This window comes from Malania oleifera, chromosome 13 (genome assembly GCF_029873635.1).
Source record: "Malania oleifera isolate guangnan ecotype guangnan chromosome 13, ASM2987363v1, whole genome shotgun sequence".
NCBI lineage: Eukaryota > Viridiplantae > Streptophyta > Magnoliopsida > Santalales > Ximeniaceae > Malania > Malania oleifera.
Window position 1 is genome coordinate 56,889,167 of NC_080429.1, and position 110,637 is coordinate 56,999,803.

At 36.8% G+C, this 110,637-nt stretch overlaps 3 protein-coding genes across 4 annotated transcripts; 1 reads left to right on the top strand and 2 right to left on the bottom strand.

The window, feature by feature from the left end:
- Positions 1–26,656: 26,656 nt before the first annotated feature.
- Positions 26,657–27,301, bottom strand: LOC131145856 (uncharacterized). Its single transcript, XM_058095035.1, has one exon. The coding sequence runs from the start codon at positions 27,299–27,301 to the stop codon at positions 26,657–26,659; it is 645 nt and encodes a 214-aa protein (XP_057951018.1).
- A 6,493-nt stretch (positions 27,302–33,794) lies between these two features.
- Positions 33,795–34,208, bottom strand: LOC131145858 (uncharacterized). The gene has a single exon (XM_058095036.1). It carries the CDS (start codon positions 34,206–34,208, stop codon positions 33,795–33,797), a length of 414 nt encoding a protein of 137 aa, XP_057951019.1.
- Positions 34,209–41,866: 7,658 nt separating this feature from the next.
- LOC131146492 (lysine--tRNA ligase, cytoplasmic) lies at positions 41,867–84,859 on the top strand. 2 transcript variants are annotated; one of them, XM_058096125.1, is made up of 17 exons: positions 41,867–42,136; positions 42,408–42,483; positions 44,448–44,516; positions 44,643–44,808; positions 44,899–44,992; positions 61,780–61,865; positions 80,062–80,180; positions 80,266–80,328; positions 81,475–81,600; positions 81,725–82,007; positions 82,124–82,220; positions 82,316–82,472; positions 83,672–83,815; positions 83,907–83,975; positions 84,066–84,209; positions 84,438–84,489; positions 84,654–84,859. In XM_058096125.1, exons 1-17 carry the CDS (start codon positions 42,033–42,035, stop codon positions 84,671–84,673), a joined length of 1,869 nt encoding a protein of 622 aa, XP_057952108.1. In that variant the 5' UTR covers positions 41,867–42,032; the 3' UTR covers positions 84,674–84,859. The 2 variants fall into 2 exon arrangements, with proteins under 2 accessions (XP_057952108.1, XP_057952107.1); XM_058096124.1 differs by having other exon boundaries at positions 41,903–42,136; positions 84,438–84,859.
- The last annotated feature ends 25,778 nt before the right edge of the window (positions 84,860–110,637 follow it).

A 110,637-nucleotide genomic window follows, 5' to 3' on the forward strand; every position in this document is an offset into this window, starting at 1 on the left:
TTCCAATTTTTAGCTTTTTATATACTTAATCAAACACACAAAGAAGCTATTAATTTTAAATATTCAAACAAATCAACCACACTCACAAAATCAATCACAAATTAAATAATAAACAATCACCCAACCACTCAATACTTAGCCAACTTTGTGAGAGCTGCAACACTTTGCTTTTCAGTGTTTTGTAAGAATTCAGTTTATAGCCCTGTATGAATAACTTTTTATGCGCTCCTTTTAAACAAGATTTCTGCAAGCGGTTAATCAATGTACTCCCTTAAAGGTTTTCACAAAATATTAACCAACGTACTTTCTTAGATTTAAAAGGTCTTCTCAATCTCAGTTTTTCAACAACCCCGCACTTTGAAACACAATTTGTATGTATGCTAAAATTAAAATAGAAAAAGGGTAAAGAGAGTGAGACTGAGATTTTTCACAAGGTTTGGCTTATCCCCAGCCTACATCCTCGCCTTAGGCAAGACAACCTAGTTATTTCACTAACTCGTTCCTTTGTGAGTGGAACAAACCGATTACAACCCTCCTTTAGTCTGGAGCCCCCTCTCTAAGCGATACCCCACGCTCGGTTACAACAATCCAAATACCTGAACCGTCAAAGAAACAAGAAACAAGAATAAATACCAAATGAAATAGAGTTGAAGCTCAATAACAACATCACCGAAATACTTCTCTAGATGGAAATCAATATTTTAGATTGTAGAGCTCAGAGAAGAATGATCAGCGCTTCAGAACTTCAGCAATTCTCAGTTTGCAAGAGTGAGCGATAGAGAGCTTTGAGAGAACAAGAGAGCTTTCAACTTTTAGAGAGATTTTCAACTGCTTGATGTTCAGTCGCCTGAGGTTACACTGCCTCTTCATAAATTCATTAGGAAAATCTTAAAGTGTCTGAACTTATTCTTTAGACGCCTGAGGAAATTCTTCAGGTGCCTGAGGTTACACTTTAGTCGCCTGAACAAACAAATTTTCTATTTCTCAGGGTATTTTTCAAAAACACCTTGCTCTCTTACTTTGTTACTTTATAAAAACATATTTTAGGGTTTTAAAACAAGGTCTCTAAGTCCAAGACAAACCCTAAAGAGTTTCAAAACATTTCCACATGATATTTGGAATGAAGTACTTACATTGTTTCATCCTAAAGCCTTAAATACTCCAACCTTTGAAGTCTTCATGCGAGTCTTTGTTTGAGTCCTCTTAGACTTTGAGCTTAAGTCAACTTTAGGTTTCCAAATACTTTGAATCGTTTTGGTCAACTTGAGCTTGCTTAGAATCACTTTAAGCATAAGTGTGTCTTTGTGGTCCTTGGTGATCTTTAAACTTGCTTTTCCTTTGATATTTGTCATTTAGGCTTTCCTCAAACATCATCACTTAACACCACATGCTAAATCAACCTTCATCTATTATCATCAAAACGACATTCGAAAGTCATGTTAAACCAATAATCTCCCTATTAGTTTAAGTGTAATCCCAAGAAGGGGGTGAATTGGGTATTTAAAAATGTTTTGGTACTTCAATCTTTAATTGAAAACCCAAACATACAAGCACAAACTTGAATATACACCAATTTTAGTATTATACAACTTAATTGATTTAATCAGTGGATACCTCAATTAATTCAGTATTACCTAATTATTCTCACGTATTTTAGATATTCATATATACCAATATTTAAAGCATGCACAGTAGGTATAATATGAATCTAAGTGTGGAAATATAAAGAGGGATAAAGAGAGAGCACAAACACCAAATTTTTAACGAAGTTCGGCCAAACCTGGCCTACATCTTCACCTTAGGCAAAACACACAAGAATTCCACTATTCTGCGCCTTAAACTCGGATGGAGCTTCCCGTTACAAACCGCTGCTTACAAGAGGCGTAACTTCCTCCTACTCCGCTGCTTATAAGAGACACAACTTCCTCCTACTCCGCTACTTACAAGAGGCACACCTTCCTCCTCCTCAGTTCACAACCCGAACCGTTAATACAATAGATTGATAAAATTCCTGAACACTCAAATGCTTCTGAACAAGCTAATGAGTACAATAAAATTCCTAAAACACATTCATAGGATATAACTTGAAGCTCAATGAATGTATGTGTTGATTTCAACAATAATCAAATATATGATCTCTGTATATAAAAATATGTATGATGAGTTTTCTCAAAGATCTACACCCAATGCAAATATCTCCAAAATTTTATTTTTTTAATAATATGTGTTGGAGATCTAGGGTTTTCTCAAATAACTTTTGGCACGAATAAAATAATATTAAATCTTTGAATAAAAATAATATCAAGAATTCTTCAAAGATTTTAAAGTCCTAGAATGAACTTTTCCCACAAGTTTTTTCAAAAAAAATATGAAACTTAAGGTTCTTGCTCTTTTAATAAAATATTAAATAAAAATATGAGAGAAGAAAAACTTTTACAATGAAGATTAAATGTCCAAATATAAAACCTTGTATACCAAAGCTCAATATCAAATGTGCTAGCAAGATGTGTGCGTGAATGCCCTTTGTGAAGCTGAGAGAAAGCCCAAAAGATGCTTGAACTTGATAGAGTGTAGGCAAAGTATGCAAAAGTTTGGAAATCTGTTCAAAACTCTCAAGAGGTAGGAAAAAAATCATGCCCTAGGGTTTGGAGGTCATATTTAAAGGTGTTCTCTGCCCTAGGTTAAGTTCTGGCTGTTTGATCAATTTAATCAAGAAAATTCCACATGTATCCGCGCTGAACCGACGTTCTGTGCGAGCGACCTTTAGTGTTTTGAACATAACTTTTACTATAGAACTCCAAATTGGACATTCTTGGTGTCAACAGAGAGCTAAAAGAAAACCCCACAACTTTTATGTTGAATACATTTTATGATAAGAATTTATGTATTAAGAAAAATGTCCATCAATGTGACGTAAGAAACATGAAGGGAATTTTTTTGCTACGTACAACTTTCAATGTTTTGGCTAGAACTTTTTCTATACTATTCCAAATTGGACATTCCTAATATAAAAAGAAAGCTAAGAGAAAATCCCATAAGTTTAATGTTAGAACTTTTTAAGATAAGAACTAATTGAGCAAGAAAATTGCTCATCTTTACTGTTTGGTCGACTTTCCGGTTGACTAACCCCTATGTAAAAATTAGTTTTTGCCTTATTTTAACTTCAAAACCATTTTAAAACATTTGTATAAGTTAGGAATTTTATGAAAAAGGTTCTTCATGTTACTTGGAGGTCCTATGGTCAATCTAAGGTCATATTTGAGCTCCCAATTATATCTTATGAAATATGCAAATACAAGTGGTACTAAACACACATTACAATTGAAAATCTAAGGTATTTTCATCCTTTTGCTCTTTTAATTTCATGGAATATGTCAGGTTGTATGCTCTTTAAGTTTCTTATGGCTTCCATAGCATTCGTATCATCCATGCGTACTAAATAATGATCCTGCTAAAAAGGCTCAATGCGCAGATGAAATAATTGTGTTTTGTCATTATCAAAATGGGATCAGACCCAAAAAGTCAACAATCTCCCCCTTTTTTATGATGACAAATACAAGAACAAAATGCATAAATTTCAAAATAGACATTGTAATTCAATTATATCCAAAAAGAAGACACTGGGATATTTCAAATTGAGAATTTTAAGTTCAGCTCAATATGCATCTAGATAAAGCAATAAAGCATATGCACATTAATCCTCTCCCCCTAAATACAAGGATCTTCTCCCCCTTTTGGCATCAGCAAAAGGGTTAATTTAAATGGAAAATAATTTTTTTTTAAATATTTTCTTAACTTTAAAAGGATAACTCCCCCTTTTTGAAAAACTTTCCCTTTTTTTTTGTTACGTGTCATTTAAGCTCATACATATCGTAGACTATGCAATTTTAAAAAATATCTCTCCCCCTTTTGATCTAAAAAAAAATTTCTCTCCCCCTTTAGATCTAAAATAATTTTGCTCTAGTACATTCTGAAAACAAATATAACTAGAAAGATTAATCATATAGACTCTAATTATATCAATGCATTTTAAAATAAGATCATTTGGTTAACTCAAGAAACTTGTGGCAAAGCAATATATTTTTTATTTAAAGTATTCAATAGGATCATCAAAATTAAGCACATGCCATAGAAAGTTCAATGCACATCTAAGCATAAATTTTAAGTAAGGGAATGAGCCAAGGATAGATGAATTTTTATCGGATATGATCATGGTATGGTAAAGATTTCTTATGGAGGAAATGACTTAATTATAAATCAAAATTAGGGAATTTTACATTTTAAGCACAAAACGAATATTTATTAAAAATGTCTTGATAAACAATTTGATTCCCTTAGAAAATGCTCTATAACAGGATGTCTTTTAATAAGCACTTGATATATATGGAATTTATGATTATTAGTGCTTGTGGCTAGAGTGATGACTGATTTAGGCATTTAAGGCTCCAAGGATGAGTTTAGGATTAGATGATGCTTAGTATATGATTTATTTCCTAAGGCTCAGTCTTATGCTATGGACATGATCTACTGAACTAAAGATTTTAATATTTAAGCATGGGTTAAGCAATAAGAATTATTTGCTAAACAACGATGCTTTAATCCATTTGGAAGTGGATTTATTATTCAATATTATGATTTATGTTACTCATTGCAAAGATATAAGGTTCCTGATATTTTAGCTTGTTAAGTCTTCAACCTTTTACTTTGAACAAATTGAAGTTAGCATGCTTAAACCAATATTTTATATCTTACCCGATCATTATGATATGTATATATATTCATGAAGTTTAGATTGGATAAATTACTTTTAAGAAATCATATTGCTTGCTTTCCAAGATTCTTAGTATTTAAAATTTTATATAGTAAGTGCATATACTAATTTTTTGACTTTTTAGACACTAACCATTTCTAAGCTTTTAGTCATCACCTACCCTATAACTAGTCCTAAGAACAAAGAAAGAATTAAATGATCATGTAATTTCAATTGGAACCTTTCTTGATTACTCATGTCATTTTTTTGTCTTTGTCTAGGACACCTCTAAATGGACACTTATATCGGGTGTGCCCTTTCATTTTACAAAATAAGCAAGTTTTGTATATTCGTAGGAAAATATGCTTATTTCTTTTCTTCTTGCTTAATGAGGCACAACTATGGAATTTTTGAATCACATTTGAACCCTTTTTGGAAATATAATTTCTTTTAACTTCTAAGGGTTTATTTGAACTATCTTCACTTGTAACCCTGGAAATTATTTCAGGATGTTCATCTATTTTTCTATCTAAACATGTGATCTTCAGAATTTTCATGATTTTCTTCTTTTCTAGAATAGCATGATAATCTTTAATTTCTCTAATTGTTTAGCTATCCTTTCATTTTCATTTTTCAAACACATTTTCTTCTTAGATATTCTAGCTAGAAGCTTATGCATTTTAACTAAGGCTTTTTCTAGATCTCCATATGAAGGCATGCTTTCATTATACAATTCAACACGTGATTCAACATAAAATTTATTACAGTAAACATCACATGAATCATTGCTCACATTATTAATGGAATTATCAACAAATGATTCCACACATGATTCATTACAAGAATTGTTATAATATCCATCATTTGAATTATTGCATGCATCAATAGCAATATTGTCACGAGGGACATTGCATGAATCATTATTAGAATTATTAACAAATGATTTAACACATGATTCATTACATAATATAACGCAGGATTCATCACATGATTTTTCATAAGATTTATCGCAAGATTTATCATAAAAATCATCACATGAATCAATAAATGAATCATTATATGAAATAGGCTAAGATACATATACCTCCTCCTCGACTAACTAATTTTGTTTACAATTTTCCACCTCTTGATCATTTGAACTTGACATTTCCGGAGTGGTGGTTTCTTTCTCCTAGGTTTCTCCATACTTCCTATCAAGTTCTTCCCAAATATCTCTTGCACATGTACATGCCATAAATTCATAAAAAATATTAGAATCTAAAGCACGATAAAGTATATCCATGGCATTTGAATTTGCATGTATTAAGCTAGTATGGGGTTACACCGATGTAAGCCATCATGATCTTTTACAAAACCATTTAAGTCTAGTGCAACGAGGCTCTGATACTAAATGTTAATTTAAGTGTAATCCCAAGAGGGGGGGTGAATTGGGCATTTAAAAATATTTTGGTACTTCAATCCTTAATTGAAAACCCAATCATACAAGCACAAACTTGGATATACATCGATTTCAGTATCAACTTAAATTGATTTAATCAGTGGATATCTTAATTATTCAGTATTACCTAATTATTCTCACGTATTTTAGATATTCATATATACCAATATTTAAAGCATGCACAACAGGTATAATATGAATATAAGTGCGGAAATATAAAGAGGGATAAAGAGAGAGCACAGACACCAAATTTTTAACAAATTTTGGCCAAACTCGGCCTACATATTCACCTTAGGCAATACACACAAGGATTCCACTATTCTGCTCCTTAAACCTGGATAGAGCTTCCCGTTACAAATTGCTGCTTACAAGAGGCGTAACTTCCTCCTACTCCGCTGCTTACAAGAGGCACAATATCCTCATACTCCGCTGCTTACAAGAGGTACACCTTCCTCCTCCCTGGTTCACAATCCGAACCGTTAATACAGTAGATTGATAAAATTCCTGAACACTCTATTGCTTCTGAACATCCTAATGAGTACAATAAAATTCCTAAAACACATTCATAGGATATAACTTGAAGCTCAATGAATGTATGTGACGATTTCAATAATAATCAAATATATGATCTCTGTATATAAAAATATGTATGATGAGTTTTCTCAAAGATCTACACCCAATGCAAATATCTCCAAAATTTTATTTTTTTTAATAATATGTGTTGGAGATCTAGGGTTTTCTCAAATAACTTTTGGCACGAATAAAATAATATTAAATCTTTGAATAAAAACAATATTAAGAATGATTCAAAGATTTTAAAGTCCTAGAATGAACTTTTCCCACAAGATTTTTCAAACAAAAATATGAAACTTAAGGTTCTTGCTCTTTTAATAAAATATTAAATAAAAATATGAGAGAAGAAAAACTTTTACAATGAAGATTAAATGCCTAAATATAAAACCTTGTATACCAAACATCAATATCAAACTTGCCAGCAAGATGTGTGCGTGAATGCCCTTTGTGAAGCTGAGATGAGAGAAAGCCTAAAAGATGCTTGAACTTGATAGAGTGTAGGCAAAGTATACAAAATTTTGGCAATCTATTCAAAACTCTCAAGAGTAGGGGTGTACACGGTTCAGTTCAGTTCAATTTTTTCCAAAACTACCAACTAAACTGAACTCCTCGGTTTTCAAAATGACTGAACCAAAACCAAACCGTATACCGTCGGTTTATGAACAAACCAAACCGTGAACTTTGCGGTTCGGTTTGGTTATTTTTGGTTTTAAGCTTGGGCTGCATCAACAGCCACAACCCATTATGGCATTATATAACTCCTGGGCCAAGACTTTAATTGCAAAGCCCAAAACATAATCCATGTTGAAAGGAGGATCCATATAAAATATATAAGGTGGGGATACTAGTTCTCTTCCCATTTCCAATCAATGTGGGATGGCTAGCATGTGGTTCCTGTTGTCCTGCATGTGCCTTCCCAAATCTGTACTTGCCCTCTTTGCAGTTCGCTGGTGGCCTCTCTCTCTCTCTCTCTCTCACAAACACACACACAGAGAGATAGAGATAGGGCGTGTGCACTGCACACCAAGACGGTGAAGAAATCTTCTCAGCAGGGGATCGAGAAGTACTACTCTCACATAGTCGCATGACCCTGGATTTCCACACCAAGTTCTAGATCTGTTTCACCAACAAGAAGATCATCCAAGAAGTGGCCATTATCCCCTACAAGCGCCTCCGAAACAAGATCGCCGGCTTCTCCAGTGGATCCACTCATATCCGGACATAGTCATCTCTGCTTGCCGGCTCTGCGCATCAAGCTCCAGACGGGTTCTATCCGAGGCATCTCTCTCAAGATCCAAGAAGAGGAGTGCGAGCACCGCATGGAGCCATGGACTTCGTCCTAGAAATATCTGCCATCCAGACCGACCAGAGGTGGATTCGAAGGTGGTTTCTCGTCGGTGACTGGCGATCCAACACCAACAGGCAACATCTATAATATAAAATTAGACAATTATTTTTTATTAATTCGGATTTCGGATTTTTTGGTTTAGTTTTGGTCCAAAACCAAAACTAAAACCTAAACTGAAACCAAAATTTTTTATAAACCGAAACCGCAAATCAAAAAACTGAACCGAAATGTGTTTCGGTCCGATTTTTGGTTTTTCGGTAAATTTTGTACACCTCTACTCAAGAGGTAGGCAAAAACTCATGCCCTATGATTTAGAGGTCATATTTAAAGGTGTTGTCAGCCCTATGTTAAGTACTGGCCTTTGGATCAATTTAATCAAGAAAATTCTGCGCGTATCCGCGTTGAACCGACGTTTTGCGCCAGCGACGTTCAGTGTTTTGGACATAACGTTTACTATAAAAGTCCAAATTGGACGTTATTTGTGTCAAAAAAAATGTAAGATAAAAACCCACAATGTGTATGTTGAACACATTTTAAGATAAGAAGTTATGTATTAAGAAAAATGTCCATCAATGTGACATAGGAAACATGAAGGGAATTTTTTTACTATGTACACCTTTCAGTGTTTTGGCCAGAACTTTTTCTATACGTTTCCAAATTGGACATTCCTAGTATCAACAAAACGCTATGAGAAAATCCCATAACTTTAATGTTGAACACTTTTTAAGATAAGAACTAATTGATCAAGAAAATTACTTATCTTTACTGTTTGGTTGACTTGCCGGTTGACTAACCCCTTTGCAAAAATTAGTTTTTACCTTCTTTTAACTTCAAAACCATTTTAAAACATTTGTATAAGTTAGGAACTTTATGAAAAAGGTTTTTCATGTTACTTGGAGGTCCTATGGTCAATCTAAGGTCATATTTGAGCTCCCAATTATATCTTATGAAATATGTAAATACAAGTGGGACTAAACACACATTACAACCAAAAATCTGAGGCATCTTCATCCTTTTGCTCTTTTAATTTCATGGAATATGTCAAGTCATATGCGGTTCAAGTTTCTCATGGATTCAATAGCATTCGTATCATCCGTGCGTGCTAAATAATGATCCTGCTAAAAAGGCTCAATGCACAGATGAGATAATTGTGTTTTGTCATTATCAAAACAGGATTGGACTCAAAAGTCAACACCCCCCCCCCCCCATTTTTTGATGATGACAAATAAGGAGCAAAGATGAGAGATCATTTGAAAAAGGCTCCCCCATACAATAAGCATGCCTTTTTAACAAGTATGAAAAATGATGAATTCAAGTATAAGTTCAAAAAATAAGTCACAATCAAAAAGTGCTCATGTCATCATATATGCTTTTATTAAGTTGTCATGTTCATTCTGTAACAACCCGAAATTCTATACCAATTTTTTTATAGATAATAATTAAAATTAAAATTACTCTGATACCCTTGTATTATCTACTATAATATCTTAGGCCCCAAGTGAGCACTGAGGAATCCCTGATCATGTATGCACCTACGCAGCGAAACACATAAACTGTACATCCACATTTACAATACCAAAATTCAGTAATTCTTCCCAAACCATAAATACATATATACACATCACCCCAGTATCATCTACTCAAAAATACAATCTCCTGTATACACTTACCCTACAAACAGGGTAGTGTAATCACCCTCTCTATAATCACCCTCTCTATCTTCTAGCCTGATCCTCTTACCTAACTGAATCACCTAAAAAATATTAAATCACTGGGGTGAGACAACACTCAGTAGGAGGAAATATGCTATTACTAGTGTGTGGAAACAGAGCTACATAAATACTATATTGATAAGTAACTAAAACAATGAAAGCTGATAATACAATATACAGTACATTCCATATCTATTGTGGTTTAAAATACATCTGTAATATCTGAGTTTCTACTTATTCATACTTCTAGTATTGTAATATGTCTATTGATATTCTGTAAATCTGTATACATATACATAACTATGAAAATACCCTGGAAAACTGTATGTCATGATTTAATCCCTCATGACAGGGTTGTGCAGCCCGTAGGCGGGACTTAACTCTAGCTGGCCTACAAGGTAAGTCAACTGTAACCCTACCAATCCTCAGCCCGGCCAATCTACAACCTCTCCTAGGCACGATACTAGTATCTACCTTGTCAAACCGGCCACCTCAACCCAGACTTTTGGAAAGCCTGCAATCCCTCCTGGCATGGTTGACGGAAACCTTCCACACACTATCTAAGATGTGTGGTTGCACTATGATCTATAATAGCAACGGTATCGTGCTCTGCTGACTGAACACAAATTGATTTATCAAGGTTTGATATTGTATATACTATTTTCTATATATATTTATATATTACCGTTTCATCATGATTCCAAAATAACCATAACACCGAAAACTATTCTAAAAATACAGTATTAACTATTTTGTAATATCTGAACTTTATAAATTGTAATAACTGATCTGTAATATCTGAACTGCATAAATTGTATATCATAGTGTTATGGCTTTAATATTTTGGAAATCGTGGTAATCTGTACATGCTATAAAATATCTGTCTGTGTATACATTGTAATTCATAATTCTATAAAATCCGATAAAACATATTTTTGCATGCGTACTATAAATCATAGTAGTCTGAAAATTGTATAATTCATATACTAATCTAATACTGTCTCATGCCACACAACTACATAAATAAATATCTCATATACTAATAACTGTATTTTCTGATATACAAATAATTTCTGGACTGAATAATAATCTAGAAAAACATATAATTTATTAATAAATATTCTAAAATTCCTAACATAGCATATTTCCCTTACCTATCTGACTGGGAGGCTTGCCTCCAAGTCAACCCTCACGCCCTCGGCATACCAACCCCTGAATCCTATAATTACATATATACAAATTCCTTAGAAAATCATCCTACTCACATCTCCTGAATATACTTATCATGATTTCCTAAAATCTAATTTACCTAGGTTCCTAGAAAAATATCTGCTGGGGTTCTTAACCCATGCTTGCAGGGTCCCAAAAACACCCCAACCGTGAAAATATAACACCCTAATTTTACTTCATAAAACACTAGTATATTCTCATACAACACCAAATCTAAGCTTAAACAAACCTGGTAATACTAAAAATATCCAAATAATCTTCTTACCCTGATTTTGGGATGGTGCCCGAACTTCTCAAATCAACATTCTGCTCCGGTTAGGTTATAGAGAATCTCCTCAGGATCATTGTGGTAGCTTTTGATCATCGAACCGGTGAGAAAAGGAGCCAAAAATCAAGAGAGAAGGTAGAGGATTCATTTTCTTGAGAAAGAGAAAGAAATTGTACGAATTTTTCTCGTTGAAAATGAATTTTCAGCTATATATAGGTGGTCGTCCACGTGGCCTTGTTGACGAGCCACAACACTTCATCGATACCCCACACTAGGTTACAACGATCCAAATACTTGAATCGTCAAAGAAACAAGAAACAAGAAAACAAATTCTTTTGTACAAAGAATGCTCTCAAATAGAGCTGGTTAGTACAACTGAAAGTGCTATATACTTCAATAAAAAATACCAATTGAAATAGAGTTGAAGCTCAAGAACAATATCACCGGAATACTTCTCTAGATGGAAATCAGTATTTCAGATTGTAAAGCTCAAAGAAGAATGATCAGCACTTCAAAATTTCAGTAATTCTCAGTTTGCAAGAGTAAGCAATAGAGAGCTTTAAGAGAAGAAGAGAGCTTTCAACTTTTAAAGATATTTTCAATTGTTTGATGTTTATTAGATCTTTGAAAACATGTATTTATATGCTTTAAAAGGTTAATTCATGTTGCCCAAGTTTACTTGGAGTATTTCCCAAGTTTTTACAAAATTTGGGGCACAAGAAACTTAATTTTGAATTTTAAAAATTATAGTCGTTAACAGTGTTCAGGCGCCTGAAGTCACAGGGTCGGTTGCTTGAAGTTCTTTAAAACTGAAATTTTTGAACTGAAAATAAGGTCAGGCGCCTGAGGTGACAAGGGTCAGTCACTTGAGGTTACATTGCCTCTTCGGAAATTCTTCAGGAAAATCTTCAGGCACCTAAACTTATTCTTCAGTTGCCTGAGGAAATTCTTCAGGCGCCTGAGGTTACGCTTCAGACGTTTGAATAGACAAAATTTCAATTTTTCAAGTTATTTTTCAAAAACACTTTGCTCTCTTGCTTTGTTACTTTATAAAAAAAATTTCCAGGGTTTTAAAACAAGGTCTCTAAGTCCAAGACAAACCCTGAAGAGCTTCAAAACATTTCCACATGATATTTGGAATGAAGTACTTACATTGTTTCATCCTAAAGCCTTAAATACTCTAAGCTTTGAAGTCTTCATGTGAGTCTTTGCTTTGAGTCCTCTTAGACTTTGAGCTTGAGTCAACTTTAGGTTTCCAAATGCTTTGAATCATTTTGGTCCACTTGAGCTTCCTTAAGGTTTCCAACCTTAGGTTTCCAAAGTCTTCCGGTGCGTTATACCTAATCAAATCCTGAAAATCAATAATAAATACCATGTACACAATGGAAAACATAACTATGACCTTCAATTATAAAAATAATACTAGAGTTTAATATTTCTATCCATAATCCATAATAACCATTCATCACCTATATTCTCATATGTATATATATCTCTAAAAACAATCAGTATTCACAAACACCAGTATGTTCCATGACCATCCATACCTCAGAAGACTTTAAAACATAAAACATAAAACATAACCTATTTACATCCCAAGCATCATAAAAAATATTTATACCTTTTCCTTTATCTAGAACCCCAAAAATGTTATATCCAACTTAAGCTCTCTAAGCTTGATCTCATGGTGGTCCTGAAAAAGATAAATTCGTATTTGGGTGAGACACATCTCAGTAAGGGAAGAAACAATATATATTAAAACAACGTGTGGTCAACAATAGATTTTAATCAATATTTTAATATCATTTTCAAAACCATTAACATAATTCTAAAATCATTTTCTAAACCTAATCAAACACAAAGCACTAGCGTACTCAGCTCCAATATCTGACATGAGGGACTCTCTCCCAGTTTGGTACTCCACCTCAGCCACAAGTTACACCTAGCAAACAACTCCAACTTGTGCCGCATGAGATACCTCCAGACCTTTCGTGATAATCTCACGAAGTACCCATATCCAACTCGTGATGCTACCTTTATTGGTCCCCAAACATCCACAACACTGTAGTTAAGAATACCAACTGTTTTGTGTGTGGTTATGTTATAAAAAACGGTATTAGCCGACTCATAACTCTCATCTGAAGCTCACTTACAACTATGTTACCCTGTACATAGAGATTCTCTGTTATCTCCTATCACTTCATCACCATCAATACGCCATCACATACCATCATCGTCCCACTTTCAGACTTGTAACTATACCAGTTACAATCCACACAACATTCTTACCACACCATCATACATTTTGATATTAATATCCCCCATTCCAACAACTTTGCAAACCGCACCGTTTCCCATCATAACGGAACTAGGACTCACCAATATCAAAGTGGTGAGCCAGGATTTATTGGGAGTGGTGTGAAAAGAACATCCTGAGTCTAGGATCCATGAACCCGTGAGGCGTGCTAAACCTGATGAAGCAGAAAGTATCTCATAATCGCTACTCCCTGAGTCTTCTTCTTCCACTACATTAGCTGATTTTGATGAACCCTCTTAAGCTTTTCCCTTTCCCTTATCCTACTTCGGATATTCCGATTTTATGTGCCCTAAGTTCCTACACTTAAAACACCGAAAGTCCTTTCTTCTTTTGGACTGAGTTTTATTACCACTCGATCCACTCCAAGACTTGCCTTTCCCATGATCCTGATTACCCTTCACCATGAGCCCTTCATCATATGAACCCTCTTCGTTGGCCTTCTTCCTTTGATGGAACCCTAGTAATGTACTCGTGATGTCCTCTAACTCTAGGGTTTCTTTCCCCCAAGTCAGCATCGTAACCAAATTCTTATACGTAGGAGATGCAAGTAAGGAATTCAACAACATCAATGCTTTGTCTTCATCCTCGAACTTTACATCAACCCATTTCCGATCGCTGATAATCTGATTGAATACGTTGATGTGTTGATTTAGATTTGAACCCTCTACCATCTTAAGCCCATAATGTCATTTCTTAAGATAGAACTTGTTCGATAAAGACTTGGACATATACCGACTCTCTAGTTTCAACTAAACTACCGCAAGCGATTCCTCGTCCATGACCTAATACATCACATCACTGGCCAGAAACAATCTGATAGTATCCACAACTTTGGCTTCCAACTCCTTCCAACTTGCGTCATCCATGTCGTCCAACTTCTTTCTATGAGGTGCCTTCACCATACCTTGTTGCACCAACACATCCTTTACCCTCCTCTGCCAAAGCCCAAAATTTCCCATTCCATCAAACTTACCAACATCGAACTTTGCCGAAGAGATCCCAGCCATTGTGAACCAATAGCTCTGATACCAATTGTTGGGACAATCGGTGTTCTAACACCAATCATCGGAATTGAACACGCAGCGGAACCATGCATAACTCAAACTAATTCAGAACAATTGATGCAAAATAATCAATGATGAATATATGGATCAAGAAAGCACGAATCACAATCACACACACACTGTAATTGAAAAAAAAAAAAGACAAAAGACACAAGATTTACGTGGTTCGGCAATGTGCTTATGTCCACGAGAGCAATAGTCGATTTTTCACTATAAGATTGTTCAAGCTTACATTAGGGTTACAATGTATTTATACAAACCCTATGTGTACATGAGTCTCTACATCCATTACCGAAGGAAAATTGTAATGCCCTGAACCTGAAAATCCGATCTGGTGCGTTATACCTGAATAACCGTACTTCGTGGCACCTTAAACCCACCTAGTGGGACCAAGTGCCACATAATCCATTTTTCTGTACCTATTATTCCATTTACAATTATGCAGCGCAAAACATAACTACAAACCTTAATCAATATAATACCTGAGTTTTTTATATCTATCTACATTCCAAAATAAACCATTTCTCCACCTGTGTCCACATATATACATATCTCTAAAAACAATATCCACAACTTCTAGTATTCACAACTCAGAAGACTTAAAACATAAAACATAAAACATAAATTTATACATCCCAAAAATATCATCAAGTTTATACTTTTCTTCCTTTTATAACCCAAAAATGTTATAATAATCCCAAGCTCTCCAAGCTCGATCACATGGAAGTCCTGAAAAAGATAAATTTTTATTCAGGTGAGACACATCTCAATAAGGGAAGAAACAATATATTAAATTAGTGTGTGACTAACATGAGGTTTGTATATAACATATGTATATATATATATATATTCATCATTTGCAAATCATCATCATAATTTCTAAAATCATTTTCTGAACCTGATCAAACACATGCAAGGCATTTTACCGACGAGAATACCTAAGGATTGGGGTGATTACCAGTTCATACAAGTAGCACCCCTCTGCTCTGATGCTTTAGGCAACCAATGGCCACAACTGAAACATATCAGGGCACTTACCTTACTCAGCAAGTTCTCAGGTGAAAAAGTAATCTCGTACTCACACAGTTCATGCAAAGATTTACCAGTAAAGGATCCCAAGAATAAGGAAATTTACCCACCCAAACAAGTAATTTCCCTTTGCCCTAATACGTTATTCAGCCTACTACTACATCTGATACCTACTAAGACACTCACCTTTCTCATCAAACCCTCGGGCGAAGAGTTTGCCCCACCCATAACACGTATTATGCTATACTAGCATATATACTGATACTACTATAATACATTATTCTATCTATCATTTATCCTACATTTCTCATCTGTTCATGTTCTTAACTTTGACATTTCGTAGCATTTCACTTTACGTGGCTCTTTCCCATTTTACATTGTTCACATTTCACATTTCATTTCCATTTCATTTCATTCTTTCATTTCATTTCATTTCATTTCATACATTCGTACTACAACTGCTATTCCACATAAATATGCACTAAATATGCTACTACGGGTCCTTTTAGCTGTCATCGGTTAGTCTACAACTCCTTTCAACTGTTCATCATTTACATGATTGCATTAACAATCATATGCAGTATAATCCATATAACATTTTTATTTTCATTACATTCCTTGTATAACTTGTATCTCATACATATAACATAATTCAACACAGAATTTCCATTTCACTCATTGTCGCGACGTCCCGGAGCGTGTGTGCCCCGGGGTGGCGAAATAAAAAATGTGGTTTAAATTTTCAAAAAAAACATAGAAATAGAGTCGCCACTAACCTTTTAGTATGGTTAGAACACTTAATTACTACCAGTAAAGGGTAGATTGGTCTGCGTTACCAAAGTTGGGATCGGGAGTTCGATTACGCGAGGGAAAGGTACGAGCACCCCCTACGCGCCCATTCTTACGAACGGTACCTAATTAATTATGAAACTATCACTAAGTAAATTTAAAAAGTCTTTAAAATTACTCATTTTTAGTGAATTTTTGAAATACCCAAAATATATATATATATTCCCTCTGAACCGAGGTACGTGAAGTTTCAAAAGCTTGTACCCTTTTATTGCAATCATAGGGATAAAAATCAAGAAAATATTTAAGAAAATACACTCCCAAATTTTGAAATTGTATAGAAAGTTTTTATAAAAAAATACTAATATGGGAGGTTTTAATATATGTTAATAGGATAATTAGTTCAGATATTAAACTGCCACAATACATATAATAATAATAATAATAATAATAATAATAATAATAATAATAATAATAATAATAATAATAATAATAATAATAATAATAACACATATCTACTAAAATATTGCAAATGTCAAAATAAGTAATAAAATACCATAATATAATATATATCAAAATACTAATGATATTATAAAAAGTAATACCATATATATAAAAAATGGCTTAATGAGTAAAACTAAATACAAGCATAATAATTATACCATAATATTCTATATACTATCATACTAAATATAATAGCAAAATACTAAATGCATACCAAGATGCTAAACTTGCCATAATGATTGACACCTTTATATGTAAGCATGATAAAATACTAGAAAACTAATACTAAATATCTTAAAATACTAATATGAGTATTCATACATTAAACATAACACATACAATAAAGAAAACCCTAAGTAATTAAAACTGGACATACATCAACGATGAAGACCCTACAAGTACACAAAAATACAATAATACACATTATCATATTTAAATAATAAACGATATAATTCTTACCTCCGCAATAAAAAAAAAAATCCTACAATAACGAAAACAAACCAATTAGTATACTACAAAAAATCTAAACATCCATCACAACGATAAAATGCAACCTATAATAAAAAGGTTAAAATTTTAACATATATACGATAAAAGCCTAGAAATGAATATTAACTAAATACCACAATAAATGATATATTAATATACACACATACACAATGAAGTCTTAAGCTTTAAATGTTAAAACAAATCAAAACAAGAAAAGAAATAGAAAAGAAGTACACGTGCACGTGTGTGTGTGTGTTCGCATGCAAGAGGAGTTTACCAAGGAACTCACCGTGTGCTGACGGAGCTAGGTCGCCGAAGCTCCAACAACTAAGACAAAGACGGAAAGGGAGATGGGCACAACGGTGAACGGCGAGGGAAAGTGACTGCTGCGAGGATGATGGCGAGGTGGCAATGGGCACGATGACGATGAGAGAGAGAGCTTGCGGTTGTCGGCTGAGGGGGAAGGAGGAAGCACATGGTGATGCTGCTAGGAGTGACACCGGAGCTGGGCACTGGCTGGCCTGCGGTAGAGACGAGTGGGCCTGTGGCTGACCGTGTCTACGGGTGTGCTTCTCTTGCCGGTGGCTATGTGCGGGTCATGGAGATGAGAGTTCGTGACCAAAGCTGCTGGGTGTCATAAGAGAGGGGCGTGATTCTGCTGCTCATGGCCGGTTCAGTTTGGTATGGGTAGCTGGTGGCTGTGTTGTAGCGGCGACGGCGAGTGGGGAGTAGCGAGAGTAAAGGAACCTGGAGGGGACTACTGCAGCTGGAGTTGATGATCGCTGCTACTGCCGGAGCTGATGGGAGCATGGAGTGGAGTGAGGTTGTGTGAAGTCATGGGTTTGCAGAGTATGGTGGTTGGAAAGAGTAGGCCGAAGTTGTAGGGGGTGGCCGTGATCTGTGCAGTGAGGGTCTGGATGGTGAAGGTTGCGAGTGACGAATGATCAGTGATGGTGAGGAGGCTGGTTTCTTTGAATGGTCCTGAGGGAGGCGGCTGCGTGAGTGAATGGGAGGGAGGGAGGTAGGGGCTGATGGCTGCATGAGTGAATGGGAGAGAGGGAGGAGGGAGCTGTGCAGGTTTGAGAGAGAGAGAGCCGAAAAGAGTCTTCTTTTTTTTTAGGGCTGCCTTCGCCCCGGTTGTGTCTGCGTGTATGGTGCCCCTTCTTTTTTTATAGAGGAATGAGGGGGAGTAGAGGAGCTAGGGTTTCCGTGCCCCTACTTTCTTATCTTCTTCTTTTTTTATCTTTTTTACTTATTATACTAAATAATAATAATAATGATAATAATAATAATAATAATAATAATAATGATGATAATGATAATAATAGTAAAGTAATAATAACAATAATATTTAAAAATAATAATAATAATAATAATAGTTTTTGTTATATTGGGCCTGGGTAAAAATGAGGTATCTACAGCTGCCTCTCTTTGTAGACTTTGTTACTTCAATGGTAGGGACTCTCCTACGTTGTTGCAGCAACAAGCATGCAAAGATAAAAGACACGGATTTTGGACTGGCCAAATATAACAAAAGAGACAAAAATGATCCGTGACAACTGATTTGTACTAGGTTTAAGAGCACATAAGGATAGCTTGTCACAGGTGTAGGAACCCGAGCTATAGTTCACGAAGAGTGACTTGCACCGGGTGTAGGAATCTGAGCTATAGTTCATGGAGGAAGACTTGCACTGGGTGTAGGAACCCGAGTTATAGTTTACAGAGGGTGACTTGCATCGGGTGTAGGAACCTGAGCTATAGTTCACAGAGGGTGAAAAACTCGGATTTTTATCACATTTCAGCGCAAAATACTTCCCCTTTCTCTCTCCTACGGCCCCTCCCAGTACTATCTTCGATTTCGGCCTCGCCAGTTGCCAGATTGACGATTTGAAGCCACCACGACGTTCCTGGCGAAGTTCTCTTCAAGTTTGCTGGGGTGGATTGTCGGTGGGATCGAGTTGGATTTCATCCCAAATTCAGGGTAAGGCCTTTTAGTCAGTTTTTAGTCTTTTGACAGTTTTAGAAAATGATATAGGCAAAGAAATATTGATGTTCTATTCTGACAAATGCTGTTTTCAGGGTGTTGTGTCGGAGGCGTTGCGGGTGTTAGGCCAATATACCATAAGGGCTTTCCAGTAGTAAGGTAGGGGAAATATGCTATGCTAGGAAATTTTAAAATATTATACAATTTATTAAATTATGAATATTATGTATTAAAGTATTGTGTGGCTTGAGAATATGAAAATAGTACGAAAGTATGTTTTACAGTTTTCAGTACCATGATTATATGAATTTTAGAGCCATGATTATATAGTTTTCAGTATTATGATTCTACAGTTCTCAATACCATGACGTACAGATTACGGTTCAGTTCAAAGATATAATTACAGTTCATTACAGTTTATTTCATTGTCATGGTTAATACAACTATTTCAAAATCATGGTAAATGAGATAGTTGTATATATATCGATGTATTATATAGTATCAGACCCTGTTGGACCATACAGTTATAGAGCACGATACCGTAGCTACAGATATTTCAGTTATGAGTGCAACTACCTATTTAGATAATACGTGGTAGTAGGTCGATCGTATAGTGCCCTAGACGTGGACAGGCTCCCCATCAAATATGGGTTGAGGAGGGCAGATCAGACCGAGGGAGTATAGTGATTTACCCTGGTCGGTCAGCCAGTGTAGATCCCGCCTACGGGCCGCACAACCCTGTCATGAGGGGTTAGATCATGACACACAGTTATCCACAGGGAAGATTTCAGTTATTATTATGTATATACGGATTTCCATAGACAGAGAGTATACTTATGTACATTAGAAGTATTTTGAATAGTAACCTACAATACTGTTATGTTAAGCAACATGGATATGGTGGTGGATTTTTTTACTTGTACTGTATTTACATATCCAGTTATACATGATTATATAGAAACAGATTTTCATAATATTGAACTCATTTGCCACACACTAGTAATAGCATATTTCATCTTACTGAGCGTTGGCTCATCCCAGTGTTGAATCATTTTTCAGGTGATCCAAGTAGGCGAGCAGGCCAGGCTCGCAGATAGAGGGGCTTCAATATTGCCCTAACAGTGAAGTGAGTATTGTGGGAGTATTTTTGTATAACCCTAACTAGTTGAGGGTATTTTGGGGAAACAGATATATATGTATATTTTGGGGATACATTCTAGCACTCTGGTATTGTATGTATTTACATATGGTTATGTTTATGTATTTCTGCTTCTCGCTACTTAGGTTAATGGTATGGTACTAGAGCATGTTAAATGTCATAATATAAAAAAAAAACATGGAAATTAAGCAGGTCATTACAATAGTTCATGGAGGGGGACTGGCACAAGGTGTAGGAACCTAAGCTATTTTTCATGGAAAGTGACTTGCATCGGGTGTAGGAACCGGAGCTATAGTTCACGGAAGGGTACTTGCACCGGGTGTAGGAACCCCAGCTATGGTTCATAGAGGGTGACTTGCACCAAGTGTAGGAACCCGAGCTATGGTTCACGGAAGGTGACTTGCACCGGGTGTAGGATCTCGAACTATAGTTCACAGAGGGTGACTTACACCGGGTGTAGGAACCCGAGCTATGGTTCACGGAGGGTGACTTGCACCGGGTGTAGGAACCCGAGTTATAGTTTACGAAGGGTGACTTGCATCAGGTGTAGGAACTTGAGCTATAGTTCACGGAGGGTGACTTGCACTGGGTGTAGGAACCCGAGCTATAGTTCCAGAGGGTGACTTGTACCGGGTCTAGGAACACGAGCTATAGTTCATGGAGGGTGACTTGCACCAGTTGTAAGAATCCGAGCTATAGTTCACAGAGGATAACTTGCATCGGGTATAGGAACTCGAGCTATGGTTCACGGAGGATGACTTGCATCAGGTGTAGGAACCCAAGCTATAGTTAACAGAAGGTGGCTTGCACCGGGTGTAGGAACCCGAGCTATAGTTCACGGAGGGTGACTTGCACCGGGTGTAGGAACTCGAGCCAATTACCCCAGTATTCAAGCATTAGTGAAATAAGGGTTGCTTGGACAATGATGAAAAGAAATGCATGACAAAATGAGTTTGACTGAATGATGTTATATGATGCATGAATGTTGCTATCTGTGATGCTAGAATGCAAGGGTGCATGCATGTTGTTTGATGTGATACCAGAATGCAGTGATATGTTGCTATATGTATACATATCGCTAACTTGTGATACTAGAATGCAATGATATGCTGCTATTTGTATGCATTTATTCTTTTATGCAATGCATGAAATATATGATAATGCATGAAATGTATGGTAATGCATGACAATGCATGAATCTTTTCTCTCAGCGCGCCTGAGAAAAATAACCTCATCTTTTATCTTGGCCATGTTTTTGAATTTCTGCATGAACTTTGCCACATTTGAATGGATTTGTAACTGATCTTGGCTCAATTTTCTTGATTCATCCGGTCATGGAGGTGATTGACTTGGTTCAAGTGAAAATCACAAAATCTACCCCAGTTGAATGGATCTATAGTTCATCTTGACCCTGTTTTCATATTCCAATCTTATAAGAAAGCGCTTGAATGGGTCCCACTGAAACTCAATTCTTCTCAAATAACAAGATCTCTGAAACCTGACATGTAATGACTCGAAGAATAATGATATTTAAATAATAAAGAGGGAGGGAAATGGAAACAGAAATAGAAGGAGGCAGCACACTTCGTCGACGACATTGTACTTTGGGAGTAATAACTAAGGAATTTAATCAAGGACTCGAAGACGAGGATAACATAAGGTCTCGTCGACGAGGGTATGTTTCGTCGATGAGAAGATATTGAGAGAATATTTGGGGTAACTCTGAATTTCATCGACGAAGGAGAGAGCTCGTCGACGAATTTCCTATTGGCCTCGTCAACGAGGTGATGTGGTTCGTCGACGAAGCTACTAGTATAAATTGTGTGAAATTTGGGTTTAAACGCAGAAATTGGAAAAACATCATTCTCTCTCTCTCTCCTCTATAGTTTCTCTCTCCTCTCTCTTCGATTTTGGCTCCGTCATTCGCCAGATCGATGATCTGAGGCCACCACGATGCTCCTGGGGAAGTTCTCTCCAAATCTGCTAGACTGGATCATTGGTGGAAGCAAGTTAAAATTCATCCCTGAGTTGAGGTAAAGATTTTTATTCGAAATTTGGTCTTTCCATAGTTGAAGAAAATGATGTACTTGAATAAATACTGAAGTTTAGTTCTGGAAATTATCATTTTCAAGGTACTGCTTAGGGTTTCCTACGGGTGTAAGACCAGTATTATAGAGAGACTTTTCAGTTGCCAAGTAAGGGGATAAATTAAAATAGTTATTTTTCATTAAAATTACTATTTTTTAATAGTAGAATAATTTTCAAAAAGCATGTGATTATATATGAGTATAATTAAGAAAATGTAAGTTTAGGAAAATACTACAATTATACAAAAAATGTGATTTCAGAACGGAATATATGGTTTCATTCAATTCGTGTGGCGTGAATATTATTTTATATATAATACCATGTTAAGTTAGATTTACAAAATAAAACATGTTTACAAATATTTTCAGGAATAACATGATAAACACTGTAAATTATGATTTCAAAATATATGATATGTTCGTCGCAAGGTCGTAATTGATGATCGGTGCAAGGCCACAATTATTCATGTTATTCGGAGCAAGGCCGCATTTATTCATGTTTTTCGGCGCAAGGCCATAATTATTATGTTAATGTAAGATTCAAAAAATATTATCATTTGATTTACGATAAATAGTATATGTTTATGTATTATATGTTATCAGAACCCGGATGTTAGTTTAGTTCAGTTTCAGGAGCACGATACCGTAGCTTATAGAATAGATATCTATGTTCAGATTAGTGCTAACCACCCCACGAGGGGGTGGGAGATGGATAGTCGATGTGGCTTTCAGTGTAGAGTTGTAGACATCCGCCTGACAGTCCGAATCAGGGTGTGGCGGGCCCATCGTACTTACAGACATTTTTGACTCAGCAGTGGTCGGCCAGCCATTGATGGGTCCCACCTTCAGGTTGCACAACCTATCATGGGGGGTAATACATGACATCAAGTAGCTATACATCCTGGGTAGTTTTCAGTATTATAGATTATAACAGATAATACATGATTTGTATAATTACTTGGAAGTATGGAATTATATGCTTATCTAATCATATTATGATTTATGTTTTATAGTATGTGAAATGTATGTTATATGTATTACAACATTAAATATTCATGTTACCACACAGCTGATTTTAATTTATCTACCCTTACTAAGAGGTGTTTCACCCTAAGTTTAAACTATTTTAGGAAACCCGGAGAGATCGGCGGGTTAGGGCCACCACTGAGTGTGTTGAGCTTTCCTGCTAGAAGGGTAAGTTTTGGTCTAGGATCAAGAGATTTTTGTTGCAAGATCGTAGGTTTATTTTGATGTTTTGGAGATTGTATATGGATACAGTATCTTTGGGTATATAGTAAACTCTGGTATTATGTAATTTCTGGTTGATGAATGTGATTTACATTTACTACTGCCTTCCACTGTGTATGACAGGTGTCCCCGCTACCCACGGGTTCAGATTGACTATTTTATTTATTCTGTTTTTATTATATGGATATCTAAGCAGGTCATTAAAGTTTGGTATCAGAGCAAAGGGGTAGTTACCCCCGATCCTCGGGAACTCTTGCTTATAAATGATTGTGGCGAAGTAAGACTCTCCACCTAGGGGCTTGCTAAATTGAGGGACGGCGATACGTAACACCTTAATCTCAATGAGTGCTCTGATAGGTACCCATTGTTGCCATGGGCGCAAGGCCCATAAGGAAAGTGACAACGCCCGAAAGGGGGTCGTTACATGACATGACATGACATTTGCCTCAATTAGACTGTTTTTTATCCACAGGGATCTTATTTATAGAAACTATTGGTGATTCTGAAACCCTTCGACTATCCATCCTCCTTTAAAGCTTAAAGCTTTGAAGGACAAGGAGATTTTTTTTTTATAAGAAATGAGGAATGATTATGCAATAATGACATCAACTTGTTAAATCAACAGGTCACTCGCACAAAATAAATGTTTTACCATGTTCCAATGCTATTACAAGGAAAATTCATACCAGTATTCAAAAGTTATATGACATTGATGTTAATTTACCAGACTGAATGACTGATCTTCTCTTCGACTGCCCCCGCTTTATCGATGGCCACTTCTCCCCTTTTTGTCTCATTCTGCTGTGAAATAACTAGAAATTTCTCATGTTTAGTTGTTGCCTTTAGTTTATTCAAGTTCAGTCCATGTTTTGATCTCAAGATGGTCTTTAAGACTCAGGACAAAATGCGGGCTTAAGGATGTAGGTCTTTAGAAGAAAAGGGAAACTAAGGCTCAAAAATTTCATCCCATAATAATATTTTCTGCCCCAGTTTGTTGAGGCACTTTGCAAGATATCGATCGAACTTGTAATTTAAACAAGCTGTCTACGTACCTTTTCAGGATCAGGTCATTACATAGTTCAGACTCAAGATTGAGTCTGACAAATCATTTGAGACAACAATATATACCAATCTGATTAGGACTTTCATTTGGACCATGATGTAAGTTGGGGGTATAGGTTAAAGAAGAAAATGGTTAAATAAGGCTCAAAATTATTGATCTTATCAAGGGTAAATTGGCCAAAGATCACGTATGAAGTATGTCCCTTATTTCTTTCTTTATTTTCTTTCTTTTTCTCTCCTTTTTTCTATATCTTTTGCTTTTACTGCTCCTTTTGCTTTTCTTTTCATGAAGGAATCTTAACTCCATTTTGATTTGGACTCCGTTTGGGACTAATTTTTTTTAAAACTGCCCAGTGTAGGGTGTGATCCTTTAACGGGTTAATCAAGAATTGAATTTTTCGGGCTCAAAAAGGCTTACAAGGGATTTCTTTTTTACTTTATTTTGGGTAGTAGAAAAATGGTATGTCATCACTTCGATAGCCTATTGTTGTCTCATATGACTTGTTAAATGCTAGGAGATCCAACCCGGGTTAAATTTCTAGTGAACTGACTTTTAAGAAAAATGAGTTTAACAATTAGGCTCAAATGGGTTAGTAAATGGTAAATCAATATTTGGTTCTTTTTAGAGATACTGGTCGGCCAAAGATGGCCATCTATCATTCGATCAAAACATGAATAACGAATTGACGTGAAATTCTTAGCACAACATAAATATTTTACTAAATTCCTTTAAGATTCTTTACTTCTTCGCAACATCTGAATTCATAGTGTGTGGGAAATTGTTTCATCTTCCTCTCCTCCCACCTCCCATGTTTGGTTTTCAAAATTAACATCACTTTATGGCTTATGAATATTGGTGTTATCATTTTCCTTATCTTTGCACGAAACATTAGCAAACAAATTTTTGGCAACTAAACTCATGAAACAAGTGATGTGAGGAAATGCATAATTCATTTTATTGATGAAAGGGAAATTGTTCGAGACAACACTATCGATGGACTACAAGAAGAAAGGGAATTAAAATGACATCATTACATGAAATAAACTAGATAATCAAAAGCTTGCCCCTTGTGTACTTTTGCTCCTGCGATCAAAGAGTAAATCCATCCATTCAGGCTTCTTACGAGAACTCCAGGATCCGTAACTGATATATTCTTTTGTCTGACCTCTATTTCCAAATCCTCTTACAACATACTAACTATTTCGTTCCCCATGATTGGGTAGAAGATTCCTCTGAACTCGTGGTTGCTTATCCTCAAAGGCTAACCATCCAACATCTCTCAATGATTGCACTTTATGCTTAAAGGTCCAGCATTTTTCAATTGAATGTCCTATTGTTTCAGCGTGATATTCATAGCGAGCATTTGGGTTGTACCACCTTGGGTAAGGGGGTTGTATCAATACTCCCGGTGTAGGCGCAACTAAATGTCTTTCAACCATCTATGGAAATAATTCTACGTAGGTCATCGAGATAGGCTGAATTTCCTTTCTTTTCTTTTCCATTAGAGGTGTTCTTGGCATCTGTAAGTTACGTTGCTCCAAAGTTTGTGAAGGACCAAAGGAATCCATGTGCTGTCGTGCACCCCCTTGTGATATGTTATTTGTTCACCTTTGTTTCTTTTTTTCAACCCCTTTCAAAGAACTTTGTTCTGGCATTGTATATTGCACATCTTTTATTTTGACCGCTCCTTTAACCTCCTTTCCAGTAATTCTTAAGTCAGCAAAATTCTGAGAGATACCTTCAATAGGGTGGTCAAAACACGGATCCTTGAAAAAGTCATCAAATAAACAGACAGCTTTTCCTTTTTCAACCTGAGGATAACTCTGTGCTGACATATTTTCATCTTGATCATGAGAGTACCTACTCGCCTTCTTCCCCATATTCAGTAAAGTTAACTTGTTTGAAGCTATATCATTGTTGTACTGAGTGATAAAAGCGCAAGCTACATCATCCCATGTGTGAATCTTTATTCGATACCATCTTAAGGCTTCCCTAGTCAAGCTATCTTGGAAATGTTGGATAAGCAGATTATCATCGCCACAATGTGCAGCCATCTTTTGTAAATACACCCCCAAGTGAGCTAGCGAACATTCGGACCCACTAAATTTCTCAAAATTTGGAACTTTGAGCTTTGAAAGTAACATTAAATTCGGCATCAAACAAGGGTTGAAAGCATCCGACGAGCCAGACATGTTTTCTTCCTGCATAACTTGTAGTTGTTCTTTCCATACTTCATTTTCCTGATACATTTCTGCCCTAGGTATCTACTCTTTGCCCATTTCTTTAGCTATTCTCTGTTCTTCAATATCAGGATTAATAAAGGGCGAACTCGGACATTTCTCTCTGGTTGGGGTCTCAGGCCCTGAGTTGATAGGATAAATGCGTGTAGGCTTAGGCCTAGACCAACTAACGACTCCATCGGTCATGGTTGGAACAAAGGCTTGTTTTCAACTACCTGCTCTGGATGTTGTGTGGTTTTTCTCCACGAGGGGGCTACCTCCTCCATCTGATCCTTAATATTTTGAACATCTTGATGGACATCTTCATGATTTAGTGCAGGAGATCTCATATGACTTTCTATATCCTTCCACATGACTCTAACCCTTCGTTGGGAATTTAAAAGGATGTACAGAGACCGTTCCGTTCTGCCTGCTTTTGGAATACCGGATTTTGATTTCACCACCTTGGCACATTGGTTTTACAAAAAATTGGGATGTGATTACCGACTCATTGGAGATGACTATGCATGCATGGTAATGGAATTGAGCATAGAATGCATGATTAGGTTATGCCATGGATGTTTATGCATGGGTGTAACTAGTGCAAAAATACATAACAATAGGAATATGAACATACATGCAGCCTATTGTGCATAACTATGCGTGAAGTGCATGAATGCAATGTAACCTAAATAACTACTTTACTAGAATTCTGAAAAAATCCTTATCAACTAATGAAAGGTTTCATGATTAAGCCGACCATTAATGGACCACTAATTTAATTCAATTCCTCCCTCATTCATTTCCTTGATGATGGTTCATGTACCTTAGATCCTACGAAGGATCAGGTTATGATCTGGATTTAGGATTAACTCGAGCAAGTCAACCCATTGGGTTGGTTCAACGCAAGCTTATGGACTTTGATGTGCACTTGGACCTCGGGTGTTTCAAAATATGGGCTTCAAGCTATTTTCTAATGGGTCGAGACCCGAGTTAAAAAAGAGTTGGGCTTGAATTGCTTTAAAAATGTTGGCCCAAATTTTTAAGTAATAAGGCCGAAGCCCCTTTTGAAATATAGGTTTGACCCTTTTTAAAACTCAGGCCCAAGCAGGGCTTTTTGTTTAGAAAAAAGGTCGGGCCTAGGTTTATTTTTTAAAAAAAAAAATTGGGCCTAAGTTACTTGAAAGGGGTTGGGTCAACCCATATTTTAAAATGCTTAGGCCAAGTGCTTTATTTTTTAAAAGGATAGGTCATGGTCTCATTATTAGGCTTTTCCAGAATAATGGCTAAGTAGTATGCATGTCTAAAATGGATGCAAGATGCATAACACAACACCAAACATATATACGAAAGACACGGATTAAGTCACATGGAGAAGGATGAGGATCCTATCCCAATCCAAGGTAGATACACCTATTTTATAGGGTTTTTTCATGGCTCTATCCTAGTTAGGGGAAAACTATGAACAAGTACGTGTGGGTAGTCTCTAACCCCTATTGACAAAAATGTCCCCAGTTTGGAATTTCATCCTTCCCCATAGGAGTCCGGATAAAGCCCGCACTGAGTGGAGTGGGTCACGGGTCCCATCAAGCTCTGCCATGAAGGGACTAACGCTATTACACTCCTATCTAATCCTCGCAGTGAAGGCCCGGGTATAGAGCGTAAAAGTGTGTGAATTAAAGTTTAGCCTGATCCTACTATCCAACCTGCATGTCATATGCTTATTCACAATTAATGACATGTTTATTCAAGCAACAAAGGAAAGTGTTTATAATCAATCACATACTTATGGAAATCAGATATTTACAATTAACACACTTAATCTAAAAAGTTGGAAATAAAATAATTACAATTAATATTCTTATCTAAAAATTTGGAAAGAAAATATTTACAATTAGTATTCTTATCTAAAAATTTGGAAAGAAAAAATATTTACAATTAATATTCTAATCTAAAAATTTGGAAAGAAAATATTTACGATTAATATGCTTGTCTAAAAATTTGGAAAGAAAATATTTGCAATAATAAAAAAAATTGGAAATAAAATATTTTCCATCAATATGCTTATCTAAAAAAAAGTTGGAAAGAAAATATTTACAATTAAAAATCTTTAAAAAAAAATTGGAAAGAAAATATTTACAATTTATAATCTTAAAAAAAATTTGGAAAGAAAATATTTACAATTAATATTCACAAAATGAGGAGCAACTAAAAGATTTATTAATTTTGAGTTTGGGATAATTTTTAATTAATTACTGACTCGACTCTCTAATGACCCCAGTGAAGTCGCCAAATTGTCGCGACATCCCAGAGTGCGTGTGCCCCGGGGTGGCGAAATAAAAAATGTGATTTAAATTTTTGAAAAAAACATAGAAATGGAGTCGCCACTAACCTTTTAGTGTGGTTAGAACACTTAATTACTACCCAGTTAAGGGTAAAATAGGTCTGCGTTACCGAAGTTGAAATCAGGAGTTTGGTTACGCGAGGGGAAGGTACGAGTACCCCCTACGCACCCGTTCTTACGAATGGTACTTAATTAATTATGAAATTATCCCTAAGTAAATTTAAAAAGTTTTTAAAATTACTCCCTTTTAGTGAATTTTTGAAATACCTAATATATATATATATATATATATATATATATATATAATATTCCTTCAGAACCGAGGTACGTGAAGCTTCAAAAGCTTGTACCCTTTTATTGCAATTATAGGAATAAAAATCAAGAAAATATTTAAGAAAATACACTCCCAAATTTTGAAATTGTATAGAAATTTTTTATAGGAAAATACTAGTATGGGAGGTTTTAATATATGTTAATAAGATAATTAGTTAAGATATTAAACTATCACAATACATATAATAATAATAATAATAATAATAATAATAATAACACATATCTACTAAAATATTGCAAATGTCAAAATAAGTAATAAAATACCATAATATAATATATATTAAAATACTAAAGATACTATAAAAAGTAATACCATATATAAAAACAAATGGCTTAATGAGTAAAACTAAATACAAGCATAATAATTATACAATAATATTCTTTATACTATCATACTAAATATAATAGCAAAATACTAAATGCATACCAAGATGCTAAACTTGCCATAATGATTGACACCTTTATATGTAAGCATGATAAAATACTAGAATACTAATACTAAATATCTTAAAATACTAATATGAGTATTCATACATTAAACATAACATATACAATAAAGAAAACCCTAAGTAATTAAAACTAGACATACATCAACGATGAAGACCCTACAAGTACCAAAAATACAATAATACACATTATCATATTTAAATATTAAACGATATAATTCTTACCTCTGCAATAAAAAAAAAACCCTACAATAACGAAAACAAACCAATTAGTATACTACAAAAAATCTAAACAACCATCACAACGATAAAATGCAACCTATAATAAAAACGTTAAAATTTTAACATATATACGATAAAAGCCTAGATATGAATATTAACTAAATACCACAATAAATAATATATTAATATACACACATATACAATGAAGTCTTAAGCTTTAAATGTTAAAACCAATCAAAACAAGAAAAGAAATAGAGAAGAAGTACACGTGCACGTGTGTGTGTGTTCGCATGCAAGAGGAGTTTACCAGGGAACTCACCGTGTGCTGACGGAGCTAGGTCACCGAAGCTTCGACGACTAAGACAGAGACGGAATGGGAGATGGGCACAACATTGAATGGCGGGGGAGAGTGACTGCTGCGAGGATGATGGCGAGGTGGCGATGGGCGTGACGGCGAAGAAAGAGAGAGCTTGCGGTTGTCGGCTAAGGGAGAAGGAGGAAGCAGATGGTGATGTTGCTGGGAGTGGTGCTGGAGCTATGTGGTGTGAAAGATGAAAGCTTGGGCTGCTGGGCACTGGTTGGCCTGTGAGAGAGACGAGTGGACCTATGGCTGACCATGTCCGCGGGTGTGCTTCTCTTGCCAATGGGTGTGTGCTGGTTGTGGAGATAAGAGTTCATGGCTGGAGCTACTAGGTGTCGTGAGAGAGGGGCGTGGTTATACTACTCATGGCCGATTCAGTTTGGTGTGGGTAGCTTGTGGCTGTGTTGCAGTGGCGATGGCAAGTGGGGAGCGGTGAGAGCAGAGGAACCCGGAGGGGACTACTACAGCTGGAGTTGATTACCGCTACTATTGCAGGAGCTGATGAGAGAGTGGAGTGGCAGAGTATGGTGGTTGGAAGGAGTAGGCCGGAGTTACAGGGGGTGGTTGTGATCTGTGCAATGAGGGTATGGATGGTGAAGGTTGCGGGTGACGAATGATCAGTGATGGTAAGGAGGCTGGTTTCTTTGAATGGTCGTGAGGGAGGTAGGAGCTGATGGCTGCGTGAGTGAATGTGAGAGAGAGAGGAGGGAGCTGCGCAGGTTTAAGAGAGAGAAAGAGAGAGCCGAAAAAGTCTTTTTTTTAGGGCTGCCCCCGCCCCCCTCCCCCCCCCCCCTCCGGGCGGTTGTGTCTGCGTGTATAGTGCCCCTTCTTTTTTTTATAGAAGAATGAAGGGGAGTAGAGGAGCTAGGGTTTCCGCCCCCCTACTTTCTTATCTTCTTCTTTTTTTATCTTTTTTATTTATTATACTTAATAATAATAATAATAATAATAATAATAATAATAATAATAATAACAATAATATTTAAAAATAATAATAGTAGTAGTAATAATAAAAATAATAATAATAAAGATAATGATAGAAGAGTAATAATAATAATAATAATAATAATAATAATAATAATTTTTGTTTTATTGGGTCTAGGTAAAAATGGGGTGTTTACACTTATGCCACACAATTTAACAGTAAAATTCATACATTTTCTGTAAATAAGCCAACCTACGTTTATCATTTATATACTGAAAATATACCTTTCTTTTCTTACACAATTACCCTGAAAATTCTTTCACTTTCATCAGTCCATTTTCATATATACATAACTAATAAAATAGCTGTAGGCTCAAAAATCATAATTTAAACGGTTGACATTTTAAACTCATACTGAAACATATACATACATACATACATAACATAATCCATTTAATTCATAAAATCTGGTTTAATATATATTCCCCCTTACCTGATTTCTTGAACTACGCAAACAGGGACCCCAAAAGATGCCTGTGGCGCTCACCCAAATCCTAAATTAAAAACCCTAGTTTAATCATATAAGCCCCAAATAATTTATAATTTCTGCATTTCCTCAACCTATAAATCTCACGTAAGCATTTAAAACCCCAAAACTAAGAATCCTAACCCTTGCCTCAACTTTGGAGCATTTCCCGAAAAGCTCAGTTTAGAAATCTGCTCTACTAGATGTGTAGAGAATCTTCCCTAGAATACCGTAGTGGTTTTTGTTTGTCAATTCGGGCTGAATCCGGGCCAAATTTGAAGAGACAAGTGAGGGGAGATGATTTCTAGAGAGATAAAATGGAAAGAAATAGATTTATTCGTGATGAAGCTTCCCTGGTTCCTTTTATACGTGATTTTGCCATGTGAATTTGTCGACGAGAAGACAGACTTCATCAACGAACCACAGTAAGGACTTCGTCAACGAGAGGGTGCATTCATCGACAAAACTTAAAATCTGAAATCTGCTCACTCGGAATCTCTTCATCGACGAGGGACTGAACTTCATCGACGATCCCTAGAAGAACACTCGTCGATGAAGACAGTATATTCGTCAACGAGGTCTACTGTTCTTCTTTCCAAAATTTTCTCTTTTTCCCTTATTATTTATTTATCTATTTCATTTATTATCTTCCTAATTATTTTAATCATTATAATTTTTTTGGGTCGTTACATTCTCCCATCCTTTAGAAAATTTTGTCCTCAAAATTTCATTAATGATTTATTTCTACATTCCATTATATCATATACAATTCAGTATTATCATCAGATAAACTTTTACATCATCTATAATTGAGTAAAATCATCATGTAAACTTCCACATCATCCATAACTAAATAAAATCATTATTATCTTAATCATAAACTCATACCTGTATCCCTGATATTATCTGGCTTAGGCTAAATCAATGAGTAAACTCTTACTGGACCACTTCTTCCGAGTGGTATCTGCTGTTTTCCCCAGTTCTGGTTCGGTACAGGTACAATAGGCAATGGTTCCTGACAATTTTGCTTGATATGCCCTAGTTTACCCCCCTAAAACAATTAGGAGTCTTAGACCAGCTTTCACCCTTATGCCTCTTATTACATTTCTGGCAGACAGAGTAAGACTGATTACCCTGATAACCAGGATAACCCCAATCTCCTGTCTCCTACCTCGAGCCCACTACATCTTTCCCTTTCTTCCTCGATCCCTAACTAACCTCAACCTGAAAACTGGATGGTGCGGGCCTTTTTTTCTACTTTTGTAGGCTCTGTACTGCCCTGGATGCTATTTTCCAGTACCAAAGCCTTATCAACTAAGTCTGGGAAATTCTAAACCTAAAATCCCACTACCAACTTGTAAATTCTTCATCTCAAGCCTTTTTTAAATTTTCTAACCATCCTTGCCTCATTTGGGATCATAAAGGATGCGAAGCGAGATAGCTCCACAAATTTCGTTACAAACTCCCCAACAGTCATATTCCCCTGGGTCAGGTTAGTAAACTCTTCAATCTTTTCCTCCCTGATAGATAAGGGAAAATACCTATCAAAGAATAGCTCTTTAAATTGCTCACAGGTCTGTGCTATCTTTACCAGTCTCTGCTCCTCTAGTAGCTTCACAGAAAGCCACCAACGTTTTGCATTTTTGGTCATCTTAAATGCGGTATAACGGACCTTCTGCTTGTTCGTGCAGTCGAGTATAGCCATGATCTCCTCTATCTCCTGTACCCAATTCTCCGCAACCATTGGATCAAGTCCTCCTACGAAGGCCGGAGGGTTCATTCTCATGAACTCCTTGATCTTGCAACCCTGACCTGTAGGTGGACAGTTCTACTCTGTCGGATTCTTCCTCATTTCGGCTCTAACCTGTCAAGCTATACCCCATAACATTGCAGATGTATCAATGTCCTCTTCACTAGAAGTCTCTGAACCATCCCTTCCTTTAGCCTCTACATCCTCATCTCTAGGATCCATCCTAAAAATAGGACAGGAAAGAGATAAGAATTCCATTATCATAATCTACTCAATACAATCATTAAATTTAGATCTAATATACATCAAAGTTCTCCATAGAAGGACCAGTTTCATAGCTCAGAAACGAAATCATCTAAGGTTTACCATGGCTTTTCTGAGGTAGTCAAATGCTTTAGAAAAATCACAGGAAATCGTTGACGTATTTCCACCTCTAAACTACAAAACAAAATCCTATACTTCTCAACACCTAACCTATCCATCTAGTATCCTCGTCCTAACTAATTCTTATACTCTGGTATAAATCATTCCTAAGTTTGTAGAGCCCAAAACTTGTTGCTCTGATACTAAATTGTAATGCCCCGAACCTGCCTAGTGGGACTCGAGTGCCACATAATCCATTTTCCTGTACCTCTTATTCCATTTACAATTACGCAGCGAAAAACATAACTACAATCCTTAATCAATATAATACTAGAATTTTCTACATCTATCTACATTCCAAAATAAGTCATTTCTCCACCTGTGTCCACATATATACATATCTCCAAAAACAATATCCACAACTTCCAGTATTCACAACTCAAAAGACTGAAAACATAAAACATAAATTTATACATCTCAAAAATATCATCAAGTTTATACCCTTTTTCATTTTATAACCCGAAAATGCTATAATAATCTCGAACTCTCTAAGCTTGATCATGTGAAAGTCCTGAAAAAGACAAATTTGTATTTGGGTGAGACACATCTCAGTAAGAGAAGAAATAATATATTAAATCAGCGTGTGGCTAACATGAGGTTTGTAAATAACATATGTATATATATTCATCATTTGCAAATCATCATCATAATTTCTAAAATCATTTTCTGATCCTGATCAAACACATGTAAGGTATTTTACCTACGAGAATACCTAAGGATTGGGGTGATTACCCGTCTATACAAGTAGCACCCCTCTGTTATGATACTTTAGGCAACCAATGGTCACAACAAAAGCATATTAGAGCACTTACCTTACTCAGTAAGCCCTCAATTGAAATAGCAATCTCGTACTCACACAATTCATACAAAGATTTACCAACAAAGGCTCCCAAGAATAAGGAAATTTACCCGCCTATACAAGTAATTTCCCTATGCCCTAATACGTTATGCAGCCTCCTGCTACATCTAATACCTACTAGGGCACTCGCCTTTCTCAGTAAGCTCTCGGGCGAAAAGTTTGTCCCACCCATAACACGTACCATGTTATACTAGCATATATACTAATACTACTGTAATACATTATTCTGTCTCTCTTATCCTGCATTTCTCATCTATTCATGTTCTTAACTTTGACATTTCGTAGCATTTCACTTTACGTGGCTCTTTCCTATTTTACATTGTTCACATTTCATATTTCATTTCCATTTCATTTCATTCTTTCATTTCATTCATTTCATTTCATTTCATACATTCATACTACAGCTCCTTTTAGCTATACATCAGTTAGTCCACATAGATATGCACTAAATCTGCTACTACAGCTCCTTTTAGCTGTCATCAGTTAGTCTATAGCTCCTTTTCATCTGTTCATCATTTACATGGTTGCATTAACAATCACATGCAGAATAATCCGTATAACATTTTTATTCTCATTGCATTCCTTGTATAACCTGTATCTCATACATATAACATAATTCAACACAGAATTTCCATTTTACTTATGCCACACAATTTAGCAGTAAAATTCATACATTTTTTGTAAAATAAGTCAACCTACATTTATCATTTATATACTGAAAATATACCTTTCATTTCTTACACAATTATCCTGAAAATTCTTTCACTTTCATTAGTCCATTTTCACATATACATACCTAATAAAACAGCCTTAGGCTCAGAAATCATAATTTAAACGATTGACACTTTAAACTCATACCGAAACATATACATACATACATACATAACATAATCCATTTAATTCATAAAATTTGGTTTAATATATATTCCCCCTTACTTGCTTTCTTGAACTACGCCAACAGGAACTCCAGAAGATGTCTGTGGCACTCACTAAAATCCTGAATCAAAAACCCTAATTTAATTAGATAAGCTCCAAATAATTTACTATTTCTGCATTTCCTCGACCTATAAACCTCACATAAGCATTTAAAACCCAAAAACTAAGAATCTTAACCCTTACCTCAACTTTGAAGCATTTCCCAAAAAGCCCAGTTTAGAAATCTGCTCTGCTAGATGTGTAGAGAATCTTCCTTAGAACACCGTACCAGTCTCTGTTTGTCGATTCGGGCTGAATCCGAGCCGGATTTGTAGAGAGAAGGGAGAGGAGACGTTTTCTAGAGAGAGAACGGAGAGAAATGGATTTCTTTGCGAGGAAGCTTCCTTGGTTCCTTTTATACGTGATTTTGCCATGTGGATTTGTCGACGAGAAGACAGACTTTGTTGACAAACCACAAAAGGGACTTCATCGACGAGAGGGTGCGTTTGTCAACAAAACTTAAAATCTGAAATCTGCTCACTCAGGATCTTTTCGTTGACGAGAGACTGAACATTCGTCAACGAAGACAGTATATTCGTCAACGAGGTCTGCTGTTCTTCTTTCTAAATTTTTCCCTTTTTCCCTTTTTATTTATTTACCTATTCCATTTATTATTTTCCTAATTATTTTAATCATTATAATTTTTTTGGGTCGTTACAAAAATCCTCCAAATCCCCCCAATCTACTGATCTATGATTCAAGTTTCCATATTTGTGTCGAACCAAACCGTCGACGGTAACAACCAAACCATCAAAGGTTTCAAACAAAAAGAAATTCCCCTATAGACTGCTCCTGTAATCGTCGACGGTTTAGGGTAACCATCGATAGTTTCCTTGTTGATGCTAAACCGTCAGGCAAAACCGATGACGGTTTCCTCCAATAAGCCTCTCCATTTGTTCTTTGCATCGCTATGCTTTCTCGGTGAATGTATCCACCAAAATATAAGCCACATCTCCAACATAATCATATTGGTCTAATTAAAGGAAGACCCAAAATACTTATGTTTTAACGCCCAATAGAACTGGGCTTCCACAACCAGCCCATTAACTAAATTAGCAAGCCTACCCTACAATAATTTATTTTATTGCCCAAAGTAAATGGGTTTTTGATAGTTAGCCCAACTCATTAGTTGAACAATTAAGTCAGAACCACTATAGTTGAATGATGGGAGGGAATAATTCTCAATCAAGACAAAATGCTTTGTTTTAGAGGGGCAAGTGTCTTTCCTGGTTTCTCTAAGCTGGTTCCCAATAGTACACCTAGTGGCCAACTCTTCTTAATGCAGTCTTAACCTTTGACGCTTCTTTTTAAATGCAATCAAAGCTGAATATTTACACAATAATGAAAAATGATCAAATAATATATTCATGTGAGGACATGTATGTGTGTGTGTGAGTGTCTATATATATATATATATATATATATATATATATATTATTAATGACAATAATTTCATATTGTAATTGATTTTTCAATTTTTTTGGCTCTATTTTCTTGTGAAATCAAAATTCAAAATCAATTTTGATAAAATTCAAAACAAAAATCAAAGATTGACATCGAAACATTGAACTAAACTGTCAAATAGTTTGATTTTAGTTTGACATTTGAATTTTTCCATAAATTTTGTACACCCCTATCTAAAATTCTTAGGAGAAATCATGAAATCTTGATACAAGAAATTGAATAATATGAACAAGGTGATTTTGAGTAAAAATTGTCGAATAAGTCGTCATTATCTAGATCAGAGAGACCAAGATCTTAATCTTTGTTGTCAAAATTGCCATATAAGCTTGATGCGACTGCCATTAAAAAGGTTTTGTAATCCTTCTTGAATGATGTTGCTGCAAGTATAGGTCATACTTACTTTTAGCATTGAGGAAGCTTGATGGTTGTGCTAGGGACATCATAACATTAGAACTTGAAGATAATGTTGTAACTTTTGAGGGTTTTGAAAACTATTTTAGCCATTTAAGAATTATCAAAGGATAAAATCGTTCGACTTTTGTCATATTGGCCTACCATTTGATCTTAAATTGATAGGTCAAAGAAAGGGCATGATCATAATTCTTCACTTGAACACAATCCCAACAAACACGATCTATGAGATTTTAAGCTTGATTATCAACTAAAACTCTATTTATGCATATGAAAGTTTGAATGTTTCTTTGAAAAGCTTGTTGGTATTGAAAACATTGAGGGGGTTAGGGAGGTCTAGATATGGGGAGTGACCCCTAAATACATCCACCATTGAAAAAATCAATTTGGTACAAATTTTTGAAAAATTGACTTACAATGAATAAACTAGTAATGATTAAAGTTTCTAAAATAAAAGGCATTATAGTAGACATTTTGATAATCAATGTAATCATAACCTAGTGGTTCAAATTTCTTGAAATTTTTTTTATAGTAAATAAAGATTGATTCCAATTTTGAGATGATAAAATTTTGAGAATTTCCACTTTACTGAAATAGTGCGATTCTCTTTGTTGATATCAGGAGTATGTTTTAGAATGATGCATTGGGTATCAACAAGCACGAACTCATAAAAAGGTTTGAGTCTTGAGAAGGGCTATAGGTATGAAAAGAAAATTACGAGGAAATATTTTCTTTGCAATTTTTGAGTTTGCTTCATAGGAAAATTCAGGTTCTAGGATAGCAATGGGAAGAATATTTTCTTTAGGAATATATTGGGTTATAATATAGGAGTATTTGATTTAGGTATTTGCTTGAAGGTTGAACAGAGAATCTTGGAATAGTTCCAAGGAGGGCAAATCTATTTTGGCTTTGAAGGGGTAAGGGTGGAGGGGAGGAAGAAGACAAAGATAAAACATAATCATCAACTGTGTGCTGTCGTATGCCTGAAGCTTGAATTACTTTGGAAGATTGATTTTTCTTTTCTTTTCTATCACAAATTTTTTTTCTTGAATAGAGGCTTTTCTCTACAAACACTGTGTTGAGAAATTGGGTATGAATTGTCATTCCCATTGATAAATTCAATTTTAAAATCAAAGTTTGGAAGGATCACTTGCCATCTAGCAAGATTTTGCTTGGAGGCAAGGTTTTGAATATCTTTTTGCAATTTTCTACTCTGGACTTGCAATATATCTTGAGTAAGAATTATTTATTGAAAATATCATCTTCAATTTTTTAAAATACATAATACTAAAAATAAAATTTATTTTTAATGGTAGAATAATTAAGTTGGTGTATTGACCATATACTAGAGTGAAATTTCACAATCCTAGTTTGATTTTCTAAACTCTATAAAAGGACACCACCATATCCTACTTTTGAAGCATAAGTTTGAACTGTCAAGTAAGCTTGAGGACATGATAAATGTCTAACTTGACTCTTCATTTTCTAGACAATATTGGGTGGTTTTTTCTTAAGTATTTGAAATAAAGGTTTTCAAATTATTTTTAAATTATGGTAATAGTCAGACACATAATTAAGACATCCAAAGAATCTCTACAATTATTTTTTAATTTTAATTTTATCTACAAAAGTAATTACTTTTTGAATTACTTTTATTGAAACTTAGATAAATTTCATGGAGTTTTTTCCCATTTTATTATTATTTTATAATAAAATATTTAAAAAATACTTTGTTTGGGAAAAATTTTCCCAATTTAAGGCTTACGAAATCTCGCAAGACCATCCTACAAGATTTAAACAGCCAGGGAGATTGATATGTTGACGCGTGGTGGCCAAATCTCGCAAGATGGTCCTGCGAGATTTTGGATGGACATTTGCATGGAAATTATTTTCCCCTCCCGCGTTTAGTTTGTTACACGCACAGTTGCTTCTGCCACTGCTGCCTCTCTGGCTCTTTCTCTCTCTCCCTCTTCCTCTCATTCCCATCTCCGACTTGACAAGATCCCCATATCCGAGTTGAACCCAAACACTGTCCGTCACGTACCCCACCACGATGCCGTCTCTCTCCGGCCTCACGCGAGGCAGCTCCCTCCTGGTCATCCTCGTCACCGCCCATCACCCCACGTTTGCGTGACTCCCGTCGGACCTAAAGGTATCACCGAACCTAGATTTGCTTGTGTTCAACACGAAATAATGCAGAATGACCCAAGCTTCTTGGTTATGCATGCTTCACAAAGGTACTGGGTTCTGATTAATCTTGTTTATATTCACCGTCTGAAAGCAAAACTTAAATCTTCAATGAAAAATTGTAGATAAGAGAAAAAAAAAAACATAGAGAGAGAGAGAGAGAGAGAGAGAGAGAGAGAGAGAGAGAGAGAGAGAGAGAGAGAGAGAGAGAGAGAGAGAAGTAAAGAGCAACAGTATATTTTATTACCTTTTATAGTACACCCTCCAGACATACCATTACGAAGCAAAAATTTTACAAATATTGAGATGAATTTGGGGAGGGGGGGGGGTCCCAAAAATAAAAATCAGTAAGAGAACATTTTTACCATGGAAATGTAAAAAAGAGTTGCAATAACAAAAGGGATTTCAGAATGATAGTTCCTCGGGTAATTCTTGAAACTTGCCAAATAAAAAGCTCTTGATTTTTCCTTGGAGATCTCCTCCTGCAAAGACATCGTAATGTCCATAAATGATACTTAAAAGATTGGTGCATATAAAAAAATTATGAAGCTACCTTTAGGTTTGAATGGCGAAAGGTTTTGGGATTAATCCATCTGATCCCAGAAGCATCACTTGCATTTTTTTCCAAAATTCCGAATCGGTCCACCTTATTTTTGTCGTAGATCACCAGCAAGCCACTGCTGATCATTTCCTGCAATTTGAACACCACCTGTTGATATGGGATTACGACAAATTTCTCTGTCATTGCAAAATCATCCATCATGGTGGGCTTGGCGAGGGGGATTTCAACGTCTGACGACTTCTGGCCCTCTGCCGAGAAGTGGAAGTACCTGAGATGTTGCTTTGAACGACATCTAGCTGAGACCGAAGAACTCGTCGGAAACAGGGTCAACCTTGGGTGCGCAATCGTGGTAGAAGTACTTGAGATGGTCCATGCAAATCTCGCAGGACCATCCTACGAGATTTTGCCACCACGCATCAGCATATTAATTCCCCTAACCATTTAAATCTCGCAGGATGGTCCTGCGAGATTACGTAAGCATTAAATCGGAAATTTTTTTTTCAAATAAAGTATTTTTTAAGATTTTATTATAAAATAATAATAAAAGGGGAAAAAACTCAAATTCCATGGTCCAAAAATCTTTTTTTGATTTGAAACAATCTCATTTTTGTTTGGGAATAGTTTAATGATATTGGGAATAGTTTGAAGATGTTTCTTAAAAACCTCCAGAGCTGACATGACATCAATTTTTTAGTTTTTAGAAAACTACCCCAAATCTCTTTATTTATTTGATTTTAAATTTAACACTGTGCCATAGACAGCCAGCATGTATAAGTAAGGAGTGCCCGTGTCCCACCAACTAGATTTATAAAATAACATGTCCTCAAGAATTTTATTTACTTATATTTATTTTTACTAATTCGCTTGTTAGGGTTTCTAACACAAGCATTTTTTCTAGCTGCCAGCAGACCACGCACCAGTACTCTGTCATTTCTGCGAGCTCAAGGACTCCTCTCCCTCTCTCTCCCTCTCCATGGACGGCGTTACAGAGAGAACCGCGCAAGCAATTTCCGAAATATCCATGGATTCTTCTTCTCCTACGGAATCGACAGCGTCTGCTGAAGCGCTAAGCAAGAAGTAAGTCTGCTCCATTCTCATTGTCTTCCCATTTTCCATGTTCTAGCGCGCTCATTTTCCGATAAAATGCAGGAAAAGATGAGAAATGTTGTGTGATTTTTGAGCAGTTTCCCCTCCCTGAACCTTTTTACTGTAGCCCATTTTTTCTCTCTTTTTTTTTTCTTCCCCCCTCAGCACCCAAACTTGGAGTAGGTATTTTGACTGAAATCTTTGTCAGTGTCATATATGTAGTTGTTTGATTGGTTGCGTTGATCTTGTAAATTTTGAACAGTGCCCGCAAGAAGGAACTAAAGAATAAGCAGAGGGAAGAGGAAAGACGGCGCAAAGAGGAGGAAAAAGCGAGACAGGTACTGCTTTTACAGAGTCCTAACTTTGAGAAATGTCATGGCTTTCAGGAATCGTAATTTTTCTATTTCCTATTTAGTTGCTGAGAAAGGAGGAAGTGAAGAGGAGATGATTTTAAACCTTAGATTCTCCTTTATTTCAGTTCCTGAACAATTGGAACGATATTTTCCATCTAAAGCTCATGCAGCTGAACTCCTGCATTTAAATATTTGACTATTTGTAATTTGAGCTCACAATTGCATTTGAATATTATATTATCTTATTTTATTTGTCTGCTTTTGCTTCTCTGCCGCGGGGATAATGCTTCTTTTTAGCCTTGTAATTAAGTCTACTGGTTCTGGTTTGTTTATCAAATTAAGAGGGTGTCCTTTTTATTCAGGTTGTGCACAGGCTAATATATGCATCTTGTATAGATATACATAATTTGAACTAACGGGAAATCCTTGATTCAAAGATATATTTCAAGTTATTTTCTAGTCAGAATTGTAACATTTTTTCGAATTGCATGATTTGATTCCATTCACTAGGTGCCCAATTTGAATGTAGCAGGTACATAGAAACAGGAATTGACCGGGAATCGGATAATTCTTGATTTAAATCTTATGATTCACAATTCAGTCAGGTCCAACCAGATTCAAAATTCCCAGTCAAGCACAACTTCTTAAAACAGAAAAATTCACCATTTATATACTGAATGTCTCAAGAATCTTTTTCCCAGTGGCCTCTAGAATTAAAAAAAAAAAACAAAATCCATGAACTTCTATCTCTTTTGAATTGTTTTGAAAATTCAGAGTTCCTAAACTTTTTGATTTACCCTTTATTCTTCTTCTTCAGGTATGATACCTAAGCAGATATTGAGAAATGCAGTTGTTGATGTGGTTCTCAATAGTAGGCATGGAGGGAGGGCAGAGTTGCATTTTTATATAGATTTGATATGTTTATATTGAAAATGAAATGTATCATCTTCCTTTGTTTTATTTACACTAATATCGATATTTTGGGCTGTTTTGATTAAAGCTGCTTGAAATTTAATATTATGGTGGGAGGTAATATTGACTTGTGGTTTTTTTCCTGCATTGATTATCTTGTAGTAGGAAAATGCTTCAACAAGGAACTGTATAATTCTTGATTCAAATTTTATGACTCATGATTCGGTTAGGTCCAACCAGATCCAAAATTCCAAGTCAAGCACAACTTCTTAAGATGGAAAAATTTACCATTTATGCACAGAATGCCTTAAACCTTTTCCCCAAGGGCCTCTAGAATTTTAAAATAAAAACAAAAATCCTATCCAAGCAAGATGCACTTCTTATCGGTTTTCATCTTACTTAAGTACCATATAGAATAAACTGTTAGATAGATAAGGAGTGTTGCCAGATGTTTTTTTTCTCATCATGTAGCTGAATAATTTGAATACGGCTACATGCTTCCATTTCTTAGGAAAGATGATATACAACTTCGACTCTTTTTAATTGTTTTAAAACTCTAGGGTTTTATCCCTCTTTTGAATTGTCTTGAAAATTCACAATTCCAGAACTATTTCGATCATTTACCCTTTCTTCTCCTTCTTTATGTATGATACATAAGCAGATAGTGAGAAATGCAGTGATAGCATCATGTTGATGACTTGACATAGTTTTCACTATTAGGCAGGGAGGTAGAGGGAGAGCTGAGTAGCACTTTTATATAGATTGGAACATTATGTTGAAAATTAGGTGTGGAGTTCTTTTTTTTTTTTTTTTGTTTTATTCCCACTAATATTGACGTTTAGGGCCTTTTTGATTAAAACTGCTTGAATTTAATGCTGTGGTAGGGGGTAATATTAACTCGTGGTTGTTTTTCTGCATTGATTATCTAGATTAGAAGCTGGACATTGCTGAATCTGAATTATTATTGTCCAATATCTTTTAATTTCTTCCCTTTTATTTTAAATTTTTATGATGGCTGCAATTTCATTCTTTTCAAGGCTGCTACCATGCCAAGCTCCCAAGTCCAGAAGCACCAAGTAGCTGATGATGAAGACATGGATCCAACGGTGCGTATTTGTTAATTTTTGCTGGAACTATAGTTTTCTACTAGGTAATTGTAAGTGAACATTTTGGTAAACCACGAGGATGTAGCATTAACCTTGTGTTGATCTTCCGCTTTGTCATGCCTGCAGCAATACTTTGAAAATAGGCTGAAAGTACTTGCAGCTCAAAAGGAATCTGGCAGTAATCCATATCCTCACAAATTTTTTGTTTCGATGTCTATACTTGAATACATAAAAGAGTATAGAAGTTTAAGCGATGGATGTCATCTTGAGGGAGATACAGTATCATTGGCTGGTATTTAAAGTTTGGAATTCTCAATTGCTATATATGCTGAGTGGCATCCATGTTTCTTTTTATTTATCTGTAAGACATTTTCTGTTGAAGGGAGAATTATGAGCAAACGATCTTCCTCTTCAAAGCTGTTCTTTTATGATTTGCATGGTGGTGGTACCAAAGTCCAAGTTATGGCTGATGCAAGGTATTTATGTCTTATTATTTCTTTATCTTTGTACTCATGCATTTTTTTTTTTAGGTTCATATTCATCTCTGCACACAAGCTCACTGTAGGATTATGCTCTTAGTCTCTTTAGAAAAGATGGAATTTTTTTTTCTAATATTTGTAATGCCATTTAAATTGAGAGGGCTATGACATGCATTATCTCATCTAACTAATTGTTAAGAAAGTAACACTAATATTTATTAATCAAGCACCTTGTTTTTAGTGCTTTTAGTTGGCATTTCTTTTATGGGATTTCTATTGTGCTTTCTTATGGAATTTCTCCTAATGTGCTTTGTTATGTGGACCCTGAGCTGAATGTATTTGCCAATCTAATTCTTCATGTGGACTTGTTATTTTCTGGGTGCATTTAAGTACACTTCAATTTGAATTCTCTCTGTTCTCTAAATGTCAAGAGGCTATTGGTGTCAATGTCTAACTCTTCTATTGAGAAGGCTGAGCCCTTCATGATGTCAGTGCGCCATTTGCTTTTGAAATTGGTACTTCTTATGTCATTCTGCATTATATGAAAACTTGTGAAGGGCATGCAAGTAGTTCTGCAAATAAAGTGGCGTAAGGATAGAGCAAACGAATATTTTAACTAATAGTATGGCTATGGTCAACCTTCTTTGTGATAAATGGATCCAAAAGCAAGTGATAGACAAAAGGCTGTGCATGATCTGTGCTGATTTTCCATAGCTAGTAACTAATTCAACCATTGTTCCCTTAGAATATTTTAGCTGGATGATGTAGGACAAGAAGCAAGACTTTGGGAAGATCCATGTTGGAGACTGCTTAGAAGAATTGTATTGAGAATTTTTGGGTTTAATTAGTAGTTTACTATGTGTTTAGTTTAATTAAGATAGTTGAAAAGGAAGGTGTATTCCCAAGAGGGGGGTAACTTGGGATTTTAAAATTTCTTTATACCCTCTTTAATTAATTCTTTCTTATCTCCTTTTGGTTTCAGCAAACACGCATGCAAAATTGATTTACAATCGCAAGTTCAGCGGAAAATTAATTTAGTTATAATAAACCTTTATGAATGAGAATTCCGATTTGAATACTTCTTTCAGCAATTTAATTCAATTAACCAAGATAACCAAGACAAGATTCACAATATAGAATAATTCCAGCAATGCTTCCAAGATTCGGCAATTTAGTAAGTCAAAGTAGAGTTTAAGTATTTAGCTGACAAATGCCTTGTATTGATAGACTTGATTTCTCAATATGAAGCACTATAGAAATTTCCAATCACGCTTCCAAAACTCTGAATTTAAACAACCTTTCAATTAATTAATGAGTCTTGGGTGTTAATCAATCAATGTACTCTCTTATGGTTTCCGCAATTAGTATTCATCAACCAACGTACTCCCTTTCGGTTTCTGCAATCCCAAAGTCAAATTAATTTTTAGTTTATTTAATATCCAGTCCACGTGGTTTATATGAGCAGAAAATTAAATATCCAACCACGCAATTTATATAAGCAGAAAATTAAATAAGTGTAGGAAAGAGAGAGTGACACCAATATTTTACGAGGTTCGGCTATTTCCGCCTACGTCCTCGCCTTAGGCAACACACCCAAGGATTCCATTATACCACTCCTTTACGGGTAGGAGTAACATTTTACAATCCTTCCTTCAATAGGTTAGAGTTCGCCTCTCTAAACGATACCCCACGCTTGGTTCAACAACGATTCAAAACCTAAACCGTCTACAAAAATAAGAACAAATTCGGTGTACAAAGACACTCTCTACAAGAGCTGATTAGTACAATAATAAAGCACAATTCTATATACTTCAATTCAAAATAACAATAGAAAGAATTTGAAGTTTTAGAAGTATATCACCGTGAGCTTCTTTCTTGATGGAAAGAATTTAGAATATGCTTAGAAATTTGTGAGAGTTTCACAACAAATCTCAGTAGAGAACTTCAGAAAGTATGTGAGCAAGAGAGTTTTGGGAGTTTTGTAAGCAAGAAAGCTTTGATTGCTGTGTATTGCTTGGTGTGTTGAATCCTTTGTCTTGGGGGGTATTTATAGATGTTTAGAAAAGTGTATTTCGTGTTCCCCAAGTGACTTGGAGTGTTTCCCAAGTTTTCATAGCGTTTAGAATTCAAAAAACTCAATTTTGGAAACTTCTTGTTATTTTTAAAATTTGAATTTTCGAAGAGTCAGTCGACTGGATCACAAAGGGTCAGTCGCTTGGGTCATTAAAAGCACTGAAAATTCAAAGGCAGAAAGGTGTCAGTCGACTGGGTCGTTACGACTTACGAGTTAGTCGCCTGGGTCCTCTTGAGTTTGCCCAAAATCCATCTGTCTACTTGTCAGTCGCCCAGGCCAACCATGTCAGGCGCCTGGACAGACAAAATTTCAGATTTTCAAGTTTGTTTAAATTCTTTTTGTTCTTTTGTTTTCCCTAAAGTAACTTAAGACTTTTGGAAAATATTTTTCGGGGTTTTGCAAAATATGATCTCTAAGTCGATGAGTTTCCTAATAAGCTTCAAATCCAACCATATCATCATTTGAATGAAGTACTTACATAAAGACTCTCTTATGACTTAAACATGTTCTAAACTTGGAGTCTTCATGCTTGTCGTTTGCTGAGTCCATCTTGCCTTTAAGCTTCAATTCTCTAAGCTTTCATCAAATTTTTCTATCTTTGAATCCAAGCTTTTCTTTCTTCAATTTTCTTTTGTTTCATCATGGGCCAAGCATAATCTTCATGTGAGCTTCTTTACAAACACTTAAGCTTGATCCTTTAGAGACTTGATCTGTTATAAAAACTTTTGAGCTTGGTCTCTTTTTATGAAAGTTTTTGAGCCCTGAAACGTATCTTAGCAAAACATGTTAAGATCCTTTGCTTTGTTATCATCAAAACAAGATTCGTAAGCCTTGTTAGGCCAACAATAGTATTATGTGTATTTGGAGGGCTTGTTTGTAGTATTTGTTTTTTCTAGAGGTTGGTTTGTAATTCATGTTGTTTTAGGGGTATATGTGTGATTTCATGTGTTTAGAGGCTTTCTTATAAATCATCTATGAAAGCCACGTTGTAGGCAGTTGTTGATGAATTTGAATTGAATTAAACGGGAATTTTCCCCCTGGTATCCCCTCTCATCCCTTTCCCTCCCTCCCTCTCTTCTAATTTCTCCATGGCTGCAGAACCTTGATGCTACCCCAGCATCATTTGGTATCAGTGCCCAACCACGATCTCTTTCTTCCATTTCAATTCCCCCATTCTTCTCCCTCTCTCTTCTTCTCCCTCTCTCTTCTTCTCCTCTTCTAATTTTCTCTCCTAATGCTCTCAATTCTCTCTCTATTTCTGATTTCGTTTCTTCTCCTCCTCTCATCCCCTTCTTTCTTTTCTCTGTTCTGAAATTCGGTTCTGTCCCTAATCATGTGCTGCCCAGCAGCCTTCTGCCCTCTTTCTTCTTCATTGTTTCTCTTCTCCTTCTCTTCATCTTCTCCATCCATTCTCTCTGTTAATCACTCTCCCTCTCTGTTAATCACTCTCCCTCTCTGTTAGTCACTCATCTCGTCATCTCTGTTCTGAAATTTCAGTATTAAAAAAAACACCAAAAGGCAGTTTCTGAACTTTTTCTGCAATTCCAGCCATGTCCCATTTGCTTGAACACCACTTTCTGACTACCATCCTACAACATCACCCATTCCATTGAAAATAGAAACCTTCAAATCCTTCCCCTCAAAATTGCATCACCATTCGACCAATTGTGTAGCCCCACACGCCAGCCAAACTTTTCCAGTAGTCGGCCCTTCAAAAGTCCCAACCTCCTGCACTTTTTTCATCACACCACCACAACAGCTGTAATCCCCATCACTAGATCTACACTTGACTGAAGTTTCATTGCCGGAGTCTTGCTGCCGGCAACTTGTGGCCCTGCGCTGGCAGCCTGTGAGTGGGACTCTGCTTGAGTCTTCTTCTGCTTTCAGTTTTGCGAGTAATTGCTTCAATTGTGAGATTTTGGGCTTTCTCTGTGATATTTTGACCAGCAACAAGATATTTTGATTGTGGACACAATATATTGCAAGCAAGCACGATAATTTGGCACGTAACCCTAGAAATTGTCACTCCAGCATTAAAAATCAGGTTTGGTTGATGTACTTTGTGAGTTTTCTTTGTGAATTAGTTTCATTTCAGCAGGACAATCAATATCTCAAAGGTGAATTAAAGATAGTTTTTGGGAAATTGGGAGTTAGGCTTGTGGAAATTGTATTAAAGGGCTATTGGTCATATAAAGTTGCAGTATATATTTGTATAAACTTTTAGCAACATGGTGACACATTTATAGGAAAAAAGGAATGCCATTTCCTCAATTTCAAGATTTTCAACGCCTTTCTCAAATGTGGAGGAAAATTTTGCAAAATTATAATTGTTGGAAGATGTTCAATGAATGTGATTTCCATAAACGGAGTCACCCGAATGCAGCTTCATCTGAAACCTCACCTAGAGCCTTGTGTGATATCTTGGGTTGATATCTCTACTATAAATGTTTGTGTGAGATGTTTGGTTCCTATTCAAATGGGTGAATATTTGGCTAATGTTTGGTGCGATATCCTTCTTATGAAGATTTTCCATTTACTCCTTGGTTCTTCTTGGTTGGAAGATTTGGGTGTGATTCAAGGGCTTGGGAACGCACGTCTTCCATTGTGATGGGAGGAAAATCGTTTTGAAGTCCATGTTACCAATCAGCGAAGACAAAGAATTAGTCGCATTTACTCAACTTGAAAATACTTGAAGCAAGGAAATGCATTTGTTTGAAGACATCCAAAATCTTTCAAACATTCCTATTGTTGAGCTTGTCATCCCAATAAGTTCATTGATGCTAATTCCCAACTCAAGTTTATGGTGTGCTAATGGAACGTGGTTTCTTGTCTCATTAAATGCTGGCTTTCAAAGAGTCCAAATTTGCTTCTTACTTCTAATCCTCCAACATCTCAAAATTCGAGGCCGAATCTTTTCTAATTGGGGGGAGAGTTAATGTAGGACAAGAGGCAAGACTTTGGGAAGATCCATGTTGGAGACTAGTTAAGAAGAATTGCATTGAGAATTGTTGGGTTTAATTAGTAGTAAGCATCTGTTTAGTTTAATTAAGATAGTATTTTGTGTATTTGGGGGCTTGTTGGTAGTCCTTGTGTATTCTAGAGGTTGGTTTGTAAATAATGTTGTTTTAAGGGTATATGTGTAATTTCATGTGTTTAGAGGCTTTCTTATAAATAGTGTATGAAAGCCATGTTGTAGGCAGTTGTTGATGAATTCGAATTGAATTGAACGTGGGTTTTCCCCCTTGTAACCCTTCTCTCCTCCCTTCCCCTTCCTTCCTCTCTTCTAATTTCTCCATGGCTGTAGAACTTTGATGCTGCCCCTTCATCATTGGAACATACAATTATTTAAATTAAAGGGTGCATTTTAATAAGGCGTCATTTGGTTATATGGAATGAGTCCATCATAATGGACATGAAGGAAGGGTTATGGGTTTGACGAAATTGTAACAATGATTGGAATGACAATTACTGCATTTGGCATATAACAATCATGAATCAAAATGACATCATGGAATGAGAATAAGTATGTTTAGCATGTGGACTAAGGATGGGGATGAATTTTTAAAGTTAAAATTAAAATTATTTAGTTAGAATTTCTACGTATAAAAAACATAGGTAGCTTATTTTCTTTCAAAGGAATTCCAACTAAAAAGAAGATCATTTGTTTTGCAGTGCAATTATTTTGCAATACCCACCAATATAAAATTACAGACAACAAACAAAAATGTCACCCACATTCTGTGCTGTAATAATGAAAAGTGAGAAAGATGCTAAACTCTCTTGAGGTTTGGCAAAATGATGCAGACCTCTCTTGAGGTTTCATAAATTCCATGGATGTCCACATTTGATTTTTTGGACACTTGTGCTGTCATTTGTCAATTTACTGTCAAGTAGTCAAATATTTTCAAAAATTTGATGATTTTACCTTTTTTTGGACTTGGCTCACGTGAAATGACATAGCAATGGTTAGAAACCCATCCCCAATAGAGTGCATTTTTTATTTTTATTTTTATTTTTTATATTTGAAATAAATTAATCCTCATTGATTGAGGTTGTATTTTTTTATATTTTGTTTTTGTTTTTGTTTTGGATATTTGAATTATGCTATTTCATGTGTCTCAAGGGCAAAAAGGTCTAATCAGTCTATTTTTGTTTTTTGAAATTTCACTTGGTTATTTGATGGTAATTGATGGAGGGGGAAAAGTGTTTCGGACTCTTTGAAATTAATTTTCAATGGAGGTCTGTGGGATTTTTGAAATCTCTGGAAAAGTATCTTCTTGTCAAACTTTAGGGGGAGGTGAGTGTCTTTTGCCCTAGTAAAAATATGTCAACCATCATTGAAGAATTCCATATTAAAAATATGCAGCAGAATGAGGCAGAACTACGAAAATCCAACCAAAATCATAAAAATAATTGAGGAATTTTTAGTTATAGGCCATAAATAAAAAAAATTATCAATTTGTAGCAAATCAATGAAACGACTCAATTTCTCCTTGGGTGAACATGAGCTTGTAGTCATTAGGCATGCTAAAGAAAACTTCGGCCTTTTTCTCATCTTGACGTATGATACTAGGACCATTGGTAATGGGGAGAGAATATGATTTTTGGGGGATCATTGGACTGGGGTGGCTCCTTTGGCTATCGCGTTTCTTTGTCTTTATTGGTTATCTTCATTTAATTATTCCTCTATTCTTCTGTCTTCCCTTTGCAAGAGAATGGGCGTTCTTGGGATTTTCATTTTGTGAGTAACCTTAATGAGAGAGAGACCAATGTGCCTGACGTTTTGATCAATTTCCTTGAGTGACAAAAGAGTTTGGGTTTTAGATTCTTTTGGGGATTTTTCCTGTAATTCTTTCTTCACCCTTTTGACTCATGTTCCTAATATTACTCCTCTTGTCCCTTTCTCCTTTTGGAAAGCTAAGGGCCCATTTAGTTGTGGAGAACAGTTTTCATTTTCCATTTTAATTTTTCTAAAAATTACCAAAACTTTGGCTCATTTTTCATTTTACAATATTTGTATGAACAATAATAAAAGGTTTTGGCATCATTTACTTGTGGAAATAGTTTTATTTTCATTTCTATTTTTTCAAATAATTACGAAAATGCTATCTTGTTCTCCAATTTTCTAAATTTATGTAGAGAAGTTGGAAAATACCTTTTTATTAATTTTTAGATTTCTAACTCTTGCTTTGTGTATAAGAGCATGGAATTTGAGTCTTAGAATTTGATTTGTCAAAATCCACACAAAGTCAAAATCAGCTTCAAAATCCATGATCCCGTATACTACCTCATTTTATTTTTGGAAAATTGAAGATTGAAATCTAGACATAAAAAGTAAGAGACTGTTTGCACATTAAACAAACTCTTTATTTTTAACTTTTTTTAATACAAATCTTTAAAATCTAAAAGATAAGCTAAAATTTTTTTAACTCTTTGGAAAGCTGGAAAATGGGAAAATGGGATATGTTTTCCACAACTATGAGCCATCAAGTTCCTTCCAAGGTTAGGCCTTTTTGTGGGCTGTGGTCTTGGAAAAATTGAACAGCAATGACTTGCTCTAGAAACATAGACCTTACAGGTCTCTATCGCCTGATGTGTATGTCCTTTATTTGATTATTTCAATGGAGGAGAGGCTTCTTCACACTTGTTCTTACATCGTCATTTCTCTTGGACCCTTTGGAGAAAGTTGTTATTTTTGGACAGAATTTGGTGTGCCCTTGCTCCTTGGAGGCATTCTTTCTCTTTGATGTTTAAGGGGTTTGGAAAGGGGAAGGAGAGGAAGGCTTTGTGGCAGTATTCAATTATGGGTACTAATTGGCTGGAGAAAAATACCAGAATTTTCAAAAATTTGGTTACACCTCTTACTTGCATTGGATGACAGTTATGTTTCTTGTGTTGCTGTGGGGTTTCCTCTGGCAGATTTGCAGCGGGCTGAGTGGCTTTGCTCAAGTAGACCCGATTTGTAATATTTGTTTTTTTTGTTGGAAATTTTTATTTTTCTCTAATTATTTTGTTTTGGGAGGATGTCTTACCCTCCTTTTTTCTTTCTTTTTTCCTTGTGGTACCCTTTTTCTCTCTCCAATAAATTTCTTTGTTTATAAAAATAATACTTAGAGCTTAATAACTTTTGATAGAGTGAGTCCTGAAAGTGTCAGAAGCACTCCCTGTTTGCTTTCAGGAATCGGGCTTGGAACGGAATTGAAATTCAAACATCGATTCCCATTCCTATGTTTGGTGTGCATAAACATGGTTCAAAATGCATACTGGTGGGAATTCCAATTCCCCCTGTTGCGATTCTTGTTTCCCCTCACCCTCCCCATGGTAATTAAAATTTAGTAATTGCTAGTTTTTTATTTCAGGTCATTCCTTGTATTTATTCCCTTCCAAGTGAACACCCAAATATTTGAGGAATGAACCATTCCCATTTGAAGTCTTTCAAACAAGGCCTCAATGTAATATTTCATGGCCCCTAGACTCGTATACTTCTCATATGTGTGTCATCTGATAAACCTCTTCATTCCTAGCGGGACTTGAGGCTTGTTGTTGTTGTTGTTGTTTATGCCTTTTTTTTTTTAAATGTCTTGTGCACTCTCCTCCCTCTCCTCCCCACCACCAAAATGCGTATGGATTGCTCAACAGGATATGAGGAAGATAGATCCTTCCAAATCCATCAAGATTGAAGGGAATCCTTTAATCCTTATTAAAAGGGGTGAAGGTAGCGGGTCATTAGAATGAAGCAGGTTATGTTCTTATGATGGAGAAGGTGAAGGCTGCCAATCATTGAGTTGATGGATTAGGTTTTCAGTTACAGCAGCAGAATGGATCTGGGCTTGATTGGTTTGGGAAGTTGCCAGAGACAAAAGAAGTTCGGCTGATTTTTCTGTAGACTGAGAGCTTGTGCAAACTTGAAGGATTGTTTTTTTTAAAGTGGGAGTTAGCCGAAAAGAGGGGAAACTTTTGCTATCTTTATTCCTGTTTAAGTCGAAATAAGAATCAGTAAAGGAGGTTCAATGATCAGTTAAAGGCAGTGTTGGCTGGTGAAAAGTCAGATCCCCTTCATCTTGGTGGGATATAATCCTCTTATTGTGGGAGATGGTTGATTTGTCAAAACAGAAGCCACAGATTAGTTGAGAAGTTGGAGATTCGCTTAAGATGGTTGGCAGTGCAACAGCAAAGCTCAGAATGTTTTTTCTTAATAAAAAAAAAGATGAATTCATTGGAATAGAAAGAATTAAAGAGGAGAATAAGAGATCCTCCTAAACAAAAAGAAGAAAAAAATTACAATAAAACAAAAGAAAAAGAACAGCCATCAGACTAATTAAGCTAGCCTGTCCCGTTGAATATCAGAAAATCTCACTCCTTTAAAACAACCAGCAGCAGCACAGCAAAGTGAGGGTAAGTATTGAATCTTCTGTCTTAACAAAGAGGAATTCAGCTTTTTCCCTGTAAAATTCAAGCATTTTGTTCCAGGCATAAATCCCACATAGTTGGGAAAACTGCATACCTCCACAAAGCATCTGCTTCCTTATACCAAAACTGGAAAGAGAGATGACCAACAACTCCTCTACTGACTCCACACAAACCCAACTCACTCCTAGGAGGCCAGAAAGCTTATGCCAAGTATTCCATTCAGAAGTGCAATGCAAAAACAGACGAGAAGCTGCTTTTGAACTATCAATGCATAAAGAATATACATCAGGAGAAAGTGCCTCTCAAGGTCTCCTACTCTAGGACAGATTGTTGATCTTATCTCTTATCATGAACAACCAACCAAAATAAAAGCCTTGATTTTTGAAAGATCTTTGGCCTTCCAAATAGTTTTATGGAGTGGAAAGGAGAAAATCCTAGGAAGACGGATCACTCTCAGAAATGAAATAAAGAAAACATAACATCATTATGCCTAGAAGACAAGTGATAACGACAGGGAAAAGAAAAAGACCAAGTGGTATTGCCCACCCAAATATCTTCCCAAAAATGAACTTGAGAACCATTGCCCAAACAAAATTAGTACAAGGAATGAAGAGGGGGTAAATCTGAGAAATGCACCTTCACAGGCTTTCAGAAAAACATCTAATTCCAATATTAGCATCCTAGCCATTGACATGCAAGACAAATTTATTTTTGATGAGTATATGCCAAAGAGAGGAATCCTACAAGGGAAACCACAATAACCATTTAGCATTAGAGCAGTGTTTATAGACACCAAATTACCAGGATCCAAACCTCTGTCCATGACCTTCACACCACCTCCCAACTAACTAAATGATCCCTCATCTCCCAAAACCCGAACTGAAGATCTTTCATAATTTTTCCCAAGCTTAACAGCAATCCTTCCTGGAATCCTAAAAATAAACTAATAGTAAAGAGGAATGCTAGCAGGACAAGCCAGAATAAGAGTAATGTGACACCCGAAGGAAAATAATGCACATTTCCACGCATCCAAATGCCTAGATAGCCTCTCCACCACTGAATCCCAAAAACCCAGTGACTAAGGATTGCCACCCAATGGGACTCCTAAATAAGACAATGACCAGTCCAAAAGACTGCAACCCTCTATTGTAGCTAACTCCCTAGATCTACTAGAACTAAGATTAATTGCTTTGGTACCACTCTTCCTCCATTTAATTTTAATCTCAGTAACCCTCTCAACAAGAGAAAGGTATCTGTTTTCTTCCCTTAATCCAGTAGTTCTATTCCTCTATTGCTTAAGTTTTCTCTTGTATTTGTTCTTTGTTTCTGTTGCCCTAAATTCAATAGATCTTATTCTTACCTTTTCCCAAAAACGAGGAATATCTTTGATTGTTTAAGAAATACATAGTATGATCGTCAAACTGAAGGTGGGATACCCAATCCTCCTATGTACCCCCTTCCAAACCCCTTTACTAGACCCCTATCAACCATCCTTTCAACCATTCTACTCAAAACATCAAGCACTAACACAAACAAGAAAGGAGATAACAGACCCCCTTGTCTAACACCCTCTTGTTTCTATAAACCATGATTTAGGTTTTCCTTTCATAATAACCGAAAAGAAAGCATTAGGTTATAATAAGCAACCTCTTATCCAGGATTGCCACCTCTCCTCAAACCTCTTACTAGCAAAAATCTTATCCAAAAAGTTCCAACTTACCCTCTCATAGGCCTTTTCAAGGGGAGGCTGGCCAGTGTTTCCAGCATGTAAAAGGGAGGAGGAGATACTTAGAGTGGGCATCTAGGCCCAATCCCATGTCTAAATGGAATTGACCATCCATAAATAGTATTTTGGATTTGGGCTAAATAAATTTTTCAAGCTATTCCAGTGGGCTTTATTGTACTTGCAGTTCGGGGCCCAAATTCTTATTAATCCCTTTGAGCCAGATTGTAAGGGACACGTTACAAAAGATCTTTCTGTAGGCATAAGAGGGTCAGTGCACCATGGACATGTCAATGCATTTTACGAATGCAGCATCAGCAACTTATGAAGTTGGAAGGCTCATGCAAGGAACTTTGGGCTGTATGCAATTCTAAGGAGGTGCCCTCTATTTCATTAGAAGCCCCTTGTGGTTGAGGGGGAGACTATGCTTCAATAAATCTTTTGGAGAAGACGTCTGTAGCTGAAGGGAATCAGTTTTGACACGGAAAAATCCTCATTGTTTGCCTAGTCGGCTCAACTTCAAGTGAAGGACAGTGTAATGCATCTTTTTTGAGCCTGCAGTCTCCTCTGCGAATAGTGGCCAACCCATCTAACATGCACATTGTTCTTGATATTAATATGGATGATCTGGAAGATAAGTGTCACAAGAAGAATGGTTGAACAAGAAGTAGTATAAAAGTTTTTTTTTTGATGGCTTTGATAAGAGTTACATTTCTAGCAAGGGCAATGAAATCAGTCTTAGTCATGTCTTGAGACACACAACATATGTTTGGAGAGCAAAGTTTGCATCCAGAGCTGCACACAAAAAAAGGCTCTAAAGAGGAATAATGATGGAAGTTTTACTTTGTGTGGAGAGCTAGGCTGAATCTAGAGGTTTGGAGAATAATGATAGTAAGAAGGGAGACATTGAGGAGAATAAAAAGTGGGGTGATGTGTCAGATGAGGAGAGTGAGTTTGATAGTGGCTTTGGGTCTGGTAACGGTTTAATATTGGGTGAATTTTATGCTATTATGTATGAGGCTAATTCCTTATCTTTGGAAAAAAAAGTTTTTGTGTCTGAAAGACCCTTGAAGTCTGTGGACACCCCAATTTTAACCAGGCCATTTTGGGAAGACCCAGCGTAATTGAAGTTGGCTTTATTCCTGGGAATGGGAGGATCCGATTGAGTCCTTTTCAAAACAAAGTTCTTGAGACCTTTAATTTTCGAAATTGAGTGCTTTTAATTGAGTCCCGGATTTTCTTAAATCGAGTCCTGTTATTTTTATCGAGGCCTTTAATTTTCAAAATTGAGTCTTTTTATTTGAGTCTCAGTTATCTTTAAATTGAGTGTTTTAATTTTAAATCGAGTTTTTAATTGGGTCTTCTAATTTTTTAAAAAAATTTGATTTCTCTTTAAATTCTAAAATTGAGGCTTTTTAATTAAGTATTTTGTTTAAAAAAATTTTTGAGTCCTTTATATTTTTTTTTAGTCCACTTTATTTTATTGAGTCGTCATTATTTTATTTTTGAGTCTGGATCCTTTTATTGCCGGGAATCAAGTTTTATTAAAATCCGGGTCTTTCCTTTTGGAAGACAAGAATTGGACCACAAAAAATGAATATACAAGAAATTCAAAAGTAAGAAAGAAAAGAAAAGCATGTGCGCTCGGAGAAATGATTCTCTCCCAAACCCCATTAATAGAACCACGCGCGTATAGGGGAAGGAATATTTTCTATTGGAATTTTTTCTGCTTCCCGCGGGCTTTGCATGCCAATTTGCACCACTCAGACAGTCAGACCCCTATAAATGAGGTGTCTCGGCACAGAAAAGTGGAGGGGGGGCACTCGCACACAACACATTCTCTCATTTTCCCTCCACCATTCTCCCATTCCGCTGCAGGAGCTCCCTCAAAAGTTCTGCCATCTCGCTCTCCAATTCTCCGAACTCTCTAATTTTCTATCTTCACACTAAATCCCTCCTCTCTCTTCGATCTCCTCACTTTGGCGCCAGCTCTCACTCTCTGGCTCCTCTCCAAGCTCTACTTTCCCTTCGGCATTGAATCCCAAGCATCCTTGCCATCCAGACCCTCCATTCTCCATGCTCTGAGCCTGCATTCTCCATTCTTTGAGCCTGCAGTCTCCATTCTCTTCTCCTCTTTCGCTCACACTCTGCAATAGAAGAGCAGCCTCCACTCACATACCTCACGGCCTCTCTCTCTGATTCTGGCACCGACTCTCTTCCCTCTCTGTCTGCTCTCTCACTCTGACACACAGCAGAGAACACCGCGTCACTGCTCTCGACCTCTCTGGCACCTTGACCTCCGACGTCGGCTTTGCTCCCCTCTACCGGACCTCCCTCCATCACTGCAGCCACATCCTTCACGGTTTTCGCCACTTCCTCAACCAGAGTTGTTGAGCTATTGTCCTCGTTGGCAGCGAAGTGCGATCTGATCGCTTCTGTCCTGGTGCCGGTTCGGTGGCTGTTTTACGAGCAGCTCTTGTCTTAGGATCTCGCTGACGATCTGCGACTCGCCTGGGTGGCGCTGCCGTGCGGGAGGTGCGAGGTGCGCAGAGGAAGCTCACAGATCTTCATCTCCACAGTCGCTGATCTAAAACTATGCAACACAGGGTTTTCTGCTGCACTGGCTTTCACTTCTGGAGCTTCTAAATATTCATCAATGGTGTGTTCTCCTGAATCAAGGTAGTTAGCCTGAAACCTTCGCATTTCTTCTGTCTTCTTCGGTCATTATTGCTCAATCAGTGGTCTGGGTTTTATTTTAATGCGTTAAAAAGTTGGTATTTACGGCTCTGGTCATCATAGAATACCAAACTTCTTCTGGAAGTGCAAATATTCTCTCAGGAACATGATATGAATTTTTTTTTTTGGGTTTTCTTTATCTCACATTTGAATTCAAAAATGAGGTGATGATTGTAGTTTTGTTGTCTGAAAATGGGTTGGGTCTGATCTGTGAGGGGAACAAGGGATGTTGTTTGGTTGTTCACAGATGATCTGCGTCATGTCAGAAGGCAGAGGACATGCTTGGTTGCTTGAGCATACCCATCTGAAAATGTCTTGGATTCAGCGTCAAATGCTGCAGAAGAAATAACACACTCAGCACACTGCACACACACGGCACACTGCACACACACGGCACACTGCACACACACAGCACCATGCACGCACACAGTACACACACAGCACCATGCACGCACACAGCACACACACTGCACACGGCACACACAGCACACTGCACACACACACAGAGCACCATGCACACACACAGCACACACATTAAAGCACGCACCTCATGCACACACTGAAAAATACACTGTTTACACATGTGCACACAAAAACACACACTGTTTACACTCACTCACACACACCTGCACACACTAAAAAACATACTGTTTATACTCTCACACACACTAAAAAACACACTGTTCACATGCACACACTAAAAAACACACTGTTTACACATGCGCACACTAGAAAAGACACTGTTTATACTCACGCACCTGCACACACTAAAAAACACACACTGTTTAAACTCACACACACCTGCACACACCTCATGCACACACTAACTCACGCACTGTTCACACACGCTTACATACACTAAACACACACTAACTCACGCACCTCATGCACACACCTTAACACACACTACACACATTAACTCACACATTGGTTAGCACACACTCTTGCGCACATTGTTAACACATTTACAGTGTTAACATGCAACCGCGAACACTTTCACGGTTGACCCATTGAACCGATTTCAAACTGGTTTTCTTATTTTCTTTATTTATTTTGTTTTTTATTATTTATTTGTTTAAAAATTCGGGAAAATTATGGAAAATTCACCAAAAATTCAGAAAATTAGAGAAAAATTCAAAAAAAGTTTTTGAGGTCTAGAAAATTATTTTTCTAACTTTTCATCCCAAATGAGTTTAAAAGCCTCTTAGAAGAATTTGGAACATACTATTTGATATTTTGAAAACTTCTATGGAGTTTGTGAAGCAATTCTGGAAAAATATTTTTGTATAATATTTTTTTGATTTTGTTTCCCTATGATTTCAAACAAAGGGCATGAGCTTTTTCAAACTCTGTGTGTCCTAGTTTTGAGGGAATATGTACATATTGTATATTATGTGTATATTTGTGTGGCTCATTTATATGCATTTTGTAAATTTACAAAGGGAGTAAAATAAAAGGCTTTTTTGAATTAAATTTGGGATGATTTTCATTTAATTAGGTACCGTTCGTAGAACGAGCGTGTAGGGGGTGCTAATACATTCTCCTCATGTAACCGAACTCCCGATCCCTACTTCGGTAACGCAGACCGATTCTACCCTTAATTGGGTAATAATCAAGTGTTCCTAACCACACTCTAAAAGGTTTGTGGTGATTTCATTACACCATGTTTTTTTTCCACGAAAATATCATTTTAAAACCACCTTTTACACACTCTTGTCCAATTCACGCTGGGAACGTTGCAACAAAGTCGATTTGGAAGGAGTTTTTCTATTTGAGGAGAAAGGAGTTAATTCAGGTGTGGATGATAAATAGGTCCTAGGGATAAAAAGGATAATGTAGCCCAAGCTTTCGTGGATGGGAGGGTGTGCACTTGATAGACCCCTGTTGAAAGGAAATTAGGTTGTTTGGTGGAAGAAGTAAGAAGAAAAAGGGCCAACGAGAGTAGATGGATTTAAGTGCTTCATTAATTATGATGGGAAGGGTTTGAACAAGGGTTTTTTGAATATGTCTTTTAATTTTTAGTAATTTATTTATTTTTTGCTTCCTATTTTAGCTTGTATATTTCCTCCATCTTAGATAAAATTTCCTTTTCCATAACAAAATTATCTTTTCTGTTTAATACGTAACACACACACACCCATCTTGTTCTCCATTAACTTGTACTCTTCCTTAATAATTTTTTTAATACTATAAACAATGATATTTTCTGTTTAATTACATAAATTAACATATTTAATGGTCAAAGCATAAATTTTTTAACTAGCTATTTGTTAATGTTGCTTGGGGTCCTTGGGGCCTTCCCTTTTCTGCTGAGGCCAATGGACTAATTCCTAGCTGCTTTTGCTTTTCAAATAATAAAAATTAGGGATAATTGCATTTTACCTACTTGTAATTTGGATGGATTTCACTTAACCCACGTATCATTAAAAACCTCTGCTTTGTTTCGTTTACCACCATCAAATCCTGTTATGCGCATGTATATTTAAGTGGTCATTGCAAGTTGTGTGACATGAAAAATGCTCTGCGTTTGAAAAATAATTATACCTAACCCACGTGTGGTTTAGATTTTCAATTTGCCTTCTTGTCATTAGAAATATTGCACAATACTATTTAAATGTACTACTTGAATAATGAGACTCAATGGTGTTGGATGGAGCAAACCTTCAGTAAGTTAAGTGCAACTCTTTATACCCCAGGGGGACAAATTGGCATTGGGCCAACTTTGAGGTGGCTATGAGTAATTATGTTATTTTCTCATTCAAATTCTCTCCTCGACCCCATTTTAAAATCCTGTTCCCTTGTCTCAAAACTTTTATGAATGAATTTTTCTCGTTATTGCAGGAGCTCAGGCATGGATGAAGCTGAGTTTTCTAAGCTTCATTCTGGTGTGAAGCGTGGGGATATTGTTGGTGTCACTGGATTTCCAGGTTTGGGATTTTACAACTTACCTTATATGTATATATATATTTACATATTTACTGTTGATCTTTGATTCATATTATGAGTCTACGAGGGAAATTGAGGTCTTTAGTTAAATATAAAGTGAGCTTGACTAAACTTTTTGCTCTACCAACTCCATTCAGTGTGTTTTGCTATGGCAGCATCTTGTGGCTGTAACTGTAACTATATGAAAAAAGTACTTAACTGAAAAAGTACTTGTCTAAAAGTAGTCTATGATTACTTATTTATAAGTACTTTTTCAGAATAATATTTTTTAAGAAATACTTATTATTTAAAAAAAAAGGAAGTTTGGAGAAGTATTTTTTTGAAATAAGTACCTATAAGAAGTACTTTTTTTTTTTTTTTTTTTAATTTGAAGAAAAAGTACTTAATTTTTAAGATGTTCCAAACAGGGGCTTATTGTTAAAATTTTTTTTCCCACTAGATCTTGTTGATGAAACTTTTCATGCATCTAGTGTTAGTTATTAACCCATTGGGGGCTTGAGAAAGTATATCATTACAGGGGTTTCTTACTTTATTGTGTAAAATAAGGATGCACTTGTTTTGCTAGCTAAGATTTTGTAGGATTTGACTAGATCAATGGTATCGGACTGGTTTGGACAGGACAATTATCCTATTCCGAGTTTTATCTGCCATTCATAAGATAAGGCATACAATAGGACATAGGTGGAACTTCCTTCTTTTGTTCTTCTTCTTCTTCTTTTACATTTTAGTTTTTATGTCTTTTAACTCCCTTAGCTTAAGATGGCTTGTTTTTTCTTTTTTTGGGGGGGGGGGGTGGGGGTTGCTCAGGCCCATGTGAGGGAGTAAGAAGCCTCCCCTAGCCTATTTTATAGTTGAGCTGCACCAAATATGGGCTAAGAGTGCTTAGCCAAGTGTATCCCATGAGACAAATGCTCCCTAAGAGAGGTGGAATTTCCTACTCTTGTTCTTTTGTTCTTCTTATATGTTTTACGTTTTTTTTTTTTTTTGATCTTTTAACTCCCTTTGCTTAAGATGGCATGTTTTGGGGGGCAGGGGGCTGCTCTAGTCCATGTGAGGGGGTAAGAAGCCTCCCCTGGTTGATCTTGTTGTTGTGCTGCACTAGATATGGGCTAAGAGTGCTAAGCGTAACCCATGATACAAACACTCCCTAAGAGACCCGTCTTATCGAAGAAACATAAGATTTTAAATTGGGACTGTTGTTGTTCGTTCACTGGATACGCGCAGCGGAAGCACACAATCACACACGAATCAATCAACAACCACCAATGCAATCACTTGATGATGAAATATACTCAAGAAGCGAGCAATCAATAATAAGAAGAATAAAAAACACAACTAGAAGACACAAGATTTACATGGTTCGGCAAAAGCCTACGTTCACGGGAGCAGCAACTTCTTTTCCACTATGAATTATGTCAAAGCTCACAATAGGGTTACAAATCAATGATTATATGCGAACCCTAAACGTACTAGAGCCTTAGATCCTATCTAAACAATCCCTGTAGCAATCCCTGGAGGAAATCCCTCTGATAAATCCAATCTACAAGCCTTCGATTTGAATTAACGTAATCTGTGCCGACTGAGACCGTCGACGGTTTGGAGTAGAAAGAATTACCTTAACATTTTTCCTGAAATCGTCAATGGTTTGCCCAATTCGTTGACTGTTTGCCCTTTGACCTGCAGACTTGTCTCATGCCATTGCCCCTCGCTCCATGTAGCTTTCTCCAGTGCATGTGATCCGCTCTGAATATGAGCCACATCCCCAACAATCTCCACCTTGGTGAATATTCATCACTTAGGAGAAATCCGAAAGTATAATCCCTGCTGCTCCCACCCGAACCAGTAGATTGGAACCCACCTCCCCTCTAACTCCTGGAGACGTAACTTTAGTCCAAGCCATGCTTGAACTTGACCGTGGTAACAAGAACTTCACCTAGTTGAACACACAGCTCCTTGAACAATCCTCTGAACCACAATGCTACCTTGGCAGCCTCAGCCTTTGCCAAGAACTCCGATCTAGTTGTAACCAGCGCACTCTAAGACTGTATTCTGGACTTCCAACAATTAGGCCTTCCCACAACGCACCCTGTTGTAAGCCTCTTGTTATCTAAGTCTCTTGTGTAGTTTCCTTCTAGGAACCTCACAACTGATAGATCCCTCTATTGCTCACCGAAGTACCCAACTGCATTGGCGTAGGAAACCTTTGATACGTCTCAAATATCACCGTTCGTCCTCGAGTACTGAGCGGTAGACTGTTTACTTAGATTCGCCAACGGTGTACCAGTGACCGGTTTAACACTAACCATGCTAAACCTCACCAACACTTGATCCCCAAAACCACCATGAGATAACCACAATCTCCATGTAGTTTTGTCCATACAGTTGCCCTGAGATAACACGAATCTCCCTGTAGCTATGACTACAAAGTCATCCCAAGATAATCCGTATCTCCCTGTAACTTTACTCTTGCGAATCTCCCACCCAAGAACACTCTTGGCAGCACGCAACACCTTTATGTCAACTTCCTTTCTAAACAGAGTCTTCGATTGATTTGCCTCAGTTGGAACCTTTCCAGCAATCGGCATGTCACTCGCACAAAACAACAGAATACTTGACCATTTGCAGCCTCTCTCCCTCTCTCCCTTTGGGAGCACCACCAACCCTCCCTTCTGATTCTTATACAGTACCTCCATCTCCTCTACCATGACACTGTCCACCTACCATTCTCCTGGCCGTGCACTGCCTCTTGAAAGGTAGTAGGATCCTTCTTGGTAGTCATGGTTGCATAAGACATCAGATCACACTTGGGCGGTGGCTTGATAGTGCCTTTGAGCCTATTATGATCTCGTTGGTCTCTCGAGCTTGAACTCCCTGCATTATGACCAACATCATCTTTGCCCTGAGTCTGAAACTCCACCTACATCACAATCTCCTTTCTACTCCAGTTTATCCTATGATACTGCAAGTCTTTTGAGTTAGAACTCCCTGCTCTTTTGCCCTGAGTCTCCAACTCCACTTACACAACATGCTCATTGCTGCTACTGTAGCTTTTTGGCACCCGTTTCTCTTTATGTACTTGAGTACGTTGTACCATGGTTTTAACACTTAAAACCATGTCTCCACCAATCACCACCTTGTTTGCCATTGGATCACTCAACTTGAACCCATCTTTCTTATATACTAGAAAGATGCACTGTTCGAACATTTCACCAAGCCTAGATCCCTCCTCACTAGAAATGTGCATGACTGGACCTCCAAAGTCTACCGCATAACCAGGTCAGACCGTTCCTACAACTCTCCCGTCTAGTGATACCTTTGTCTATCGACTAATCGAGAAATAAGCTATACTCGCTGATTTTACCAAGAAGTCCCTTGCAAGCCTTGCAAACACCATGCCTTGCTCACAAAACTTCTTGAATGCCAACGTACTTGGCAACAATATCTGACTTGAGGAACTCTCTCCCGGTCTTGTACTCCACCTTAGCCACAAGTTACACCTGGAAAACATTTCCCACTTGTGCCGCATGAGATACCTCCAAACCTTTCGTGATAACCTCATGAAATACTCATGTCCAACCTGTGATGCTATCCTCACCGTCCCCAAACATCCATACCAATGTAGTTAAAAATACCCATTGTTTTGTGTGTGGTTACATTACACAAAACGGTATTTCCTGACTCAGAACTCCCAGCTGCAGTTCCACCTATAACTACCATGCAGTGTATAGAGATTCCTTGCTATCCTCTGTCCCTTCATTACCAACAATACGCCATCACACACCATCATTGTCCCGCCTTTGAACTTGTAACTACACCTGTTACAATCCAAAGCACCCAATGATATCACGTTCTTTTATAGATCGGGTGCATGCCTTACCCCACACAACGTCCTTACCACACCGTCATACATTTTGATTCTGAAATCCCCCATTCCGACAACTTTGCAGACCGCACCGTTTCCTATTAGAACAGAACCAGGACTCACCAATCTGTAAGTGGTGAGCCAGGATTTGTTGGGCATCATGTGAAAAGAACATACTGAGTCTAACTGAGTTTTATTACCACTTGGTCCACTCCAGGATTTGCTTCTCCCACGATCCTGATTACCCTTCACCACGAGCCCACCATGTGAACCCTCATTGCTGGTCTTCTTCCTTTGATGGAATCCCAGCAATGCACTCGTGATGTCCTCTAACTTTAGGGTTTCTTTCCCCCAATTCAGTGTCGTATTCAGATTCTCGTATGTAGGCGACGTAGGTAGGGAATTCAGCGGCATCGACGCCTTGTCCTCCTCCTCGAACTTCACGTCAACTCGCCTCAGATCACTAATGATCTGATTAAATGTGTTTATGTGCCGAGTCAAGTTTGAACCCTCCGTCATCTTAAGCCAATAAAACTTTTTCTGAAGATACAACTTGTTCGTAATTGACTTGGACATGTACCTGCGCTCCAGTTTCAGCCAAATTGCCGCCGGCGAGTCCTCATCCATGACGTGATACAACCTGTTATTGGCCAGACATAACTTGATAGTGGACACAATTTTTGCTTCTAGCTCCTTCCAACTTGCGCCGTCCATGCTTTTCGGCTTCTTTTTGTATAAACCCTTCACCATCCCTTGCTACACTAGCAAGTCCTTCACCCTTCTCTGCCATAGCCCGAAGTTTCCCGTTCCATCGAACTTACCAACTTCAAACCTCGCAGAAGAAATCCCAGACATTGTGAACCAATAGCTCTGATACCAATTGTTGTTGTTCGTTCATCGAATATGCATAGCGGAAGCATACAATCACACACAAATCAATCAACAACCACCAATGTAATCACTTGATGATGAAATATACTCAAGAAGCAAGCAATCAATAATAAGAAGAATAAAAAGCACAACTAGAAGACCCAAGATTTACGTGGTTCAGCAATAGCCTATGTCCACGGGAGTAGCAACCTCTTTTCCACTATGAATTATGTCAGAGCTTACAGTAGGGTTATAAATCAATGATTATATGCGAACCCTAAATGTACAGGAACTTTAGATCCTATCTAAAGAATCCTAGTAGCAATCGCCGGAGGAAATCCCTTCGATTAGCCCAATCTACAAGCCCCCAATTTGAATTTACGTAATCTGCACCGACTGAAATCGTCAACGGTGTGACCGACGGTTTGGCCAATCTATCGACGGTTTGCCCACTGACTTGTAGATTTCTCTCATGCCATTGCCCCTTGCTTCACGTAGCTTTCTCCGGTGCATGTGATCCACTCTGAATATGAGCGACATCCCCAACAGGGACAATTAAGAATCGGTAATGATCTAAACCCCTATTAATTGTTTATCAACTTTGTGTGCTTTTATTCTTTGTTAGCTTCCTCCCCTCCCCTCTTATAATGAGGATTAACTTCCCTTTTTATACAAGACGCCTCAAAGCCTCTGCTTACATTAGTGACAAATAGGTGCTCTTTATTGCCTCGCTGTAGCATGTTTGAATTGAATTTCCCCCCTTTTATTTTGCTAGGCAAAGTGGGAAGGGAGAGGGTGAGGGAAAACTATGGTAAAATTGAATAGGGGTGGAATGTTATAAGAGTAACTAGCATACCACATTCAAAAGCTAGTCTGAATTGGAATTAGGCAATTGGATGCAAAGATTAGCAGAATGAAATTGTAGCATTAATTCAGTGGGGCAGAAGCATGGGCTGTAGATGCGATTTTTAAATGATAGAATCATACAAAATCATTTGAGATAGTTGCTAATATGTGATTCTCGCTGTTGGACTTAGAATACATTTATCTTGTTTCACTAGCTTATGCATGGTTGTGACATTACCTGATATTTGTTGATACACATTTTCCCTCAATTCCAAATTTTTTCCTATAGAATGGTTTATGCATTCAGAAAAAAGAATAGGAGACAATGTAGGGGAATTAATGTAACAGAAAAGTTGAAATGATAACCAATTTGGTTTTTTTTTTAATTTTGATTTTATAGATAAAATTAATTTGTTTTTCAAAAAAATAGAATTATAACCTATATTTTCTTAATGTTTGAGGATTGCAGTTCTCTATTTAATGTGGATTTTAGATTATATTCTTAGGGTCACCTTTACTTCTTTTTTGCTAAGCGTAGGCTCGCCTTTCTTGGTTCCATGGTTCGGGAATCCTTTGCTGCTCAATGTAAATGGTAAAATTTATTGTCATGCCCGCCATTATAAAAAAATTAATAAAAAAGACAGAAAAATGCATGCTGTAAAACCTTTACCCTATGTTTGGGAAAGACCTTGGATATGTGGATTTGGACAAAATGTGATACATATTGTATTGAATTTTGTCAAATCCACCCAAATCCAAATCCAAGCTTTGAAATCCATGCTCCCAAATGCAGCGTTAGTTTGTACAACAACAATAACAACAAAGCCAAGTGTCACGGACACCCAAAATGGAACTCAAGTAAGGGCCGTGTGGCACTCGTTGAGAGCTCTCCCTCGACAAGTCAGCCAACTCTCACACGTTCAAGCCTGCAAGCACGAGCACCAGGTGAGTCTCAATACTCAAGGAAAACAAGAAACAATAGGATTTCACATGAGCAATATATTCTTATACATCGAATAAGACTATAACAATCAGAGACATCATAATCCAAGGCAACAGAACACCACAATGAAAAGAACTACTTGTATTATTCATCTACAAGAGAATCAACATACAAGCGATAACACAGATATTCATATATTCATTCTAAATCCCTGAAGAATACAATTATAGCAGTATCTCACTCCCCCATTTTCCCCATTACATTGTCACACCCTAACATCCTCCCCCACTCAATTTATTGACGTCCTCGTCGATGTGTTGTAGACGGCCTTCTCACTCTTCTGATGTCGATGTAGATGTCGTTGACTACGAATTTCTGAACTCTTCAATCTTCTATATGGCATGCTGAAGGTTGTTGGCTGTTTCCCAACTATTCTCTTCTTCCCCCAGTCCTAACCACTGAACCAGAAATTGTTGTTGTTGACGACCCTCTAGATTGACGACTCTGTCTGCAATGATCTCCTGGACTTCTTTGGTGACAGGATGCCTTCTGGAAATTGTTGATCTCCTTAATTTTTGTCGGTGCGGATCTGCTTCATCTGTGTGGAATGGCTTTAAATTGCTTACATGAAACACGGGATGAACTGGACGTCTGTGGCTTTTCATCCACTCGGGCTGCTCAAGCCGATAAGATGCATGTCCCACCTTTTCGATTACTCTGATTGGACCTTCGTAACGACGTAACAGCCTTTTATCCTTGCCACGAAGAAAGCGAAATGTCTCCGGTGGCACTTTTACAAGAACCAGATCTCCAGCTTCAAATTGTTGTGGTCGTCTCCCTTTGTCAGTCCATTTCTTCATGCGCTTGGATGCTTTTTCTAACTGAGCTCGGGTGACTTCGATGTTTTGCAACCAATTTTTCGTGAATTGGTAGGCTTTTGGGCAATTTCCTTTGTATGGACCATCCAGAGTGTGTAGAAGAGTCAGTTGTTGACCTGTCACAATCTCAAAAGGGCTTTTATTAGTTGCAGAAGATTTCATAGAGTTAAAACAGAATTGTGCCGTGTCTAGTAAAGTAACCCAATTCTTCTGATTGGAGTGAACAAAATGTCGCAAGTATTCTTCCAGCATCCCATTAAAACGTTCAGTTTGACCATCTGTCTGTGGGTGATAGCTCGTGGAAAGATTAAGGTTTGAACCCATCAAGCGAAAGAGTTCACCCCAAAATCCCCCTGTGAATCTAACATCCCTATCACTAATTAAGCTTTCTGGAACACCCCAATATTTCACCACATGCTTAAAGAATAACTGAGCTGTCTTCTCTGCTGAACACGGCTTCGAGACTGGTACGAAAGTTGCATACTTTGAGAACCGGTCAATCACCACCAAAATTGTGTCAAACTCCTCTACTTTTGGCAACGAGGAAATAAAATCCAAAGAGACACTCTCCCATGGCCTAGCAGGAACTAGCAATGGCTCCAATAAACCTGAGGTCTTCTTTCTTTCTACCTTGTCTTGTTGACAGATCAAGCAAGTTTTAGTATAACTCATCACATCATCTTGCATATTTGGCCAATAGTACCCCTGTGTAATCAAAGCATGAGTTCTTCGCCATCCCGGATGACCAGCCCACAACGTATCATGACACTCTTTCAGTAAGGTTTTCCTCAAGTTTCCAGCTTTAGGCACATAGACTCTCCTGCCTTTAGTCATTATCAGTCCATCTTCTACCCAGAATTGTCGTGTCTTCCCTTCATCTATTAGTTTGCTTAGTGACTGCGCCTGCTGGTCTGTACTTAAATGTTCCTTGATAAGATTCTTCAAAGGTAGCGCCACCCTACTAGTTGATAGATGACTGATGATTTTCAATGCTGCCAATTCAGTTTTTCTACTTAACGCGTCGGCCACTTCATTTGTCTTCCCCACTTTATATTCAAAAGCAAAATCAAATTCAGCTAGCTTCTCCTGCCAACGGGCTTGTTTTGACGTTAGTCCAGGTTGTGACAAAAAATGAGTAACTGCTACATTATCGGTTTTTACCACAAATTTGGACCCCAAAAGATAGTGCCTCCACACCCGAAGACAGTGTACCACTGCGAGAAGCTCCTTTTCTTGTGCTGTGTAGTTCCGTTCGGCACCCGACAATTTTCTACTTTCAAAAGCAACTGGATGCCCTTCCTGGCAAGAGAACTCCCCCTAATGCAAAGTCTGAGGCATCTACTTGCACTTCAAACGGTTTTGTCACATCAGGAAAGATTAGCACAGGATCTCCTACAATCTTTTCCTTTAATTCAACAAATGCTGATTGACACTCTTCTGACCACCCCCATGGTACCCCCTTCCTCAATAAATTCGTTAACAATACAACTCTTCTAGAGTACCCCTCTATAAACTTTCGGTAGTAGTTGGCTAGACCCAAGAAAAATCGCAGTTCTCTAACGGATGTAGGTGCTCGCCACTCCTTGATAGTTTTTACTTTAGCTGAATCCATCCGAATCTGGCCCTCCTCAATGATATGCCCCAAGAATTTAATACGCTTTTGAGCAAAAGCACACTTCTCCCCTTTTACATATAACTGATTTTCTTTGAGTTTTTGAAAAACCTTTCGAAGATGATCTTTATGTTCTTCTAAGGATGCGCTGAAAACCAGTATGTCATCAAGGTAAACAACCACAAACTGATCAAGGTAGTCCCGAAAAACCTGATTCATTAGAGAACAAAAGGTAGCGGGTGCATTTGTTAGCCCAAAAGGCATGACAAGGAATTCAAATGCTCCATACCGTGTGACACAAGTGGTCTTCGGTTCATCTCCCTCAACAATGCGCACTTGATGATATCCCGACCTCAAGTCCAGTTTCGTGAAATATCTAGCTGTACTTAACTGGTCAAAAATATCAGCAATCAGTGGAATAGGATACTTGTTGCGCACGGTCACCTTATTAAGAGCCCGATAATCTATACACAAGCGCAAACTACCATCTTGTTTCTTCTGAAATAACACTGGGGCCCCAAAAGGTGTTTTTGAAGGCCGGATGAACCCTGCTGCAATAAGATCATTCAGTTGCCTTCTAAGTTCAGCTAACTCAGGCGGCGCCATTCGATAAGGGGCACGTGCTGGCGGCTTTACTCCTGGCAAAAGTTCAATTTCGTGGTCAATCTGTCGTCGAGGTGGTAAAACCCTGGGAAGCTGTTCTGGGATCACCTCCTTAAACTCTTCTAAAACTTCCTTAATCTCAAGTGGATATTTCCCTACTTCTGCATCTTCTGAGACTATTGGTAGAACCACGAAAGAAGATTCTCCCATTTTTACTCCCTTTTTGAATTGGAGGGCTGAGAGCAACTTCCTCTCATCAAAATTGTTGTAGGCTGCGGGGACCGCACAAGGTGCACTTCCCATTATCACAAGACAATCCGCAGCTGGGATCGGCATTGAGCGTGTCACTTTAAGAAAATCCATCCCCAATACCACATTAAAGTCGTCAAGGGGTGCCACAGTGAAATCAACTGTTCCAGACCATGATCCCATTTGGCATGCCACTTTAGGTACCACCCCCACCGTGGTTAATGCTGGAGAATTCACTGCTTTTATCTTGCCCACATCTTTATCTACTTGCAATTCTAACCGTTGAGCTTCAGAATCAGCAATGAAATTATGAGTGGCCCCTGTATCAATCATGGCCCTGATTTTCTTTCCATTCAAAAGTAGATCCACATACATTAGTCCCTTCTCCTGAGACTTGTTGTGAATTACTTGACGCTCTAATGCCCCCAAAAATCTCAAGGCTCCCACCATATTCGGTTGTTCTTCTGGAATTGCTGTCGAGGTTTCGGTTTCCCCTCGAAGGGCCTTCATAGCATTCAAAGCCTTACGATCAGGGCACTCCGCCACTCGATGTGGTCCACTGCAAAGAAAACAAGAGATCGGTCGACGCTCTCCACCCCCTGTTCGTCCGCCCCTCCACTCCCTATTCATGGGCGCTCTTTTATCTTTCCAAGAACTATTTGTCTCCTTATCCCTTCCTCCATTTGTGGGCTTATACACTTTGTTGGGACGGGAATCATTATTGGCGGATGTAGGGAAATTTCGCTTCCCAGAAGTATCTGAAAAATCATCCAACCGTTCAGCAGCAACGAGGGCGGAAGAGAGATCACCAGCACCTTGCCGACGTATTTCATTTCTTGGCCATGTCTTCAAACCCCGAAGAAAATGAATCAGTTTATCCGATTCAGTCATGTCTACAATGTCCAACATCAAGGCTTGATATTCCCTTACATAACTCCTTAACGAGCCCGTCTGTTGCAATTCCATTACTTTGCACTTTGCTATATACTCCACATTTTCTGGATAGAATTGGGCCTTCAACGCCTGTTTCAACCCCTCCCATGTGTTAATGACACATCTATTGTGCTGAATATCATTCCATTTAGTTCTCCACCACAATTTTGCATCCCCAACCAGGTATACCGTTGCCAAATTGACCCGGTCCACTTCTAAATCCACTCGGGAGCACGTGAAGTAGTGTTCCATATCAAAGAAGAAATTGTCTAGCTCCTTTGCATCTCGTGTACCCCCAAAACTTTTAGGTTCCGGTACCTTCCATCGAGAACTCTCATTTGGATGTGCAACTGGCCATCGAGCTAACTGTGCCACTGCATTCACTTTCGCAGTGATCTCTTGTAAATCCCTCTGGACTTGGACCACCGCACTTTGGACATTGCCCATCTCCTTCAAATCTCCCTTCAAAGCAGTAATGGACACTTTAACATCTTCTGTAAGGAAATCAAGATTATCCGTTAGCTCCCGTAAGGAGGCCTCAAGCTCTATTGGCTCTCCCCGTTGGGACGAAAGAGATGGCAATATGCCCTCAATATGTTGTAGCCTACTCTCAAAGGCTTCCAACTGCTCGATACTCTTCTGGAAGGCCTCAAGCTCTCTTGGCCGTTTCTCCAGGGATTTCACACTTGGAGTGAATTTTTCAAGTTCCTCAAGTCTCTCTACGACTTTTGATACCCCATGGAGATTTTCTCTAGGGTTTTCTTCGGCGGCCTCAAGCTCTGTTGACCCGCCTTTCTCTTTTATCAATGTTGCCACCAACCCTTGGAGGTCACCGCACGTTGTCTCCAGGGTTGCGAGTTTTGTCTCAAGCGCCTCAATGCGCTTCACTCTTCCTGACTTATTTCTCCTAATCCCACGCATGGTGCTCGCACACACTGTGCTCTGATACCAACTGTCACGGACACCCAAAATGGAACTCAAGTAAGGGCCGTGTGGCACTCGTTGAGAGCTCTCCCTCGACAAGTCAGCCAACTCTCACACGTTCAAGCCTGCAAGCACGAGCACCAGGTGAGTCTCAATACTCAAGGAAAACAAGAAACAATAGGATTTCACATGAGCAATATATTCTTATACATCGAATAAGACTATAACAATCAGAGACATCATAATCCAAGGCAACAGAACACCACAATGAAAAGAACTACTTGTATTATTCATCTACAAGAGAATCAACATACAAGCGATAACACAGATATTCATATATTCATTCTAAATCCCTGAAGAATACAATTATAGCAGTATCTCACTCCCCCATTTTCCCCATTACATTGTCACACCCTAACACCAAGCCTTAAGTCGCACTTGGTGGGGTCGGCTGCATAATTCCTTTTCTACCAATTTATGTGATAATGGACCATTTGTTTTGACAAATTTAGGGCTATAGCTATTTCATTCCAAGTTATTTTAGGTCTACCTCTATCCTTTCTATTGCTCCTCATGGTAACTAAATCACTCTTCTTCACTGGCGCACTATGTGATCTATGTTGTAAGTGCCCAAACCATTTGAGTCGGCCCTCCCTTATCTTCTATAGGAGCTGCACCTAACTTAATGGCGAATATGTTCATTTCTTAATTTATCTTTCAATGTTATACCACTCATCCATCTAAGCATTCTTATCTCGACAACTTTTATTTTTTGGATATTGTATCATAGATCCAAGGTATCGAAATCTACAAGTGCTAAGATCATCAAGTTTAACTTTGTCTCCAATATTTTTCCTACTATTGCTGAAATTACGCTTCATATATTCTGTCTTTTTTCTACTTATCCTAAAGCCTCTAGGTTCCAAAGCTTCTCTCCATAATTTTAACTTAGCCTTTGCTTCGCCCTTAGTTTCATCAAGCAGTACAATATCATCAGCAAATAACATACACCATGGAACCTCATTTTGGATACTCTTAGTCTGTTGATCTATCACTAAAGCAAAATGATAAGGGCTCAAAACTGATCCTTGATGTATACCTATTGTGATTGGAAATTCTCAAATCTCTCCATCTATAGTCCTTAAACTAGTCATTACTCCATCATTCATATCCTTAATGACATTAGTATACCTATTACATGCACCTTTTTTTTTTTTTTCTATAATCCACCATAGAACTTTCCTAGGTACCCTATCATACGCTTTCTCTAAGTCAATAAATACCATATGCAAGTCCCTCTTCTTTTCCCTAAACTTTTTCATTAATCTTCTTAAAAGATATGTAGCTTCTGTAGTAGATCTTGTAGGCATAAAACTAAATTGATTTTTTGAAACTTTTGTTTCTAGCCCTAATGTTTGTTCAACTATCCTTTCCCTCATTTTCACTGTATGACTCATAAGATTAATTCCACGATAGTTATTACAATTTTGAATATCTCCTTTATTTTTACATATAGGTATTAAAGTGCTTTTCCTCCATTCATCGTACTTTTTCTTAGTTTTTATAATTGTGTTAAATAAATTCATTAACCATGTAATTCCATTATCATCTAAGCATTTCCAAACTTCAATTGGGATGTTATCTTGTCCTATAACTTTTCCATTTTTAATCATTTTTAGTGCAAACTTAACTTCGTTAACTCTAATTTTGCCAAAAAATCTCATATTTTTAGTCTTTTCCTCATTTGTCAATTCTAAGTTTAAGCTTTCTATTTGGTTTTCATTAAACAACTTACTAAAGTAACTTCGCCATCTTTCTTTTATGTCTTCTTCCTTAACCAAGACAATATCATCATCACTTTTTTTTTTTATACATTTTACATTATATAAGCCCTTATCCTTTCTTTCTCTAGCCCTAACAATTTTAAATATATCTCTTTCCCCTTATTTTGTATCTAATCTATCATACAAATTATTAAATGATTTTTTTAGCTTCCCGAAAGTCATTTTTTTGCATCTTTTCTAGTCTCCCTTTTCCATTCTTAACGAGCGGCCATGTGTTTGCACCAACAGAAGGACTGAATAATATTTTTTAGGTTCTTACATGGTATAAAAACTTGTTGATAGCAAGTCACTGAGCCAGCTTGCTTTGGTCATTTTTGTTTGTTCTTGTTCTTGTTCCTCTTTTTTTGCTTTTTATTTTTGGGTTCCACCCTATGTATTGTGTTCTATCATCACTGTCTAGGCAATTGGCTATCCAACGGTGTAATTACAATGATTGTTACAAGACCGGAGCTCAACCAAGTTATCTCCTTGTAAACCATTGTTAAAAGGCCAGTCAAGGTTTGCGTTTCCACTCGCCTCAAGAATAGGCATGCCTAAAATGCCTTGAGATTCAGCCTAAAATAATATACTGAAAAGGATAGCGTTAACCTGAGGCTTATGCATTTGTACAGAAGGCATTCCTTTTGCACCTTTTATGTTTTAGAAATTTTTTTACTGCATGTATAGATGAAAGGAATGTCTTGGAATGATTACTTCTAGTGACAGGAAATGAATATCGAAAACTGCATGATGTCTTTGGCAGGGCACTAAGAGGGATGCCATCACTATTGATTTCATTGGGGGGGGGGGTGTCTAGAACTACTATAGGTAATTTTTAATTTTTTTTAATTTTTTTTATTGAGGCAACTTTTTCATAATAACTGAAAAAATAATTGTTGTTTTTTCCCAAATGAGGAATGATAGTGGATAATGGAAGAATTACACTCTGTTCTGTTCACAAAAAATGCTAATTCATGGGTCAGAATCTTCATGGATTCAGATCAGTTCTTTATGGTGCAATTGATTGTGAAATAGTTATAGGAGGTTTTTTTCTCTAGAGAAGTTCCCAAATAAGGGCACCATGTGAATGATTTGTATTCTGGATGGCATGGAGGCATGGGGGAGGAAAGAAATTCTTGAGGAAACAAAGAGCAGAGCAGAGCAGAGCAGTGGAAAGCAGGGCAGTTTTAGAATCTGAATGGGTTGCGTCAACTCTGGAATGTGTGGATTGTGGCTCCACAAACAGGTATCAAGGGGTTGGGAATCCACAATAACCTCCCAATGGAAGTCATCACTGTTTTGTCAATGGGTATGGTCTTTGGTGAGGGAAACTTAAGGAAAGTTTTTGGCCAAGAAAATTTTGACAGAACCAGCATCTAGAGGGTACGATCAGAATGTCCATGTTATTTTTTATTGAAGTTTCCAATCGATACAACTGGAACTGAATGGTGGAGGAATTTGTGCTTCCAAGAATTGTTTTTTTGGGACCAACAGTGGAGGATCTGAGCGTTTTAGGCCCAATGGAGGGAGGACCACTTTCAAGTATTAAAAGTGGGCTGAAGCCTAGTTGCAAAATGTAGGAGCCTTTAAAGCAGTTGATATGGGTGGGTTCTAGGAGTTAGGAAAAGAAGCCTCTTTGTCAAGGGAAAGATTATTCTGGGCTCAGAAAAAGGCAGGTGTCAAACGCAAATACTTCAATTAGAGGAGATCAAAGATGAAGAAGCGGAGCGTACTTCCCCCCCTTCATAATGTCTTTTTTTTTTTTTTAATTAAAAAAATATGAAGAGGGATAGACATATCTGTTGAAGAACATGTGAATGGCACATACAAATTTGCACATACAAAGTGAATGGCATTGGTGAAGCAGATGACATTGCAGCAGTAAGTGGATGTACCATGCATAAGACAATTTGAGAATCACAGTTCAGGTAAGGGGCTACCGACACAGACATTACGATCAAAAGTCTACGATCGAGTGAAGAAGATTGCCGTTGAAGGATTGCACAACCAAAATAAGGGGAAGGAGTTGATGTGCAGAGGTGCAGAGATGGTCAAGATGAGGTGGACTTCCCTCTTTTTACAAAGATGAAGAGGATGGTTTTTGTTCTAACAATCTTGAGGAAGAAGAGCTGCTTACCAAGACTGAAAAATGGAGATGGGAAGGTTGGTAATACTTTGAATCTTTTGGGCAATGGAAATGATGTGCATATATTGATATAAATGCAACAAACAAAATCATAAAATGCATTTAAAATTTATCAATAGAAAAATCATATTTCATGTGTATGCTTTCTCTTAACAATAATGAGGGAAGGATTCAGGAAAAATTTGTTGGCTTTATGGGGGCAGCAGTCTACCCAGCTGTGACAGTGCTTGGCATGCCTGCCCGTTGGCACCATTTCTGGTGCAGCCCTTCATGGGTGCCTGCCACTTAGTGCGGGGCTCTGCGCTGCTAGGAGTTTAAGGAAATAAAGTTGCGCCTTACCTAACAATAATTGCTTTTAGGCGAGTTGGTAGCACTTGATCCTGACAATTGGTATCAGAGCGAAGTCACGGGTTCGAGCGTTCCTAGGGTAGCTGCTGGGGGGGGGGGGGGGAGATTGTTGGCTTTATGGGGGCCAGCAGTCTACCCAGCTGTGACAGTGCTTGGCGTGCCAGCCCGTTGGCACCATTTCTGGTGCAAGCCCTCATGGGCGCTTGCTACTTAGTGCAGGGCTCTGCGCTGCCAGGAGTATAAGGAAATAAAGTTGCGCTTTCCCTAACAACAATTTCTTTTAGGTGAGCTGGCAGCTTTTGATCCTGACTACATTAATAAAAAAACCAAACTTTATGTTAAGGGAAGGAACTGGTGAAAAATAATAGAAAACGGAACTTGGTGTTTATCAACAATAAGAAAAAAATTTATTTCATATTCATGCTTTCTCTAATTACAAATCCAAAAAAATTAATTGAAACAAAACTAATAATCAATTGAACAAACCAACAAACTAAGGGTGCGTTTGGTATCGTTGTTTCTGGTTTCCTGTTTGTATGTGCATGCGTGTGCGCGTCTTTTTCTTTTTTTTTTTCCAAATGCAAAAATGAAGCTCAAAAACATGTTTGGTTTTGTTTGCCCTGGAGGCTGCCAAATGAAACCGTTTCTCATATTTCCAAAAAAACCAAAAACCACAAAAAGTGGTTTTCAATTAGTTGCGCAACAGGGAGAGACAGTGATTTGTTGAAACGCGCGCGAGGGTCCTGGGTTCAATTCCCAAGCTTTGCATTTTTGTGCCTTTTTTTTTTTTCCCCTTTTTTATTTGTTTTCATCTAGGGTTTCCAAGAACCCCTTCATTCACAGCTGGCACCTGCTCCCTTTATCTGTTTTATTTTCATCCAGGGCTTCTAAGAGCCCTTCGTCTGCAGCAGCCCGCAGCAGCAATTAATGGAACTTTCTGCTAGTTTATGTGGATTTTAATTTGGATTTCATTTTTTTTTTTTTTGGTTAAAATTAGATCTACTAGATCATTCCAATTAATGTAAATTAGATCTATATTAGGTTATTTCAACTAATGTAAAATGTCTAAATTAGATTTGCATTGTCTCCAGCTGGTCAGTTTATTACATTTGTTTTGATCCATCAAAATTTATTGTTTAGCGCAATTAATGGAACTTTCTGCTGGTTCATATGGATTTTAAATGTGGATTTTTTTTTTGGTTAAAATTAAATTTACTAGATTATTCCAGTTAATGTAAATTAGATTGAAAAAAATGAAAATAAACAACTAAACAGGTTTTTGTTTTTCATTTTCAGTTTACGAAAAAACTGAAACCAAGCTACAAACAGTTTTTTAATTTTTGCTTCAGTTTTAGTGATAGAACCAAACAGGTTGACAGTTTTCAGTTTTTAGTTTTCATTTCTGGTTTTTGTTTTCAAAATTTTTGACAGTGATACCAAAGGACCTCTAAGTTAACAAAACAGCGATGCCTAAGTACCACGTTAGCCGGCCATGTTCTGCCCCTTTTCCTTAATGGGACACTACTCCTCCAAGGGTGAGGAATGGTTTTGTGAAGGCTACAGAAGCCCTAAAGCTGTTTTTGCCTCTTTCTCAGCACAGAGCCAATGCAGTGAAGGAATGAAGGACAATTGTGTAAAATAAGGCATTAAAAAAAGAAAGGCCGTCTTTTGAGGTTTAAAACCTGCTGGGTCTGACTGGATCTGCTAGGTTCAGAATTGTGTGAATTGCTTGAGTTATATTGATTCATTAGATTCAGATCAGGGGGTGAATCAATTGAGTTGGCAACAATTCATTTGATTTTTGATTCCCTGGTAGGATTTGAATTGATATGGTTTGGAATTGATACTTTTTTTTTTTAAAAAGAAGGGTGACACCTCCATTTATTTATTGATAAACCCTCACTTTTGGCGGAGGAATGCCGTAGTTACGAGACAATCAATGGGAGAAACAAAAGACAAAACTTTAAAGGCCTCCCAAAAAACAACACCAACATCCAGCCGAAAAACTATTGATACAAATTGTACAATTTGACGGATTAGAATGATAAGATTATAACAACTATGCTTTTTCTGAATTATATGCATCCCAATGGGGGGTTAGTCCATTGATTTGTGATTCTTTTTATGTCCTTTTATTTAGGAAAAACTAAACGAGGGGAACTGAGCATTTTCCCTAAATCATTCATAATCTTATCACATTGTCTCCATATGATGCCAAGGCAAAAGGCAGCTCGAGGTTCAGATGATGCAAATGCAAAGGTGGAGTTCTTTTATTGATTTTTGTTTTTCGCTTTTAAATTTTGTTTACTTAGTGCTTACATCAGTTTACTACTACTATGTACAGAAAATTGATGCCTGGCACCCAGGGAATGCAAGGAATCCTGACGCATATATTTTGAAGGATCAGGTATTAATGATACTTCTATCATGCCCTTCTCAGCATTCTAGATTTGTTAACAATTATGAATTTTTATTTTTCTAGTTTATTCTCGTGGAAGGGTTACAAATGATCTGCATCTCCTAAGAATTTTGCTGCTGTCTGAGTTGTATGTTCAAAATAATCCAATGAAGCTCTAAACTGAGGCCTGCTTAACAATCACAGGTGGTCAAACCAGTGGTCAAAACTCTATATATATATATATATATATATATATATATATATATATATTTATATGCATTGTATGTATGTATGTATATAACAAGAGTGTTACACTGATCTGAAATAATATTTCAACGATCCTAGCCATAATCTCCTAATAGTCAATTATTAAAAATAATTACTGGTAACAATTTTAATAAACTTTGTACCTTTTTCTATTTCTAAAAGATATTCTTGAAACTTGTCATTCATATTTTCAAATAAAAATATTAGAAGGTACACAAAGATTCTGGTTCAATTAAAAATTAGTAAATTTACTTAAGTTGTATGCAAATATTAATTTCCATCTTAGTTATCTATTACTTTTGGCTTGTGTAAACTTGTATATTTTTATTATCTATGGGTTGTGTCAACAAGAAGTTATGGTGCATGCAGTAGTAATTCCCTCGTTCTGTCTTTATCTCCCTGGTTCAAGTTTGCTTTCATTCAGAATGCATCTCCCCCTTGCTGCGCCAACACCTGCCCCCCCCCCCCCCCCCTGTTTTTTTTTAATAAAGAGATGGGTTGACCCACCCACAAACCCGGTTCGGACTGGGTCAACCTGTTCAATTCCAGTTTGCTTCAAAACTGAGTTTGGGTTGGTAGCTGAACCAATGCATTGACTGGTTCTGGTCGAACCCATTGAAACTGGCCATTGTGGTCTGGATTCCAAAACCATGATTTTGCCTCTAGAGAATCCAACAGGTGTGGTTCTGTATTAAATTATTAATCTCTTGAGTGGCAACTGGCTATCATCTCTGTTTACCTAGTTTGTTTAAAGCTGACATTGGGGGACTTGAGTATCATGAACTGTAATTGCTGTGCAAGTTGTCTAATTATTTGTGCTTATGCAGTTTATTTGTAGTTTTATTTGTTTTTATTTTCTTGGCTCATCAAAAGTTTGTTTTATGCTAGGAAACTCGATATCGTCAACGTTACTTAGATTTGATGTTGAATATGGAGGTCCGTGAAATATTCAAGACCCGGGCTAAGATTGTTTCTTATGTTAGAAGATTTCTTGACAGTCTTGATTTCTTGGAGGTTAGTCATGTTCTTGATTCCAAACTGGATGATAATTTAATTTTTTTTCATGGTTGCTTCTGCGTGATGCCTCATTTTAAATTATATATTTTGTAGTTCATTCATTTGACTTGGTAATCATTAGGTTGAAACACCCATGATGAACATGATTGCGGGCGGTGCAGCTGCCCATCCATTTGTGACCCATCACAACGAGCTGAATATGAAGCTGTACATGCGCATTGCCCCTGAACTTTATCTTAAAGAGTTGATTGTTGGTGGACTAGACCGTGTCTATGAGATAGGAAAGCAATTTAGGAATGAAGGGATTGACTTGACTCATAATCCTGAGTTCACTACGTGTGAGTTTTATATGGCGTTTGCAGATTACAATGACTTGATGGAGCTCACTGAGAAAATGTTGAGTGGTGAGTGAGACAGTTGAGGTGTAGCAATGCATATAAAATTGTTAATGTGTGGCATTTTAGTCTTTCTTGAATTGCCTTACTTGGATATTTTTATTAATGTAGTTAATTTATAACAGGGATGGTCAAGGAGCTGACAGGCAGTTGTAAAGTTAAGTATCATGCAAATGGATTAGACAAGGATCCAATTGAGATTGACTTTACCCCTCCTTTCAGGTTACTTGTCTAGGTCTTAATGCAGAGTGCAGCTTCAAATTTTCTGCTTAAATGCCATTGTGGAATTATTGATGTGGTGTTTTTAACTGTTGCAGAAGAATTGACATGATAGATGAGCTGGAGAAGATGGCAAAGCTCAGTATACCCAAAGATTTTTCAAGTGAGGAAACAAACAAATATTTGGCAGATGCTTGCGCGAAGTTTGATATTAAATGTCCCCCTCCTCAGACAACAGCTCGTTTATTGGACAAAGTAAATCCCAATCTGTTTGGTTTCTTTGTTAAATTAATATATAAATATAAAGTTTCTTGGAATTAATCAGAGAAATGACTGGCCTTCTGAGTTACATGTTAGTTGTGCATACTGCTCTGATGTGTTCTAGTCTTTGAATTTTAGCTTGTAGACTCAAGGCAGGGTTAGGACTGCTAGAGAAAAAAGAACCAGAAATGTCTCCTGTATATAGAGGATCAATAATTCAATATGGTTGTTATTGTTTTGACTCATTCAGTGGATAGCTGAAAGTTATTCAACAGTGTAATGATCATATTGATTGTGTGTGGTTCTTCCTGCTGATAAAGCTGGAGCTTCCATAATAAGCTGTGAATTATGGAACGAATCTTTGAGAAAGATATTTAAGTGTCCGCTATCAGGTGACAGCCATTCGGGCTTGCCATAGCATAATGATATAGTATATGATGCAACTGTATTTTTCCCAATGTGTGTTTCCAATGACCAATGTTTGGTGGCAGACATCATCTTATTTATTTATCTATTTTTGGTCATGATATGTCGGGTGTGATGCTCACCAATCTAATCCTCTTTTTCTTGTCTTCCCATGGGCGTATCATGCATGGATGTATGATTATAATTATAATAATTATTATTGTATGGGGTCATGCTCAACTGGATTTTCTCTTTTATCGTGAACATTATTGTAATTAGGATTTTATTTTGTAATTTTCATTATTCAGGTATTTGATATTATTTCCCCCTTTTTATCTATGCTTAGATTTTGTATGGAAGACTGATATAAAGGCATTTGATTGTATACTTTTGAGACAGTTGGATATTGAATATTGAGAACCTTGAGTTTTTTCTCCTGCAAATTTTATTCTGTTTTCCTGCTTTTATTTATTTTATTTATTTTCTTTGATTCATATTTCCCTTAGCTCTTACCAATTGGTCATCTTCTCGTTATCCTGTTTGCCTTTATTTTAGTGGATGGAGCGGAACTGTTTTGGCTAGTTTTTCATTCTTTTAACTTTACATTTTTGTCCTTCAAGTCCAATAGAGTGCATCTATTTATGATTCACGGATGTAATGATGCTTTTGAAATATAATGCCTGATCATCTCGTTCTCATTTAATTATTAATTTTGAGTCCCCTCCCATTTTTTTTTTGCTGATTTCTATTTTATGCTATTCTATAATTAGTTATTTTTCATGCTGCAGCTAGTGGGGCACTTCTTGGAGGAGACGTGTGTAAATCCTAGTTTTATTATTAACCATCCAGAGATAATGAGTCCTTTGGCAAAGTGGCACAGATCCAAACCGGGCCTAACTGAGCGTTTTGAATTGTTCATCAACAAACATGAAGTATGTTTCGTGTCTCTTCAGGTTTTTTCCCTCTTTCAATTGATTAGCTTCCTAAGGCTTGCTTACCATTTCTATTTTTTACGTGGCTCAGCTTTGCAATGCATACACGGAGTTAAATGATCCTGTTGTACAACGTCAGCGGTTTGCAGAGCAACTGAAGGTATCACAGTATCAAAATGATGCAATTTTTGTTTTTTGAATTGAATTTTGTGGGATTGCCCAATAATCAATATACTTGTTTAAATTTCAGGATCGACAATCAGGTGATGGTGAAGCAATGGCTTTGGATGAAACATTTTGCACAGCTCTTGAGTATGGCTTGCCTCCTACAGGTGGCTGGGGATTGGGTATTGATCGGCTAGCAATGTTGTTGACAGATTCGCAAAATATTAAGGTCGTGTCACTCACTCTGTCCCTTCATGTGTCTGCATGTCTTTTCCCCCCACCTCTCTTTTTGAGGTTTTTTGGAGGAGAAACTGGTTGTGATTTGGTTTTTGAGCTCTTTTTAAAGTATTTTCTTGGGAGTGTGGGTGGTTTGTGGCTTCAGCTCTATATGAGATGAAAGTGGCATGCTGTTTGTTGTTACCCACTGACCTTTTTGTTGTTTGCTGTGGGATTACAGGAAGTTCTTCTTTTTCCAGCGATGAAACCTCAAGATGAACCATCCGCAAAAGGTACTTGTTATGTCTTCAGCCATTTATTTGTGGCATACTGCTTAGTTTATTTGGCAGAAGCATGTTTTGCTAGACTTACTCTTCGATTTAGAGTAACTAGTCTTCTCCTGATTGCTTTTATTGGAGCTTTATTAACAGTTTTCAATTATGTTTTGATACTGCAGCTACACAGGGATTAAGTTAAAATCTGGCATTGATGTTTTGTTGGTTTTTTGTCAAATGGAGAAGGTAATTTACTGCAAAGTGTAGGTCCTATTATTAATTTATTATAATACTATTGGAGCTAGAAATTTTGAGGATCTCTGATTTTGACCCTTGATCAAGGGTTTGTCACCATGCCATATTTTTAATAGACAAAAAATTTCACCCATCTGTGATTGCATTTTATGTGGGAGTTGCATGTGCTTGGAGTTATTACTGGGAAGCAAGAGTTATCTCCCCCCCCCCCCCCCCTCCCCTCTCTCTCTCTCTCTCTCTCAATCAAAAACACATGCAAAATCCGTTTGACACCTGACTTTGGATTTGGATAAGATATAATTTTGATATTTATCCAAATTCAATCCTAATGTCTGAAATTCATATTTCCAAATATAGATTATGTTTTTATGGTTACACCTGAAAAAGCAGCTGAAGAATTCATTTCAGCTGGCACTAGCGTGCGCTCAGTCTCTCTCCCTGCCCAGCAGATGCCCCCTCTTGCTCCCTACTTCTCGCTGATTGATTGTCCTATAAGATTCGTGTCTTCATCAAAGCAGTTCATGGGCTTCTAGTTAAAAAATATTATTTTACACTTGCTTCCTTAATAAATCAAGTGCAAGTTTTTAATTTTTTGAATATTTTTTTTCCCTTTTTGGGAACCCATTGGCCGAAGCTACATAAGGGGATGATTTCATTCCCATCCAAAATCGCTTCTCAGTCAATATTTAGAATTTGAGGCTTTCAAATTATGAGATTATTATTAAAAATTTTCATTTGAGGGATGTACAAAGAGGGAACGCCCAACTTTTGATTTTGATGTTGTACTAAAGACTTGGGATTTTTAAAAATTCCCTTGCGGAAAGTATCGTTTTTCTTTAAGAGGGCAAATTGTATTAATTGGGACACCAATTGTAAGCAATGAGTATTCTCACATCGCCCAAAATATTCCACTGATAATTTTAAAGAACTTACAAAAAGTTTGGCAAAATATGGAAGTTTGTCGCGGTCAAAACACATTCAAAAGAAAAATTTTAGTGCCAAAAAGAGAATTGTATATGCATTTGTGAGTGTAAGGTGGAAACATGGTCATTCAATATTGATTGGTTTTCTGAATCCTAGATTCTAATCAAACTAATTTTACACAAAACTAGGTTGAAGAAAGAAGCATGGGATCGCATTTGCCACTCATGGTCTTGCGGTTGCCATTTGCTAGCGCAATTGTCTCTGGCCACATGTAGTAATCGCAGTCTCAGGGTAAGGGATGATTCGGATGAAGGCTGAAGCAGTGAAATGACAAAGTCTGAATTGCTAAAGGCTTAGAATTAGACTTGGTTGTCATTTGGAATTTATAAAAATATTAAAAAAATAAAATAATTTACTTTTATGTTTGGTTATTAATAAAAGTGTGAAAGATAATAAAAGTATACCAAATTAGTGAAGCGAAAATTAAATTTTACACAATGTTAATATTTGATTTTTAAAATTTTCTAATCATATTAAAATAATTTTTAATGGTATTTGATATAGAAAAAATACAATAATTTTTTTTTTCTATTTTTATTTTTATTTTTTTTTCAAACAAAATCCTAAAGCATCCTAAGGGCTAAAGGGTTGAAAGCTTGAAGGGTTGAAGGCTAAAGGTCTATTTTGTATTGTTATCGGTTGCTGTTTTCTATTTTTGTTTCTCAACAGTGAAAATATAGATTATAAAAACATGTTTGTTTTTGTTGTCAATTTTTCGTTTTCATTGCCGATTTTCAATTGTTTGTCAAAAAACTGATGACTAGATTTTATAGTTTTCAGTTGTTTGGTCAACCTGTTATCAGAAATTTTAATATCTAGAAATAGTTTACTTGAATTAAATTATTAATTTTATACACTTTTAAATTAAAATCAAAATTTAAATGATCATATGAATCTAAATATAATTAAAATAAAAATATTTATAAATTTTAAAAAATAATAACAAAGCTAATTACAAAATGATTTTACTATTTTTTAGTTGTCATGTCTAATAAATTTTTTTTTTCTCTAAAATAAAATTTAAAAGTAGAACAATTAAGTAAAATCATTATAATTAATTTTATTTTTATTCTAGTAATTTTTAAATATGTATTATTTGTAATTTTATTATCTCAATCATATTTTTATAATTTTTTGATTTAAAGATAAAAATGAACATTTTTTAATTAAAATTTTAATTTGTATTAGTTTTATAAATGTTAACCAAATAGGTTGTTGGTTTCTAGTTTTTAATTTATGTTTTCGATTTTTGATTTTTAATTTTTCTAATTTTTGATAGTGATACCAAAAGACCCCTAAAAGTTAGAGAATTAACTCGGGTTTAGTCAACTTTTCTATTGTTTTTTTGAATCTTGAAAGGGAGTTGAGGGTTGTAGGTTTGGTGACTGCAAATGAAAAAAAAATGTTCTTATTAAGTTATGCTGGGCTTTTTGGCTAAGCAATTAGGCCTACAAATTATCTAATTAATCTATCGAGCGAAAATCCTTATTGTATAAACGAGCACACTTTTGAGCATATAATGAGCCTAGTTTGAGCCCATAAATGAGCTCACTCAGGTTTGTAAATGAGTTGATCATTGTTGACTTTGAATTTTGAGAACCTGTTTGGATTGTCGACATTTGGTGACCATAAATAATTTTTGAAAATAGACCCGTCACTTTATTTTATCTTTGAAAAGGAAAAATAATTAAAACCAATTAGAGAGATTAGGTTCAGGAGTACAATTGTGCACATAGAAGGTTACACTTTAAATCTCTGTTCTTAAGAGTTTAAAGGGTTAGCACCCTAAAACATTGATTCCATCAAATGGTTGTTGTGCTTTCCTTGTGTGTGTGTGTGTGTGTGTGTATGTGTTGTAGGAATAAGTTAGGAGAAAATGCTGCAGAACTAAAAATTGCTTCAAGACACGTTACAATGTCGTTTTTCTTAAAACGTTATTTCCCCACTAGATCAATGTGAATTGAGTCAGCAAATACGCTTCTAAGATACAATGAAGTCCAGAATATAATCTGATATCAGCTTGCGTTATACACAAATGAAAAACTGATCACAAACACTCTTAAAATAATCTGAACAAATTTTCTGAAGTTCTATTTCTGCAGTAAATATAATCCATATTTGAAAAAGATATAATTTGTGGAAGCTTTATGTAAGAAAGAGAAGGAGAGAATGATATATTTTTTGCATATTTCGTGGAGTTAACTTTGTATTTATATAGACAAAATTATGCCTTTTACTAAAGGTTGCATCTCTTTATATCGCAAAACAGATTTGACTTGGTTGCACCCGACGTCGACTTGGTCGAGCCTGGTCGCGCCCTTGGTCGAGACTATTGGGAATTCATGTTCAGTCGATGGTACCGTTGACTAGGTCGCACTTGGTCTCCTGGTCGCGCCACTTGATCTTAAAAAATATAAGATTAGTTTAACCATCTGTCATGATCAACGGTCACGATCTCACAATGATGCAAGCATGCAAAGTGTTAAGTGCTTGTGCGCCAACTAAATGCGCCACTAGCGCCCTATAGCCCACACCACGCGTGTGCGTGTGTGCGTGTGTAGATGATGCTTAGGGTGCATTAGAGTACACACTAGCACTATCTCTTAAACAACTTTAAGAGATTATTCCACCTTGTCATTTATTAATGACCTTTCCTTTTCCACTTTTTCCAATGTGGAGAAATCCACATAATAATAAATACTCCTCATGAATGCTTTAGAAAATTCATAAATAGAGGACATTGAAAACCCATAAAATCTTTTATTTTAGAAAAAATTCCAAGATTCCCCCACTATTTTCAAAATATAGATGAAAAACGATTTATTCAGATAAGAGATAATTTATGCATAAATGAAGGTGTTTTTAGAACTTGAACCTTCACTTAGTTAATACATATAAAAGTTAATTAGGATTACATAGTAGACGAACTTTGAACTAGCAATCTTCTTTTGATTAACCGAATACGTATCATGCACAAATTATCAGATCTTTGGGTGTTACCAAAAGCTGACACGTGGATTGGCCTTGCGTCTATATTCTAGTTTGATGAGTGCTCTAGAGATAAATCTATTTCTCATATGAAGCGACACCATTTCCGACACTCATATAGGTAAGTTTATTAAAAGTACCCCTGTAACTAAAGTACCTTTGTAACTAAAGTATCTCACAGAACTAGTTATAATCCTATTAAGAGCTTAAGCTCAACCTTTAGCTTTTTCACATTATAGGTACAAAGCACTATTTTTCTTGGGATGGATTATGTGACACATACATTTTAATGCTTCTAGTCACTACATATGATGTACTTTGCCCATTGAACTTCAGATTTTAAAAATTTCAAGTGTTGAGTCAAGTTCCCATCATCAGTGACTATGAGTTATGGATTTAAGTCCCATCTTTTAGGGATTTGTACTGAAAGACATGCTTTATGTAATCGATTTTAGTATTCATTAATAACTTCAGTTATTCCATTTTAATGAGAGTCTTTGTGAGTAATGTTTTCCTGACATTATTTATTTAATGATTATGTATGTGTGTCTTTTATTCTATATAGTAGGTGATTTAGTGTGTAGAGTACGACTTATACACAAAAGATTAGATCATCACTTCTTATAGAATATAAGTTTATTGTTCACAGTCTTAAATAAAATTGGACACACCATTGGTAGGACTGTCGCACAAGGTTTTAATAGGTCTGTCTTAACTATTGGGAATGGTATAGTTCCAACTCCTTGTGCTAGTACACTTTGTGTGTATTGAGCATGACCATCTTGGGGTAATTATTTTTATACTGACTATATAAAATAATTAATACCTCATGGTTATTATGAGTGCTTATGCTCTTAATCCTGATATGATTATTGGACACGTGCATATAGTGTTTATTACTTTGATTCATAGAAGAGTGAGATTCTTTATGGGTCAAAATACTCAGTGAGTTGAGTGATGACATTATGTGTATGGTGAACATAAATTATGAAATCTACGTCCTGATATCGAGATTGATGATACCCCATTGGGGAAGCTTATAAGTTTTTATTGTGTCAAACCCTGTATTCGACATAGCAAATAAGTTAAGTGGAAGGTCTTAGGGAATTAATATGTTAATTAATTAAATTATCAGTAATTTAATTTAATTGATGAGCATTTGTAATCTTTATGTGGGGAGATAAATAAACATTTAATTATAGGAGCTCGAAATTTAATTTTGAATATGACAGAGAGTGCAATTATAATTCTTTAGTGGTATGAATTATAATTAAAGTAATTAAGAATGAATTCAGGTCGAATTAGGAATTCTTAATTACATAGGAAGCCCTAGTCATATTTGCCTAGAGGTCCCTGTTGTAGCCTATATATACATGTGCTCAATTTAGCAGTTAAGGGGACGAGAAAACTCTCACAGAGGTAGACGTTTTTATGAGAGAAGAAAACCCTAGCATTCGCTTACGAGCCGACTCTCTCAAGAGCAAGGCGTGTTCAAGGAATATAGTAGAAGATTCGTGGTCGTCTTCAAGAGCTTGTTTTCGTACTTGTAGATTCGGGTTCAAACCAGACAGATCTCGCAGGTATAATCCTAATCACGTAATTAGGGATTGGATGATCTGATTATTATTTTTGTTATCCATATGCACTACAACCGGATCTTAGGGCTATTCCGCAAGTCCTTCAATTGGTATCAGAGTCTTGGTTAATACTGTATACGGATAATAATACCGTGTTCTTCAAAAGTGAAATCAATGCATGCTTAGGATAGAACGTGTGTATGCACTAACCTCTGTTTTACAGCATTCTGTCTGAAAATTATGGTCACATGAATGTATGTTTTGTGATTGCGATTGTTTATTACAAGATTCATAGCATATGAACTCTTGTTATGGAGGCATAGGATTTTGTAATCTGATACAGTTTCATCACATAAATGTATGTGAAAAGCAAGGTGTAGTCCCAATAAAGGGGGGGGGGGGGTGAATTGGATTTTAAAACTTTCTTTTAATTCCTTTTGAGAATTCTTAAACTTCTTTTATTTCTTTTAAACAATTCTTGACTTGTTTGTTTAACTCTTTAATCACAATAGAACTTAGATTCTTTTATCCAATCAACAATACTATTGCTTATTCAAACAAGTAATTAATTATTCAACCAAATAGCCAAGCCAATCAATCAATCACAAATTAAAAGTAAACAACCAAACCAAAATTAACACATACACCACTTTGGCAATGTAAGCACTTAAAATAGTTTGTTTGTTTATATAAGCCCTATATATATGAAATTTGTACTTACTGATATAAAGCCTTGTATTGATGGTTTTGCTTCTTCAATATGATGTGCAATATAACATCCAATCAACACAATATCTACACTCTTCTCAATATTTAGAACTCAACTAAACTCTTAGTTTATCCTTGGGCTATTAACCAAGTAACGTACTCCCGTATGGTTTCCGCAAGATATGGTATAACCAACGTACTCCCTTTCGGTTTCCGCAACCCAAATCAAAATTAGACTTCAAGTTTACTTGATTTCTATATTACTTAGTATATATGATTATCAATTAAACCATCCACGCAATTTAAATATGCTGAAAAAAAAGAGTAAGGGAAAGAGAGAGTGAGACGGGGATTTTTACGATGTTTGGCTTATACCCAGCCTACGTCCTCGCCTTTGGCAAACCACCGAAGGATTCACTAAATCTGTTCCTTTAACGGGTGGAACAAATCTTTACAACACTCCTTGGTTAAGGCTAGATCCCTCCTTCTCCAAACAATGTCCCCTCGCTCGGTCACTCCTTAACTAGGCTAGAGCCCGCCTCTCTAAGCAATATCCCTTTGCTTAGTCAACGATCCAAACAACCCTTGGAATCATCAATCTACAAGATACAAATCAAATATTTGTGTACACAGAATTTGCTCCTAAAAGAGCTGATTAGTACAATAATTCAGAACTATAATATACTTCAATGTAAATAACAATATGGAATTTAACTTGAAGCTCAATGAAGTATATCACCGGTTAATTCTTTCAATGATTGAAAGATTTAGAATTTGTAGCACAATTCTGGTGGAAGAAGATCGGCAAAAACTGAGTTGAATTCGTGCAAGTTGAGAGCAAGAGAGAGCCTTGAGAATTTGAGAGCAACTGAGAGAAATTTTGAATTTTTGCAGAATTTGAATTCTTGGTGTGTTGATTCAATGATCTTTGAGGCTTATTTATAGATTTTAAAAGGTATGTAACTTAGTTCTTAAGTGACTTGGAGTATTCCCCAAGTTTTCACAAAGTTTGAGCCCTAAGCAAACTATTTAAAACATTTTTCAGTTGAGGTTTTTTTTTTTATAAATTTTGTTCATGGCAGTCGCTTGCCATGTTATTTTTAAAGGAGCAGTAGGGTGGCAATCGCCTATTAGGACACAGCCGGTCGCCTGGCTTGACCACCCAGGTGCCTGTCATGGTTCAGTCTATTAGCGGAACACAATGCTGTTGTCAATTTCAAGCATCCTTCAGTCTTTCGGTCATAACGCTTTCTGTGTAATTCCAAATTTGATGATATTGGTGTCAAAATAAAGCTAAGAGAAAATCCTAAAATGTTCATGTTGAACACTTTTTAAATAAAGAATTCTGGATAGAGAAAAATGCACCTTAATGCGGATGTAGAAAAATTAACAACATTTGGAAAATCCTCTTTTTGGTGTTTTTCATTCCAAAAATGATTCTAACCTTTTTGAAATAATTCTTGACCTTATAAAAATATTTTCCAAGTATGTTAAAAGGTATCTAGAATAAATTAACCTAAGAGCTTCATGTATCTATGTTGAAATTATTTGAAGTACTTACATGAAATTTCCTATAGACTCTTTCAAATTTTCAATTCTTGAATTCCTTGAGGTCTTTATGCTTGCTTCATCTTTCTTTGAACTTTTATTAAGTTTTCTTTAATTCTCATGCTCTCATGATCTTCAAGCTTTATCTTTAAATCCATTTTTGAATCCATGCTTTAAGCTTCATATAGATCACCCTTCTTTGAAATATAAGCTTTCATGAATTCTTTAACCTTGCATTCATCATTGAGTCCTGAAAATACATTACTTAAACAAAGCATGTTAAGTTCTACTTGTTTGTTAGCATCAAAACAAGATGTTAAGCCTTGTAAGGCCAACAATATGTTTTGTGATTGTGGTTGTTTATTACAAGATTCATAGCATGTGAACTTCGGTTATGAAGGCATAGGATTTTGTAATCTGATGTAGCTTCATCACACGAATGTATGTTTTGTGATTGCAATTGTTTATTATAAGATTTGTAGCATGTGAACTTCGGTTATGGAGGCATAGGATTTTGTAATCTGATGCAGCTTTATCCGAGAAGGAGGCATAGTTGTGGCGTGTGCATAGCAGTGATGAAAAACAGGAAAAACCCTAGAACAGTGATGTGGTTTTCGTTCCTTTTTTGAATTTGAATTTGAATTTGAATTTGAATTTACTTGGATCCCTGTGACCTGACTGGGTAAGTTGAACTCCTTCGGGGGCGATGCCCCGGGGCCCCACCGAACCCCGGCACTGCGTAATGGCAAACAAGGATTCATGGTGTTATGATGTAAGCTGTTTGACCATAATAACCGGATATTTATTATATCATATTTCTTGTTTATATATGCTTGCTTGGCGTGTTTGTTGTTTTTGCATTATGTCATTAGCATGTTGAATTTAAAATTTTAATGTTGGTTTATGCATGCGAAACTAGAGAATAAAATTAATTCTCAAGTTATAAAAAATATTGTATTATATTAAGGGAAATTGGAATTTTATTTGTTGCGTGTAATTTAGTTACCAATATTGGAATATTAAATTTATTTGAATATTAAACATGTGTTTGTATCCCTCATGAATTAAATAACTAAGTGGGTGAGGGAATTTATTACATATAAATCTCATGGTCTCCATCACTAGTTTATAGTTGAAGTAATTAATTTTATGTGATGATATTAGTATCTTCCTCCCCATCAGATGGAATTAATTACAGACTCACCAAGTATAAACTCTAGTAATTGTTAGTATTGGGTCACCTCTCCATCTAGAGATTCACTACGGGACAATAGGTCTAGTATTATGTGATGGTATACACTTAGTTATGAATAATAGTATCCTCACCATCTGAGTCACTGCTATTGTTTATAGTACCAAAGTTAAGTCAGCAGTTTAAATTTGCTTAGCATAGTTACTTGCCTAGATAGTAAAATTAATAGGTCCTCACCTATCTACATAAATGTTAAATAGTAGACGACCTCCCATCGAGGTATACTACTCACGGTGTGCTAGGTTGCTGACAAATTCTTTAAAAGAAAATATTGGTACAGGGAACCATATTCTTTTAATTGAATTAAAAGTTTATTATTGCTCATCATATTTTTTTTTATAGTATGTGATTCTTAGGATTAAAATGGCTTTCAATCCCCTGACGGTTATTCTCAAAGAAAACAAAATGGTTAGACCTAATTATATTGACTAGAAAAAGAACTTGGATATTATACCGTGTTGGCCTTACAAGGCTTAACATCTTGTTTTGATGCTAACAAATAAGTAAAACTTAACATGTTTTATTTAAGTGATGTATTTTCAAGACTTAATGATGAATGCAAGGTTAAAGAATTCATGAATGCTTGTACTTCAAATAAGGATAATTATATCAAGCTTGAAGCATGGATTCAAAAATGGATTTAAAGATAAATTTTGAAGATCACGAGAGCATGAGGATTAAATAGAACTTGATGAAAGCTTAAAGAAAAATGAAGCAAGCATAAAGACCTCAAGAAATTCAAGAATTGAAAATTTGAAAGAGTTTATAGGAAATTTCATGTAAGTACTTCAAAGAATTTTAATATGGATGCATGAAACTCTTAGGTAAATTTATTGGACCTAAATACCTTTGAACATGGAAAATATTTTTATAAGATCAAAAATTAGAATCTTTTTTGGAATGAAAAGCACCAAAAAGAGGATCTTCCAAATGCTGTCAATTTTTCTACACCTGCATTTAGGTGCATTTTTCTCTATCAAAACATATATATTTTAACAAGTGTTCAACATGAAAGTTGTAGGATTTTATCTTAGCTTTCATTTGACACCACAATAATCAAATTTGGAGTTACACAGAAAAAGTTATTACTGAAAGACTGAAGGGTGCTTGAAGCTAACAGCAGCATTGTGTTATGCCAGTAGACTGCCTGAACCATGATAGGGGCCTAGGTGGTCAAGCCAGGCGACTGGCTGTGTCCTAGCAATAGACTACCACCCTACTTCCCTTTTAAAAATAACATGGTAGGCGATTGCCACGAACAGAATTTTAAAAAATCCTCAACGGAAACATTTTTTAAATGGTTTGCTTGGGGCTCAAACTTTGTGAAAACTTGGGGAATACTCCAAGTCACTTGGGGATCAAGTTACACACCTTTTAAAGTCTATAAATAAGCCTCAAATATCATTGAATCAATGCACCAAAAATTCAAATTCAGCAAAAATTCAAAATCTCTCTCAATTGCTCTCAAATTCTCAAGGCTCTCTCTTGCTCTCAACATGCACGAATTCAACTGAGTTTTTCATGATCTTCTTCCACTATAATTGTGCTACAAATTCTAAATCTTTCAATAATTGAAAGAATTAATTGGTGATATATTTCATTGAGCTTCAAGTTAATTTCCATATTGTTATTTACTTAGAAGTATATTATAGTTCTGAATTGTTGTACTAATAAGCTCTTTTAGGAGCAAATTCTTTGTACACAAATATTTGATTTGTGTCTTGTAGATTGACGATTCTAAGGGTTGTTTGGATCGTTGGCTAAGCAAGGGTATATTGCTTAGAGAGGTGGCCTCTAGCCTAGTTAAGGAGTGACCGAACGAGGGGACGCCATTTGGAGAAGCCGGGCTGTAGCCTTAACCAAGGAGTGTAGTAAAGGTATTGTTCCGCCCGTTAAAGGAACATGTTTAGTGAATCCTTTGGTGGTTTGCCAAAGGCGAGGACGTAGGCTGGGTATAAGCCAAATCTCATAAAAATCTCCGTCTTACTCTCTCTTTCCCTTACTCTTTATTTTCAGCATATTTATATGGCGTGGATGGTTTAATTGATAATCATATAAACTACGTAATATAGAAATCAAGTAAACTTGAAGTCTAATTTTGATTTGGGTTACGGAAACATAAAGGGAGTACGTTGGTTATACCATACCTTGCGAAAACCATATGGGAGTACATTACTTGGTTAACAACCCAAGGATAAATTAACTGAGAGTTTAGTTGAGTTCTAAATATTGAGAAGAGTGTAGATATTGTGTTGATTGGATATTGTATTGCACATCATATTGAAGAAACAAAACAATCAATACAGGGCTTTATATCAGTAAGTACAAATTTTATATATACAGGGCTTATATAAACAAACAAACTATTTTAAGTGTTGCAGGTAACTTGTGCTTGGCAAATCATTTGGTTGTTTGTTTTTAAATTGTGGATGATTGGCTTGGTTACTTGAATGATTGGTTTGGTTGCTTGGTTGTTTACATAGTTGTGTTGATTGATTGAATTAAAAGAACTAAGTTCTTGAGTGATTAAAGAATTAAACAAACAAGTCAAGAATTAGCTCAAAGAAATAAAAGAAGGTTAAGGATTTTTAAAAGGAATTAAAAGAAATTTTTATAATCCAATTCATCCCCCTTTTGGGACTACACCTTGCTTTTCATACTGACTGCAGAGGAGTACAAGTATGTGCTTGTTGAGGTATGCTCACAGAAACCCATTAAAGGGGCAACCGATGAGGAATCCCTAACTTATTGGAAGTGGATTAAGATTGATGAGTTGGCAAGGTGTTACATTTTGGCATCCATGTTGAATGTTTTGCAACATCAGCATTAGTCTATGCCTTCTGCCTATGATATCAGCATTAGTCTATGCCTTCTGCCTATGATATAATGCAAAACCTCAAAGAAATGTTTGGGGATCAAAATCGTGCTGCTACGCTAAATTCTAGGAAGGAACTTATGAACTACTATGGTAGAAGGAATCCTAGTAAGGTATCATGTTCTGAAGATGATTGGTCTTCTCAATGAGCTAGAGATCCTTGGAATTGAAATCGATGGGGAAACCCAGGTCGATATCGTTCTCCAGTTGCTACCTGACTCTTTCAAGCAGTTTTGCCTGAAGTACAACATGAAAAAGCTCTCTTACTCATTGGCAAAACTACTTAAAGTGCTTCAAGCAGCTGAGGGCCTCATAAGGAAGCCAACTATTGCTCTTGTGACTGAGAAAGGTTTTTCTTCTAGGCCGAAATTCCAAAAGAAGCAAAAAAAGGTTTAGAAACCATAGGGAGCTCCTCCAGTAGTGCATAGGTCGCAAGATGGAGTGAAAAAGCCTAAGGAAAAGTGTTTTCACTGCAAGCAGTCAGGGCACTAGAAATCACAATGTCCAGTTTATCTCGCCAAATAGAACAACAAAGGGGTTCCAAAAAACCTGCCAGCTAAGTGATGGGGAGATTTACGTATTTTTGAGAGATGGCATGAGAGTGTTAGTAGTTGTAGTAGGAGATATTCAAATTTCTTTTGGTAGAGATGAGATTTTAACATTGAAAGACTCTCTTTATGTACCTTCCATTAGAAGGAATTTGATCTCAGTTTTCAAGTTAGTTGATCACGGATATTCCATTTATTTTAATAACTCAGTTGTTATTAAGTAAAATAAATGTTTTATTTGTTCTAGTACATTGGTGGATGGTATTTATATTATTAATCATGTTTCTCCTACAATGCAACTAAATGAATTGAATAACACTGATAAACTAGCATGTAAGAGAAAGAAACCTTTTGAATAGAACCAAACTTATCTTTGGGACTTACGCCTAGGTCATATTAATCTGAGACGGATTTCAAGGTTGGTTCAGAAATGACCATTAGGTTCATTAGAAGTGGAGGCACTACCAGTCTGTGAATCTTGCTTAGAAGGTAAGATGACCAAGCGGCCCTTTTCGACCAAGGGCTATAGAGCAAAAGAGGCATTAGAACTGGTTCACTCTGATTTGTGTGGCCCCATGAATATCCAGGCTAGAGGTGGCTTTGAGTATTTCGTTACTTTCATTGATGATTACTTAAGGTATGGGTATATTTATTTGACGCGCCGTAAGTTTGAATGCTTTGAGAAATTCAAGGTATTTAAGGCAGAAATGGAGAAACGTTAGGGTAAATGTATCAAGACACTACGATCTTCTTGTGGTGGCAAGTACCTCTTAGGAGAATTTTTGGATTACTTATCAGAGGAGGGAATTGAATCCCAGTTGTCTACACCTGACATGCCACAATAGAATGGTGTAGCAGAAAGAAGGAATATAACTCTTATGGACATGGTCAGATCTATGATGAGTTATTCAGATTTGCCCAATTCATTTTGGGGGCACGCACTAGAAATAATAGCCCATATTTTGAACATGGTCCCATCTAAGTCAGTACCTACTACACCCATAGAACTGTGGACTGGACACAAACCTAGTCTGCGGCATGTTCGGATATGGGGTAGCACACGTGCTAAAAAGGAAAGAAGATAAGTTAGAATCAACGACAAATGTTTGTTTATTTGTTGGCTACCCTATAGGAACGAAAGGTGGTTTATTTTACTGTCCTAAGGATCAGAAAAGGTCATTGTTAGCACTAATGCTCGATTCTTAGAAGAGGACTATGTAATGAACCACAAACCTAGAAGTAGGATTGTTCTAGGAGAGTTCATAGGAGATATACCAGCTATACCAATAGTGCAAGAAGAACCACCACAAGACAGAGTTATTGAAATCCCATTGCCTCATCGTAGTGGGAGGAATGTTGTAACTCGAGCTGAGTCTGACCCATCATGTGCAGCTACCATCAATACGCCGGTTGTATAGCCAGGGCTGAATGATGGTGCATAAGGATCAGGATCAACACAGCAAAACATGCCTTGTTGTAGTGGGAGGGTTGTACACCAACCTGATCGGTATATGTTCTTGGGAGAGTCTTATTGTAACGACCTAATTTTACATGCCATATATATGTATAACTATAAAATTCAACTGCTCCGATACCTGTTAATATAAATCAAACTATCATCACGGTCCAAATAGGACCCATGGAACCTGAGACACAATAAACTACCTAAGCAGCAAGAAGCAAAATACATACAACCATAACTATATATATGATACCATAGTGTCAAAATATTTCCAAAAATATGCATACACAACCATTCCAAAATACCCTCATCTGGACCTAGGGACTACTAAAAAATGACTTCCCAAATACTCACCCTATAGACGGGGCAGTATTGTAGTCCCCTCTATCGGCGAGCCCGATCTGCTCGCCTAGCTGGATCATCTGAAAAATGTTAAATCACTGGGATGAGACAATGTTCAGTAATAGATAATATGCTATTGCTAGTGTGTGACAGGTGAGTTTACATATTTATAAAATCTAATATAGAAATACCATAAATATCTGAATATGAGAAAACACGTATAGATAATGCTTATACCTATGTTACTTAACATAAACTGTTTCCCTGAATTTTTTGTTCATAATACTTCTAATATTCATAGGTACGTCTACGGTTTCTATAAATCTGGATATATATATAATGACTGAGAAAATTTTAAAACGAAATATGCTATTATTAGTGTGTGGCAGGTGAGTTTACATATTTATAAAATCTGATGTAGAAATACCATAAATATCTGAATATGAGAAAACATGTATAGATAATGTACGATATAGCTTATACCTATGTTACTTAACATAAACTGTTTCTCTGAATTTTTTGTTCATAATACTTCTAATATTCATAGGTACGTCTACGGTTTCTGTAAATCTGGATATATATATATATATATATATATAATAATTGAGAAAATTTTCCTAGATGGATAACTTAAAGTCATGATTTAGCCCCTCATGACAGGGTTGTGCGACCTGAAGGCGGGACCTACCCTGGCTGGCCGACCATGATAAGTTAACTGAACTCTGAAAGTCAGATCAACCTCCTCAACCCTAATTGACTGGGAGCCTATCCACAACATAGGCACGATCGACTATTGAATATCCACATACTATCTGAGTTATGTGGTTGCACTTTGAACTGAAAATAGCTACAGTACCGTGCTCTGCTGACTGAATCTGGTCCATTAGGGTCTGATACTATATATGTAACTGAAATATCTATATTACTCTTCTACCATGATTTTTAAATAACCATAACACTATAAAACTGATTTGAATATCTAAAAATCTGAATAACTGACTGAATATTTAATATCTGTATAACTGAATATCTGTCTGAATATCTGAGGATTTGGGTGTTATGGTTATGAAATCATGATATTCTAAATTTTCTGAAAATATATGTTTCTGTACATATATTGTAAATCATGATATTTTTGAAATACTATAAATCATGATATTTTCTGCTCATATACTATAAGACATGGTATTTTTAGCTGTATAAATATTGTGCTAATTTGCTATAAGCTCATGCCACACGATTTAAATAAATAAATTCACATGCTCTAAAATCTGTATTTTTTGCTATACAAATATTTTATAATTTGAGTAATAATAATATGGTAAAACATATTGTTAGAATTGGTGTATTCCCAATAAGGGGGGGGGGGTGAATTGGAAATTTAAACTTTTCTCCTAGGTTAATCTATCTAACAAAAATATATATACAACCTAGGGTTTGTGTAGGCAACTTCCAAATGCGTAGATAAATATGATGTGGAAATTAAATCAAACGCATCATTCACACCATAACATACATGTGCGGTAAATATAAAGTACAGAAATATAAACAAGGCACACGATATATTATCGGGGTTTGGCCAATTGTGCCTACGTCCCCGCCTTTAGCTCGCAAGCCAGATGATTCCACTAATAGCTCACTTAAGGGTAGAGCAACACCGATTACATCCAGGTCAAATTAACGCAGGGTTGACCTCAACCTTAACCAGGTCAATTAGTAGGGCTGACCTCAACCTACACGTCTTAACAGGACGATGCACCTAACTTTCCTAACCGGGTCTAAGCCAATCTGGGACTATTCCAGGACTAGTCTCCCTCTTCAGGCCTATGACTGGAAATACAACAAATGTGTATATAATCAAATGGTACAGTGATTGTACTTTTGTGTAAAGCAGATTTGCACCCAAATGCGCACTTATGATTCAATATGTAAGCTCAATGTGGTCTAGATGGTTCAACTCTCAAAAGTATTTTCTATTAGTGTAATGCATACGTGAGAGTATCAAACAAGCAATCTTTGTATCACAAGATATTTAGCCAATAAGTTCACACAAAGATGTCGAGTCTCAAGTATTTCAATCAGCAGGGTATCTCAAGCATGTTAGTATCAGTTAAGTATGTGCTTGGATTGTAAAAAGAGTTCAACCTTTGTATTCAACTAGAGATATGAATCAATGAATATTGCAACCAAGATTTTTCTCACACAAACAAATATCTCTTTATAATATTTATCAAGATAAAGCACACCAGATATTTGAAGGTATTTTGAAAGTATTTTGCAACCAAAAAACAAATACAATCTTCTCAAGATCTTGCAATGAAGGTGCAAGCTTAGAAGATCTATCAAAGTATTCTTAGGATAGACTTATCAACCAAAGTCCCCTAAGAATCTTTAGGTTTTACTCTCAAATAAAATTGTGTCAATCAAGTAGAACAATGGAGAGCAAACCTTTCCAAACAAACACTTAATCCACTTACTAATGATGTAGACACAAATAGAGGGTAAGCATGAGTGAATGAGGCTAAAAAATGAGTATGATAGGCTTTTGGGTTTTCAGAGAATTCTCCCCTAGTCAAAGTAGCTAATGTCTTGTCATTTTCACAAAATGATCTTATATATATAGGCATAGGAGAAAATATGACCGTTGGGGACCTATTGGGTATTATTAAGAAAGTTTAATGATGTTTTTAGCATTTTAAGCCTGTTTATAAAATATTTAACTGCGGTAAAAATCAGGGCAACTCGAGAGGTCCGGTCGACCAGAATTGTTTCGATTGACCAAGTTTCATATGGTTCGGTCAACTAGGGGAATTTTGAACTAAGGGCTCGGTTGACCAGGAGAAGGCAATTTCTCAATTTTTCGAGGTTCGGTCGACCAGGCCATTTTGAACTGGTTGGTTCAGTCGACCAGACCGCTGGGATTTCTCCTGAGGACCCTCGGTCGACTAGGTAGTTAGAGTACAAAAATGGTTTGGTTGACCAGATGGTCAAAATGTTGACCAGAGAGGGTTTTGGTCAACCGAGCCTTTTTGAACTAACTGGTTCGATCGACCAGGGCAGAAGGAACTGCCTAGTTTGGTCGACCGAAAGTGCACCATGTGTGCATTTTAGTCTAATTTTGACACATACAAACCCTATTCAAGTGCCTAATAAACATAGGTACAAATGTGAGTATCCTAGGGTCATTTATGTCCAAAACCAAGACACCGAAAAAGTCCGGTGTTGGTCGACCGAAGGGAAAACCCTAAGGTCTTTCTAAGGTCATTTTTCATTCACGGTTTGTTTGAACTTACGTAATAAATCATACATGTGATGTGTGTGAGCTTATTACAACCAGAGCCCTACTTACTATTACAGACCGATTTTCACAAAATGAATTATATTACAATTTAGATCGATAATCGGTCCTCATACTTTTACTTGCTTTGTGCCCATCTTGATCTTAACAATCTTAGTTCCTACACAAAACCTCAAACACCCATTAGATACAAAGAGTATTTGTCATCATCAAAACCGAGAGTGACTGATAAGGTCAACACATATAATTTCTGCTGATAACCATACTAAAATTACATAACATATTTCCCTTACCCGACTATCTGAACACTAGTTGCTATTTACAGTCTCACACGTGCGGCCTTTATAATTTCAACATCCTGAGATATACATATATAATTTCCCAATCGAATAATTGAATTTACCTAAAAATTATCGCATACATATTTCCCCAAATCCACATATGCACAATTCCTAAACTATAATCCATATATTATTTTACCTGGGTTCCTAAAATACCACGCACTGGGGTCCTCAACCCTTGCCTGCAGAGTCCCAAAACACCCTATTCCTGAAAAATATAATACCCTAATTTTACTTCACAAAACTCTAGTATATTCGCATATAATACAGAATCTGACCTCAAATGAACTGGGTAATACTAAAAATACTCAAATAATCCACTCACCCTAGTTTTGGGATGGTTCCCAAACTTCTCAAATCAACCTTTCACTCCGGCTATGTTGTAGAGAATCTCCCCAGGATCATCGTGGTAGCTTCTGATTGTTGAACAGGGGAGAGACGAAGCCATATTTCTAGAGAGAAGGAGGGAGCATCGACTTTTAGAGAGAGAAAAGGTAAATTTGACAAAATTATGCGCTGAAAACCTAAGTTTGAGCTATTTATATTCCAGACTTCGTCGACGAGACATGTCACCTCATCAATGAGACATGCACCTTGTTGATGAGGCGAAGAAGGGAGTTTGTTGACAAACTAATAACCTTCGTCGACGAATTTTAGGCCTTGAAATAGCCCTCTCGGTAATCTTTTGTCGACGGGACACGTGGCGTGTGAGGAATCCAATAAGGAGTTCGTCGATGAGGTTGGAGGGTTCATCGATGAACCCAGGTTTTTCCCCCTTTTTAAATTTCCTTTTCCTCTCTTCTTTTATTAGTTAATACTATAATTCTTTGGGTCTCTACATTCTCCCCTCCTTATAAAATTTCATCCTCGAAATTCACTATCTGTATTGAACACCATTCATAGCATAAAATGAGCTACTTATTTTATTACCAACCCTCACTTATGGCAGAAGAATACTATGGTTACATTCAAGGTTTTGGGAGATTACAAATATACTCATAAAAGAAAATTCTCCCAAAACTAAAACACTACTTATTCTATATTCTAAATTACAATTACACATTCATTACTCTGTACTAAACAAAATAAAACCGTTATTATTTAACTTACAAATCTCCACTTTACCCCACTAAAAAAGTGTGGGTATTTTTGTCTGATTTCCTCTTCAAGCTCCCAAGAAGCTTCTTCAGCTGTGTGATTCCTCCACAAGACTTTTACTAGTGGTATTTTTTATTGCGCAATTCCTGTTCCTTCCTGTCCAAGATCTGTACTGAAATTTCTTCATAAGCTAAAGCGTCACTGATTTCTAATTATGCATAGCTGATGACATGGGAAGGATTTGGGACGTATTTCTTGAACATAGAAACATGAATTACGTCATGTATTCTGAACAAAGTTGGTGGTAGAGCTAGTCGATAGGCAACTGACCTAATCTTCTCAAGTATCTCAAAAGGGCCAATAAACCTATGTCTCAACTTACCTTTCTTCCCAAATCTCATGACTCTCTTTAGTGGTTCTATTTTCAAAAACACATGGTCACCCACTTTCAATTCCAATTCTCGGCAGTGAGTATCTACGTAACTTTTTTGTCGACTCTGAGCTGCACTGATTCTATCTCGAATAAGTCAGACTTTATCGTACAGCTGTTGCACTATTTTTGGCCCCAATACTCGCCTTTCACCTAACTCATCCCAGTATAAAGGAGAATGACACCTTCTGCCATAAAGCGCCTCGTAAGATGCCATGCTGATGCTGGCCTGATAGCTATTATTGTGGGCAAATTCAACCAGCGACAAATACTGGGTCCAACTACCCTTGAAGTCCAATACACACACTTGCAGCATATCCTCAAGTACCTGGATCGTTCGCTTTGTCTGACCATCTGTCTGAGGATGGAAAGCGGTGCTAAATGCTAATTGAGACCCCAAAGCCTCCTGCAAGCTCTTCCAAAATAGTGATGTAAAATGTGGGTCACGATCCGAGACTATAGATATTGGCATTTCATAGGGTCGAACAATCTTTTGAATGTAGATCTCTACCAATCTGTTTATAAGGTAGCTAACTTTAATAGGTAGGAAGTGAGCTATTTTCTTCAGCTGATCAACAACTACCTAGATGGCATTCTGACCATGCGGTGCCGGCTGTAGACTTATCACGAAATCCATAGATATGTGGTCCCACTTTCATTCCGATATGAAAAGTGGTTGCAACTGTCCTGCCAGCCTCTGGTGCTTAGCCTTAACCTGCTGGCACGTCAAGCACTGCTACACAAATTCGGCAATCTCTCTTTTCATGCCACTTCATCAGAAATAATTTCGTAGATCCCTATACATTTTAGTACTGCCAAGATGAATCGTGTATAGAGATTTGTGAGCCTCCTTTAGAATCGTTCTCCAGATATCATCATCTACAGGCACACACAATCTGGTGCAAAATCTCAGGGTTCCATCATCTGAAATACTGAACTCCTCTCCCTGATCATCCTGTACTCTAGCTATTACCTCTGCTAATTCTGGGTCCTCTTTCTGAGCAGCTTTAATCTTTTCATATAGTGTAGGCTGCACAACTAGGCTAGCAATAAATGAATAGTGACCATCCTCCACTAACTCAACGCCGAACCTTTCCAAGTCCATCTGAATTGGGTGCTGAATTACTGCTACTAACTGCACTGTACCCTCTGATTTACGGCATAGTGCATCAGCCACCACATTTGCTCTACCTAGGTGGTAGCTAATGGTGCAGCCATAATATTTAATAAGTTCCAACCACCTCCTTTGTTTTATGTTTAACTCTTTTTGAGTGAAAAAATACTTCAAACTTTTATGATCGGAGAATATCTTGCATCTCTCGCTATATAGGTAATGCCTCCAAATCTTTAATGCGTGTACCACCGCAGCCAATTCCAGATCATGGGTAGGGTAGTTCTTTTCATATTCTTTCAACTGTCGGGAGGCATAAGTTACAACCCTACCATGCTGCATCAACACACAACCAAGTCCTTTCAAAGACGCGTCACTATAAATTACATAGCCATTACCTCCAAATGGAATCGTCAATACAGGTGCGGTAAAGAGCCTCTATTTTAATTCTTGGAAGCTCTGCTCACATTCATCATCCCATGCAAATCTAGCATTCTTCCTGGTTAGTCATGTCAAAGACCCTAATAATCCTGAGAATCCCTCTACGAATCGATGGTAATATCCTGCCAGTCCCAAGAAACTCTTAATCTCCTAAACATTCCTTGACTTTTCCCTATTTATCACCACCCCTATCTTACAAGGGTCTACTAAAATTCCATCCCCTGATATAACATGTCCCAGAAACGTAACTTTCTTTAACCAGAATTCGCATATACTAAACTTGGCATACAATTCCTTTTCCCTGAGCGTCTGACGTATGAGCCGTAAGTGTGCCTTATGCTCCTTAAAACTCCTCGAGTAGACCAGTATATCATCAATGAAAACCACAATGAACTAGTCTAAATATTGATGAAATACCCGATTCATTAAATCCACAAATACTGCTGGTGCATTTGTCAACCCGAACGACATCAGCAAAACTCATAGTGCCCGTATCTGGTTCAAAATGCTGTCTTTGATATGTCCTCTACCTTGACTTTCACCTGGTGATAACCTGATCTGAGGTCGATCTTGGAATAGACCCGTGTATCCTAAAGCTGATCAAATAAATCATCTATACAGGGTAGAGGATATTTTTCTTAATGGTTACCTTGTTTATTTCTCTACAATCTATGCACATCCTCATAGACCTGTCTTTCTTCTTTACGAACAACACTAGTGCTCCCTAGGGTGATATGCTAGGTCTGATAAATCCTTTATGCAATAGATCCTGCAACTCGTCTTTTAATTCTCCCAATTCAGCTGGAGCCATATGGTAAGGAGCCCTAGAGATTAGTGTTGTCTCTGGAGGTAAATCTATAGCAAAATCTACCTCGTGATTTTGAGGCAACCCTGGTAGCTCTTCTAGAAAAACATCTGAAAATTCCTTTACCACTGGTGTACCGTCAAGTTTCAATTTATTTTTTGACACCTCTTTTACAAAAGCCATAAACCCCTAACATCCGTCTAAAAGTAGTCTGCTTGCCTGCATGGTTGACACTAATGGCAACGACGCATGCACACGTGACCAATAAATCTGTATTCTTGCTCACCAGGGGGTCTAAAAAATTACTTTTTTTCTGATGGCAATTAATACTGGCATGATTAGTTGCCAGCCAATCCATACCCAATACTGCATCAAACCCCTGCATGTCTAGCAACTATGCTTCAATCCCAACTAACTTAGCATACTCTAATGAGACAAAAGAATGGGTGGCACTTGTGTCAAATAAAACAATAGTTTGATATGGAAAAACAATAAAGATACTTGTAACGACGTCTCCAGCTACCTTAGCGTCTCCTGGAGTCAACGCATATACCCTCGCCAGGGCTACATTCCTCTGCTAGCCTCCCCGAGGTGCCTGGTAACCTCCCCAGTAGGGTCTGGGAGATGGGACCTGGATCGGCAGTCCTGGGCATGCTTGTGCCATGTGGCCGAGTCTCCTACATTGATAACAGACGTCTCTCCTAGCCCGGCACTCTCCTAGATGTTGTCTCCCACATGTCTGACACATAGGGTAGGTCTGCACACCCTGATTCTCACAAGGTCCCGTCATCTGCCATTGACCTCTCCTATAACGGTCTCCTCTCCATGGGCCCTGACTGGAACCCGCCTGAAAATCCTGAGGCGTAGGCCTCTTTCTCTAACTCTAAGCTGCGATGCCTCTCTGCATGCCACTCTCAATAACTGTAGCCCTATCCACGACCTCCATGAATGTCTGAGCCCGGAATCTGATAACCTGCTCAAATAGATTCTGTCTCAGTCCTTCTTCAAACTTCCTCACCTTTTTCTCTTCGTCTGATGCCAAATGCGGGGCAAACCGAGACAACTCAATAATCGAGTTGTGTACTGTGATACTATCATCTGCCCCTGAGCTAAGTGCATGAACTCTACTGCCTTTGCGCTCCAAACGTAGTAGGGAAATATCGCTTGAAGAACAGCTTCTTGAATCGACTCCATGTCACTAGCATTGGATCTGGTCTCTGCTCCTCAATCAACTTGCTGATCTCCACCAGCGTTTTGCCTCTCCTGTCAGTTTGAATATCACAAATGCTACCTTTTGTTCATCTATACATGGAAGCACTGCCAATGTCTCCTTAATGTCCTAGACCAAATTTTCAGCCATAATCGGGTCACGCTCTCCAAGCAAAAGATGGGGGCTTTATCCATGTAAACTGCTTGATCGTGCAGCTACGCTCCCTTGCGCTCTTGGCCATCTCAGCCATCACTTGCTGGGTGATGCTGCGCAATATTGCATCCTTATCCCAACCTCCCATACTGGAATGGTCCCACTCCATCACCCCTAGCATTCGTACCACTGCTTCCTGAGTCCATCTTGAAAAGTCAAAGAACACAATTTAAGGACCCTATCTCCTATACAGATCTAATTTATTTCATCTAATCAAATTGTCATATTCACGATTAACTATCCTTCCTGATCTTAGTTCAGAATCAAATCCTGTAACCTAGACACACGACCAACCAATAATTTACTATGACTTTCCTGAAATCGTCACCCCAAGAAAGACACAGAAACCACCACGAAAATCCTGTACCCAGACCAAAGAACAAAACCTCAAATCCCTTCCTATACTCTGGTATTACTTCCGCTGCACTTTAAAGTCTATATAACCTAGCAACAAAGTCCGCAAGATATGGTATAACCAACGTACTCCCTTTCGGTTTCCGCAACCCAAATCAAAATTAGACTTCAAGTTTACTTGATTTCTATATTACTTAGTATATATGATTATCAATTAAACCATCCACGCAATTTAAATATGCTGAAAAAAGAGTAAGGGAAAGAGAGAGTGAGGGGGGATTTTTTACGATGTTTGGCTTATACCCAGCCTACGTCCTCGCCTTTGGCTAAACCACCGAAGGATTCACTAAATCTGTTCCTTTAACGGGTGTGGAACAAATAGCTTTACAAAACACTCCTTGGTAAGGTTTAGATCCCTCCTTCTCCAAACAAGGTCCCTCGCTCGGTCACTCCTAAATAGGCTAGAGACCGGCCTCTCTAAGCAATATCCCTTGCTTAGTCAACGAATAAACAACCCTTGGAATCATCAATCCAAGATACAAATCAAATATTTGTGTACACAGAATTGCTCCTAAAAGAGATGATTAGTACAAATAATTCAAGAACTATAATATACTTCAATGTAAATAACAATATGGAATTTAACTTGAAGCTTCAATGAAGGGAGTATATCACCGGTTTAATTCGTTCAAATAAAGATTGCAAGATTTAGAATTTGTAGCACATAGCTGGTGGAAGAAGATCGGCAAAAACTGAGTTGAATTCGTGCAAGTTGAGAGCAGAGAGAGGCCTTGAGAATTTGAGAGCAAATGAGAAGCAATTTGAATTTTGCAGAATTTGATTCTTGGGTGTGTTGATTCAATGATCTTTGAGGCTTAGTTATAGATTTTTAAAAGTATGTACTTAGTTCTTAAGTGACTTGAGTATTCCCCAAGTTGTCACAAAGTTTGAGGCCCTAAGCAAACTATTAAAAATTTTCAGTTGAGGGTTTTTTTTTTTATAAATTTTGTTCATGGCAGTCGCTTGCCATGTTATTTTTAAAGGAAGCAGTAGGGTCGGTGCGCAATAGCCGAATATTAGGACACAGCCGGTCGCCTGGCTTGACACCCAGGTGCATGTCCTGGTTCAGTCTATTAGCGGAACACAATGCTGTTGGCAATTTCAAGCAGCCTTCAGCTTCGGTCATAACGCTTTCTGTTGTAATTCCAAAATTTGATTTCTATTGGTGTCAAAATAAAGCTAAGAGAAAATCCTAAAATGTTCAGGTTGAACCCACTTGTAAATAAAGAATTCTGGATAGAGAAAAATGCACCCCTTAATGCGGATTGTAGAAAAAATTAACAACATTTGGAAAATCTCTTTTTGGGTTTTTCATTCCAAAAAATGATTCTACCTTTTTGAAATACTTCTTGAACCTTATAAAAATATTTTCCAAGTATGTTAAAAGGTATCTAGAATCAATTAACCTAGAGCTTAATGTATCTATGTTGATGGAAATTATTGAAGTTATACATGAAATTCCTATAGATCTTTCAAATTTTCAATTCTTGAATCCGTTGAGGCTTTATGCTTGCTTCTTTTCTTTGGAACTTTTATTAAGTTTCTTTAATCTCATGCCTCATGATCTTCAAGCTTTATCTTTAAAATCCATTTGAATCCATGCTTTAAGCTTCATAAGATCACCTTCTTTGAATATAAGCTTTATGAAGCTTTAACCTTGCATTCATCATGAGTCCTGAAAATACATGACTGAAACAAAGCAATGTTAGTGTACTTGTTTGTTAGCTCAAAACAAGATGTTAAGCCTTGTAAGGCAAACAATATGTTGTGGTGATTGGGTGTTGTGTGATTACAAGATCATAGCATGTGAACTTCGGTATGAAGGCAATTAGATTTTGTTAAGTCTGTATGTGCTTTGACATCACACGGAATGTATGTTTTTGTTGTGTGATGCATGGTTATTAAAGTCTGTAGCATCGTGAACTTTCGGTTTTCATTGGTACGGCATCAGGATTTTGTAATCTGATAGCAGCTTTGATTAGGAGAAGGAGCATATGTATGTGGTAGTCGGACACTCGTCAGTTATGAAAAAAAGGGAAAAAAACCCTAGAACAGGTTGATGGTGGTGGGTGGTTCCATTTGAAGTTTGAATTTGAATTTGCATTTGATTGACTTGGATCCCTGTGACCTGACTGGGTAGTTGAACCCTTTCGGGGGCGATTGCCCGGGGCCCCACCGAACCGCCGCACTCGTGTAAGTGGCAACACGGATTCATGGTGTTTTTTGTTATGATGGAAGTGTTTGACCATAATAATCCGGATATTTA

Excerpts from the sequence above, each read along its gene's own strand:
- LOC131146492 (XM_058096124.1), top strand. The coding sequence starts at position 42,033 with ATGGACGGCGTTACAGAGAGAACCGCGCAAGCAATTTCCGAAATATCC. Across the intron at positions 42,137-42,407 it reads GCTGAAGCGCTAAGCAAGAA|TGCCCGCAAGAAGGAACTAA; the intron begins GTAAGTCTGCTC and ends AATTTTGAACAG. Across the intron at positions 80,181-80,265 it reads CAGATGATGCAAATGCAAAG|AAAATTGATGCCTGGCACCC; the intron begins GTGGAGTTCTTT and ends TACTATGTACAG.
- LOC131145858 (XM_058095036.1), bottom strand. The coding sequence starts at position 34,208 with ATGAACCCTCCGGCCTTCGTAGGAGGACTTGATCCAATGGTTGCGGAG.
- LOC131145856 (XM_058095035.1), bottom strand. The coding sequence starts at position 27,301 with ATGTATCAGGAAAATGAAGTATGGAAAGAACAACTACAAGTTATGCAG.